This window comes from Oncorhynchus clarkii, chromosome 25 (assembly GCF_045791955.1).
Source record: "Oncorhynchus clarkii lewisi isolate Uvic-CL-2024 chromosome 25, UVic_Ocla_1.0, whole genome shotgun sequence".
Taxonomy (NCBI): Eukaryota; Metazoa; Chordata; class Actinopteri; order Salmoniformes; family Salmonidae; genus Oncorhynchus; species Oncorhynchus clarkii.
Window position 1 is genome coordinate 7,455,984 of NC_092171.1, and position 144,179 is coordinate 7,600,162.

The 144,179-nt window shown below is 41.1% G+C and overlaps 5 protein-coding genes and 2 non-coding genes across 13 annotated transcripts in view; all 7 read right to left on the reverse strand.

The window, feature by feature from the left end:
- Positions 1 to 40,619: 40,619 nt before the first annotated feature.
- LOC139384179 (heterogeneous nuclear ribonucleoprotein R-like) lies at positions 40,620 to 80,634 on the reverse strand. Of its 7 annotated transcripts, XM_071128887.1 has the most exons (16): positions 79,172 to 79,492; positions 77,560 to 77,717; positions 76,723 to 76,841; positions 76,512 to 76,619; positions 76,284 to 76,397; positions 75,834 to 76,013; positions 75,496 to 75,631; positions 73,314 to 73,519; positions 72,989 to 73,138; positions 72,757 to 72,878; positions 69,593 to 70,137; positions 68,393 to 68,445; positions 67,664 to 67,740; positions 65,767 to 65,860; positions 65,638 to 65,697; positions 40,620 to 40,691 (listed from the first exon to the last, which is right to left on the reverse strand). In XM_071128887.1, exons 1-15 carry the CDS (start codon positions 79,189 to 79,191, stop codon positions 65,671 to 65,673), a joined length of 2,109 nt encoding a protein of 702 aa, XP_070984988.1. In that variant the 5' UTR covers positions 79,192 to 79,492; the 3' UTR covers positions 40,620 to 40,691; positions 65,638 to 65,670. The 7 variants fall into 7 exon arrangements, with proteins under 7 accessions (XP_070984988.1, XP_070984987.1, XP_070984986.1 ...); XM_071128886.1 differs by lacking the exon at positions 40,620 to 40,691 and having other exon boundaries at positions 65,449 to 65,697; XM_071128889.1 differs by lacking the exon at positions 40,620 to 40,691 and having other exon boundaries at positions 65,478 to 65,697; positions 67,713 to 67,740.
- Positions 80,635 to 80,953: 319 nt separating this feature from the next.
- LOC139384182 (large ribosomal subunit protein uL13-like) lies at positions 80,954 to 83,889 on the reverse strand. The gene is made up of 7 exons (XM_071128892.1): positions 83,819 to 83,889; positions 83,101 to 83,173; positions 82,759 to 82,824; positions 82,398 to 82,499; positions 81,849 to 81,934; positions 81,608 to 81,667; positions 80,954 to 81,200 (listed from the first exon to the last, which is right to left on the reverse strand). The coding sequence occupies exons 1-7, from the start codon at positions 83,837 to 83,839 to the stop codon at positions 80,991 to 80,993; spliced, it is 618 nt and encodes a 205-aa protein (XP_070984993.1). The 5' UTR covers positions 83,840 to 83,889; the 3' UTR covers positions 80,954 to 80,990.
- LOC139384235 (small nucleolar RNA Z195/SNORD33/SNORD32 family) lies at positions 81,351 to 81,432 on the reverse strand. Its single transcript, XR_011628825.1, has one exon. It is a non-coding gene; the product is annotated as a small nucleolar RNA Z195/SNORD33/SNORD32 family (small nucleolar RNA).
- On the reverse strand, positions 83,258 to 83,340 carry LOC139384234 (small nucleolar RNA Z195/SNORD33/SNORD32 family). Its single transcript, XR_011628824.1, has one exon. It is a non-coding gene; the product is annotated as a small nucleolar RNA Z195/SNORD33/SNORD32 family (small nucleolar RNA).
- Positions 83,890 to 97,411: 13,522 nt separating the features above from the next.
- Positions 97,412 to 100,388, reverse strand: LOC139383531 (ATPase inhibitor B, mitochondrial-like). Its single transcript, XM_071128101.1, has 3 exons — positions 100,055 to 100,388; positions 99,105 to 99,217; positions 97,412 to 97,697 (listed from the first exon to the last, which is right to left on the reverse strand). Exons 1-3 carry the CDS (start codon positions 100,121 to 100,123, stop codon positions 97,556 to 97,558), a joined length of 324 nt encoding a protein of 107 aa, XP_070984202.1. The 5' UTR covers positions 100,124 to 100,388; the 3' UTR covers positions 97,412 to 97,555.
- A 1,813-nt stretch (positions 100,389 to 102,201) lies between these two features.
- Positions 102,202 to 116,896, reverse strand: LOC139384181 (CAAX prenyl protease 1 homolog). The gene is made up of 10 exons (XM_071128891.1): positions 116,543 to 116,896; positions 113,738 to 113,884; positions 113,516 to 113,602; positions 113,301 to 113,417; positions 113,006 to 113,158; positions 108,427 to 108,568; positions 107,721 to 107,896; positions 107,269 to 107,373; positions 106,493 to 106,636; positions 102,202 to 103,484 (listed from the first exon to the last, which is right to left on the reverse strand). Exons 1-10 carry the CDS (start codon positions 116,645 to 116,647, stop codon positions 103,260 to 103,262), a joined length of 1,401 nt encoding a protein of 466 aa, XP_070984992.1. The 5' UTR covers positions 116,648 to 116,896; the 3' UTR covers positions 102,202 to 103,259.
- Positions 116,897 to 139,800: 22,904 nt separating this feature from the next.
- LOC139383930 (zinc finger protein Rlf-like) overlaps positions 139,801 to 144,179 on the reverse strand; it is a 13,876-nt gene continuing 9,497 nt past the window's right edge. The window contains exon 8 of the mRNA XM_071128546.1: positions 139,801 to 144,179. This exon is cut by the window's right edge and continues 1,994 nt beyond it. Within this exon, the coding sequence (XP_070984647.1) occupies positions 141,527 to 144,179 (2,653 nt within the window). The 3' untranslated portion in view covers positions 139,801 to 141,526.

Genomic DNA, 144,179 nt, shown 5'->3' on the forward strand with positions numbered 1-144,179 from the left:
ATTTCAACAGACCAGAGAATCTTGTTTCTAATTGTCTGGGAGTCCTTTTAGATGCCTTTTGGCAAACTCCACATGGGGAGTCATGTGCCTTTTACTGAGGAGTGGCTTCCGTACCTTAAAGGCCTCATTGGTACAGTGCTGCAGAGAGGGTTGTCCTTCTGTAAGGTTCTCCCATCTCCACAGAGGAACTCTGGAGCTCTGTCAGAGTGACCATTGTGTTCTTGGTCAATTCCCTGACCAAGGCCCTTCTCCCCCGATTGCTCAGTTTGGTGGGGGCGGCCAGCTCTAGGAAGAGTCTTGGTGATTCCAGATTTCTTCCATTTAAGAATGATGGAGGCCGCCTACCGGGTGGCGCAGTGGTTAAGGGCGCTGTACTGCAGCGCCAGCTGTGCCATCAGAGACTCTGGGTTTGCGCCCAGGCTCTGTCGTAACCGGCCGCGCCCGGGAGGTCCATGGGGCGATGCACAATTGGCCTAGCGTCGTCCAGGTTAGGGAGGGCTTGGTCGGTAGGGATGTCCTTGTCTCATCACGCACCAGCGACTCCTGTGGCGGGCCGGGCGCAGTGCGCGCTAACCGGGGTTGCCAGGTGCACGGTGTTTCCGTCGATGACACATTGGTGCGGCTGGATGCGGGTTGGATGCGCGCTATGTAAAGCAGCAGTGAGGCTAGGTTGGGTTGTGTATCGGAGGACGCATGACTTTCAACCTTCGTCTCTCCCGAGCCCGTACGGGAGCGATGAGACAAGATAGTAGCTACTACAACAATTGGACACCACGAAAATTGGGGAGAAAAATGGGTAAAAATTCCCCCCCCCCTCCCGAAAAAAAAGAAGGAGAAAAAAAAGAAAAGAATGGAGGCCACTGTGTTCTTGGGAACCTTCAATGCTGCAGACATTGTGCCTCGACACAATCCTGTCTCTGAGCTTTACGGACGATTCCGTCGACCTCATGGCTTGGTTTTTCCTCTGACATGCACTGTGTACTGTGGGACCTTATATAGACATGGGTGCCTTTCCAAATCATGGACAATCAGTAGAATTTACCACAAGTGGACTCAATTCAAGTTGTAGAACCATCAAGGATGATCAATGGTAACAGGATTACCCTGATCTCAATTTCGAGTCTCATAGCATAGGATCTGAACTTTATTTTTTTGCTTTTTCAATATGCGGTATTGTGTGTACATTGATGAGGGGGAAATATTATTTAATCCATTTTAGAATAAGGCTTTAACGTAACAAAATGTGAAAAAAGGGAAGGTGTTTGAATAGTTTCCGAATGCACTGTACTTTGCTGTGCTTTTGTTTTTCTGTTATGTGCCAATCACACACTGAGCAGCTGTAGAAGGTTACATTGTACTGTGGGATGATCCTGTCACATGAGGCAACTTGTCACTGCCAGAGTCGGTGTGAAGGGTTCTACTTCATAGTGTAGCCCACAACAGTCAACACAGAATGTTCCCGTGGCGTAGTGCTTTTGCCCCCTGGGAGATGGCATGTCAGAACGCAGCAGGCATTCCATCCAGCCAGAATAAAGTCATAGGCCAGCTTCAAAAGGAGGGTAAAAAATATATATATATAAATGCTCAATATATTATTTTTAGAAAGGCAGAGAAACTAAGCAAAGAAAATGGGGTAATACTTTGTAGTTACAATGTCAAATTCAATACTTGGTAAAAATGTTTTCCGTTCGACCTAGCTTCCTGTGATATTCCAACACAATTCCAATTTATGTAACAATTAATCTTTGCATCCTCCTTTGGACAGATTTAAGAGTTAACCTCAGAACTGATCCATAATGATTGTGGAAGCGCAGGAGGTAAACATGGAGCTGAGCTGTAATCTTCTGGAGGGGATGCCAAGAGTATCTAATGGTGGCACTGGCACAAAACCCCAAACATCCAGGCAATCCCCTAAATCAACAGCAGCCCAAGGACACATTTAGACTGACTCTCTCTCCATACATCTCCTACTGCTCAACATCCACAAAGCTCCATGTGAAACTACACTGACACAAGACTCATGAAAATCAAAGGTAGGAACGAATGTTGGTTGGACACTATTGATAGAAGCTGCTGGGAGACTCTGAAAGTATACAGTGGGGCAAAAAAGTATTTAGTCAGCCACCAATTGTGCAAGTTCTCCCACTTAAAAAGATGAGAGAGGCCTGTAATTTTCATCATAGGTACACTTCAACTATGACAGACAAAATGAGAAAAAAAATCCAGAAAATCACATGCGGGATTTTTAATGAATATATTTGCAAATTATGGTGGAAAATAAGTATTTGGTCAATAACAAAAGTTTATCTCAATACTTTGTCATATACCCTTTGTTGGCAAAATCTCAGAGGTCAAACGTTTTCTGTAAGTCTTCACAAGGTTTTCACACACTGTTGCTGGTATTTTGGCCCATTCCTCCATGCAGATCTCCTCTAGAGCAGTGATGTTTTGGGGCTGTTGCTGGGCAACATGGACTTTCAACTCCCACCAAAGATTTTCTATGGGGTTGAGATCTGGAGACTGGCTAGGCCACTCCAGGACCTTGAAATGCTTCTTACGAAGCCACTCCTTCGTTGCCCGGGCGGTGTGTTTGGGATCATTGTCATGCTGAAAGACCCAGCCATGTTTCATCTTCAATGCCCTTGCTGATGGTAGGCTTTGTTACTTTGGTCCCAGCTCTCTGCATGTCCTTCACTTGCATGTCATTCATTTTCCCCCGTGTGGTTCTGGGATCCTTGCTCACCGTTCTTGTGATCATTTTGACCCCACGGGGTGAGATCTTGCGTGGAGCCCCAGATCGAGGGAGATTATCAGTGGTCTTGTATGTATTCCATTTCCTAATAATTGCTCCCACAGTTTATTTCTTCAAACCAAGCTGCTTACCTATTGCAGATTCAGTCTTCCCAGCCTGGTGCAGGTCTACAATTTTGTTTCTGGTGTCCTTTGACAGCTCTTTGGTCTTGGCCATAGTGGAGTTTGGAGTGTGACTGTTTGAGGTTGTGGACAGGTGTCTTTTATACTGATAACAAGTTCAAACAGGTGCCATTAAAACAGGTAACGAGTGGACAGAGGAGCCTCTTAAAGAAGAAGTTACAGGTCTGTGAGAGCCAGAAATCTTGCTTGTTTGTAGGTGACCAAATACTTATTTTCCACCATAATTGCAAATAAATTCATTAAAAATCCTACAATGTGATTTTCTGGATTTTTTTTCTCTCATTTTGATCATCCCACAGTACAATGCAGCCTTCTACAGCTGCTCAGTGTGTGATTTCACAGCGTGTCCTCTTAAAGGGATGTTCATCTGTGGGTTTGGAAGCTGCTCAAGCTGTGTCTGCAAGCAAACCATAGGTTGTGTGGTAACATGAGCAACAACAATTGAATATGGAGGTAGTTAGCCAAGAAGTTGATGGGTCGTAGGTTGAAATCCTAAATCTCACTGGAAAATCTGGTAGGGAATGAGCTGGCAACCAGAGGGTTGCTGGGTGCGATTGTCCTATATACCATCTCCTTGTCATCTCCTTGTGCCATTTTGTGCCCTTGGGCAAAGCACTTTGCCCCAAAATATGCTTCATGGGAGTTGCACATGGTTGAACCTGACTTCCAACCCCCCTTGGGGTGTTTGTGTGTGTCTCAGGGCTTTGGTTCATGTTCATTGTCTTCTACAGTAGCTGTTTTACTGAGGACAAATCTGTGCATGGGAGCTGCTTTATAACCTCAAACAAGTCATATATTGGCAAAACCTTAACTCAACTTCCTAGGATGCAGTGGTCCTTTCCTGTGAGCACTTTATCAAGGTTAGCTGTTTGAGAAGTGATCAAATCTATTTTGTGTGTGGAGGAGCCGGATCATGTAACATGTCAACTGAACAACTGGTGATGAAAGTTTCAAAGGTCAAATTAGATTTTATACAAGAGAGGCAAAGTGTTGTAAAGCAAAATGGATGGAAAGGTTGTGTTGTAGAAATTGGCAAACTAGCATAATGACTTTTGTCTGTTAACTGTGAGGTGATAATTGTTTTAACTGGTGTTTACACTTGAAACGATCAGAATTTGAAACCGTTCAGGGTTTCTTAGAATTGTTCTAAGTGTCCAGGAATTGGATGAATACAGTACTTGTACAACAAAAGGATACATTATAATACCTCATGTGATACAACTATGAAATTACAGCAGATTAGTTTAAAGAAAATGTACTGACAACATGTGGTTGTTATCCTTGTCTGAATTGATGTCTTGTGTACGATCAGTCCTTTATCAATAACATATCTTAGATCAACTAGCATTGACTTTACAATTAAAGTACAAATATAATCTGCAGTGATTCTGGAAATCAATCTACAAACATTGCAGTGGTTTTGGAGACATTCAACCTCAGAATGTTGTTTTACATCTTTTTTCTAAAATGAGAAAATGGGATTTTGACAGGTGGAATAGAGTTCAGAGGAGCAGCGATGGTTTCAGAGATAAGAAGTGACAGGTCTGGGGTTGGTATTCAGAACAGAATGTACATCACTGATGGAGAGAGGACACATCCCTGAGGAGCTCCAGTGTGTTGTGATGGGGGAACGAGAAGCGGGCTGCCCACGCTCTTTGTTCTCACATAGGGCAGATCGCATACACTCATGCCAAAAGATCAAATGGAGCATCTGACATGGGGCTTTGTCCTTTGTCATGAACCTGCTCCTCTCTGCCATCCCAGCCTTTTTTTAAACTTTGCTGACCTAAACATTGGCGTCTTGCCCTTAGCAATATTCGTTGAGCTATTCTGGTGCTTCTCTTATATGCTTCTTTCCTACTCATTATTAAACGGGAAGGTTTGTCATCCCTGAAATGTTTATTTCACACCCTCTGTTACATGCCACCGTGCATACCTAATGTTCACCCACACCAGGTAATATTCAGGGGCCCCTAATCAAAAGCCGGGCCCGTAAATAATTATATCGCCGTGAATGAGCTGAACCCTAAACATGATGGGCATTACCAGGCCTGCCTCTTGCGTACGCTGATTGATTACAGCTGGAATAATTTTGCAGGGGAGCTTAAAGAGAGGCACACCACCTCCACACTGCCTAAATCCCAATGCACAGACTCATTATAAGGTCTGAGTACACACACAGGAGTGCACACACTCTGAGGTGTGTGTTCTCCACTCACTCACACAGAACACTCTGGGTTAAACTTTCTGCTGCGCTGCCAGGAGAAAGGGCTATACTGTATGTGGGATTTGAACCACCCCCTCCCCCCAGTCAGGTCACAAGTCTATTAAAGCACACAGTGGACATTGTCTGTATGTTTCCCTCAGCAATTACCCCAAACACATCACATCCTTTGCTATTCTTTGTAGTCAATTTCCTGTCTCTGAAACGGTAAATAGACGGAAGGTTTAATATTGGGATTGGCAATTTCTTTGTCCCAGTTGTTGTTGTTGGTTGTGAAACTATTTTTGTCATGCAAATATTGATACATTTTCTGTTTGATTACATCACTGTTAAATGCCCCATGGTCTTGATGACATTTTTGGTTTTGTTGTATTAACGTAACCAAAACAAGCACAGTGTGGTGACTAAATATTTGATAAATACACTTTGTCCAAGTTTATTATTGAATTGTTCTTTGGAATGTGTTGTGGCTTGACTTGAACATTACTCTGAAGACTGTTTTTTATCTAATTACCTAAATATGTTTAATTGTTACACAATTAAATTAATCATGTTACAATTAATCATTAGGATCTGGGACACCACGAGAGCAGTTCTTTAAAGAGTTACCGTCTCCCGAATTCAACTCTAAAGCTCTTCACCTATCACATCGATAAACAGTCAACTTATTATTCATAAGCTCGAATCATATCATCATTCTGAAGAGTCGTAACCTCCTTGCATCTGCTAAAACCCAAGCCTTACTTGTGATTCAGTACTACACAAAATTGTTTAATTATTTAATTACTAGCTAATTAAATGGTAACACAGAATAGACTTACACACTTAATACGTTAAAAACAGGTCCTTAGCGGAATGACACAACATGGCTGCTTGTTACAAAAGCAATGGAGAGGGACAGAGACACTTAACATTGGTACTTTTAGAAACTACTCTCACTTACAGTATTCATATACTTTGCACACGAGCCGCCGCCCTCTTTGAGTAAGAAATCATGAATGTATTTACGTGAAATGCCTGGTTTTGCCTTATATCGTTCTCACAACCGGGCCGCCTAAGAAAGGGGACTGGGCCTTTTCGCGACACGTTTGTAAGGCTCTGATTGTCCAAAAGGAAACCAACAAGTCTTCTACTGTTGTTCTCCTCTGTAGTTGTCTGGTATCCGGTGACTTGTCGTGTAGTCAGAACTACAGAGTTTATTTCTTTCCATTCGCTCTTGAAGATGCTTCTTTGAAGATAGGCTTGCCAGCCATGTTGATGGTTCCCAGTGGGGTGATGAGAGTAACAGAATACGATGGTTTAGGCAGAGTAGTAGGATGGTCCTACTTATATTCGCTTTCGAAGATACTTTACTTAGAACAGCTAAGCAGCCGTACCAGTGATTGTCCAGGAGGTGGGTTTATCGTCTCTACCTCATGTTGAGATTCAAAGTTCAAGCCACTTTAAACGTGTAGCTGCAGCTTCACGCTTTTCTAGTGTGTTAAGAGACACTTCCGTCAGGCTGACACGCTCTCTGACCTCACTCGGGGATGTATGTAAAACAATTATCTCTTATAATTTCTCAAATCACATCCCTCTCTTAACAAAAACCCTTTCATCATTTTTCATGTTACAAGCACAATGCATAGTATGGAAACTTCGTACATACTTTCCATGTTACAGTATTTCCTTCATAACATTTTTTTAACTTCACAAAATAACACACAAAATTACATTAGTGTTCTATAGATCACCTCTGACCATTCCCCACATTCTATGTTAGAAATATTGTTCCAGTAGTTGCTTTTGAACGTGTTAGGATTTCAGCAGGAAAATGTTTCTTGAAACAAAGGACATTCCTTAGGTGAATATTGGAGAGGGAGACCTGAATCGTCTCTTCTTGATTTACAACAGGACATGAGTTGTTAATCCCCACCAGTTCCTTCCTCCCCCCTCTGCAGGTGAGATTGGGGGTCTGATTGAAGTTATTCATTGCAAACCTGATCCGACCTATTTGGATTCTCGTGGACATTCATGACAAATGAGACCTAGCCAAGTTGAACACTTACCTTATTTATTTGTTTTCCTCATGCAAAAGGCTGGCAGGCACAGCAATAAGAGTGCAAGATAAAAAGCTAAATTATAAATAATTGGCCTATTTATCATAGATCTGTGGGGCAATTTTAGTTGTAAACACATATTAAATTGCAAATATTATGTTGTTAATTACTTCATGTTTCCAGTCAATTGAGATGTTTCCAGTCAAGTGAGATGTTTATATAATTATGTATGCTACCTTAACTGTTCATTAACAGCACAAACAACTTAATAATCTTTGCACAACACACTTTGTATTTGAAAACTTAATTGTGTGAATCTTTACGTTTTTTAAAACCATTTTCTAAAGTAAATTGCTCAGTAGAATATATATATATATATATATTTTAGCATAAGTACAGATGTAGGAATAGCCAGTTTGCTAAAGCAAGAAAAGAATCGTGTGGATTATTAATTGTGTGGATTATAATTAATGGGCATTTAAGTATGGATTGATACATTAATTAACAGGCAAATCAAGTCTGAAATTTTCAAGTGGAAATTACAAACTTTAGAAGCATTTTTAAACCTCAAATACACTAGAAGTTTGCATTTCCTGATGTGCAGGAAAATAAATAAATAAATAAAATATTTACACATGTATTAGGGAAAGGGCGATCTGGGGGCAAGTGTTTAAATTGTGCGATATTAGCAATTGTAAATACGAGTATTGTAGCAGTAGTTGTGATGTGTCCTTAGTATGTGTATATCCCTCTCCCCCAACCTTTTACCCTCAGAACAGCCTCAATTCGTCGGGGCATGGAGTCTACAAGGTGTCAAAAGCATTCCACACGGATGCTGTCCCTGTTGACTGCAATACTGCCCACAGTTGTCACCTTTGGGTGGTGGACGATTCTTTTTTTCTCTCTCTAAGGGGTGGATCCGCTTAATATTGTGGAAAGATTGTTGCTTCCATCAATGTAATTGTCTGTATCATTTCTAATCCTGCATAAATATTTTTTTGTAAATATATATATCCATACACTGTCACGATCCTCTTCCTGGAAATGACTGGACCAAAGCGCAGCGTGATGAGCGTACATTTTATTTTATTTTAAATGAATGTCACCAAGGAAAAAAACGTGAAGCTTAACTTGGGCTATAATGCCACTAACAAAGTCAACTACCCACAAATGTGAAAGGAAAAAAGTCTGCCTAACTATGATTCCCAATCAGAGACAACGATAGACAGCTGCCTCTGATTAAGAACCACACCCAGCCAAACACAAAGAAATAGAAAAAAAGAAACTAGAATGCCCACCCTAGTATCACCCTGGCCTAACTAAAATAGAGAATAAAAGCCAGGGCGTGACAAACACATATGCATACACATACCTATATAGACATACTTTTTTTGAGAATATTCCTTTATTATTCCCCGCAAACCCTACCACCCTTCCCCCAATTGGAGTAAACTAATAAACAATAACACTTAGGCTTCTACCTTCAGTATATACATCTTATACACATTTTACAGACACAATCTATTTTACAATAGTTAGATTTTGTTTGTTTTTAGTTCTTCCTCTATTTCTGATATCCATCCAGTTTGATTTCTATTTGTAACTGTGCTATTTCACAAAATATCTGAACCTATATACATTTTACAGACCGCGTATGTTTTACATTGGTTATCTTGTTATTAGTCCCACCCTTCAGCTCCATTCAACCCCTCCCATCTATCTCTCAACACCATCCATTTTGGATTTATTTTTGCCATATATATTTTAACTGTGCTGTGATGCTTGACGAAAGTACTGAACCTTTCTATTCTCATAACTTCTACAGATTGTAAATTGAAAATACATTTCTTTGCTAAAATAATTATTACAGTATTGATTGATTGACTATGGCTTTTTAAATCACCCAGTATGGCTAACTGCAGCGTTAGTTATAGGCAAATGTTGCAATTCTTCAGCCATTCCTGGACCTGTGACCAAAAATTAGCTACATATGGACAATACCAAAATAAATTATCTAATGACTCTGCCTCCTCACAGAAAAATCTGCAAAGCTGGGAAGATTGTATCCCCCATATATATAACATTCTATTGGTTGCAAGAATTTTGAATCCGGCGTTGTTTTGTGTATCAATTCATAAACCATGTGCCATGGAATGGGTACATCGCAAATCTCTTCCCAACTATTTTGCAATTTATATGGCAGAGCTGTCAGTTTTTTGGTCCATAAAGGAATTGGTATACGCTTTTATTTATCACACATTTATTTCAACATTTATGTTCTTTAATACAGGGCCGACATACAAGTTCTTTACTTTTTTCCCCTTCTACTTGCCTCTTCCATTTTTGTGGTAATGCTGCAATTAGTTGGTTGCAATTTTGGGTAGAGCAGATATTTCCATATGTCTGTTTTAGCTGCATGTGTGACATAACTTATATCATTCACAAAAATCACTAGCCAGATCACTAGGCACTATTTTTATCATTCACAAAAATCACTAGGCAGATCACTAGGTGTAAGCAAAGCCATAAGCAAATAGGTAAACTGTGATATACAGTGCCTTGCGAAAGTAATCGGCCCCCTTGAACTGCTGTTCACAAATGCTCTCCATCCAAATTCACTGAGCTCGAGCTGTTTTGCAAGGAGGAATGGGAAAAAATGTCAGTCTCTCGATGTGCAAAACTGATAGAGACATACCCCAAGCGACCTACAGCTGTAATCGCAGCAAAAGGTGGCGCTACAAAGTATTAACTTAAGGGGGCTGAATAATTTTGCACGCCCAATTTGTCAGTTTTTGATTTGTTAAAAAAGTTTGAAATATCCAATAAATGTCGTTCCATTTCATGATTGTGTCCCACTTGTTGTTGATTCTTCACAAAAAAATACAGTTTTATATCTTTATGTTTGAAGCCTGAAATGTGGCAAAAGGTCGCAAAGTTCAAGGGGGCCGAATACTTTCGCAAGGCACTGTATTTTTGTTCTAGATATATGTGGGTGAGATAGTGGGCTGTAAACTAATTCACAAACTAAGTCACATAATTTTACATACACTATCCTCAAATGCACTTCACTGGAAATATGCATCCCACTCCTTCCAATGGAAGCTGTCCACTTAGCATCATCCGAGTCCACTGAGACTGTACTGGGATGTTTGGAGAGGACCGATAATGAATGGTGGACATAATAAAAGCAGGAAAGCCTCTCTCTCCCAAAGCTGACAGAGGTATTTGGAGGATTAAGAATCCATCCTCTTGGCTCCCTTGCTCAATGCCTAGGTATCCGTAGAAACCGTTGCCATGCTCAGGCCATCCATATCCTGGTCATGATCTGTCTATCCTGGGTGACAGACAGAGAGAGAGTCAGCATTTCATCTCCGCCAATCCGTCTCTCCTCCCTCCTCCTCTTCCCTGGTTTTTAGTACTTCGTGTGGTATGCCTGTATGCTACGAAGCTGGTGGCGGGCAAAGAGAGGGATATGAGAGGCAGTGATGATCGATAGGACGACCAGGTCTCAGTGTATTGATCAGGGGGAGATTATTCTTCCACTGACTGACTCCTGAAGACCTTATTACTGAGAGGCATCGACGCCAGCCTCAAATAATGAGCTTGTCAGACGTGTCACACACGGTAAACGACTCGGCAATGACCACTGGAGCTGAGTGCATTTTGACACTTGTACCACGGCTCCAGTGTCAAGGACAATTGAAGCCTTGAATTCCCCTGTCATGTAATGACAGACCTTCAGATGTTTAGAGACAGGCTGGATCATTGAAGGCTTGACCAAGTGGATGATACCAGACTGTGACTGGTATTTTTCTGCCTGACCTACAGTGGGGTGCAAAATGATTGACACCCATCATAAAGATGACCGATAATGTATAAAAAAATATAAATTGAGCTAAATTGTATGCTGAAACAAATTGGGAAATTATATTATAATGAACAAAAATATAAACACAACATTTAAAGTGTTGGTCCCATGTTTCATGAGCTGAAACAAAAGATCCCAGAAATGTTCCATATGCACAAAAAAGCTTATTAAACTAGACGAATGTCGCAAGTCATGACTTCACAGGCGAGCTGTAAAACGTAAAATGTATATAATTTTTTCTGTCTATTTGAGCTCGTCAGTCTGTGTTGGTAATCCTGTCAAACGCAGCTTTTTTGTAAATGTATTGTGTAGTGGAGCTGCATAAGTGTTGCTCTCCACTTTCTGGATTTTGAGTTTTGAAATCAGTGGAATTAGAATATGATAGCTAAAGAGATGGATAAAACACCTGTCTCCGGATTACATCTTCAAACTAAGGGCAACCTTGGTATGGCATTCCTCACTGGGAGGCACGTCCGTCATGCATGATGATGTATACAGGTAAGATAGTCTGGCGTTAGCTAGCTACATTTTCAGATATTACACATTCTAATTTTGACAGAAAGTGGTTTCATTTCAAGCTAAAGTGTACTGTTAGCTAGCTAGCTAAGGTTAGCTGGCTGGCTCCCTAGCTGACGTTATTATTAGTTTCCCAGAGCCGTCTGCTTTTCTAGTTAGAGTCTAATGTTAGCTAACTAACATTGACCCTGGTTGGTTAGCTCCCAGCACTGTGGCATTGTTGGCAATTTGTTAATTGTTGTTTAACTAGCTAACGTTCGCTGGCTGGCTCGTTAGCTAACGTTATGTGACATGTGTGATGTTAAACATTGTTTACCTAGCTAGGTTAATTGTTTACGTAGCTAGCTAGCTAGCTATATATGTCTTCAGCTAAAGTGTACTGTTAGCTAGCTAGCTAATGTTAACTGGCTGGCTCCCCAGCTGAAGTTATTATTAGTTTCCCAGAAACGTTTGCTTTTCTAGATAGAGCCCAATGTTAGCTAGCATTGAACCTGGTTGGTTAGCTCCCAGCACTGTGGCATTGTTTGCACTTTGTTCATTGTTGTTTAACTAGCTAACATTAGCTGGCTGGCCCGTTAGCTAACATAACATAATGTGTGTACAACACCAGTGTAATATGGCTGGTGTCAGTAAACGTCTGCAAAAAAGCATTAGGAAATTTTTGCCAGCAGAGCTGGATATACTGTTTTCATGTTATCCAGATATAAACAAACCATCGGCCAGAGCATCAAGTGTTAGCTCCGAGAGCGTCAACTGTGCACTCCGAGCCCGAAACGAGATGGGTGGGGCTAAAGCTTAAGAGGCTGTGAACGATGCATAATGGGTGTAGACAAAGAAGAGCTCTTCACTAGATACAAAATCATTCAAAGGCCATTTTCTCAAAAGTGAGTTTACAAGTTGATCAACTTTCAAAGCATAATAACTTTCCCATTGTTCCTCAAATGCAGTGTATGATATACAATTTTGCAGCTGTGAGTCTCAACTTTTACCCAATGTAAAAAACATAATATCAAATTTTGTTACATAAGACCAAATCCAGGTGGTGAGTCACATTTATCTCCAAAAAATAGCACCAATATACAGTTGAAGCCGAAAGTTTACATACACATGAGCCAAATACATTTAAACTCAGTGTTTCACAATTCCTGACATTTAATCCTAGTAAAAGGATAGTTAGGATCACCACTTTATTTTAAGAATGTGAAATGTCAGAATAATAGTAGAGAGAATGGTTTATTTCAGCTTTTATTTCTTCTTTTACATTCCCAGTGGGTCAGAAGTTTACATACACTCAATTGGTAGCATTGCCTTTAAATTGTTTAACTTGGGTCCAACGTTTCGAGTAGCCTTCCACAAGCTTCCCACAATAAGTTGGGTGAATTGTGGCCCATTCCTCCTGACAGAGCAGGTGTAGCTGAGTCAGGTTTGTAGGCCTCCTTGCTCTCACACGCACTTTCAGTTCTGCCCACACATTTTCTATAGGATTGAGGTCAGGGCTTTGTGATGGCCACTCCAATACCTTGACTTTGGAGATGATTGTGGACTTCAGGAAACATCAGAGAGAGCATCCCCCCTATCCACATCAACGGGACAATAGCGGAGAAGGTGGCAAGTTAAGTTCCTCGGCATACCCATCATGGACAAACTGAAATGGTCTACCCACACAGACAGCATGGTGAAGAAGAGCCTCTTCAACCTCAGGAGGCTAAAGAAATTTGACTTGGCCCCTAAAACCCTCACAAACTTTTACAGATGCACAATCGAGAGCATCCTGTCGGGTTGTATCACCGCCTGGTACGGCAACTGCACCGACCGCAACCGCAGGGCTTACCAGAGGGTATTGCGGTCTGCCCAACTCATCACAGGTGGAAAACTACCTGCCCTCCAGGACACCTACAGCACCTGATGTCATAGAAAGGCCAAAACGATCATCAAAAACATCAACCACCCAAGCCACAGCCTGTTCAACCCGCAATCATCCAGAAGGCGAGGCCAGTACAGGTGCATCAAAGCTGGGACCAAGAGACTGAAAAACAGCTTCTATCTCAAGTCCATCAGACTGTAAACTAGCCATCACTAGCCGGCTTCTACCAGGTTACGCAACCCTGCACCTTAGAGGCTGCTATTATCATTGGGTTTACTTGATAGCTACCTACACAAATAGCTAGCTAGAACAAAGTGTTAATAAGATAAATTCATTTAAAAAGGATTAAAAGCAATACAAATAAGTTATCCAGTAGGCATCTACTGAGGGCGTAGACTTGGATTCACGGTCCATTTTATAATGGAAAACTAGTCACTTTAGTAATGTTTAAATAATGTTTACATACTACTTCACTCATCTCATACAGTACTAGTCAAAAGTTTGGGCACACCTACTCATTCCAGGGCTTTTATTAATTTACACTTTTCTACATTGTAGAATAATAGTGAAGACATCAAAACTATGAAATAACACACATGGAATCATGTAGTAAGCAAAAAGTGTTAAACAAATCAAAATATATTTTATATTTGAGATTCTTCAAAGTAGCCACCCTATGCCTTGATGAGAGCTTTGCACACTCTTGGCATTCTCTCAACCAGCTTCATGAGGTAGTGACCTGGAATGCATTTCAATTAACAGGTGTGCCTTGTTAAAGTTATTTTGTGGATTTTCTTTCCTTCTTAATGCGTCAATCAGTTGTGTTGTGACAAGGTAGGGGTTGTATACAGAATATAGCTCTATTTGGTAAAATACCAAGTCCATATTATGGCAAGAACAGCTAATATAAGCAAAGAGAAACAACAGTCCATCATTACTTTAAGACATGAAGGTCAGACAATCTGGAAAATGTCAAGAACGTTGAAAGTTTCTTGAAGTGCGGTTGCAAAAACCATCAAGCACTATGATGAAACTGGATCTCATGAGGACCGCCACAGGAAGGAAGACCTAGAGTTACCTTTGCTGTAGTGGATAAGTTCATTAGCATTACCAGCCCAAATAAATGCTTCACAGAGTTCAAGTAACAGACACATCTCAACATCAACTGTTCAGAGGAGACTGCGTGAATCAGGCATTCATGGTAGAATTGCTGAAAAGAAACCACTACTAAAGGACACCAATAAGAACAGACTTGCTTGGGCCAAGAAACACGAACAATGGACATTAGACCATTGGAAATCTGTCCTTTGGTCTGTTGAGTCCAAATTTAAGAGGTTTGGTTCCAACAGTCATGTCTTTGTGAGACGCAAAGTAGGTGAACGGATGATCTCTATATGTGTGGTTCCCACCGTAAAGCATGGAGGAGGAGGTGTGATTGTGTGGGGTGCTTTGGTGGTGACACTGTCAGTGATTTATTTAGAATTCAAGGCACACTTAACCAGCATGGCTACAACAGCATTCTGCAGCGATACGCCATTCCATCTGGTTCGCGTTTAATGGGACCATCATTTGTTTTTCAACCGAACAATGACCCAACACACCTCCAGACGGCGTAAGGGCAATTTGACCAAGAAGGAGAGTGATGGAGTGCTGCATCAGATGACCTGGCCTCCACAGTCACCTGACCTCAACCCAATTGAGATGGTTTGGGATGAGTCGGAGGAAAAGCAGCCAACAAGTGCTCAGCATATGTGGGAACTCCTTCAAGGCTGTTGGAAAAGCATTACAGGTGAAGCTGGTTGAGAGAATGTAAAAAGTGTGCAAAGTTGTCATCAAGGCAAAGGGTGGCTACTTTGAAGAATCTAAATTATAAAATATATTGTGATTGGTTTCACACTTTTTTTTGGTTACTATATGATTGATTCCATATGAGTTATTTCATAGTTTTGATGTCGTCACTATTATTCTACAGTGTAGAAAATAGTCAAAAGAAAGAAAAACCCTTGAATGAGTAGGTGTGTCCAAACTTTTGACTGGCATGAATCTGCAGGAAGCTAACCAACCAGGTTTAATGTTAGCTAGCTAACATTAGGCTATAGCTAGCCAAGCAAATGACTCTTTCTATGAAAATTAGAAACGTGTAATATCTGAAAATGTAGCTAGCTACACTATCTTACCCGTATATATAATTCATAGCTGGACATGTCTCCTGTCGGATGCCATTGTTACCCTTAATTTGAAGATGTAATCCATCTCCTTAGCTATCATACTTGAATTCCACTGATTTCAAAACTTAGTCCTCCAGACAGTGGAGAGCAACACTTGTTTTTATATTTTTTATTTAACCTTTATTTAGCTAGTTAAGTTAGTTAAGAACAAATTACTATTTACAATGAAGGCCTACACGGCCAAACCTGGACGACGCTGGCCCAATTGTGTGCCGCCCTATGGGACTCCCAATCATGGCCGGTGTGACACAGCCTGGATTCAAACCAGAGTGTCTGTAGTGATGCCTCAAGCACTGAGATGCAGTGCCTTAGACCGCTGCACCACTCGGGAGCCCTTATGCAGTTTTAATACACCATTTTTTTTAAATGAAAGCCGCGTTCGACAGGATTACCTAGATATACTGACCAGCTTAAATAGACAGAAGTGTGCTATATGGCAGACCAATCCAAAGTCATCTCTCGGCATGTCCAGCCCACTCATTTACTCAGCAATCATGGCTAGCGGGAAGGTTGCTCGCTTTTTCTTTGGCCAAACCAACTAGGTTCGTAATTTAACAATTTAATTTGTATTTACAGATGGCATACACATTTGTTATTAAGGCACGTGAAAGTTCACATGTTCCAGAAGACATTTCTACCAAAAAAAAGCATAATGATGTAAAAAAAAAATATTTTACGTTCGAATGTCTCTCCTGTGAAGTAGTGACCCGCGACATACGCCTAGTTTCCTGAAACCGGTTACAAATGAACTTTGAACAAGGCCCCACTGTTAATTGAAATGCATTGCAGGTGACTACCTCATGAGCTGGTTAAGAGAATCCAAAGGGCGTGCAAAGCTGTCATCAAGGCAAAGGGTGGCTACTTCCGTCGAAGTTGGTCCCTCTCCTTGTTCGGGCGGCGGTCGACGTCACCGGTCTTCTAACCATCGCTGCTCCACCTTTCATTATCCATTTGTTTTGTCTTGTTTTCCCGCACACCTGGTTCACATTCCCTCATCAGACTAAATGTATATTACCCTCTGTTTCCCCCATGTCTGTGTGTGGAATTGTTCTTTGTGTAGGGTGTTACGCTACAGACTGGCTTACGCTAGGTTTATTTCAAACCTAGGTTTGTTTGTTTTGTTTCATCCGGTTCATGTTACAGTGGTTGTGCTTTGTGCTGCCTCGCCTGTGCCTTTGGGCCAGGGTGTATATTAAAGTTCTCCTGTTATCACCCATCTCTGCTCTCCTGTGCCTGACTTTCCGGCAAAGAGTCACTCACCCTGTTACAGTTTAACACTTTTTAGTTACTACATGATTCCATAATATGTGTTATTTCCTTGTTTTGTTGTCTTCACTATTATTCTACAAGGTAGAAAATAGTACAAATAAAGATAAACCCTTGAATGAGTAGGTGTGCCCAAACTTTTGATTGGTACTGTCTCTTGCTGACATTTCCTTGGATATAAACCAAAGTCATTCCTGTTAATAAAATATTTTTGTTTGAATCCCAACCGCATTAAGGGAATTTCTGTTGAGATAGTGACAATCTCTGTTTCCTTTTTGTGCACTTTGAAATTGTAATGCTTTGAATTGTTACCAAGCTAGCTTTACAAGCTTCGCTAACTAGCCATGTGGCAGCATCCCATCTCTGAACTGTCTCTCTAGTGCCGTGTGAGCTGGCTGCTCTAAGCTTCATACTGGATGTAAAATATATCGATTGATCCACAAATGATTACCTCACTCGTTCAACTAGTCTTTGAATGATTTCCTTTGCTCTGTGTTGTAGTTACCGAACATTCATGCCATAACTTTTAAACATAATTTTTTAAATGAGCCCAAGAGATCTTGTCAAATGGGCTCCATTGAATTAATTAATGAGCAAGGCTTCCATTCATGGCAAAGACCAGGTTGGTAAGAGCCTCTTGCCCTTTTACAACACATGGTCAACTAGAATGAATCACCTATTAAGACAAATCTTGTTTATGATTTCTTAAGGTCAGAAAAACATTAGGTGGCACACGGTTAAACTCCCTCTGTGATATGGGCATTTCAAGATTGTGCCACAACTTTTGTCTGACCTTAGTTTGATGAGAAAAACATGAAATAAACAAGCAGGCCATCGGGGCTGTCTGGGAGTCCGGGGAATGTTGGGTACCCAGAATGCATTCCTTCAAAGAGAGACACAGCAGCCAGCTGTGTCGGACCATCGCATTCTGTTCATCTCTGTAAATCAAATCGCCTCTCCACCCGCCATTTCTCGAAGGCAAAGCAATAACACTTTTGTTAAATAAACCAAGACAGATGGCAAAGGAGACACACTAACTCCTATCTGCCTGAAGCGTAATTCAGAGTCCACAGACTCAGAGACACGATAGTCCGGCGGCCCATTGTGACATACCTACGTGGCTCTGAGACCACCGTTAGTGGATATGATATGTATTGATAATGATTACATCACCACCAATGCAATGCAATGTGGCATAGAATTTGAAAAACAGCACAATGAAATGCCCCCAGAGAGTAAAATCTGGTGTAGAAAAATATAATTACAAAGCAGTCCCTCTGCCTGTGTTTGCCTGTCACTCACAGCCAGAAAAGCCAGGAGGGCTTCTGGATATGGCGACTGGTTCCTGCTGTCCCATTGGCTTGAATATGATTATAATTAATTAAGTCTGGAAGGCAGTAGGTGAATTCCAAGATTCTCTTTCAATGTTTTGTGATCAAGGGTCTCAAGGGCCCCAGTGTGTGATAGAGGGGTCAAATACTGATGGAGGGTGAACTGGGATCTTCCCTCCAATTCCTGATTGAGTGAAAGAAAACTGTCTAATGCAGCGCTGGGGGTGCTCAATAATCATTACTTTTCCAACGAACACGTCTAAACTGGGTTAATCTGTCTTGACAGTGACATCACTTCAAACTACAACTTTGCTAACTGTTGTGACAGTTTGCACTGGGAAAATTCCTTGGATAACTGTCAGATGTTTTCAACCCATGCCATCGGTTGCATAGATCCAGCTATATGCCCCAACCCCAATAAATGAAAAAGATAAGCACCACAAATCTGGAAATGACATGTCTCTGATCTTTTCCATACATTTTGCCACACTGTGCCACATTATTCTTCCTCCCCTAACTTCTTCTATTGTAGATGCTAGTTCATGTTCCAGTCTCCTACTGGGTACTACAACATGAGATTTTCCAACCAATTTCTTACATTACAGCCCAGAGCAATTCTCCCCAAATTATATTTTGATTAGCTAGATGTTTTCCAATTTTGGAGGACAACCTACAACTGAGAGGGGGAAAATTACACAGTTATGGATGTCCTTTCAAATAGCATCTTGTTAGCCGTCGATATGGCATTTTATTGTGTGCTGGACATTTACCCTGCATTTGCTATCTAGCACAAAATCAGCTCATTCCAGATGGCATATCTCTTCAAGAGTTCCCTAAGCTTCAGTTACCTTTGAGCCCCCCTCACACCGCCTGGGGTTTGATAAACACCATTGGCACTTAGATTGGAACCAGTGCTATGGGCAGATGACATGAAAATAGAGTTCTTTGGCACACCACTGGTGGGTTTGTCATTGAAAAACAGAAGCATGTGCAGAAAAGTACCTCATACCTATAATAAAATATGGTGGTGGATGTTTAATGTTATGGGGCTTTGTCGCTTCCGCTGGTCCTGGGGCCCTAGTTAAGATCAACGGCATCACCAGCTTTACTAATTACCAGGACATTTTAGCCAAAAAACATGGTTGCCTCTGCCAGGATGCTGACACTTGGCCACAAGTGGATCTTCCAGCAAGACAATAACCCCAGCACTAATCAAAATCCACAAAGAAAATGTTAATTGACCACAAAATCACCATTTTGCAATTTGGTTTGACTTGGGCAGTCCATAAGAACATACGAAGGATATCAGGGATCTGGAAATATTTTGTATGGATGAATGGTCTAAGATCTCTCCCGACGTGTTGTCCAATCTCATAAAACATTTTTTTTTAAAGGCTCAGTGTTATCCTCACAAGGGGAGGGTGCTAGAGTATTGGAAACATGGTTGTCAATTTTTAAACCTATCTTTTGGGACTTTTTCTATTATTACTTGTCAAACAAAATCTCTTTCTCTGAGCAACTGTATTAGCATAAAATAAAATAAAAATGTAATTGGCCATGCAATATGGCTCAGTATTTATGTAATTTATAATACAACATTTGTATTGTATTACTTTGTTGCTCATCTTTATCAAGGGTGACAATAATTATGACCTTGACTGTATTTGGACAGTGAGGTTGAAATGTTACATTTGGCTCTATACATCAGCATTTTGGATTTTAGATCAAATGTATCATGAGGGGATTGAGTGTTATTTGAGTGTATTTTCATACATATCTGTTTTACCGTTTATCTGTTTTAATGAGCGTATTTTCAATATCCTTTACTATTCTCCTCTCACTTATTTTTCTAATACATAAGAAAGGGACATGATATGATAGATATATTATATGATACAGTGCCTTCAGAAAATATTCACACCCCTTTACTTTTTCCACATGTTGCCTGTGAATGTAAATATCATCCGGGTGGCCATTTGATTAATTGTTCAGCAGTCTTATGGCCTGGGGGTAGAAGCTGTTAAAAGTTTTCAAAAATATTTCTAAATAGGATTGGGTCAGAAGCATGATATAATATATTTTTTCTCTCATTCAATGGCAGGCCTAAATGTCTTGACACATAACATCACTACGTGGTCAAACACGACTCCAACACCATCAATACATTTTCTGATGAAAACAACTGTAGGAGGTCTGATTATTCAAATACGATGAAGAGACAGCATATACTGTAGGGAGGAGGTCAGAGACCAGGCAGTGTGGTGCCAGGACAACAACCTCTCCCTCAATGTGAGCAAGACCAATGCCGAACAGGCCCCCATTAACATCGACGGGGCTGTAGTGGAGCGATTCAAGAGTTTCAAGTACCTTGGTGTCCACATCACCAACGAACTAGCATGGTCCAAACACAGCAAGACAGTCATGAAGAGGGCACGACAATACCTTTTCCCCCTCAGGAGACTGAAAAGATTTGGCATGGGTCCCCAGAACCTCAAAAAGTTCTACAGCTGCACCATTGAGAGCATCCTGACCGGTTGCATCAATGCCTGGTATGGCAACTGCTCGGCATGTGACTGTAAGGTGCTACAGAGTGTGGTGCGTACATCACTTGGGCCAAACTTCCAGCCATCCAGGACCTATATACTAGGTGGTGTCAGAGAAAAGACCAAAAATTGTCAAAGACTCCAGTCCCAAGACCCAAGACCCAAGTCATAAACTGTTCTCTCTGCTACCACACGGCAAGTGGTCCCGAAGCGCCAAGTCTAGGACCAAAAGGCTCTTTAATAATTTTTCTTAAGGTTAGGCGTCCCACTAGCGTCCCACCTGTCGACAACATCCATTGAAATTGGAGGGCGCACAATTCAAATAAATAATAATAAAAATTATGGATATTAAACATTTATGAACATACAAGTATCTTATTTAGGTTAGAAGCTTAAATTCTTGTTAATCTAACTGCACTGTCCGATTTACAGTAGGTATTACAGCGAAAACATGCCATGCGATTGTTTGAGGACGGTGCCCCACATCAAAATATTTTTCAACCAGCACAGGCTTCATAAAATCACAAATAGCGATTACTTACTTTTTGAAAATCTTCCTCTGTTTGCAATCCAAAGGGTCCCAGCTACATGCATGGTCGTTTTGTTAGATAAAATCCTTCTTTATATCCCAAAAAGTCTGTTTAGTTGGTGCCATCGATTTGAGTAATCCACTCGTTCAACTTGCAGAGAAAGGAATCCAAAAATCTACCCCTAAACTCTGTTTCAACAAGTCAAAATATGTTTATTTTTACTCCTCAGATACCCTAAAATGAAATCAAACTATAATATTTCTTACGGAAAGAAGTATGTTCCATAGGAAACCGATTTTAGCAGGTGTGTAATGTCTTCATGGCGCGCAAACACGAATTTCCAAGACTGTCCTTCTGCTAAAACTGATATTTCTTATTCGTTTTTGAAGTTACAAGCCTGAAACCTTGAACATAGACTGCAGGTTTTTCTTTGGATTTTCTCCTACCATATCTATTGTGTTATATTCTCCTACATTATTTTAACATTTCTACAAACTTCAAAGTGTTTTCTTTCCAATGGTATCAATTATATGCATATCCTGGCTTCAGGGCCTGAGCAACATGTAGTTTACTTTGGGCACGTCATTCAGACAGGAAGTGGAGAAAAAAGGGGTCTAGCCCCAAGAAGATTTATTAACGAGTGGAAAGGGGAGAAGGTAAGGAACTTGTCTGTCGGCCCTGCATTAAAGACCAACATTGGCTGAAGAAAATTGTGATGAATAAAAAGGTATACCAGTTTCATTTAAGGACCAAACAATTGACAGCTGTGCCATAAAGGTTGCAAAAGAGTTGGGAGGAAATATTCAATGAACTGATTCCATGGCTTATAAAATTATATACAAAACGACGCCGGATTAAAAACTTAAGTTATTACATTTAAATGACTATACAAAATTCTTGCAACCAATATAATGCTATATTACAGTGCATTCGTAAATGATTCATACCTCTTGACTTTTTCCACATTTTGTTACATTACAGCCTTATTCTAAAATTGATTGAATGTTTTTTTCCCACATCAATCTACACACAATACCCCATAATTTTTGCAAATGTATATAAACAACTGAAATATCACATTTACGTAAGTATTCAGACCCTTTACTCAGTACTTTGTTGAAGCATCTTCAGCAGAGATTACAGCCTCAAGTCTTCTTAGGTATGACACTACAAGCCTGGCACACATGTATTTGGGGAGGTTCTCGCATTGTTCTCTACAGATCCTCTCAAGCTCTGTCAGGTTGGATGGGGAGCGTCGCTGCACAGGTATTTTCAGGTCTCTCCAGACATGTTCAAACGGGTTTAAGTCTGGGCTCTGGCTGGGCCACTCAAGGACATTCAGAGACTTGTCCCAAAGCCACTCCTGCGTTGTCTTTGCTGTGAGCTTAGGGTCGTTGTCCAGTTCAAAGGTGATCCTTCTCCCCCAGTCTGAGGTTCTGAGCGCTGTGGAGCAGATTTTCATCAAGGATCTCTCTATTCTTTGCTCTGTTTATCTTTCCCTCAAACCTGACAAGTCTCCCAGTCCCTGCCCCTGAAAAACATCCCCACAGCATGATACTGCCATCACCATGTTTCACCGTAGGGATGGTGCCAGGTTTCCTCCAGACGTGACGCTTGGCACTCAGGCCAAACAGTTCAATCTTGGTTTCATCAGACCAGAGAATCTTGTTTCTCATGGTCTGAGAGTCTTTATGTGCCTTTTGGCAAACTCCTGGCGGGCTGTAATGTGCTGAGGATAATTTACTGAGGAGTGGCTTCCGTCTGGCCATTCTACCATAAAGGCCTGATTGGTGGAGTGCTGCAGAGATGGTTGTTCTTCTGGAAGGTTCTCCCATCTCCCCAGAGGAAGTTTGGAGCTTTGTCAGAGTGATGATTGGGTTCTTGGTCACCTCCCTGACGAAGGTCCTTCTCCCCCGATTGCTCAGTTTGTCTGGACGGCCAGTTTTAGGAGGAGTCTTCGTGGTTCCAAACTTCTTCCACTTAAGAATAATAGAGGCCACTGTGTTCTTGGGGACATTCAATGCTGCAGAAATGTTTTGGTACCCTTCCCCAGATCTTTGCCTCGACAAAATCCTGTCTCAGAGTTCCAAGGACAATTCCTTCAACCATAATGGCCTGGTTTTTGCACTAACATCAACTGTGGGACCTTATATACACAGGTGTGTGCCTGTCTAAATTATGTCCAATCAATAGAATTTACCACAGGTGGACTCAAATCAAGTTGTAGAAACAGCTTAATAACGGTCAATGGAACAGGACGCACCTGAGCTCAATTTCGATTCTAATAGCAAAGGGTCTGAATACGTAAGTAAATAATGTGTTTCTGTTTTTTATTTTTTATAAATCTGCAGAAGTTTCTAAAAACCCGCTTTTGCTTTGTCATTATGGGGTATTGTGTGTAGATTGATGAGGGAAACAAATCATTTAATCAATTTTAGAATCAGGATGTAACGTAACAAAATGTGGAAAAAGGGAAGGGGTCTGAATACTTTCCAAATGCACTGTATATCCTATATTACATTTTATTCTCCCAATATATTAAAAACAACATACCACATTTTAAGTGAAAAGTAGGCATTAGTCTGAAGTCGAAAAAGCTAGGAAATTCATGAGCACCACAATGCCTACTTCACCCATGCTCTACCAAGGTTTTACAGCACACAGCTTTGACTACGATAACTATGTTGGTCTATTGTACTTCAAACAATGTGTCGGCAGCCGGGATGCCATGTCTGCGGTTTTCCCTGAAAATGAGCTACTTTGAAAACAATGTCTTGGGTGAAAATGTATTGACATGGGTTGCAGGTTTTTGGGCTTCTAACTTGCACCACGGCCTCCATGGCATCGCTTTAAAAACTGTTTTATTAATTTCACTGTGACCTGCTACTGCTAACTGTCAGCAGTCAAGCAGGCAGTTGCTGAGTCAGTGAGTGGGGGATGGAGGGAGAGGGCCGGAGGGTTGTGTGTGCTGAGCACAGTCATTGATTTTGAGAGACCACTGCAATAGGCAGTCATGACAAGTCATGTGAGAACAACAAACAAATTAACTAGCAAAAGCTAGCTACATACTTCTTTCTCCCTCATAATTCTTGTTTGCCTCGTTCGTTGTATCTTGACCGCCCCCCAGATCTACCAATCATTACTAGAGCCAACACAGCAAAGAAGAGAAACTGAGAAAAAAATCATTCAACCGTTTCAGAGAGAGGGGGAGAGGATTGAATAATGTGCTTTTTCTCTGATATGTAGCCAGGGCTCTAAATTAAGGGCGTCCCATTGTCCAGGGGGATACATTTTTTAAAATTCTGTAATGGTTCAAACAGACTCTTGGACAGTTCTGGGATGATGGATCCAAAATGTATACAACTAAGCCAACTGTACATAAAGAAAAAAGCAATGAGGCTAATGCAACAGATCAGAACGTTTAGCTTAAAAGGTTGATAAACTATTATTTCTTCACCTTATAAATGCACTAAGCACAGCAATGTGCACAAAGCAATAGGCTACGCACGAATGTTCCAAAATGCAATTAGCAGGAACACCACACATGTGAGTGGTTTCATGTGACAGAGAGGAAAATATCAGTTTGAAATTTTGAAAGAGGGGAGATCTAAAGATGCAACAACTTGCATGGGTTGCTAATATGACTAGGATTTGGCTTTGCCTGCTGGGCAATGAATAATAGCTTATTTGAAAACCAATAGAACAATCAGGAATGCTGGTTTCAAGTGTTTCTAAAATAATTCCATTTGATTTTGGCTAGGCTATTTTGAAACAAGGTAAGACATGCCTCATATAATGAAATAAAAACTACAGATTTAAAAAAAAATATATAAGTTTATGGTTAAAGCTGCAATATGTAATTTTTGGGGCGACCTGCCCAAATTCACATAGAAATGGACGTTATAGATCTGTCATTCGCATTGAAAGCAAGCATAAGTAGCAGTAGATCTGTTTTATATTTCTATGCATCCCGTTCTTAAGTTTCGTTTTTGCATCTTTTACAACAGTTGAATTTTTTTTATTTAACTAGGCAAGTCAGTTAAAAACAAATTCTTATTTTCAATGACAGCGTAGGAACAGTGGTTTAATTGCCTTACAGATTTTTACCTTGTCGGCTTGGGGATTTGATCTTGCGACCTTTCAGTTACAAGTCCAACGCTCTAACCAGTAGGCTACCTGCTGCCCCCACATTGCATGTCTAAGAAGGGTACTGGATGTATACGCCATATCAGTTAATATTAAGGCTGGTGGACCAGATCAGAATGTTTAGCTTAAAGTGTTGATAAACTATTATTTCTTCAAATTTTAGGCATAGCAATGTGCACTTGATGTTTTTCACATATTGTTAAAATTAAATAGAGATAATTTGTCACTGGCCTACACACAATACCCCATAATGTCAAAGTGGACATTTGTTTTAGAAACTTTTACAAATTAAGAAAAACTAAACAACTGAAATGTCTTGAGTCAATAAGTATTCAACCCCTTTGTTATGTCAAGCCTAAAGAAGTTCAGGAGTAAATTTGCTTAACAAGTCACACAATAAGTTGCATGGACTCACTTGATATTCAACAATAGTGTTTAACATGACTTTTGAATGACTGTACTCCACACATACAATTATCTGTACGGTCCCTCAGTCGAGCAGTGCATTTCAATCACAGATTCGACCACAAAGACCAGGGAGGTTTTCATGTCCTGAATACATAGTGTTGTTTGGGGCAAATCCAACACATCACTGAGACACATCATATTTTCAAGCATGGTGGTGGCTTTATCATGTTATGGGTATGCTTTTCATCAGAATGGACTAAGGAGTTTAGAGCTAAGCACAGGCAAAATCCTAGAGGAAAACCTGGTTCAGTCTGCTTTCCAGCAAACACTGAGAGACAAATGCATCTTCAAGTAGAGCAATAACCTTATACGAAAGGTCAAATTGAAGATGACATTAAATGTTCCTGAATGTCCTAGTTACAGTTTTGACTTAAATCGTCTTGAAAACATTTGGCAAAACTTGAAAATGGCTGTCTAGCAATGATCAACAACCAACTTTACAGAAAAAATAATAATGTGCAAATATTGTACAATCCAGGTGTGCAAAGCTCTTAGAGACTTACCCATAAAGACTCACAGCTGTAATCACTGCTGACACCAATATTTGAAGCATCAGGGAGTTTTTTGTTTTTGTTGGTGATGTCGGGTGCCACTGCCGAAGGAACCGGGGGTGCATCAGCTGGCTCGACTGGCTTCCACGCCTTAGCTGACTCGAGAGGTTTCCTTTCCTCGGGTTGGCTCGGCAGGCTCCCATCCCACATCATGCCTCTTCCGGTTCGTTGGGCTCCCACGCCTCGGCCGGGTGGCGCCCCAAGAGGGGGGGTACTGTCACACCTGCTCCCGCTCCCCCTCTATGGCGCTCGAGGGCGCCAGGCGGCCCATCATTACGCACACCTGTCACCATCGTTACGCTCATCAGCGCTCCATTGGACTCACCTGGACTCCATCACATCATTGATTGCTTCCCCTATATCTGTCTCTTCCTCAGTTTCATCCCCGTGTCAGCATTAATGTTGTTTTGTTTCTCTTGTCCAGATGCTGTTTTTGCTCTGTCTCATGACGATTCATTTTTAATTAAATCCTCACCCTGTACTTGCTTCCCATCTCCCAGCGTGTCGTCTCAAGACCATTACAGAATGCAGACACCACAATTGGAAGCTTCAGCATGTCACTTTGTTGATTTGCCCACTCTATATCTGTTTGTTCCCCGTGTCAGCATTGATGTTGTAATGTCGTTTTGTTCCCCCTGTCCAGACGCTGTTCTTGTTTTGTCATATGTCCGTTTATCCATTAAATCTTCACTCCCTGTACTTGCTTTTCGTCTCCCAGCATCTGTCCTCACACGGTTGAATAATTATTTAATGAAGAAATGTTAGTGTTTTATGTTTCGTGATTTTTTTTACAAAATGTTAGAATTTTTCTTCTGCTTTGACATTAGAGTATTTTGTGTAGATTGTTGACAAAAAAAATACATTTAAATTCATTTCAATCCCACTTTGTAACACAACAAAATTTGGAATAAGTCAAGGGTTGTGAATACATCCAACCTAATCATATACAGTATAATAGGGTTTCCTCCAAGCTCTTTCCCCTGTGTGTGATAATTAAAGTTTTCCCCTGACTCCTTTGCCCTACTCCTATGAAGTGCCTTCTCTGCAGTCCAATCCGTACGGCACTTACTGTGTTTCGGTATATGTTTTGATATATTCCACCTCAACTATTGATGACTGTAGGGCCTTTTGTCACAAAACCGGAATAAAGAGAGCAGACATGTTTCAGAGGATAATGGAAGCTCCCTCAATCCAAGTCTGAGGATATAATACATGCAGGAGAAGTAGTCGTTGTTCCTCAATTATGTGCTCTGAATGGTGTTGAAAAGATTTGGGGTGAGATACAGTACTGATGATTCACAGACATTTTGGGGAGGTTGTTGTTAACTTCCATAACTTTTCATATGGGAACATTTCGATAGGTTTCTGTTATGTTAGTCATCAGACAGAGGTGGAATGAACAAGATACACAAAATTGGATGTACATTTCAAAATGTTGCTGCAGTACATACCCTCAACACAACCCCTTCCTCAGATAAGTTTGGGTCCTAGATTCGGTCATCCCTCGCTCCCTACGGCGTTCTCTGTTGTGCATCCCAACCAAGATAAAACATATTTACTGACGTTTGTTTGCCATCTTCAGCACCAGCTCAGATATATTATTCAGTAAAAAATACGTCCCCAAGGGTGGCACCATAGCTATTATTTTAAAGGGAAAGGGGGATTCCTAGTCAATTGTTCAACTGAATGCATTCAACTGAAATGTGTCTTCCACATTTAACCCAACCCCTCTGAATCAGGCTGCACCATCCCTACCGTTCCTTTGTTTCTGACCCTCAGGCACACTGGGCCTATGGGGTGTTCTGTACTGCCACACAGCAGCTTCTATCTTTGTGCTCAATATAAAGGGAGATGGGAGCCTCTGTGTGAAATAGATAGCAAGGCAAAAATAAGAAAATCCATTGAGTTATAATTGATACATTTTTATTTTTATCGCTTGTGGTAAAATTGTTCAACTCTTAGTGCAAAACTCAAAACAGATCATCATAAAGGCTGTTTGTTTTCAAAACTTTAAGCACATTTTCAGTTGACTAAGTACAACACATAAAATCACACAGTAACTTTTTCACGTTTAATCTAGAAATCCTGTACCATTCATATAAAGTAATTGCCTTTCATAATGCAATGCTCACAATTATTTTCATATGATTCTCTTCTCATTTGTTTAAATACATTTGACCATTACTTAATCTAACTGTGCTGAATGGTTAATCACTTAACCTATATTAAACCTATCGATTTTTAAATGGTTTGCCTACTATATATGACATGTATGATACATGATAACCATACATAATGACTGATCGTTATTGCTTATTGATTTCACATAGTGGTAACCACAATTGGTCACCATAGAAACAGGGTGTGTGTGAATACTTCTTTCAACATGGAGCAAGATAGACCGCAAAGGAGAGGAAGAAATCAAAGAGCAAGTGGACAAGGGGACTGTCAGAAAGGTGGGCATGGGTGCCATCAAAGAGGTCAAAGAGGTGGGCATGGGCACCGTCAAAGAGGTGGGCATGGGCACCGTCAAAGAGGAGGACATCAGAGAGAGGGAGGCCGACGGCATGGAACTGTTGTGTCTAATAAAGTCCGGTTCATCGTCGTTGACCATGTGGTAAATGTGACACACACAAATATGTATTTTTGATGTTTAATTTTATTGGTTATTTTATGGGGCCACCCCTTGTGTCATTTTTTAGGCCTCCTAGGTATTCGCGTTTCAATTAATGTATATGAATACTGCCACTGTGACGTCAAATGGGAGTGTTAGTGAGATCTTCAATCTTGGAGAATGCCTACTACTGAACACCATTAACGTTTCTCCGTCTCATAATTGTGTCCCGTTAATTCAGGTATGTGTTGTGCAAAAGTGCAATATGATCCTCAAAATATTGAGGTAACATGGCTAATTACATAGTCCATGAGTTTGGTGACGTTTGAAGGCAATTGGAGGGAGTTTTAATCGAGAGAAACTTGTTGGTATTCTCCCCATTGAAAGTAATGGAGGTTGGCTAGGTTGCTAATGGTTTACGTTTAAGAGAAGGGATTAAGATAGCGTCCAAACTTAACGTTTTTTCAACAACATTTTAGCTCTTATTTGTTTTATTTTATATGAACGAAGGCTCAGTTTAGTTCAGGGAATATATGTAAATATGTGATGTGACAATAAAATGTGTTAAAGTGGTCATATTTGTACAAAAATTATGTTTAACAGTTCCCTAGCTTGATGCTAACCAAATTTAGCTTGGCTGGGCACTAGCTAGCTCTAGGCTAGTTAGTTTCGGTCAATGTTAGCTTACATGTTGGTGGTTAATAGTGTAATGGTTGTAGCATTGTTAGCACAGGCCTCCAGTAATTTACAACTTTTTCTAAATTGACATATATATATATATATATATTATATATTATTATAGATTACAGATTTACAGATTTACATAATTACAGATTATTATATATATATATATATATATATGTTAATGTGTAGAAGTATGGTAGGTTTTTTGAACCTGAGACCTATTTTTTGGGATAATGGAATGGGAAGATTTAAACCTACAATAGAGTTGTAATGCATAAATGATTTTGAGACAACAAAAAAAGATGAAGAAAATATAATATTTGAATACATCTTAGAGAATGCCTACTATTGAACACCACTAATGTTTCTCCGTCTCATCATTTTTTACTGTTAATTCCGGTTTATTATCTGCTGACCACATCTCAGTCCGGGGCGTGTAACATAAACAGAGGCCTTACCATGGCAGAGGCTGCCAGATTAGTTCACCCCAATCTGAAAAAGATCAACTGTCAATATGATCATGAGAGCATTTCGCCAAGAAAACCATTAGGTCTGCAAGATATGCACTAAGCTTTACCATTACATTTGCAGTAAATGACATATTGTAATGCATGTAAATTCACAAAACATGTTACAGTATTCTTACAATAGGATCTATTGTCATTATACTCTGTTCTACCCTCAGAATTGACAAAAGACCACATGGTGGTGGCCACGGCCGGGTGCTGACCGACCAGTAGGAGTGGGCAGTGGTGGAAAAGAAATAACATGCGGCTGTCCGAAATAAAGCAGACCATTGAGGAGAACGGTGACACCTTTGCAGAGCCTTTTGAAGAGGCACCAGGTATCTATTAAAACATTTACCTTGTGCCTTTTGAGAGAAACAACGACCGCGTGAAACAACTACGGGCCGAGTATGTTCAAGTACAGCATTATACAGTATCTCTGAAGATGGTGTGGTAGGACATGACATGGATCCTACAACGCTGCACACCTCATTGTTTCCCAATGAAATTGATCAGGCCTGTCAAGGTGAATGGGTCACCAGTGGTGCATGAACAATGAGGACATTCACTGTGATGTGGACGAGAATTCATGGCCAAGTGCTCAAGACAGGCTTGATGCAAACGTGCTAAACATTGTTTTATTTTCATTCATTGAATTTGTTTAATTGAATTTCTTACATTTGATTACAGATAGTACACCTACACTGAGTATACAAAACATTAAGGACACCTGCTCCTTCCATGACAGACTGAGCAGGTGAATCTATGTGAAAGCTATGATCCCTCATTGATGTCACTTGTTAAATCCCTTCAATCACTGTAGATGAAGGAGAGGAGTTAAATGAGGATTTTTAAGCCTTGAGACAATAGTACCAAAGCGATAAAAAAAAAAGATATAATGAAGGATAAAGGTTGTGTTGTTGGTTTCTAACTAGCATACTGTTGGTTAATTACTATATGTGTGCATCTCTTTGTGTTTATTGGCTGTGGTCTTGAGGGGCTCAAGCCGCCCACCCCACAACATCCATAAGAGGAAGGGAAGAGATGGGAACATTACGTTCCTATCGGAGCTTGCGTTCGTGCTTGTCTGTTTGTTTGTCTATCCACCTCCATGAAATGCAGGAGGTGTGAGACCATAGAGAATGTAGTTAAAAAATAATCCTGAGTCTCTTCTTCTGCTCTGCCTCTTTTCTCCCGGAGAACGCTTGTAATAGTCTGTCACCATTCTAATAATGTAACCAATCTCTCCCAGAGATTCCCTCTGGACGTGACTGGCATTTAAGCTCTGGAAAAACTGAAGGGGTCAGAGGAATTGAACTGACTGCCACGATGCTGCAGTGAGGGAGCCAGCGGCTCCGTGTCTGGGGAGAAACTCAAATCAAATCAAATTTTATTCGTCACGTACACAGTTTACAGCGGGTATTAAAAGGTGCAGCGAAGTGCTTGTGTGCTAGCTCGCTCAACAATGCAGTACAAAAATAAGTAATAGAAGATGTAGTATGCATAGTAATAACGGACTGTATTTACAAATATAAAGTGGGTAGTGTCTTGGTCACGAAGTAGAATAAAGAGTATATGATAGAACAGCAGCCGTATGTGTGTGTCATGTCGCTACTGGACAGTCATCTGATTATCTCATCCTCTGCGCCTCGCTCCAACCTCTCCCAAAACACTATCTTCCAGGCAGTGCGATCAAGCATTCACTGATTTCCTCTGTTCTGCTCAGATGACTGAACATGTACCCAGGGTAAACAGACAGGGTTGAGCCCAGGACACAGTTTGACACTGTTTCACTGGGGGTCAAATTAATAATTTTTTGGGGGGGGGATTTAATGGTCTATTTCTGTTCCACTAATTGTTTTTTCCTGCAGTCACAGTTGTAAACACGGGCCAAACACAGTCAGAAGAACCCTCCACATCAGCCACAATGTCTCTGGGCGGTGTGGAGTCATGATTCAATTAAAGGATAAAATGTATTTTACATTATAAACTCGACTTCTGCTTTTAACCTAAAACCTCTGAAGCAGAGAGGTGTGGGGGGCTGCCACATTGGACGACCGGAGAGCTGTTCTGGGGGTTTAACTGCCATGCTCAAGGGCAGAAAGAAAGATTGTACACCTTGTCAGCTTGAGGATTCGAATGAGCAACTGTTTGGTTACTGGCCCAACGCTCTAACTGCTAGGCTACTCTTCATCGATGCCACCAAACACCCAGCATACCACAGGGCATTTACAACCACCCACTTGAAGGTCTGCTTCCTGTAAAGGCTGAACTGCATCCCGATTTGACCCAGGAAGTGTGCCTTGTTGCTGGGTTGGCACTTTGGAGAAGTACAGCCCTCCTGGCCGAATTTATCCGGAGACATAGCCTTGGTGCACTCTATTTTAGAACTGTGTCTCCTGAAATGGCAAGCATCCTTACTGTAACAAATCTAATTAAATCAAATAACATTTTATTTGTCATATACACAGGATACAGCGGGGTGTAAACAGTGCAATAAAATGCTTACTTGCAAACTACCTCTCAACATAGCCCTTGATCATGCCCTTGTTCCATTACATTACACAAGTCATTGGATGAAGGCGACTTCTGTAGGGGGGAGTTTTATTAAGAGCCTGGACACTCGGTCTAAACATTAACGCGCATCGCTTGCGGTACAGTTTTGGAAGCATAAGGACTTTATCTTTCATATCAGCAAGAAATAATTATCAAAAAACAGAAGTTTGAATTGATATACACAGTGGCAATCTTGGCGGGGCAAACTCAACATATATATTTTTAGATGCATGGCAGAAAAGCCACTACACAACACAATACTAAATACTACATGAATTGCGCTATAACGGTGCCCACAAACTGTTAGGGCCTACATAAAGCTGTCCCAACAGCAGTCCCAACACCTTTCCGCTGCTACACCTGGCCTATAAGTAAATGGAGCGTAAAAGCAGACAATGAAAGCTCTTACAATATTTGATGATGACATTTGTCTAAAACAGGCTAAATTAAAAGGACTAAAATACTGGTTTTGCCGGAGTTCCTTCACCTCGAATGGACTGGGAGTCTACAAACTTAGCCGATGCATGGCGCAAGTTCAAACAGCATGTGGAGCTAATGTTCACGGGTCCTCTGGAGGAAAGAGGAATGGTGCAGCTACCTGCTCCTGTGGATCGGTGAAAAGGGGAGAAATATTTCCAACACATGGACTCTTACCGAGGCTGAATCAAAGGTACCGAAAACATACTACGATCGTTTTGAAGCATATGTTGTGCCGATGACCAATGCAATTTTCGCTAGGTACAAATTCCATGAGAAGGTACAGGAAGCTGGCGAATCGTTTGAACAGTTCGTGACTGCGTCTGCTTGTGAAAGACTGTGATCATGCAAACAAGGATGAGATGGTCAGGGGCCGTATTGTATTTGGAATGCACTCACCGCGAGTGAGAGAGAAACTTTTGAATGTTGGGTCTGAGCTAACGCTGGACAAAGCTATCGACATAGCCAGATCTCACGATCCCATTTCGGGTGGTAGCACAGGTGCATCACATGAACAAGCAGTGCACTCAGTCTGGCAGACATCAAAGCACAGACAGAATTCCAAAACAGAGCAAATCAGACTCAAAACGCCCCAAAATATGTGGATATTGTGGATACAAGGTGCATGGCAAACAGGGAAATCGCCCAGCTGAAGGCAAACAGTGTACTAAATGTGGAAAATGGAATCCTTTGCAAAAGTGTGCAGAGCTTACCGTGAAAAAACAGTATTTGCAGTGAGTGAAGATGAAATGTCAATCAAAGAGTCAAATGCTGATGAACTGTTTATTCATTCAGTGGCATAGAAAAATCTCATATCAGAGACAGAGCAAGCTTTTGCATTGAGATAGGAACACAAGGCACAGAGCTAAAGTTCAAACTAGACACTTGTGCACAAGTAAACATTATTCCTCTGAATAAGTACCTCGAGCTACAGCCCACCACGCGCAGACTGACTGGTTATGGTGGTGAACAGCTCCCAGTAAAAGGCACATGCACTTTCAAATGCAAATACAAGGAAAGAGACATGATGTTGGACCTTTACGTTGTTGACACTCGAGCACCTGCAGTGCTAGGTCTTATAGCATGTTTAGACTTATCAAGCTAGTTTTATCAGTAGAGACAAAATGTAATGGAGGAGTTTGCTGATGTTTTTACAGGAATAGGACTATTCCCAGGAGAATGTATCATTCACCTTGACCCCTGTGGTCTACCCACAGAGAAAGATTCCCCTTGCTCTCTGTGCCCGTCTGAAGAAAGAGTTGGATAGCATGGAGCAATCTAACATAGTCACCAAGATTACAGAACCAACAGATCGGGTAAACGTGTTAGTGGTGGTAGAGAAACCACGCACAGGCAAGCTCAGCGTATGTCTTGACCCAAGAGACTTGAACAAGGCTATCAAACGCCCCCTTTATGGACGCTAGATGGCATCACACACAAGTTAGCGGGAGCACGCTACTTCAGTGTCATGGACGCCAGATCAGACTACTGGGCTATCAAACTCACAGAAGAGTCATCTAAACTCACAACGTTCAACACACCGTTTGGATTCTACAGGTTTCGTTGCCTGCCTTTTGGGATTATCTCAGCCCAAGACAAGTTTCAGCGAAAGATCGACAAATTGTACAAAGGCCTCAACGGAGTTGTGGCAATTGTGAATGACATACTTGTCTATGGTCGAACCAAAGAGGAACACGACAGAAACCTCCTACGCGATGCTGCAAAGGTCCTGCGAGAGAGGAGTCTGGCTCAACCCAGAGAAGAGCACAGTTGGCGCTACAAAGGTCCGCTACTTCGGACATCTTCTCACAGCGAAAGGAATCAAGCCAGAAGCACAGAAGATCTCAGCCATAAAATAAATGGAGCCACCAAAGAACCGCACAGAGCTGGAAACAGTGCTTGGTATGGTCAACTACTTAGCCAAGTTAGCACCCAGCCTCTCCAATGCTAATGCACTCCTGTGTCAGCTGCGAAAGCAGCCCAGTGAGTTCCTCTGGGACAAGGGACAAGCAACAAGACATTGCTTTCCAGAGAGTGAAAGACTTTTGATCACAAGAGAACCAGGACCAATCCTCTCCTACTACGCCCCCAGCAAAGAGCTCAGACTCCCAAGTGGATACACTTAAGTAAATGAAGATACAAAGTATATTAAAAGCAGATGTGGTTCCTGAGTTAATTAAGGAATTAACATCCAATCATGCTTAGGGTAATTATTTTGGCTACCATGGCTATGCCCCCATAGGATGACAACGCCCCCATCCACAGGGCATGAGTGGTCACTGAATGGTTTGATGAGCATGAATACGATGTAAACCATATTCCATGGCCGTCTCAGTCACCAGATCTCAACCCATTGAACACTTATGGGAGATTCTGGAGCAGCGCCTGAGACAGAGTTTTACACCACTATCAACAAAACACCAAATTATGGAATTTCCCCTGGAAGAATGGTTTCAAGTTTTAGTAGTCGTATGTACAGGATACACATGGTATACAGCGTCCAACAGAAAAAGGGGGGATTAGGGGGCAAGTGTTTAAATTGTGCATTATTAGCAATAGTAAATAAGTGTCTGGTAGCAGCAATTGTGATGGGTGTGTATCATGAATGTATGTACGTATGTGTGTGTGCATGTGTGAGTGAGTATATGTGTGCTAAGGTGTGGAGAGTCAGTACAGATTTTCAGTTCAAGTGTTCAGCAGTCTGATGGCTTTTAGATTACAACAGGCTCAGAAACAGTTTCTATCAGACCTCATGCCCAACGGTAAGAGAGTGAACAGCTCCAGGCTGAGGTGTATGGTATCCTTGATGATGCTGCTGGACTTCCTCAGGCACTGTTTCAAGTACATGTCCTGGATGAGTGGGAACACGGCCCCAGTGATGTTCTGGGCCATCTCACCACCCGCTGGAGGGCTTTGCGGTCGTGGTAGGAGCAATTCCAGTCCCAGGCCATAATGCAACCCGTCAGGGTGCTCTCGATTCCTGGATCTACGGGCTCATGTTATACTGCCTCTCGCCCGTCCTGACTTTGGGCAGCTCCATGGTAAGAAATGTGACTATTCCTGGTGCAATGTCCTATCCCGGAGCATGAGTAAATTACATTACTAAGCTGCTCCCAAATGTACTATGCCAGGACATGGATATTGAATCTATCGTAGTCCATCTCGGTTTTAATGACAGTATGAAGGGCAGCTCTGAACAGTTGAAACTGGACTTTAAAGAGCTGACTCTCCGCTGGACACTAATAAAAGACCCATCATACCTGGCCCTGTGCCCTCTCTGAATCGTGGCATTGAACGCTTTAGCAGGATTCTTTGTCTTCACAACTGGCTACGTGTTTATTGCAGCTCAATGGGTGTAACTTTTGTTGACAATTTTGATACCTTTTGGAAACAAAACACGTTTCATAAGGAGGATGGGATCCACCCAAATCATTTGGTTTCCTGGATCCTTTCACAGCATTATAAGTAGAGGTCGACCGATTAATTGGAATGACCGATTAATTAGGGCCGATTTCAAGTTTTCATAACAATCGGAAATCGGTATATTTGGGTAATTAAAAAAATAAATAAAATGTATTTTATTTTATTATTATTTTATTTTTACACCTTTATTTAATCTTTATTTAACTAGGCAAGTCCGTTGAGAACACATTCTTATTTTCATTGACGGCCTAGGAACGGTGGGATAACTGCCTCGTTCAGGGGCAGAAAGAAAGATACATTTTCAACTTGTCAGCTCGGGGGATCCAATCTTGCAACCCTACAGTTAACGAGTCCAACGCAATAACGACCTGCCTCTCTCTCGTTGCACTCCACAAGGAGACTGACTGCCTGTTACGCAAATGCAGTAAGCCAAGGTAAGTTGCTAGCTAGCATTAAACTTATCTTATAAAAAACAATCAATCATAATCACTAGTTAACTACACATGGTTGATGATATTACTAGATATTATCTGGCGTTTTGCATATAATCTGACTGAGCATACAAGCATACAAGTATCTAAGTATCTGACTGTGCGGTGGTAGGCAGAAGCAGGCGCTTAAACATTCATTCAAACAGCACTTTCGTGCGTTTTGCCAGCAGCTCTTTGTTGTGCGTCAAGCATTGCGCTGTTTATGACTTCAAACCTATCAACTCCCCGAGGTGAGGCTGGTGTGACTGAAGTGAAATGGCTGGCTAGTTAGCGCTCGCTAATAGCGTTTAAAACTTCACTCGCTCTGAGCCTTGGGGTGGTTGTTTCCCTTGCTCTGCATGGGTAACGCTGCTTCGATGTGGTGGCTGTTGTCGTTGTGTTGCTGGTTCGAGCCCAGGGAGGAGCGAGGAGAGGGACGGAAGCTATACTGTTACACTGGCAATACTAAAGTGCCTATAAGAACATCCAATAGTCAAAGGTTAATGAAATACAGATGGTATAGAGGGAAATAGTCCTATAATAACTACAACCTAAAACTTCTTACCTGGGAATATTGAAGACTCATGTTAAAAGGAACCACCAGCTTTCATATGTTCTCATGTTCTGAGCAAGGAACTGAAACGTTAGCTTTCTTACATAGCACATATTGCACTTTTACGTTCTTCTCCAACACTTTGTTTTTGCATTAATTAAACCAAATTGAACATGTTTCATTATCTACTTGAGGCTAAATTGATTTTATTGATGTATTATATTAAGTTAAAATCAGTGTTAATTCAGTATTGTTGTAATTGTCATTATTACAAATACATTTTTTTTTTAACCGGACGATTAATCGTTATCGGCTTTTTTGGTCCTCCAATAATCGGTATCGGTATTGAAAAATCATAATCGGTCGACCTCTAATTATAAGGCTGCATTGAGACAGTGACTTATCAATGACCCAAGCCCAGCTCAGTTAATCCCTACCATTGTGTTGCTGAGTCATCATTATGCTTTAGCAAATGTACATTATACCAGGGGCGTTGGTAGACACAATGTAAGTAACTTAATTTTTGTCCCTCTAACTGCCCTGAATGCCTCTGTTGATCCTACAGCTATTGTATGCAGCAATCATGTGCCTATGAACCAGATGTATGCTGTTAGCCCTGAGGTGTTGTGCCCTAGTAGGAAGTCCACTGTGTGCAGCTCACCCTGCATTAACATAAATAACATGAGAATATCTACTTATGCTAAGCTTCCCAGTAAAGCAATGGAAACAAGCAAGCATCCCATAAAAGTGCTGAAAATAGCCCACATGAACATATGTAGCTTAAGAAACCAGGTTCATGAAATGAATAACTTGCTAGTAACAGATGACATTTGTATTCTGATTATCTCTGAAACTCACTTAAACAATACCTTTAGGCCTCCCGTGTGGCGCAGTGGTTAAGGGCATGACTGCAGCGCCAGCTGTGCCATCAGAGTCCCTGGGTTCGCGCCCAGGCTCTGTCGTAACCGGCCGCGACCGTCGTCCGGGTTAGGGAGGGATTGGTCGGTAGGGATCTCCTTGTCTTATCGCGCACCAGCGACTCCTGTAGCGGGCCGGGCGCAGTGCGCGCTAGCCAAGGTTGCCAGGTGCACGGTGTAGCCTCCGACACATTGGTGCGGCTGGCTTCCGGGTTGGATGCGCGCTGTGTTAAGAAGCAGTACGGCTGGTTGGGTTGTGTATCGGAGGACGCATGACATTCAGCCTTCGTCTCTCCCGAGCCCGTACGGGAGTTGTAGCAATGAGACAAGATAGTAGCTACTACAACAATTGGATACCACAAAATTGGGGAGAAAAAAGGGGTAAAATTCTAAAAAAAAATTTTAAAAAGTGGTCACATGAGTGATCACCGACAACAACGAGACAGCCTATAGGGAGGAGGTCAGAGACCTGGCCGTGGACAACAACCTCTACCTCAACGTGATCAAGACAAAAGAGATGATTGTGGACTGCAGGAAAAAGAGGACAGAGGAGCAGTAGTGGAGCAGGTTGAGAGCTTCAAGTTCCTTGGTGTCCACATCACCAACAAACTAACATGATCCAAGCACACCAAGACAGTCGTGAAGAGGGCACGACAAAACCTATTCCCCCTCAGGAGACTGAAAAGATTTGGCATGGGTACTTAGATCCTCAAAAGGCTGCACCATCGAGAGCATCCTGACTGGTTTCATCACTGCCTGGTATGGCAACTGCTCGGCCTCCGACCGCAGGTCACGACAGAGTGCAGTGCAGTGTATGGCCCAGTACATCACTTGGGCAAAGCTTCCTGCCATCCAGGACCTCTATACCAGGCGGTGTCAGAGGAAGGCCCTAAAAATTGTCAGACTCCAACCACCCCAGTCATAGACTGTTCTCTCTGCTACTGCACGACAAGCGGTACCGGAGCGCCAAGTCTAGGTCTAAGAGGCTTCTAAACAGCTTCTACCCCCAAGCCATAAGACTCCTGAACATATAACCAAATGGCTATTTTCATGCCCCCCCCACACACTTTAATAACTCTACCATCATGTACATATTACCTCGACTAACCGGTGCCCCTGCACATTGACTCTGTACCGGTACCCTCCTGTATATAGCCACGCTATTGTTATTTTACTGCTGCTCTTTAATTACTTGTTACTTTTATTTCTTATTCTTCTTTTCTTTTTTTTAACTGCATTGTTGGTTAGGGGCTCGTAAGTAAGCATTTCACTCTAAGGTCTACTACACCTGTTGTATTCGGCGCATGTGACTAATAAGATTTGATTTACTATAGGTGTACATACTTTCTTGTCAATGTATTGAGTGTTAATATACACATTTCCTCTGTGTGTTCAGACAAAAAAAACGCTTACATGGTAACGTTTCCCTTAACCCCAAATGACCGCTTTTATCCAATTAGAGTATAAGCCCTCCTTTGCTTCGCTTCCTACTTTTCCCGGGGGGTCATATTTTTTACTTTTCCATCTGGAACGAAGCCCTGTGTGGAAGGCTCTACAACATCTTAGCTTTGGAGTGTTGTCACTTTAATGAGGCCATTTGCATGGTTCAGACCAATGATGCACTTTTTTTTATTTCAGCATAGAGAGAAAAGAATATCAATATTTAATAAAAGGAAAAAGGAAGTTGTCTTCAGTAACATGTTTAATAGTACATCATTACATAGGCTAATCATTACCCATGTGACTGAGTTGACAGCCTGTTACTAATACCGCATCTTTGGGATTAATAACGATGTTTAACAATGATCGAGTTTTTCTGTTCCAAGTACAGCCTCTTACATTGAGCTGGATATATGATAGTAAGTACTATTCTGGTAGGTATGACCTAATTGTTACTTGTTATTTCCTTTAACAGTTTCTGCTGTTATATCCTGTGAACTCTGCTCCTCATCTCTCTCCTGGCCTCCCCAGTTAAGACAGGGCCTGTAGACAACAGTGAGACTGACTATCACAGAAGGCAGCACTGGACAACCATGCAGGCAAAAAAGTAACACCACACACAGTTTCAGCCTCTCATCTCTCTGAGGGATGAGGAAGGAATCGAGCAGGTTGTCCTACAGGAAAATGGCCCTGGAAATCTTGTGGAATTACCTGCAGGACTCTTACCTACAGGATATCCCACAGGAATACGGTGCCATTTTGGTGTAAGACAATTCCTACAGGAAATTTCACTGCACAGTTAAATATACTAGCTATAGCTAGCAGGCCAGCCAGCCAGCCAATCTTGTATAGTTAGCGAGCAACTGGTACTTGCTTGCTAGCTAGCTCTAAGATGTTTTTATGTAGGTGGTTCAAATGTAACTAAAGCCAGCACTATGACTGATACTTAAGTCAGAAACAACTTACACACCATTGACACGGATTTCCACAAAGTTCCCACTTTAAGCCCAAATATATCATACTTTGACTAAAGCCATGATTTGATTGAAATCGTTGTGAAACATCATGGGTAAGCTGGAATGTTAGCTGGTGTGGGTGTTTAAAGAATAGCACTAAATAAAATCCAACTTTAAATGCACTTCAAATAAAGTTGAATTTAGTTCTATTCTTCAACTTAGATTTTTGGTTGAGATGGCGATGTGAATCCAGCATGTTAATTATTAACTTGTAGATTAATTTGGAAATCAACAAACCATCCTTCATATAAAATACAATATCCAAAGGTAAGTGTGTATTAATAATAGCATGAATTTGACATCCTATTTATAGGGCTAAGTACTTCTAAACTTCAACCATGGATGAATGATAGTATACCTAGCTACATCAGATGTCAATGTAGCCTACACGTAAACCCAACCTCACTCCGAATTTACTTAGTACACATACAGCTTGTAAAAGAAAAGTTAGGAGTTACATTCAACTATTCAATGTTATTTAGGTAGTCTACACACAATGAATATGGAAGCTGATCCAAGTCTGTGTTGACATGATAGCTCAGCTGTAACGAACACAGCTAGTTTCCAAAGCTAAGCAGGGTACGTATACTAGTAGGAGTCACTGTTCAGGCAGGAATCATTGGCCGTGGCAACCCGTCAGAACCACCTGTTTTAAGCCCCACCTGTTTAGCTAAAAATATATATATATGTTTGCGCAACGTGACTACAAAATATCTCAAAAGTTACCTGTAAACTTTGCCAAAACATTTCAAACTACTTTTGTAATACAACTTTAGGTATTTTTTTACGTAAATAATAGATAAAATTGAAGACGGGATGATATGTGTTCAATACAGGAGGAAAACAAACTGTAGCTAGTTTTCTGGTCACTGCCTCTAACAGTACACTTCAAGTGACCCTCGTTTTGAACAGGGCTACTTCTTCATTACACAAAGTCAAAACCTCAACCAATTTCTAAAGACTGGTGACATCCAGTGGAAGTGGTAGGAACTGCAAGAAGGTCCCTTAGAAATCTGGATTCCCAATGAAAACTCATTGAAAAGAGAGTGACCTCAAAAAAAAAACATCTGAATGGTTTGTCCTTGGGGTTTCGCCCGCTAAATAAGTTATGTTATACTCACAGACATGATTCAAACAGTTTTAGAAACTTCAGAGTGTTTTCTATACAAATCCACTAATAATATGCATATCTTATCTTCTGGGGATAAGAAGTAGGCAGTTGAATTTGGGCATGCATTTCATCCGGACATGAAAATACTGCCCCCGGTCACCAAGAAGTTAAGTAAAAATACTTGAAAGCACAAAAGTAGTTTTTTTAGAGTATCTGTACTTTACTATTTATATTTTTGACAACTTTTACATTTACTTCACCACATTCCCAAAGAAAATTATGTACTTTTTACTCCATACATTTTTGCTGACAACCAAAAGTACTCGTTACATTTTCAATGCTTAGCAGGACAAGAAAATGGTCTAATTAGCACACTTATCAAGAGAACATCCCTAGTCATCCCTACTGCCTCTGATCTGGCACTCACTAAACGCATGCTTCATTTGTAAATTATGTCTGTGTTGGAGCGTGCCCCTGGCTATACGTAAGTAAATAAAAAAATATATAAAAATGATGCTGTCTGGTTTGCTTAATATAAGTAATTTGAAATTATTTATACTTTTACTTTTGATACTTAAGTATATTTTTGGAATTACATTTACATTTGATCCTTAAGTATATTTAAAACCAAATACTTTTATACTTTTACTCAAGTAGTATTTTACTTGGTGGCTTTCACTTTTACTTGAGTATTTTCTATTAAGGTATCTTTACTTTTACTCAAGTATAACAATTGGGCACTTTTTCCACCACTGGGTTTAAGGGCCTCTTTTCCAAGATTAAAAGGATAAACAGCAGGACTTTTGCCACGTTCAAAACAACCGGAAACAAACGAGCTCAGACTGGGAAAATACATTTTGAACGGTCATCTAACTGGGACTTCCAAGAAGGGAACTCTGGCCTCTTTCTAGAGCTCCGACCTGAAGATCCCCGAGTTCCCTAGAAACCACATTTGTTTAAGCAAGTCAGCCATATCAGCTATGTTTTTTTTTAAGGTAGTCAATGAGGCTGAATGAATTGTTTCGCTGCCAGACAATGCTTTGCGCTGATAGCCAGGTGTAGCAGGTAAGGATTCACTCCATGGTGCTGGAAAGAAAGTGCTGCTGTTGGGACTGCTTTATGTAGGCCCTAACAGTTTGTGAGCACCATTTGCCCCTCTAAGATTAACATGCTAAAATCAACACTAAACATTGGACTGTGGCTTGACATTTTATTTCAATATACCTCTTTATTTAGGTTGATGGCATGACATTGAAACAATGACGTTGACTCAAACATACCATTTTACATACCATTTTCAACATTGAAACTATGTCAAATAAAATTCAACAAGATTGAAAATTGTTAAATTCAATTTCAACGTATACATAGTTCTGATGATTATGTTGGAATTAGATTGATGTAACAACCTGTAAGTCAGGTTAAGTAATTGTATTTAAGTTGAAGTTTTACCCCAATTTCAATGTTTATAACACTGGTTGAAATTAGCAGTACTGGTTGATGACTTGTTTTTCACATAGATTCCACCTCACAATAGGTTGACAAAGGACATTGAAACAACATTGATTCAACAAGTGCAAGCCCAGTGGGATGGCATAGGCCCCATCGCCGTGGGATTTACTTAAGATACTTCTTGAAGAGGTAGGGTTTCAGACATTTTCGGAAGATGGGCAGGGACTCTGCTGTCCTGACGTTAGGAGGAAGCTCGTTCTGACTTGAAAATTGTACAGCCAAGCAGAGCAGCCAAACCCTCTGCTGACAGGAAAGGCTATACATTCTGATTGCCTAATGAACCCAATTTAACTGATGTGTTATGGCTTTTCAACCTCTACCATATTGTGGATTCAGAGCTATAGATCTAATACAACTCAAAGGGTTTTCTTTAATGGAAGCTTCTCTAATGTCAAACACGTAAAGTGTGGTGTACTGCAGGGCAGCTCTCTAGGCCCTCTACTATTTCCCCCAATGACCAGCCACTGGCATTAAGCAAAGCATGTGTCTCCATGTATCCTAATGATTCAACCATTGACACATAAGCAACCACAGCTAATGAAGTCACTGAAACCAGTAATATACTGGTCATGAACATACAACTAAGTTGTAGGCTTCAGCTGAATCTGTTAATGAATGGTGTGGCTGTTGAAAAAGTTGAGGAAACTAAATTACTTGGTGTTAACTTAGATTGGTCAAAAAACATAAATTCAATGGTTATAAAGCTGGGGAGAGGTGCTCAGCTTTTTTGACACAAAGAGATGCTCTGCTTTTTTGACACCACACTCCAAAATGCAAGTTCTATCTTGATTATTGTCCAGTCGTGTGATCGAATACTGCAAGGAACGTCCTACACTGCATTCGGGAAAGTATTCAGACCCTTTGATTTTTCCACATTATGTTACGTTACGGCCTTATTCTATAATGGATTCTATAAAAATGTATTATCATCCAACTACATAAAAATACCACATAATGACGATTTGAAAACAGGTTATTAGAAAATGTGTTAAAAATAAAAAAACAAAAATACCTTATTTACGTAAGTATTCAGACATTTTGCTATGGGAATCGAAATTGAGCTCAGGTTCGTCCTGTTTCCATTGATCATCCTTGTTTCTACAACTTGATTGGAGTCCACCTGAGGTCAAAGGAATTGTCTGTAGAGCTCCGAGACAGGATTGTGTCGAGGTACAGATCTGGGGAAGGGTACCAAAACATTTCTGCAGCATTGAAGGTCCCCAAGAACACAGTGGCCTCCCTCATTCTTAAATGGAAGAAGTTTGGAACCACAAAGACCCTTCCTAGAACGGGCTGCCCGGCCAAACTGAGCAATCAGGAGAGAAGGGCCTTGTTCAGGGAGATGACCAAGAACCTGATGGTCACACTCCAGATGGTCACACTCCAGAGTTCCTCTGTTGAGGTGGGAGAACCTTCCAGAAGGACAACCATCTCGGCATCACTCAGCGAATCAGGACTTTATGGTAGAGCGGCCAGACGGAAGCCACGCCTCAGTAAAAGCCACATGGCAGCCTGCTTGGAGTTTGCCAAAAGGCACCTAAAAGACTCTCAAACCATGAGAAACAAGATTCTCTGGTCTGATGAAACCAAGGTTGAACTCTTTGGCCTGAAAGCCAAGCATCACGTCTGGAGGAAACCTGGCACCATCCCTATGGTGAAGCATGATGGTGGCAGCATCATGCTGTAGGGATGTTTTTCAGTGGCAGGAACTGAGAGACTATTCAGGATCGAGGCAAAGATGAACGGAGCAAAGTACAGAGAGATCCTTGATGAAAACCTGCTCCAGAGTGAAGGTTCACCTTCCAACAGGACAACAACCCTAAGCACACAGCCAAGACAATGCAGGAGTGGCTTCAAAACAAGTCTCTGAATGTCCTTGAGTGGCCCAGCGAAAGCCCGGTCTTGAACCCGATCGAACATCTCTGGAGAGACCTGAAAATAGCTGTGCAGCAATGCTCCCCATCCAACCTGACAGAGCTTGAGAGGATCTGCAAAGAAGAATGGGAGAAACTCCCCAAATACAGGTGTGCCAACCATGTAGCATTATACCCAAGATGACTCGAGGCTGTAATCGCTGCCAAATGTGCTTCAACAAAGTACTGAGTAAGGGGTATGAATACTTATGTAAATGTTATATATCAATTGTTTATTTTTAATACATTTGCAAAAATGTCTAAACTATTTTTGTTTTGTCATTGTGGGGAGTTTTGTGTAGATTGATGAGGGAAACAATTATTTAAGCGATTTTAGAATAAGGCTGTAACATAACAAAATGTGGAAAAAGTCAAGAGGTCTGAATACTTTCCGAATGCACTGTAGTTAAGCTGCAGCTGTCCCAGAACAGAGCGGCACGTCTCACTCTTTATTGTAATCATAGGGTTGATATAAATCTTAGGCATGCCAGTCTCTCTTGGCTTACAGGCTGACTACACCTATCGCGTCGCTAGCATTGCAAAATACATTTAGAAATCTATATTATTCAATTATTGCACCCTCACTGCTCACGTGTGCCAACAAGCATCTGCGTTGCCAAGGGCTAAAATAGAACTCAGCTCTATTTCTGACGCAGATCGCAATGCAAGTCCTACCTCTCCCATCTCCTCATTGGTTTATAGAAGCAGGTACCCACGTGCCATCTCCTCATTGGTTATACCCACGTGGGTGAGTGAAAGATGAAATAGGTTGGTGGCGGTAATGCACGTAATTTAGGAAAGTTGCCAATCGCAATATAAAGTCAAGAGAAGAAAAAGCCTGGAAGGAGGAGAGATGACTAGAAACGATTCAAGAAAGCGTACAGTATTACAGTGCCTTGCGAAAGTATTCGGCCTCCTTGAACTTTGCAACCTTTTGCCACATTTCAGGCTTCAAACATAAAGATATGAAACTGTATTTTTTTGTGAAGAATCAACAACAAGTGGGACACAATCATGAAGTGGAACGACATTTATTGGATATTTCAAACTTTTTTAACAAATCAAAAACTGAAAAATTGGGCGTGCAAAATTATTCAGCCCCTTAAGTTAATACTTTGTAGCGCCACCTTTTGCTGCGATTACAGCTGTAAGTCGCTTGGTGTATGTCTCTATCAGTTTTGCACATCGAGAGACTGAAATTTTTTCCCATTACTCCTTGCAAAACAGCTCGAGCTCAGTGAGGTTGGATGGAGAGCATTTGTGAACAGCAGTTTTCAGTTCTTTCCACAGATTCTCGATTGGATTCAGGTCTGGACTTTGACTTGGCCATTCTAACACCTGGATATGTTTATTTTTGAACTTTGTTGGAAGACAAATCTCCGTCCCAGGCTCAGGTCTTTTGCAGACTCCATCAGGTTTTCTTCCAGAATGGTCCTGTATTTGGCTCCATCCATCTTCCCATCAATTTTAACCATCTTCCCTGTCCCTGCTGATGAAAAGCAGGCCCAAACCATGATGCTGCCACCACCATGTTTGACAGTGGGGATGGTGTGTTCAGCTGTGTTGCTTTTACACCAAACATAACGTTTTGCATTGTTGCCAAAAAGTTCAATTTTGGTTTCATCTGACCAGAGCACCTTCTTCCACATGTTTGGTGTGTCTCCCAGGTGGCTTGTGGCAAACTTTAAACAACACTTTTTATGGATATCTTTAAGAAATGGCTTTCTTCTTGCCACTCTTCCATAAAGGCCAGATTTGTGCAATATACGACTGATTGTTGTCCTATGGACAGAGTCTCCCACCTCAGCTGTAGATCTCTGCAGTTCATCCAGAGTGATCATGGGCCTCTTGGCTGCATCTCTGATCAGTCTTCTCCTTGTATGAGCTGAAAGTTTAGAGGGACGGCCAGGTCTTGGTAGATTTGCAGTGGTCTGATACTCCTTCCATTTCAATATTATCGCTTGCACAGTGCTCCTTGGGATGTTTAAAGCTTGGCAAATCTTTTTGTATCCAAATCCGGCTTTAAACTTCTTCACAACAGTATCTCGGACCTGCCTGGTGTGTTCCTTGTTCTTCATGATGCTCTCTGCGCTTTTAACGGACCTCTGAGACTATCACAGTGCAGGTGCATTTATACGGAGACTTGATTACACACAGGTGGATTGTATTTATCATCATTAGTCATTTAGGTCAACATTGGATCATTCAGAGATCCTCACTGAACTTATGGAGAGAGTTTGCTGCACTGAAAGTAAAGGGGCTGAATAATTTTGCACGCCCAATTTTTCAGTTTTTGATTTGTTAAAGTTTGAAATATCCAATAAATGTCGTTCCACTTCATGATTGTGTCCCACTTGTTGTTGATTCTTCACAAAAAAATACAGTTTTATATCTTTATGTTTGAAGCCTGAAATATGGCAAAAGGTCGCAAAGTTCAAGGGGGCCGAATACTTTCGCAAGGCACTGTATATAGAGCCATTATTGCATGGAAGTCTGTTCCATCTCATATTGCTCAAATGAACAGCAAATTTAAAATATATATATTTTTTAACAGATAAAGCAACACTTCACGGTACAACGCCACTCTCATACTTGACCTAGATAGTTTGTGTATGTATTGATATGTTGGCTACGTATGCCTTTTTAAAAATGTATGTAGTTCTGTCCTTGAGCTGTTCTTGTCTAATAATGTTCTGTATTATTTAATGTTTTGTGTGGACCCCAGGAAAGGTAGCTGCTGCTTTGTAGCAGCTAATGGTGATCCTAATAAAATACCCAAATATCCCACCCCTCAGCCTTAGCATATGCTGCTTTAATGAGCCTAATTGGGGTCTGGGTGAGAACAATAGGGAGGCGGTTGTCATCAGATGCCATTGCTACCATTTATGGCTTAAAGATACGTTTGTCATGTAGACCTAGTCATCTACTATGGCAACACTTTCCTCATCCAAACCTAACAAGGTTGCTCTTGAGGTCTCAGGCAAGGTTACGCATGTGAGTGTGGTTTTACAAAATCCCGTCTCGTTATACCTCACTACTTGTTAGGTTGACTGGGGCAGTATTGGGTATCTCCCTACTCACTGACCGACCACCATGGGGTTGGTTTATGCCAGAGTTTGATCTCTCATGCAGGATTTTAAGATTAAAAATCACTTTCTTGGAAAGCTAAAATCTCCCGTCGAGAGACAAAATCTAAATTCACAGTCCGAGTGCATGGTAAGCATGTAACTTAACCAAAATGCATTATGACCGCCATTCGTCAAGCCACTTCCTTTAGTGTCCCTGTGCACTCAAATACTGTTTACTTTCTGTCCTATCCAAAGTTTGAATTCCAGCCTTAAAGTAGCTGTCCAGTTAAAATCTCACTTTTAAAAGTTGTTGACTCATCCTACACTCGTACTTGTGGCCAAAGCATAAATTGGAGAAAAGAACACTTAAAAAAAACAACCTCTAACAGGGCTGCGTTTAGTACATTTTTACGTTCTGGAACGTTCAATTGAACGCAAACCGTGCTGTACTGAACGTCCAGTTGAAAAACAGGGAGGGGTTGCGGGTTGGGGCACGCTTTCAGCATGGCCACTGCCCTTAAAATACATCACTCATTGCTTCAAGCCACAACTTGCCACACCCACCAAACAGAAGCAAATGTAACTCAGTCTGTTCAAGAACATACAAGAATGTTTTGGGGGAAACGTCTCATTCCACAATGTAGCAAACGGACAAGAGAACTGAACGCACCTCTGACCATTTAAAAAAATGCTTGCTATTTCCTCAGAGGATGATGTCATCCTGCTGGCCAATCAGCGGTCTACTCGCATGAATATTTCTCACTTTAACAGTATCCCTCCAGCACTGGGGGACCAGTGGTTGCCTGTGGTTAAAGAGAGCTCTATAGCAGCACCATCTAAAAACGACATTTTTTGGAGTAGTCAGGGCAATTTCTCATCTGTTTTCTCATGCACACCATTTCCCTCTTAAGTCAGGTAAATTTCTCCTGCTCATTTGTCTACGCTTTTCTCTCTGATTTGAAGGCCTGAGCAATTAGCCACCCAGGAGTTTGCGTGTGCGTCACACACACACAATCCTACACATGCCTTAATTACATTAATAAGCTGCAGTTCATGATCGGGTTGGAGCCACTTGAAATTAAAACTGTCAAACACACACACAATTCCGAAACAACCCTGCCCATAATCACATTAGCACAAACTCTATATTCCGCTCTTCTCACAGAGGCAGTGACTCAGATTCTCTGGTGTCTTTTGTTGGTGGGATGTGCTCTAGGCCCGTCAATATCACCAATGCTCCTTATAGGACACATCACTGCACTCTATACTCTTCTGTAAACTGCTTATTTACAAAACCCTCTTAGGCCTCACTCCCCCCTATCTGAGATATCTGCTGCAGCCCTCATCATCCACATACAGCACCCATTCTGCCAGTCACATTCTGTTAAAGGTCCCGAAGGCACACACATCCCTGGGTCACTTGTCTTTTCAGCTCGCTGCAGCTAGTGACTGGAACGAGCTGGCTGCTCTTTTTTCTGCAGTTTTCTTGAAGATCGATCCGCAACAGCAGCGCTGTTGTTCAGCAGTAGATGATGATACGCTGTCAGACATTGACTTGTCATTCCTATTCGCCCTCACTAACCACTGTCATCGAATGGACTCAAGCTAGCCACAAGTTCTGACTGAGCTCAATTGTCATGAAACGCAAAAACAGCAATGAGTTTCTCTCTCTTGGTTTTATACAAACTTAAAATAAGGAGGAGCACCCACAATGTGTTTTGTGTGGGGAAGTGCTTAGTAATGACTCTCTCAAGACTAACTAATTAAAATTACATACTGACCAAACATCCACAGCATGACGGTAAACCCAGGAAGTTCTTGGAGAACAGGGCAGGATGCTTCAAGAAATAGTGTTTCGACAGTGTGTGAAAAGTAAGCAGGCAAGGCATTGATGTCATTTTATAACAGGTGATAAGCAGAAATAAGTGAGTACTATCTCATCTCTCATAGTAGTTCCTCTTTCTTTTTTTTTGTTCTTTTTTTTTTGAATTTGACCCCTTTTTCTTCCCAATTTTCGTGGTATCCAATTGTTGTAGTAGCTACTATCTTGTCTCATTTCTACAACTCCCATACGGGCTCGGGAGAGACGAAGGCTGAATGTCATGCGTCCTCCGATACACAACCCAACCAGCCGTACTGCTTCTTAACACAGCGCGCATCCAACCAGGAAGCCAGCCGCACAAATGTGTCGGAGGCTACACCGTGCCCCTGGCAACCTTGGCTAGCGCGCACTGCGCCCGGCCCGCCACAGGAGTCGCTGGTGCGCGATGAGACAAGGAGATCCCTACCGACCAATCCCTCCCTAACCCGGACGACGCTAGGCCAATTGTGCGTCACCCCACGTACCTCCCGGTCGCGGCCGGTTATGACAGAGCCTGGGCGCGAACCCAGGAACCACTGCGCCACCCGGGAGGCCTGAGTTCCTCTTTCAAACAATCCTCTTGTAAACAGCTAATAGCTAGCTAGCGTTAGCTTGTACACAGCAAATTAGCTAGCTACTGAGCTAGTGCAACCCTTAGTAACAGTACAGATGAAGACTACATATTACTGTATAAATTACTTGGAAAAAAATCTAGGTTGGAACTGTTGCTATTATAATACAAGTAAACATTTTTATTCTGTAAATAAGCATTTGTTCTAAACTGCCTTGCCTAGTTAAATAAAATAAGAGATGTAGACCATAACAGACAGACATACACACAGCTGATAAATCAAGAGCATGCAATTTATTTTCTGTGAACATTTACAAACAACATGGGGAGAGGACATTTTCAGCGTGGTAGACAATCATTTGAAAGACTTACAAATTGACTGGGCATATTGTGTTGGGATTTACACTGATGCTGCAAGATGCATGACTAGCTGCAACTCGGGATTCATAGCTCATGTCCGCATAGTGGGGCCCAATGTGAAGCTGACACGTTGTTTCTGCACAGGGAGTCTTTGGCCAGCAAAGCATTACAACATAACCTAGAGGCAGTTTTCAACTCAGTTGTAAAGGTAATGAATCTGATCAAGAAGAGACCTCTTCAAACAAGGCTGTTCAGAGAGCTTTGCAGGGAGGTGGGAGCAGACCATGAGCACCTGCTCTTTCAATTTGAGGTTAGGTGATTGTCCAGGGGGAGGGTCCTGGAGGGCTGTGGGAACTGAGAGAGGAGGTTCTGGCCTATCTGAAGAAAGAGGACAGACCTTGCAGACCTCTTCCGTGACAAACTATGACTGGCTATGCTGGCTTACCTGGTTGACATTTCCAGAAAGCTCAATGAGCTGAACACAAGCCTCCAGGGCAAGGAATCAACCATTTTGGAGCTTGAAGATGGCATCAGAGGATTTACTGCATCCCTGGGATTGTGGCAGTCGCAGCTGAATGATTGAGCATATGGCATGTTCCCTGTTCTGTCAGCTCACTTGTGAAGGACATGGCTGAGCACACGGCCAACCTGCAGAAGATTTTTGACCGGTACTTCCCTAACCCACAGATCTCGAAAACTTAAATGGGTGAGGTATCCCTTTCAAGTAGTGTCCTCATCAGACCTAGGACTAAGTCTGCCAGAAAGGGAGGCCTTAGTGACACTGGAAGCAAGCAATGGCAGGCAGCAAGATGCTTTTTGAGGCAAACACACAATACTGGGATGCTAATCTATAGCATGAAGCAGTCTCCTGCCTGGCTGAGAAAGCAGTAGATGTGCTGATACAGTTTGGCACCACATACCTATGCGAGTCAGTGTTCTCAACTCTGGCGTACTTAAAAAACAGGTAGAGAAACAGACTCAATGCTGAGCTTGACCTCACGGTTGCACTGTCAAACTGAGCCCAGAATAGACCTGCTTGTTGAAAACTTTAACCAGCCACACACCTGTCATTAGGACTGTGTGTGTTTGTTTTCTGGTCTACGTCTATTGTGATGCGATCAATCAGTTTGTTCCAGTTCAAAATGTTTATTTTACTTTAACAGCAACCTACATTTTCTTCAAAAATAATTTATGCAGTAAGACATACAGTAGGCCTCATCTGTACTATTACTTAGGGTTGCACTATAAACAACTGAACCTGTGTGTGTGTTCTGTTATCTGTGTGATGTGATTAATCAGTTAATTCCAGTTAAGAATGAAAATGATTTATTGTATTTAACAGCAACAGTTCCAACCTAGACATAAGAGTCTTTTTAATTGGGGAAAATAAACATAAATAGCTATTTATATGGGTATTGTTATTCATTGTTATTAGTTTTATTCTATATTGCATTTGTTTTAGGCATAAGGGCAATGAAATGTACCGATATTTACGTATAGTTCCATGTTTTCATAAACTTTTTCTGCCTGGGACCCAAGCTTAAGAAACCCTGCTCTAAAGCATACAGAGCAGACAGGAGTTTAATGTTACATTTTTAAGCTGTCATTTGTTCAAGGTTTTATATTTTGAAATGAGATTTGAAGGAATGAGACATGGCCACTGAATTTAGATGATCAACATCCAAATAAATGTAACTTCGCTATTCGTCAAATGACAAGCTCAAATGGTCTCGGTCAATAAAAGCACCATCACAACTTCACCACAGCAAACACTTACGGCAAACATCTGTACCAATTTGACTCATTTTAGTATACTCTGTCTAGTAGATCATTTTTCATATTGTAGAGGGCCAGGTAAAAGTAATACCATGAAGCTAGTACAAGCCAAGCACTTCAAACGTGAGGTGGTCCTATTACTATACTGAACAAAAATATCAACACAACATGTAAAGTGTTGGTCCCATGTTTCATGATCTGAAATAAAATATCCCAGAAACGTTCCATATGCACAAATAGCTTATTTCTCTCAAATGTTGTGCACAAATTTGTTTACATTCCTGTTAGTGAGCATTTCTCCTATGCCAAGATAATCCATATCAAGAAGCTCACTAAACAGCATGATCATTACACAGGTGCACTTTCTGCTGAAGACAATAAAAGGCCACTAAAATATGCAGTTGTCACACAACACAATGTTTAAAGTTTTAAGGGAGTGTGCAATTGGCATGCTGACAGTAGGAATGTCCACCAGAGCAGTTGCCAGATAATTTAATGTTAATTTCTCTAACATAAGCTGCCTCCAACATCATTTTAGAGAATTTGGCACTATTTCCAACCAGCCTCAAAATCGCAGACCATGTGTATGGCATCGTGTGGGCGAGCGGTTTGCTGATGTCAACGTTGTGAACAGAGTGCCACATGGTGACGGTGGGGTTATGGAATGGGCTGGCATGAGCTACAGACAACGAACACAATTGCATTTTGTCTATAGCAATTTGAATGCACAAAAATAGTGACGAGATCCTGAGGCCCATTATTTTGTTATGCATCTGTTGGCTACAGATACCTTATCTGTATTCCCAGTCATGTGAAATTCATAGATTAGGGCCTAATGAATTTATTTCAATTGACTGATTTCCTCATATGAACTGTAACTCAGTAAAATCTTTGAAATTGTTGCATGTTATGTTTATATAGTAAGAAGCATCCTCAAAATATAGTAAGAAGTATCCTCAAAAGAAGCATCCTCTTCATTCTCAAAGGGAAGAGGGTCAGGGAGCGGGACGCACTGAAATGTTTTGAAAGTTGGAGTGTATGGTCTCATTATAGTCGTCAGCTAAAGGGGAGTGGTTCTCTTCCCTGCCCAGTAGCCAAGCATAGAGCCAGCATTGAAAAATTAGGAGTGTAGCATATTACTGGTGTACTGAGATAGGAAAACTACAATGAATATGCTCATAACACTTAAGCTTTTGGCAGTGAGTTTAATGCTTACTATTATAAAGAAACTGCCTGAGAGAGCAACAAAATGGCCCAATTAACAGCCTAGTTCTAAATCACCATTTTATCAAGGAGTCACTTATACAATAAAAAATTTATGGACACTTCCATTTAGAAAAGCAATAGTTATATTTTTCCTATGTGTAAATTGAACAGTTAGTGAGATGCAACTATTAATATTTTAAACAGTTTAGAGGGAAGAAAAGCTGGACCCGCCTTCCTTCTCTGCTACAAGCAAATATTTCACTGCCCTCAAGTGGTAGCAAAAGGCCATTTATTTTGAGATTAAATCATCTCCAGACACCAAAAGAATTTCCCAAAATGAAGCCATTGAACATGTGGCATGAGCCTGATTAAAAGTTTCAACCCCTTGACCCCTGATTGGGTTGGATACAATTGGTGTTCACTGAACAACATAGCTGGAATATAATCACGCAGATAACTGAAATGATTCAACAATAAATCCAGCTCAGTAACCCAGTCCATGTCTCGGTCTTGGTCTTTGCAGTCAGATCACAGTCTAGCAGTTGGTCAATAAAGGTACACTAACAGAGGGCAGACAGATCAATAAATCTCAACTCATTAATATGCATCACAGTACATTTCGAAATTGGACTGCGAGATCTAATTGCGATTTTGGGGGGACTAATATTCCAATTGCGATAATGAATTGAGATTTTCTGACACTAGGGATAAGGGATATCAACCAGATTCCCTTTTCTATGGCTTCCCTAAGGTGTCAAGTCTTTAGACATAGTTTCAGGCTTTTATTTAGAAAAATGAGCGTGAAAGATCACATTGCGTAAGTGGATAGGTGGGGGCTCTCAGAGTGAGTTTTTGCGCTAAAGAGTAAAGAAGCCATTGTTCCTGCCTCTGTTATTGAAAAACCTACACACTCTGTTGATATATTATCGAATATATATTTTAAAAACTACCTGAGGAATGATTATAAAAAACGTTTCACATGTTTCTGTGGACATTATGGAGACTATTTGGAATTTCCGTCTGCATTGTCGTGATCGCTCTTTCCTGTGGATTTCTGAACATAACGCGACAACCAAACTGAGGTATTTTGGGTATAAAAATGATCTTTATGGAACAAAAGGAACATTTGTTGTGTAACTGGGAGTCTCGTGAGTGAAAACATCTGAAGATCATCAAAGGTAAACGGTTAATTTGATTGCTTTTCTGATTTGTGACCAAGCTTCCTGATGCTAAGTGTACATAGTGCTATGCTAGGCTATCGATAAATTTACACAAACGCTTGGATTGCTTTCGCTGAAAAGCATAATTTCAAAATCTGAGACGACAGGTTTATTAACAAAAGGCTAAGCTGTGTTGTGCAATATTGTACTTGTGATTTAATGAATATAATATTATATTATTTGACTGTTGCGCTATGCTATTCAGCGGTTGCCGATGAAAATGATCCCGCGACAGGGATGGGTAGCGTCAAGAAGTTAAGCAGACAATGAAAGCTCTTACAATATTCAATAATTACATTTCTCAAAAACAGGTTAAAGGCTACATGTGCACCACCAAGTCAGAACAGTATGTGAAATAAAGAGGTAAAAATAGACCAAATTATTAGGCTACTAAGAGCTTACTACACAACATACACTTAGTATTACTTTCTTAGCTACAGTATACATACGCTTACCGGTCAAAAGATTTAGAACACCTACTCATTCAAGGTTTTTCTTTATTTTTACTATTTTCTACATTATAGAATAATAGTGTAGACATCAAAACTATGAAAGACCCAGAGATACCTCTGCCGCAGAGGAGAAGTTCATTAGAGTTACCAGCCTCAGAAATTGCAACCCAAATAATTGCTTCACAGAATTCAAGTAACAGACACATCTCAACATGAACTGTTCAGAGGAGCCTACGTGAATCAGGCCTTCATGGTCAAATTGCACAAGTTTTGCACACACAAGTTGTCATCAAGGCAAAGGGTGGTTACTTTGAAGGTTACAACATGATTCCAGACATGTTATTTCATAGTTGTGATGTTTTCATTATTATTCTACAAATGTAGAAAATAGTAAATAATCATCTAGTTTTTCAAAAGTATCTGTAATCGGATTACAATATTTTTCCTAGTAACATAATAGATTAGTAAATAGTAACCTTTTTTTTGTAAACCCTGTGTGTGATACACAGAATAAGAACAGACCCAAGTCAGACAGTTAAAAACATGTTTTATTGATGAATGACTTATGGCGTACACTCAGACTTCTCCTGTCGCAGAAAAGTACCCAATTATCATACTTGAGTAAAAGTAAACTTAATAGAAAATGACTCAAGTAAAAGCGCAAGTCACCCACAGTAAAATTCTACTTGAGTAAAAGTCTAAAAGTATTTGGTTTTAAATATACTTAACTTTCAAAAGTAAATATAATTGATAAAACATAAAGCAAACCAGAAGGCACAATTTTTTACATATATTTACAGATAGCAAGGCGGGGCACAGTCCAACACTGACATCATTTACAAACAAATCATGTATTTAGTGAGTCCGCCAGATCAGAGGCAGTAGGTACAGTGCCTTGCAAAAGTATTCATCCCCCTTGGCGTTTTTCCTATTTTGTTGCATTGCAACCTGTAATTTAAATTGATTTTTGGGGGGGATTTCATGTAATGGACATGCACAAAATAGTCCAAATTGGTGAAGTGAAATCAAAATTATTTATTATTTATTTTTCGACTCCTCCACAAATGTCTTGTTAACAAACTATAGTTTTGGAAAGTCGGTAAGGACATCTACTTTGTGCATGACAAGTAATTTTTCCAACAATTGTTTACAGACAGATTATTAAACTTATAATTCATTGTATCACAATTTCAGTGGGTCAGAAGTTTACATACACTAAGTTGACAGTGCCTTTAAACAGACTGGAAAATTGCAGAAAATTATGTCATGGCTTTAAAAGCTTCTGATAAATGATGTCAATTAGTCCGAGTCAATCGGAGGTGTACCTGTTGATGTATTTCAAAGCTGACCTTCAAACTCAGTGCCTCTAGTTGACATCATGAGAAAATCAGAAGAAATCAGCCAAGACCTTAGAAAAAAATGTGCAGACCTTAACAAGTCTGGTTCATCCTTGGAAGCAATTTCCAAATGCATGAAGGTACCACGTTCAGCTGTACAAACAATAGTACACAAGTATAAACACCATGGGACCGCACAGTCGTCATACCGCTCAGGAAGGAGATGTGTTCTGTCTCCTAGAGATGACTATACTGTGGTGCGAAAAGTGCAAATCAATCCCAGAACAACAGCAAAGGATCTTGTGAAGATGCTGCAGAAAGCAGGTACAAAAGTATCTATATCCACAGTAAAACGAGTCCTATATCGACATAACCTGAAAGGCCGCTCAGCAAGGAAGAAACCACTGCTCCAAAACTGCCATAAAAAAACAGACCACGGTTTGCAACTGCATATTTATTTATTTTATTTTTATTTCACCTTTATTTAACCAGGTAGGCTAGTTGAGAACAAGTTCTCATTTACAATTGCGACCTGGCCAAGATAAAGCAAAGCAGTTCGACACATACAACGACACAGAGTTACACATGGAGTAAAACAAACATACAGTCAATAATACAGTATAAACAAGTCTATATACAATGTGAGCAAATGAGGTGAGATAAGGGAGGTAAAGGCAAAAAGGCCATGGTGGCAAAGTAGATACAATATAGCAAGTAAAACACTGGAATGGTAGATTTGCAATGGGAGAAAGTGCAAAGTAGAAATAAAAATAATGGGGGTGCAAAGGAGCAAAATAAATAAATAAATAAAATACAGTAGGGAAAGAGGTAGTTGTTTGGGCTAAATTATAGGTGGGCTATGTACAGGTGCAGTAATCTGTGAGCTGCTCTGACAGTTGGTGCTTAAAGCTAGTGAGGGAGATAAGTGTTTCCAGTTTCAGAGATTTTTGTAGTTCGTTCCAGTCATTGGCAGCAGAGAACTGGAAGGAGAGGCAGCCAAAGAAAGAATTGGTTTTGGGGGTGACCAGAGAGATATACCTGCTGGAGCGTGTGCTACAGGTGGGAGATGCAATGGTGACCAGCGAGCTGAGATAAGGGGGGACTTTACCTAGCAGGGTCTTGTAGATGACATGGAGCCAGTGGGTTTGGCGACGAGTATGAAGCGAGGGCCAGCCAACGAGAGCGTACAGGTCGCAATGGTGGGTAGTATATGGGGCTTTGGTGACAAAACGGATTGCACTGTGATAGACTGCATCCAATTTGTTGAGTAGGGTATTGGAGGCTATTTTGTAAATGACATCGCCAAAGTCGAGGATTGGTAGGATGGTCAGTTTTACAAGGGTATGTTTGGCAGCATGAGTGAAGGATGCTTTGTTGCGAAATAGGAAGCCAATTCTAGATTTAACTTTGGATTGGAGATGTTTGATATGGGTCTGGAAGGAGAGTTTACAGTCTAACCAGACACCTAAGTATTTGTAGTTGTCCACGTATTCTAAGTCAGAGCCGTCCAGAGTAGTAATGTTGGACAGGCGGGTAGGTACAGGTAGCGATCGGTTGAAGAGCATGCATTTAGTTTTACTTGTATTTAAGAGCAATTGGAGGCCACGGAAGGAGAGTTGTATGGCATTGAAGCTTGCCTGGAGGGTTGTTAACACAGTATCCAAAGAAGGGCCAGAAGTATACAGAATGGTGTCGTCTGCATAGAGGTGGATCAGAGACTCACCAGCAGCAAGAGCGACCTCATTGATGTATACAGAGAAGAGAGTCGGTCCAAGAATTGAACCCTGTGGGGACAAAGATGGTACTTTTTGTAGAAATGTCCTCTGGTCTGATGAAACAAAAATAGAACTGTTTGGCCATAATGACCATCGTTATGTTTGGAGGACAAAGGGTGAGGATTGCAAGCCGAAGAACACCATCCCAACCGTGAAGCACGGGGGTGGCAGCATCATGTTGTGGGGGTGCTTTGCTGCAGGAGGGACTGGTGCACTTCACAAAATAGATGGCATCAATGAGGCAGGAAAATTATGTGGCTTTATTGAAGCAACATCTCAAGACATAAGTCAAGAAGTTAAAACTTGGTCGCAAATGGGTCTCCCAAATGGACAACGACCACAAGCACTTCCAAAAGTTGTGGCAAAATGGCTTAAGGACAACAAAGTCAAGGTATTGGAGTGGCCATCTCAAAGCCCTGACCTCAATCCTATTGAACATTTGTGGGAAGAACTGAAAAAGCGTGTGCAAGCAAGGAGGCCTTACAAACCTGACTCCGTTACACTAGCTCTGTCAGGAGGAATAGGCCAAAATTCACCCAACTTATTGTGGGAAGCTTGTGGAAGGCTACCAGAAACATTTAACCCAAGTTAAACAATTTAAAGACAATGCTACAAAATACTAATTGAGTGTATGTAAACTTCTGGCCCACTGGGAATGTGATGAAAGAAATAAAAGCTGAAATAAATCACTCTACTATTATTCTGACATTTCACATTCTTAAAATAAAGTGGTGATCCTTACTGACCTAAGACAGGGAATTTTTACTAGGATTAAATGTCAGGAATTGTGAAAAACTGAGTTGAAATGTATTTGGCTGAGGTGTATGTAAACTTACAACTTCAACTGTATTTAACCCCTTGTTATGAAGACCCTAAACAAGATCTGGTGCAAACAATTACCTTCAGAGGTTACATGATTGCACACAGGTGGACTTTAATTAAGTGTCACGTGATCTGTCACATGATCTAAGTATATATATACACCTGTTCTGAAAGGCCCCAGAGTCTGCAACACCACTAAGCAAGGGGCACCACCAAGCAAGCGGCACCATGAAGACCAAGGAGCTCTCCAAACAGGTCATGGACAAAGTTGTGGTGAAGTACAGATCAGGGTTGGGTTATAAAAAAATATCAAAAACTTTGAACATCCCACGGAGCACCATTAAATCCATTATAAAAAACATGGAAAGAATATGGCACCACCACAAACCTGCCAAGAGAGGGCCGCCTACCAAAACTCACAGACCAGGCAAGGAGGGCATTAATCAGAGACCACTTAAAGCCATACACTCTACAGAGCTGGGCTTTGTAATTCTTGAGAGAAACTCTTGAGAGAAACCGGTTTCATTCTGCCAGAGATTTGAGACTGGGACAGAGGTTCACCTTCTAGCAGGACAATGACCTTAAGCATACTGCTAAAGCAACACTCAAGTGGTTTAAGGAGAAACATTTAAATGTCTTGGAATGGCCTAGTCAAAGACTAGACTTCAATTCAATTGAGAATCTATGGTATGACTTAATGATTGCTGTACACCAGCGGAACCCATCCAACTTGAAGGAGCTGGAGCAGTATTGCCTTGAAGAATGGGCAAATATCCCAGTGGCTAGAGCTTATAGAGACATACCGCAAGAGACTTGCAGCTGTAATTGCTGCAAAAATTGGCTCTACAATGTATTGACTTTGGGGGGGTGAATAGTTACGCACGCTTTCTGTTTCGTTTTTTCTTCTGTTTTTTGTCTTATTTCTTGTTTGTTTCACAATAAAACATATTTTGCATCTTCAAAGAGGTAGGCATGTTGTGTAAATCAAATGATACGAACCCCCCCAAAAATGTATTTTAATTGCAGGTTGTAAGGCAACAAAATAGGAAAAATGCCAAGGGGGGTGAATACTTTCGCAAGCCACTGTATGACATGGGATGTTCTCTTGAGAAATGTGTGAATTACACAGTGTTCCTGTCCTGCTAAGCATTCAAAATGTAACAAGTACTTTGGGTGTCTGTGAAAATGTATGGAGTAAAAAGTACATGATTTTCTTTAGGAATGTATGGCTGGAACACAACAAAATGTGGAAAAAGTAAAGGGCTGTGATTACTTTCTGAATGTACTGTATATACACTGAGTGTATAAAACACTAGGAACACATTGCTCTTTCCATTACATAGAGTGACCATGTCAATCCAGGTGAAAGATATTATCCCTTAACGATGTCACTTGTTAAATCTACTTCAATCAGTGTAGATGAAGGGGAGGAGAAGGGTTCAAGGATTTTTAAGCCTTGAGAAGATTGAGACATAGATTGTGTACCATTCAGAGGGTGAATGGGCAAGACGAAATATTTAAGTGCTTTCAAAGGTGTATGGTTGTAGGTGCCAGGCACACCAGTTTGTGTTGTGAACTGCAACGCTGCTGGGTTTTTCACGCTCAACAGTTTCCCGTGTGTGTCAAGAATGGTCCACCACCCAAAAGGACATCCAGCCAACTTGACACAACTGTGGGAAGCATTGAAGTCAACATGCATCCCTGTGGAACGCTTTTAACACCTTGAAGAGTCCACACCTGACGAATTAAGGCTGTTCTGAGGGCAAAGGGGGGGGGGGGGGGTATTACGCAATATTAGGAAGGTGTTCCTAATGTTTTATACACTCACTGTACAGGAGTCAATGTGTACCAATCTCTGTGGTCTAGAACAGGTTTTAAAGCGTCTGATCGGTCCATGCTCTGGATCTGCACCAACAGTGCTGACTTAAATTCCTAATCTACATTTAAAGAGCTTTTATTAATGCAATTGGATTTATGAAAACCATGCAAGTCATAATTGAAATCATTTCTAAAACACAAGTGATTAAAACTGATAATGGCTCCAACATACTACTCTGATCTACATGCACAAATTCCATGCATGGTCTTTTGAATGTGAAACCTTTTTCGGCAGTAAAAAGGAAAATGCCTATGGCTAATATAATATGAATGGAGCTATGAATTTGCTAATTGCAAAACAAAGATTTTTTTTTCTCTCTCAATTCCATTTTAGGTGGCCAAGTGAAGTCATGTTAATGAATCAATCTTCAATTACCTAAGGGGCATTGGATTGAAATCATGTAATGATACATTTAATCCTAAAGAGGAGAAAAAAAGTAATAACTCCCAACATTGGTAGCTGATGTGCAGTGAGTGTTGGAGTAAGCTCAAACCCAACACATTTAGAGTACAATGAGGTATTTTTGGTTTTCCCTTCTAAAATTGTTTTCCAATTGCCAATCCTTATGATACATTACATTTGATAAAAGCAGTGAATGTTGGGTGTTTAGTGTAGGTTTCTGTAAACTAAGGCTTTTGATAAAGAACATAAGGGACTTTTTTGGAGGGGGGGGGGGGGGGGGGGGGGGGGGGGGGGGTATTTAGAATCAGGGTGACTGTATTCTTTCTACAAGTAGCTCAAACATTCTCCCAACTCCAAAGTGAACTTATCTACCCTTTACACTTGTGGAAATTGGCCAATATGGACAGGGCTAAATGTAGCTGTTTCTTACAGAATAAATATGAAAAGCATATGCATACGCATTTTAGCAATTGAAAGGGAACATTTTGGAGATTATGGTAAAATTATAAGACCCAAGTTGAGGACAAAACAGTTAACCTGACACAAGACTGAATACAAACATTACCCTGTTTAATTTACAGTACATTCGGAAAGTATTCAGATCCCTTCCCTTTTTCCACATTTTGTTACATTACAGGCTTATTCTAAAATTGATTCAATTCATGTTTTTTTCTCATCAATCTACACACAATACCCCATAATGACAAAGCGAAAACAGGTTTTTATAAATTTTCAGACCTTTGCTGAGACTCGAAATTTAGCTCAGGTGCATCCTTTTTCTATTGATCATCCTTGAGATGCCGCCCGTCCAATTTCAATGACAACCATCTCTGCAGCACTCCTCAGTAAAAAGGCACATGACAGCCCACGTGGAGTTGTTGCACATAAAGGACTCTCAGACCATTAGAAACAAGATTCTCTGATCTGATGAAACCAAGATTGAACTCTTTGGCCTGAATGCCAAGCATCACGTCTGGAGGAAACCTGGCACAAATCCCTACGGTGAAGCATGGTGGTGGCAGCATCATGCTGTGGGGATGTTTTTCAGAGGCAGGGACTGGGAGACTAGTCAGGATCAAGGGAAAGATGAACGGAGCAAGTACAGCAAGATCCTTGATGAAAACCTGCTCCAGAGCTCTCAGGACCTCAAGACTGGTGCAAAGGTTCACCTTCCAACAGGACAAGTCTCTGAATGTCCTTGAGTGGCCCAGCCAGAGCCCGGACATTAACATTTCTGGAGAGACCTGAAAATAGCTATACAGCGTGTCATGGAAATTCAGTACTGAGAGAGACTTGATAATTTCTTCAAACAATCATCTTTATTAATATTGATTATTTATTGCAATAATGAAACCGTCACCCCAACACTTGTTCTGACTGTTAGGCTGAGAGCCTAACTGAAAATGAACAAAACTGATATTATATAGGACCTACAAATGCTTCGTCACAATGGTTCCATCTCCCATAAGCCACCTTGGTTATCTACACAGGATGGTGTTTTACCCCCAACCTGGCTTAGTTTCCCAGATGCCAGGAAGATGAGACAATGAGGCATTGTTATAAACTCTTCTAGGCTATCACTCTCTTGGATCACACACATCACATCTTGTCTATAGAATGCCAGTTTTTAGGTTATCACCAACATCAATCATTTGTCAGTTTCAAGCTATCTCTAGTAGAAACCCATGTCCTCAACACCCAGACTAGGTGCAGGGTGCTAGAGTGGGGACCATAAAACACAGAATTAGCAGTATGGAAATATCATACTGTTTTTTAAGTAAATAATTTTTACATATCCAACAAATAAGGTGAATACATAATTTTTCCCCATCCAACCTGATAGAGCTTGAGAGAATCAAAGAAACTTCCCCAAATACAGGTGTGCCAACCTTGTACTGTCATACCCAAGAAGACTCATGGCTGTAATCACTGCCAAAGATGCTTCAACAAAGTACTGAGTAAAGGGTCTGAATACTTATGTAAATGTGATTTCAGTAAAAAAATAAGAAATTTTGCAAACAATTCTAAAAACCTGTTTTTGCTTTGTCATTATGGGGTATTGTGTGTAAATTGATGCGGGGAAAAAACGATTTAATACATTTAAGAATAAGGCTGTAACGTAACAAAATGTGGAAAAAGTCAAGGGGTCTGAATACTTTCCGAATGCACTGTAAATTAAACAGTGTAATGTTTGGATTCAGTCTTGTGTCAGGTGAACTGTTTTGTCCTCAACTTGGGTCTTATAACGTGCATTTGACATTTGCTGCATTTGTTGATAACGAAATCTTAAATAGTCTGGATCCATTACTAACATAAGAATATTCCTGGAAAATGTGGGTTAGGTGCAACATAAGGGTTTGAATGAGAGGACTAACTGGTGTTCAGGTTTTTTTTTTAGCTCTCCTAGCTGTGCTGTTGAGGAACTAGGCCAAGCACACTTGTAGTTGTTTTGTTTGGAAGACAACCCAGCAAATAACACAATTACTGCTGTTGTTTACGCAACCCAAAAACAGCCCATTATAAATTGCAATCAGGGTCAGGTGGGCTTGTTAAATGCTTGTTTTATTGCCAACATGACTAGCTAAGTTATAAAATATGATCTTACAGTGTTAGGCTTTCACAAAGCAATTCAGAGAAACAGATTGTAATTTTGGTGCGCATAGAAAGGAGTCATGAGGTGCATTCAGGCGAGATTTTCTTCACAACAGACAAACATAGGCTCCATCTGTTCAGAACAACCCAGGGTATGACACTATGTCATCTTGTAACTGTACAAACAGTCATCATAAATGTTGACACTGTATATGACATGAGTTTTATGATATGGAAATGCACATTTGGACTTGGCTTGCTTGTATGACATCAAAGCAGTATTTATTATAATCCTCAATGTCTCATCTTTCAAAATACATTGTGGAGTCCTCTTAATTTGCAGCATTTCCCTCTCCCAGAAAACAAAACAATTACAAAAGTTGCCCAATTAGCGGGAGATGGGGGCAACGTCTTGTCGCATGCGGTGCTCAAGCTCAGAAAGGCTGTCAGTCAAAACCCACACAGCGCTGTGAAGCGCAGAGCCTGTGCTCTGACGTCATTTATAGCATGTTACTGTACAGCCACTGCGTTCCAATTTAAGCGCTTATCAGTGCCCAAAACTGCCATTTTCAACCCGTATACGTGTAAAGGGTTAAGGGATACTTTTCTCTCTTACCTCACCCAGAAACTGACTTCTGCTTTCAGGATCTTAATCCCCACAGGAATTTGGTGAAACCTGAATAATGGGAAGTGTAAGAAAAACAGTGAAAGAGAACGGTTTAGGAAGAAAACGTCCTAAACTTACCCCCATAGTCCTCACAGCTGCCTCTGACTGCGAGCCCCACCTAGCAAGTCCACATCGTGACAAGACTGGGTCGGGGCCACCTCTGACACGCACCCTGATAGATAAGCCAGGTGACAAAAACAAGGAGTTAAAATATGATAAGGAAGTACTTGCATCACTCTTTCTGGAAGTCATCTGAAATTAATCAGATTATTTTGTTGATTCCTTTCCTGTTTTTTTTAAACCACAGGTTAGAGATTCAAAACAGTTTTGGTCGTGAATTTGTAAAGTCGGGTGTGGTGCTTTGGCACTGTTTGGTTGTTGAATCATTTGTAGCATGGTAATAATCAATTGTATTTAACTTCTGGTTCAGTGGTGATTTGGTTCTAATTGCAAAATCTCATTGCAAACTGAGTATAAAACACTTTCTGTACATGTTGTTAACCAACGTTTTTCAATTGATTTCAAGCGTCTTGATAAAGATGAGCAAAAAATACTATATAAAATGTATAATACTATACTCAAACAATGTGGGAAAATATATTATTTCCATGACGAAGGACACCAAGGATCTGTATGAATGAATGTATTCGTTTAAAAAATATATATAATTTCCCAATTTATTTGCATTCATTGTAGTATTTGAATTATTTTATACAGTAATTTTTGCTCATCTTTATCAAGGGTGTCAATATTTAGGACCGCACTGTATAAAACATTTCCTTTTCATACAAAGCAATATTAATAATGGAAGAAAAAAATATTGTATGTCTCTCTCTAGTAAAAGTCGACCATCAACTGTACTAAGAGAAAAAACTCACACCAGATGCCATTGTATCGAAAATACTAACACATCAAATATCACTAACCTCCAGTAAAATAATAAACACTTGACAAGCAGTCCTATTGTAAACAAAATGTATTTTGCCTATAATACAATAGTAGCAAGCTAACGGCTATATTCTGTCCATCTAATAGTCTGTCAGAAGACATATCTGATCAGCAAAGTAATGTCTGAGGGTATAAAACAAATGACTGAAGGGGTTGTTGGTTCAACTCCAAGGCATAGAATTTCTGTGCCCTTGAACAAATTAGGTTTTGCAAATTTGAAATTGATGTATATCTGAGTACACCCTAGATAGGGTGCCAGTGTAGAGACAATGATCAGAGATCATGAAGTCCATCTGTACTTCCAAAGTTCCATTATGAGGCAACAGGATCCAATCAGTCTGTACAAACAGATTAGCCAATCGTGTGGTCCTTCCATGAGAAGTTCAGCAGACATAATATTCCAATTGCATTAGTCCTCGAGATTCAAAATGGTGAGCAGAAAAACATTTATCACAATGTTCAGAGGATCACTGGTTTTCCAAATTTAGACATGAGCATTTGGGACATGATAGGTCTATAAAACAGGATTGTCCTGAGTGCAGGCTAGTCTTTTTCGTCTGCCCTCTTATAATTCTTATTCAGGATGGCAGTGAACTTTTGACTTTAAACAACAGGTGACACCTAGTATAATATGCATCATCTGTACCCATCTTTGGTCTCTGGCAAGGTAGTCTAATATCTGTTTAAGGCAGTGCTAGTTTTGGGAAGCTTTGTGACTGAAGTCCTTATAAGAGGAAAGCGCTATTCTCCATGTTTTACTCAGTAAACACACCACGGCATTATCTTTGTTCACACGTGTCCCTCTTAGTATTAAGCTGAAATTCCCATTCATGTTACCAGAATTTGTTTTTACTAGAGGTGTTTACTAGAAAACTAAACGTCATTTTTAACATAAATTAAAATCAGACACTAGCTGATGTAATCAAACTGGTGTATTATTTTACTGAGCAAAACAAGTGATGTGGGCTGAGGCCCCTCAGCAGAGGGGTAGCGCCAGTTTAGCAGTGAAGAGGTAAACCAGGCTCACCCTTCTTTGGGGAAGAACACAGCAGAGAATAGATGTGTTCCACACTCACTCAACCGCTGCCGTTCTCGCGTCTTCACCTGGGGTAATTCGGAATAAAAGGAGAAACTTAAACAAAACACAAAATAAAACTTAAGTTGTAATAAAATGGGAGAGTAGCTAAATAAGAAATCAAAACGATAAAAAAATGTAAGAAAAAGATGCTGTACTATTTATATTGCCAGGTAATAGATGGACCAGGAACCTAGCACATTAGCGTGAACTGCCAGGTGTTTGGTGTAAATGCGTTGGTCACTCAACTTTGCCCAAAACAGAATAGTACAACATCAGTGAAATAACTACTTGATCTCAATAGATGTAGTTGTACTGTTTCTTTCATTAAAAAAATTATATCTCACATTCGAGGCCAAACATGGAGATAAAAATTGGTCTGATCAAAATATTCCACGACTGAATTTGAAATAGCTGATAATTCATTGTAGTATGGTTGAGTTTTATTGAAAGGTAACAATAACATTTTTATAAATACAAACACAACAAAGAACAAATTGTCTTGGCGATTAAGGTTGCCAGACCCATTATCTAAAAGGGGAAATTTGAGAGAAAATAGTTGAAGTTATAGTGACACATTTAGAAAAACATAAGTTTGTCTACTTCAACAAATGCTAAACATACAACTTTAACGCAACTGTTACGGTACATGAAAAAGTCTAATTTTCCTTTTTTACCCACCTCTGCAACAGCTCTCACTTTAAAGCCTTGTACAAGCAATGTCCTATGTCTACCTATCAGAGGTAGGGGAGGAAAATGTCCAATAAGGAGGAGGGGGTTCTGGGAAGGGGTTGGTCGCCAGTCACTGAATAGTTCTCATGATTGCATATGCTTTCTCAAATAATTGTTATTTTTTTAAATGATTGTCCACTTTTTCCTATAAATGCCAACTTAAAAAATATATAAATGATAATTTACTTTTAAAAATAATAAAATAAATGGCTTGCTTTTTAAGCCCAAGATGTCCTAAGTAGCCACAAGAAAAGCAAAAAAGGATTAGAACAAATTAAGCAAATTATTTGATATGTACTCTTTTGCTCCATATTGGTTACTGTAGTGAAACCAATCTATATTTCAAAAAGGGTAATGTTAAGCCAATTTAAACATGCATTTTTTGTTACCATTTCCTTAGAATGTGAAGGTTGATATATATACACACAGTAGAGCTGGGACGATAAACTGAAAATTATCGACACCGTCCACTTATCTGGACATTTTGCTGCTATAGTTGATTATGATATATGGGTTACTGTTAATGGGAAAATTGATAGGTATATCATTCAAAGTAGTAGTAGCAGTTAAGGGTAATATTGAAACATGTGGTGCACATTAAAGGCCCGGTGCAGTCTAAAAATGCGATTTGGCTGTGTTTCACATACATTTCCATACTATGAAGTTGGAATAATACAGGGAAAATTATGATAATGCCATTTTAGTGTAAGAGCTGTTTGAAAAGTAAAATGTTTTGGCCTGCCTGTAAATTGGTTAATAGACCAATAAAAAGTTTTAAATCTCTGCCAATAACAGCCACTCCCATACAGTCCTAGCAAAATTCTTGCTTGACAATTGCTTTGTTAAGAAGCTATTTTTGTTTCTTTTTGACCATTTTAATTGAAAACAATCACAGTATAGTACTTAATTGTTACCCAGAAATTATTTGATATTGAGATAAAAACGTCTGCATTGGACCTTTAAAGTTAAACATATCGTTCAATTTAGTTATCTTGATAATTTGGTCAATTTATCGTGATATGGATTTTTGTCCATATCGCCCAGCTCTAACATACAGGCAATCAAAAGTTCATTTTTTTGTCTACTTCCATTGTTGCCAATAAGAATCTTGGTAAAACTCCTGGTTGTCATTATTGTAACCATAGTTACCAGAATAGTCGCCACCTTGTTGCAGGGGTTGCTGGGCAATGGGTTGGGAGCCCCAGTTCTGGTTGTTGGTCTGCCGGCGCTTGGAGTCTGGTTGGTTGTAACCGTCGGCCTTCCTCTTCCCGCCCACATTGAACCCGCGGTTCCCCCTGGGCCCTCTGATGCCACGGCCCCTCTGCAGCTGGGGCGGGCCTCCCCGGCCCCCACGGCTCCCCCTCGGTACGCCCATAGGACCCCCCCTTTGGACGTAGCCACCTCTGCCACGAGGGGGTGGTGGTCCTCGGCCTCTGGCAGGGAGGGGGGCACCTCGATTCACCCTGCCCCTTCCTCTCGGCACGTAGACGTCATCGTAACCACCGTAGTAAGGGTCGTCGTAGCCACCTCTGTAGTCATGGTAGTCGTAACCACCGCTGTAGTAATCATCGTAGTAATCCTCATAACCGTAGTAGTCCGGTGGGTATGAATATCCACCTCTCCCGCCTCTCCCCCTGCCACGCATTTGAGGTGGCATGCGTGGAGCAGGATAGTAGTAGTAGTAATCATCATACCTGTGACAACAAAGCAAGAGAGGCAACATGACAGGTTTTTTTGTGCAGACAGGAATATAGAGTTGCACCCCCTTTTTCCCACAGAACAGCCTCAATTTGTCAGGGCATGGACTCTGCAAGGTGTTGAAAGCATTTCACAGAGATGCTGGCCCATGTTGACTCCAATGCTTCCCACAGTTGTGTCAAGTTGGTTTGGGTGGTCGACCATTCTTGATACACACGGGAAACTGTTGCGCGTGAAAACCCTAGCAAGCGTTGCAGTTCCTGACATACTCAAACCGTTGCGCATCGCACCTACTACCATACCCCGTTCAAAGGCTCTTAAATATTTTGCCTTGCCCATTCACCCTCTGAAATGGCCCACATACACAATCCATGTTTCAATTGTCTCAAGGCTTAAAATCTTTCTTTAACTTGTCTCCTCTCATTCATCTATACTGTTGATTTAACAGATGACATCAATTAGGGATCATAGCTTTCACATGGAGTTACCTGGCCAGTCTATGTAATGGAAAGAGGTGGTGTACCTAATGTTTTGTACACTCAAGTGTGAATACTTCAGAAAATGTTCATACCCCTTGACCCCTTGAGTCCACATTGTTGTTACAGCATGAATTTAAAATAGATTAATTTGAGATTTGTCGTCACTGATCTACACACAATATCCCATAATGTCAAAGTGGAATTATTAAAAATGAATAAATAATTAAATGTCTTGAGTAAGTATTCAATCCCTTTTTTATTGTAAGCCTAAATAAGTTAAGGAGTAAAATGTTGCTTCACAAGTCACATAATAAGTTGCATGGAATGGACACTGTGGGCAATAATAGTGTTTAACATGATTTTTGAATAACTACCTCATCTCTGTACCCCACACATACAATTATCTGTAAGGTCCCTCAGTCAATCAGTGAATTTCAGACAACGATTCAACCACAAAGCCCAGGGAGGTTTTCCAATGCCTCGCAAAGAAGGGATCCTTTTGGTAGATGGGTAAAAATTCAAAAGCAGACATTGAATATCCCTTTGATCATGGTGAAGTTATTCATTACAATTTGGATGGTGTATCAATACACCAAGTCACCACAAAGATACAGGCGTCCTTCCTAACTCAGTTGCTTAAGAGTAAAGAAACCGCTCAGGGATTTCACCATGAGGCCAGTGGTGACTTTGCAACAGTTGCAGAGTTAAATGGCTGTGATAGGAGAAAACTGAGGATGGACCAACAACATGGTAGTTACTCCACAATACTAACCTAATTGACAGAACGGAATGAAGGAAGCTTGTACAGAATACAAATATTCCAAAACATGCATCCTGTTAGTAACAAGGCACTAAAGTAATACTGAAATAAAAGGGTCAATTCACTTTTTGTCCTCAACGCAAAGCATTATGATTGGGTCAAACTTCATACAATACATTACTGTGTACCAATCTCCATACTTTCAAGCATAGTGGTGGATGCATTATGGCATGGGTGTGCTTGTAATCGTTAAGGACGGGTGAGTTTTTCCAGGATAAAAAAGAAATTGAATGAAGCTAAGCACAGGCAAAATCCTAGAGGAAAACTTGGTTCAGTCTGCTTTCCACCAGACACTGGGAGATTAATTCACCTTTCAGCAGGACAATAATCTAAAACACAAGGCCAAATCTACACTGACAGTGAATGTTCCATAGGGGCTGAGGAACAGTTTCATAAATGGTTTGAAGTCAGATACAAATCTGTTTCCTGGCCATATGACTTGTGTTTGAATGGTCAAATCTGATTTATTTGCCCCCAAGTGGCTTTTAGACTGTTATTGGGCATATATTGTTGCTTGCTAGCTACTCTGTTGACAGTTTGATATGAACATGAGGTAGCTAACTAGCTTGTTAATTGTTTACAAACAAATTAGTGCATGCGCTAGAGAGCTAAATAGCTACCTAGCTATCTAGTTGAATGCTGTGGCTAGCCAAAAAGGACTTGCTTGGATCAAGTTGGATCATGTTATTCTTTGAGGCTTTAAGTGTTCTTAACCTATGATTTTGAACATTCAAAGCAACTGGGAAATATTAATGGTAGGCATTGTTGTCAACTTTGCTTGCTACATAACTTCTGAGTGATAGGAAGCACAAGCACCACCACCAAAAAGCCTACACCGCTGCACACACACCCGTCATTACTATGAAATCTAGCATAGCCTCGTCAGCAAATGACTGATGTCTGAACACACACAAATCCGATTTGGTCATTTGCTGTTCGGGACAGTCAGTAATCCAAAATGGATTTGAAAAACAAAACTGATTTGAGCATTAAGGCCTGCAGTGTGAACAGGGCTTTAGGGACTTACCCAGAAAGACTCACAGCTGTAATCTCTGCCAAAGGTGCTTTTACAAAGTATTGACTCAGGGGTATTTCTGTATTTCATTTTCAATAAAAACATGTTTTCCCTCTGCCGTTATGGGGTATTGTGTGTAGATGGGTGAGAAAATTGAATTCAGGCTGAAACACAACAAAATGTGGAATAAGTGTGAATACTTTCTGAAGGCACTGCAAAACACAAAAACAGATCATAAGACGGTCACACCAGCCACTCCAAGCAGACTGGGTGTCGCTAGGTGTGGTCGAACACTACTCACCCTGTGGTCCTGGATGGCTGTCTCTGGGCCTGCCGATCTTTCCTCTTCTTGTCCGGAGGCTTTGCCAGAACAATCTCTATCTCCTCGCCTTCCAATTCTTTGCCGTTCATTTCTTGCATTGCCTAAACGGGGGTGGGTTTCCCCGAATGAATTTCCCAGAGATTCTCCATAAGCACAAGGCAAACACACAGCATGCATACTCAAAGGAGGCGTAGAAGACGCCTGTACTCACCTTCACGGCAGCATCTCTGTCCTCAAAGTGCACAAAGGCATAATCTTTCAGCTTCTTGACCCGTTCCAACTTCCCAAACTGGGAGAAGGTTTTCTCCAGGAGTTCCTCTGTGACTGGTGTGGCCAGGTTCCTCACAAACAGCACTTTTACCTGGTGCAAGACCAAAAGAGAGCCTTTAGAAGTGGTTCTCTGACCAAGGATGACCATTTTATTTCTAAATGAAAGATATCTGCATATTTTCTCTACACCCTAGTATCTGTGATTTATCATCGCTTTGCTGTGTTCAGACACTAGACCCCAGAGGTGCAGGTCTTTAAGATCTCACCTTTGCCATAATCTCTGGATCCGGTTCGTCTACTGGGTCTGCCCACTCAACAGTAACAGGGTTCCCCCACACCTTCACCTTGCCGCTCATGAGGCGCCGACGGGCCTGGGCTGCAGACTTGTGGTCCTCGTATTCCAAGAAACAGAAGCCACGATTTTTCTTTTTGTCATCTGGCTGGTGGTAGAGTATCACCTCCATGAGGCTCTCTGGTGGAAGCAAACAGAAGTGCATGGTCAAAAAATTCCTAGACAAGCTTCCATTACACTGATCGTATAATATGATTGACTAGGATATGTCGTCACTGGGTGGTTGTCAAGTGTATCTCCGGTAAGTTTCATGATTAATGTAATCTTTTAGGGTGAATATCAGAACACACAGGGCTGTACCAAACGGTACAGTACGGCGGCAGGTAGCCTAGCAGTTAATTAAAAGCGTTGAGACAGTAACCAAAAGGTTGCTGGTTCGAATCCCCAAGCTAAATAAAGCATATGCCGATATGCACTTGAGCAAGGCACTTAGCCCTAATTGATCAAGGGTACGCACCCACCTAATTATAATTGTGCATTATTACAATGTAAAAGACAGAGAAAGAATGGCAGGTCTTTATGTCTAGGTGGAGTATGCAGGTATTAAAGCATGAATACCGAATCACTGATCTTCTCAGATAGCTTAATAACTTGTTGAAAATCTCCATCTACAGTAAAGTATTCCTACCAATTGACTTACTCCACATTTTGTTGTGTTACAGCCTGAATTCAAAATGGATTATATATATATTTTTTACTCATTCATCTACACACAATACCCCATAACGAAAATGTATTTAAAATTAAAAACAGAAATATCTAATTTACATAAGTATTCACACCCCTTAGTCAATACTTTCTAGAAGCACCTTTGGCAGCGATTACAGCTGTGAGTTTTGCAAGTCTCTAAGAGCTTTGCACACCTGGATTGTGCAATATTTGCACATTATTATTTTCAAAATTCTTTAAGCTCTGTCAAGTTGGTTGTAACTCGGCCACTCAGGAACCTTCACTGTCTTGGTAAGCAAGTCCAGTATAGATTTGATGTTTTAGGTTATTGTCTTGCTGAAAGGTGAATTAATCTCCCAGTGTCTGGTGGAAAGTAGATTGAACCAGGTTTTCTTCTAGGATTTTGCCTGTGCTTAGTTCCATTCTGTTTTGTTTTTATCCTGAAACCGATTACAAGTATACCCATTACATGATGCAGCCACCACTATGCTTGAAAATGTGGAGAGTGGTACTCAGTAATGTGTTGCATTTGCTGCAAACACTTTTTTCAGTATTACTTTAGTGCCTTGTTGCAAACAGGATGCATGTTTTGGAATATTTGTATTCTGTACAGGCTTCCTTTTCACTCTGCCAATTAGGTTAGGATTGTGGAGTAACTACAATGTTGTTGAACCATCAGTTGTCTATCACAGCCATTAAACTCTGCAACTGTTTTAAAGTCACCATTGGCCTCATGGTGAAATCCCTGAGCGGTTTCCTTACTCTCCAGCATCTGAGTTAGGGAGGACGCCTGTATCTTTGTAGTGACTGGGTGTATTGATACACCATCTAAAGTGTAATGAATAACTTTACCATGCTCAAAGGGATATTCAATGTCTGCTTTTGAATTTTTACCCATCTACCAAAAGGATCCCTTCTTGGCGAGGCATTGGAAACCTCCCTGGTCTTTGTGGTTGAATCTTTGCATGAAATTCACTGATTGACTGAGGGACTTTACAGATAATTGTGTGTGGGGTACAGAGATGAGGAAGTCATTCAAAAATCATGTTAAACACTACTATTGCACATTGAGTGAGTCCATGCAACTTATGTGACTTGTTAAGTACAGATTTTTCTCCTGAACTTATTTAGGATTGCTGTAAAACTGGGGTTCAATACTTATTGACTCAAGCCATTTCAGCTTTTCATTTTTAATTAATGTGGAAAAATGTTGACATTATGGGGTAATGTGTGTAGGCCAGTGACTAAAATCTCAAATGAATCAATTTTAAATTCAGCTGTAAGACTACAAAATGTGGAAAAAGGGGTGTGATTACTTGCTGAAGGCAATTTCCTTTGACTTGTCAGCCGATATTCCAAATATAAATCATTATTTAGATTTAAGGGGAACAAAAAAAATAGAAAAATGGTACTAATCTTTCTCTAACCTGTGACTTTGCTGAAATCTTCCAATATGCCTTCTCTTGTCTTGTTCTTTGGAATTGACCCAACAAACAGACGATTGTTTGCGACAGAGATGCAGACACCCAGGTATTTACCTGACCGGATTTCATAATTATCACACTAAAACAAAAAGATAAACAAAAAGTGTTCTCAAAATGTAGCCCCACACAGGTAAGTCATGCACATTTACACTTCCCAGATAACTCTGGTATGATGAGACAAAGTGATCCACCTATCTACAAGGTGCAAGGATAGCAAAGCAAATACTGTTAATTACCAAGTCATGCTCTTTATGTCTGGTGATTAAAAGGGGAAATCTTACAAGCTTGACGGCCTCTAGGGCAGCATCTTTATTGCAGAAGGTGATGAAGGCATATCCTCTGTTCTGACCCGAGAGAAGGGGGTCCATCATCAGACGCAGGTCCCAAATAGGCCCGGCTTTCTCAAACAGAGGGACCAGCTCATCCTCATACAGGTCCCTGGGGATCTTGCCAACAAATACCTGCATTGATAAGATAAAAATGTCAAATTATAGACATACTGTGTAACTTTGATTGTATTTGACTTGGATAAGATGGTGCTCCCTAGAAATCTAAGAGGTTTGTTTGTGAAAAGGCATATTAGATGTTTAACAGTCTTTCACCAGCATTCATTTCCATTAGGTGACAAAGATTTTTTTTTACAACTGCCAATAATTGAGAGGACATCGTCCTAACAGCCAATACATGAGATTGCTATGTCTTTCACAACCAGTAAAGTTTGTGCTTCTTGCCTCTGTTCCGATTCCAGGCTGGGCCCTTGAGTGCACCTCGTCAGGTGGAGGCCCCCCATACTTCCTCTGTCCTGTGGTGACATCCAAAGTGTAACCTGTTCTTTCCAGAAGAGCCTAGACGGCATCAACAACACATACATTCATTCAGAGACCTACATGACATATTTCCATCCCTGTTAAAACAAAGGTACTGCACTTAACGGAAAAAATAAGAAACAATTTGTTCACCTTTATCTTAGTCTCATCAGGTCCCTTTGTGGATTCTTGAACTTTACTTCCTTGCTTTTCTCGCTGTCTGTATGTCTTCATCACGCCACAGAGAAACGCACTTTTGTTCTGAGAAAGAGCACCAATAGATTTTAAGTGTAAATAACTATTTTATTTTTTTAGCTTCTTTGTGTAACTACTTTTGAGGGACAGTGTGGACAAGACCGCTCACCTGCACATGTGACAGGTCACTCTCCTTGAACTGCAGTAACACTGACAAGGCTCCCTCCTCATTGAACTCCCTGAGGGCGTCAATGGCTCTCTCGTCCAGGTCAGTGTAAGCCACCAGTCCTAGAATGCACAGACAACACACACACACACACCACACACACACACACCACACACCACACACACACACACACACACACACACACACACACACACACACACACACACACACACACACACACACACACACACACACACACACACACACACACACTGGGTGGCAGGTAGCCTAGCGCTGGGCCAGTAACCGATAGGTCGATGGTTCGAATCAACGAGGCGATGAAAAAACTGCCGAGGTGCCCTTGAGCAAGGCACCCTAATTGCTCCAGAGTCTCCATTAATAATGGCTGATACCGTTGGAGAGTGGGGTCACAGCCAGGTGTCTCAGGGTGTGGGATATGCAAAAAACAAAAGCCTAATTCACACATATAACACACACTTGTATGTGTGAAATAGCTACAAATGTAAAAACCCACCTAATATTTTATTATTATACACACAGACAGAGAGAAATTCTACTTATAGGGTCACATTTGATAAGAGTAATATATTCCTTGTAAGAGCCACTGAAACATGATGTCACTCAGCATGTCACCATTGCACAGCTATGCACATACTGACCCCTTTACTCAAAGTGACTTAAATCATATGACCACTGACCAAGGTGGAATCCTTCGGTTGATACAGTGTTCTTGAGCTTGAAGAATTATACATTATGAGGTCTTTGAAATATCATGAAATGCCATCAAGTAGTACTGTGAACAACCTCCATTGCACTTACCAGTCTGAAATATCTTATCCAGGCTCTCCGCCACTTTCTGTGGAAGGCCTGCGTCTATGAGGGTCTGGTAGAGCTCTGTGTGTGTTACAGTTATGTCCATGGGCTCCTCGTCCTCTTTAACCAGAGCTGAACTGCCATTCACCTTAGCTGCCATTCTCCTAAGGGACAAATGATGGGAATCAAGAGATATCACTGCATCATGGCTGTGACTAGAAACCACATGAAGGAGATATACATGCCGCACATTAATTCACAAACAATATGAAAGACATAATACTATACTAGCTACTCTACAAACAGTATAATAGTATTGTCTGCCCAATTATGGATATGAACATGTTAGATAAAGGGTCAAATGCAACTGTTCTGCATTAAAGTAGGCCTTACTAACAATTATTTGCCATTGCCACTTGACCTAGCTAATGTTACCGTCGTACAATAGCCCAATAAACCTCCGCAGAGAAAGAATGATCAGACCTAAATCAACAGAAATTCAGTGGATGCATATTTCAAATGGGAAAAATAGGAAGTTGAACTTGGCATATTAGCTATCTACACTGCAAACAAAGCAGGAGTTAAGTGCCAGTTGCTAGGTTTCCATACAATTGATGACAGATTTTCATGTGAATATTCTAAAATCTGCATTTTAAAAAATTTGCGCATTTTTCCACCAGTGGTATGTTTCCACCAAATGGACTTGTTGTGGATAAAAATCAGCACGTGATGAAGTAGTGCACACAAAATATACTTTTTAGATTAAGTTTTCATGCATCAAATACAAATCTAAAATTAAGTGTGTTTCCACTGCATTGTTAACTCTACAGATAGTTGTCTCAAAAACTGTTGCGTTAAATAGCAAATGTGCCTAATCTGGTTTTGGCACCTGCGCTCTAGCCAACAGCTTGCAGTTACAGTGCGAGTAGGCGTGCGGGTTGTCTAGTCTACTTAATGAAATTGTTATGGATAAGAGGGAGAATATTTATATTTGTCAAACGACCGTCAAGCATAGATCATCATGTTACCAGAATAAAACCCTCAATATTTATTGGAAAGCAGCATCAACCTCATTACCGTGCACTTTCACCACCATGTGAAGCTCATAATTTATTTCATCTGAAGCCTAATATACTACATGGTTTCCAGAGTCGTAGTGGAATGACGACACCACACATCGCATGACTCCAAATTCACTTTCATATGATGGTTATTATATCAATATTTGCACATATTTGCACATTTTTACTGACAAAAAAAGATCCCACCATGTCGAACGAACAAATTATCTGTCGGAGTTAATAAAATTACACCGGAACTTCCTGTTTCTGTCACAGCTATTATTGATTTTTTTAATAAAAAGGTGGTGTGTGTCCAGTATGCAGGTAGTTTTGTGAGCCAATGCTAACTAGCGTTAGCGCAATGACTAAATGTTTTGGGAGTATCAAGTTAGCAACTTCCTTCAAACTGCACGCAGACATAAAAATGGTATCCACAAATTAATCTGACTCTGGGAAAGTAGATGGGGATTTTGGCAATAATGCCCTAAGTACCCCTTTAACATTACCCACCTAGCTAATGTTAGCCACAACAAATAAAAAATGTATAACATGACCACCTGCTCGTCGAACATCTCATGGATATTAATATGGAGTTTGTCCCCCCTTTGCTGCTAAAACAGCCTCCACTCTTATGGGAAGGCTTTCCACTAGATGTTGGAACCGTTTCTGCGGGTTCTTGCTTCCATTCAACAACAACAGCATTAGTGAGATGGAGCACTGATGTTGGGCGTTTAAGCCTAACTCGCAGTCAGCGTTGCAATTCACCCCTAAGGTGTTCGATGGGGTTGAGGTCAGGGCTCTGTGCAGGCCAGTCAAGTTCTTCCACACCGACCTCGACAAACCATTTCAGTATGGACCTCGCTTTGTGCACTGTCATGCTGAAACAGCAAAGGAACTTAAGCTGTTGCCACAAAGTTGGAAGCACAAAACCGTCTAGAATGTCCTTTCACTGGAAAAACAGGGCCTAGCCTAAACCATGAAGTTTCCACTTCACAATAGCACCACTTCCAGTTAACCAGGGCAGAAATTTGACGAACTGACTTGTTGGAAAGGAGGCATCCTATGACCGTACCACTTTGAAAGTCACTGAGTTCTTCAGTAAGGACATTCTGCCAGTGTTTGTCTACGGAGATTGCATGGCTGTGTGCTCGATTTTATACACCTGTCAGCAACGGGTGTGGCTGAAATAGCCGAATCCAGTCATTTGAAGGGGTGTCCACATACACTATATACAAAAGCATCATACGAATCGTAATTCGTGACATGCGAAATGGATTATGGGATCTCCACAAATTAACATATCACACGAAATGTAACAATTGGAGCATCCCGTATTCACTTTTAGTCTACCCGAGTCCAGGTTGGGCTACTTTTTCACGAGCTATGCTGAAACGCATTTTAATGTATGAAATGCTATTACAATAACGTCCCAGTTAGTTTAAAAGTTAGGGAAGTTGCTAGCTCCTAGTCGTTCGCAATATATTTTGCATGTGAGCGACACGTCTATTTCTCGCTGGACTGCACGACGCATGTCTGTCTGTATGTTATATATGGGAGTGGGACGCGGGGTTGTCGAGTCATGTTTTGGTTCGTACTGTATATAAATGCGACCACCCCGCAACTGAGAATTAAATTGACAATTCGCTTAAAATATTGGTCCTTTGCTATTAGATATACACTTTAAGAAAAGAAGGTATGACTAATATGCCACTTGATTTTGTTTTACCCCATTATTGTTCAACTCCTATCCAACGGGCCTGTAGCTTTCTTGCTAGCTAGTAGTACTGCTATAGCGTTGCCAGCGAGCGTTAGTCGCTTCAGTATTGCAATGGCCAATCCTTTCCTCTCCACAATACCAGAAAAACAGGAAGCACTTACCGATCCACAAAGCCTAGTATAACTGAAAATTGAAATTGTCACAATATAACAAATGTGGAGTGTTCCTAAGTGGGGTTCTTGCTTATTTTGGTTTGCACACTGGCGAATTGACAGCTAGGGCAATTGACGCGGCCTCCTCTCCAACCGCCAGTCGCGCGCACGTATTTGATAAGCGGGGTTTCCGACAGCACCACACATGGCCATCGTGTTGAATGGAATTGACGCCGTAGAAAGATTCACAATTGATTGTGCTAAATGTCATACCCCAAATTAGTCGGTCTTCTTGAAAAATGTACAATCTGGATGTTGCTCCAAATGCTTCTGTTGTGTTCAAACTTAACACTTCATCTCTTGTTGTAGAACTAACTACACGTCATGATGCATTGCTCATTACTTTCCTTCACAACGAACGCCATGTCAACTTCATGCACCTCAAACATTCCAAGAAATCAAGCGAGTCAAACATTTATCTATCTTTATAGGCCACCATGAACAAGCTCAGACAAGGACACCGTATTGTTTAAGGACAGCAGTGTACTTTGAAATCTTGCTCTCCACGTTCTTCTCTGCCAGCTTTGACAGCTTGATCTCTGTCTTTTTCTTGGTGTACCGGATCTTGGCCTTCTCTTTCCTCTTCTCTTCCAAAGTGGCTGTGATAGCCTGGTACTTCCAGCCAACCTCATGGGCCAGACGTCCAAGGAGGGCAAACTAGGGAAGGCAAGTTCACACAAAGGACAGGAAAAATTACTAATGAAAAAGCATTACAAATCAAATTATTAGGCTAACATAATCCAATATCAGATCATAACAGAACAGTTGCCATTACTTGGGATTCAAATAATTATTTGGATGTTGCTTTATGCCTCAGATGGTAGTGCATGTAAGGTATTCTCATGGTCGTCAAACTCGAATACTTACTGTGGTAAACATCACTGACAATAAGCAAAGATACCAAAGATACCAACCTGGCTAAATACATGTCAGCCAATGTCATTCAAGAACGACGTGGCTAAACATTAGCACAATCTGCAACTTTTGAAATACAGCTACCTACTAGTCAATGTAGCTTTGATAAAGTCAGTGGCATTATTTGACAAACTAATTTTAGGCTTTACCTTGCGAGTGGGCTTCAGACGCACAATCTTCAGGGCGGCAGGTACGACCATGCGCTTCCTCTGTGTAACAAAATAAACGTCAGCTCCAAACAAATGCAAGTCCATTAGAAGGGAGGACAATTGCGTCTCAGATTCAGGGGTATTTTCAAAGTCAAAACTCAAACAATGTATGTATGGAAAAGTAGCATCACTGACAGCACACAATCATAGAGTTACACTTAATTATTGAAACATCAGTCACCTTGTCATAAGGAGGGGGGACACCATCAAACACCTTCAACCTTTCCAATGCAGCCTGTCCTCTTTTGGTTTTGTGAGGGAGCATGCCTGTTGGGGTCAAAGTGGCCATCAACAAAACATTTAGGCAATTAGGTCACCCTGCACTGGATTGGCAATATTTCGTAGTGTTAGTAAAGCCGGGGGGGGGGGGGGGGGGGGGGGGGGGGGGAAAGAGGGGGATCACAATACTTAGGGATACATCACACTTCAGTTCCATGACAATTTTGGATTGTGAATATGCTTAAATTCCCAATGTACAGTAACTTCCCCGTGACTTAATAGATCAACACAACATTGTGGCCTTGACTGAACTCAGCAGTCAGATCCGGGATAAGTGTTCATCACAGTCAAGTAGGATCCATCCATTGACCAAAGTAGAGTTCAGGATGTGTGTACTTCATGCCATCAACCCAATATGGACCATTTAAATAAATATCCATATAGGTTAAATCCACGCAAACCACTGGACCAGTAAGTCAGAGCTGAAAAACAGGAGGGGTTTTGATCTTACCCCTTACGGTCCTCCAGAAGATTCTGCTGGGAGCTCTGAAATGGTATGGTCCACGAGAGGGGTTGGTGTTCATCCTTTTACGCAGGAAAGCCAGGTACTTCACTATTCATAAAACAGGTGCAGTACACCATCAAGCTAAGCCATAGTCTCAACCGCTTTACCACAGCCACAATTATTTCACAACTGTGGTCAACATATACTATGTTGCTTAATGTGTCAGATGGTAGTGCATGTAAAGTATTTCACTGGTCGTTAAACTCAAATATTAGGAGAAAATATTTTACTGTGAATCAAAATAGAACCACACAACCCTTTACAACATTACAATTAAACCAAAAAAGTAAACCTGACAACAACTTACATTTGTTACGATAGAAGTTCCCAGAGATGTTGATACCCTCACATCTCACAACTACCACCTTGTGTCCTGAAAAGGAGAGAAATCATGACTTACATATTGAAATATGGACAAGTACACAGGCCAATTATTTAATATATCTCAGAGGGTAATGTGAGTTATCATTGTAGTTACTCAAGCAATGTAGGTTAAAAAAGCATCACTGACAGTTGTAGCAAACTAGACATGACTGTGTCCACATCAAGATGTAATTACACATTAAGTGACAATATCATTGGACTGGATAATGATCAAAGTCTAAGAGATGGGTATTAATTGACAAAATATTGGACTTCCAAAACTCACCCAGCAGAACTTGCTTAGCCACAATGGCAGCAAGACGACCAAGTAGATGGCCTCTGCCATCAAGCAGCAGAACCTTGGAGGAAAAGCGTAATCAAGTCATTTGCGAAAAGCTAGTTGCCCACCACCTGGGGTTCAAATGATTCAACGAGCTTGTTTTTATGTCTCAGATGGTAGTGCATGTAAAGTATTCTCATGGTCGTCAAACTCGAATACGTTACTGTGGTAAACATCACTGACAAGCAAAACGAAATACGAACATGGATAAATACATTTTAGTTATGGTTTTGTGTCCACATGGCCACGTCCGGCTGGCAAGAACGTTCAGAGCTTAACTGGGGCTAAACATTAGCTCGCGCAATGGATAGCGTTACCCAACTATTGAGTTGAACTCAAGTCATGTTAATTGAGAAATCTTACATGGCAAATTTAGGTATTTCATCTAAACACTATCAAAAAGGCCTAAGAATCAGCAATTAATTTTGCAGGATCCTTGTAGCTAGACTAGCTTGCTTTAATTAGCTAGCTAACGTTAGAAGGCATGACTAGCTTAGCTAGCGATGTCAGCAACACCATTCATGTGTCAAATAAAGCAACGAATAACCTCCCCCCTAGTCTTCACTTAACACTGAGCAATAGTTAGCTCCATTTCTGGATACAATATGTATATGGCTGTATTATAAACAAATATAGCAATGTTGGTTCTAGCGCTGTTACACACCTTATTGAACCGGTCCGCCATGATGAGCGAAAAGAAAGACAGACGGGGTTGTCCGCTGTAAAAGACAGGGGTTTCTGGGCGGCGCTATAGCGTTAAAGGAAGTTACGAGTTTTCATTCTTCTTCTGGGCTTTATACGCAGTACATAATATGCACATTGCCACCCCCTGGGCAGAGTGGGGATTACAGAAACATTTCCCATTACATTTTGTCATACATTTTTAAAATGTCCCATTAAATTTAGCATACGGAGACAATGCTGTGGCATGCTGAGTTTCCAGCTGATGCAGAGCAGCGTAGCTGGAAAGCAAGGGTTTGCCCAGTGGAGGTTGGGTGTCGTGGATTTGTGGCGACATCCACCACCAGGTTGCTGTCGTCACATTGAATCTTTATTTAACTAGGGAAGTCAGTTAATTAAGAACAAATTCTTATTTACAATGACGGACTATCAAAGGCCTCCTGCGGGGACGGGATAAAAAATACATTATATATATATATATATATATATATATATATGACAAAACAAGAGAGAACAACACTACATAAAGAGAGACGTAAGAACAACATAGCAAGGTAGCAACACAACATGACAACAACATGGTAGCAGCACAAAACATAGTACAAACATTGGACACAGACAATCGCACAAATGGCAAGAAGTTAGAGACAACAATACATCACGCAAAGCAGCTACAACTGTCAGTAAGAGCATCCATGATTGAGTCTCTGAATTAAGAGATTGAGATAAAACTGTCCAGTTTGAGTGTTTGTTGCAGCTTGTTGCAGTCGCTAGCTGCAGCAAACTGAAAAGACGAGTGACCAATGGATGTGTGAGCTTTGGGGACCTTTAACAGAATGTGATTGGCAGAACGGGTGTTATATGTGGAGGATGAGGGCTGCAGTAGATATCTCAGATAGGGGGGAGTGAGGCCTAGGATGGTTTTATAAATAAGCATCAACCAGTGGGTCTTGCGACGGGTATACAGAGATGACCAGTTTACAGAGGAGTATAGAGTGCAGTGATGTGTCCTATAAGGAGCATTGGTGGCAAATCATGTGGCCGAATGGTAAAGAACATCTTGCCCCTCGAGAGCACCCTTACCTGCCGATCTATAAATTATGTCTCCGTAATCTAGCATGGGTAGGATGGTCATCTGAATCAGGGTTAGTTTGGCAGCTGGGGTGAAAGAGGAGCGATTACAATAGTCTAGATTTAACTTTAGCCTACAGCTTTGATATGTGCTGAGAGAAGGACAGTACCTTCTAGCCATACTCTCAAGTACTTGTATGAGGTGACTACCTCAAGCTCTAAACCCTCAGAAGTAGTAATAACACCTGTGGAGAGATGGGCATTCTTCTTACCAAACCACATGACCTTTGTTTTGGAGGTGTTCAGAACAAGGTTAAGGGTAGAGAAAGATTGTTGGACACTAAGAAAGCTTTGCTGTAGAGCATTTGACACAACATCCGGGGAGGGGCCAGCTGAGTATACGGTCGCAATTGTAAATGAGAACTTGTTCTCAACTTGCCTACCTGGTTAAATAAAGGTGAAATAAATAAATAAGACTATCATCTGCATATAAATGGATGAGAGAGCTTCCTACTGTCTGAGCTATGTTGTTGAGATAAATTGAGAAGTGTGTGGGCCTAGGATCAAGCCTTGGGATACTCCTTTGGTGACAAGCAGTGGCTGAAGACAGCAGATTTTCTGACTTTATACACTGCACTCTTTGAGAGAGGTAGTTTGCAAACCAGGCCAAAGACACCAATAGTCCTTAGCCGGCCCACAAGAATGGAATGGTCTACCGTATCAAAAGCTTTGGCCAAGTGAATAAAAATAGCAGCACAACATTGCTTAGAATCAAGGGCAATGGGGAAATCATTGAGGAACTTTAAGGTTGCAGTGACACATCCATAACCTGAGCGAAAACCAGATTGCATACCAGAGAGAATGCTATAGACATCAAGAAAGCCAGTCAGTTGATTATTGACAAGTTTTTCCAACACCTTTGATAAACAGGGCAAAATAGAAATAGGCCTATAACAGTTAGGATCAGCTTGATCTTCCCCTTTAAATAAAGGACGAACCGTGGCTGCCTTCCAAGCAATGGGAACCTCCCCAGAAAGGAGAGACAGGTTAAAAAGGTTGGAGATAGGCTTGGCGATGATAGGGGCAGCAACCTTAAAGAAGAAATGGTCTAAACCATCTGAAGGACCTTGAAATCTGCAGCCATGCCCTTCGCCAAACCATCAAGGCAACATCAGGTGTTGCCGAAAGGAGTAGCCAATGGCTCTGGCTGAAGTGAAAAGATCCCAGCTGGTACTCAAAGTGAGAGGGAGAAGACTAGGCAGGTACAGGTTCTGGGACGCTAGAACTCACTGTTGAGCTTTCTTGGGATGTTGCAGGCTCATCGATGAAACATTAAAGATGGAAGGTGCCAACTTGAAAACTCCACTGGCGTATCTGCCCTGTCCCAACACCGGAGCAAGTATTTTAGGTTAGTGCTCATGATCTTCTATTGGCACAAGGCATTTTAATATCTATATTAACTCATTTAAAAAAAATACACTGATGTCTCAAATGTATAATATTCTACAAGCGTCTCTTGTGGATTCTCAATACATGATGTCTTATGGCTACTACGTTATTCTCAGTGGACAAATTAGTGTCTGATTCTCAAGGAAGAGTTTTACCCGTTTTCATACGTGTCAGCTTCATGTTTTCATACATGTATTGGCTCTCATAGCTCTCTAAAATAATTACCATACCTTATATCTAATTAATATATTTTTTATCGTGCATCCCTTTCATGAAAACTGTCTCAACGGCACAGCATCACCACAACAATGTAAATCACAAACAATAGTGCAACAAAAACAACAGCTGGATAGGGATCATTAAATTAGCTACAGTTCATAGGAGGAGGGGGGGCATTGCTGGGCATAGTTAAAATGTCTTCTACTGGCGGGGACAAATTATTTGTGAATTCTGGCGGTTTTGTGTACATGGGATTTGTATCGGTGGCCTGGCGGTAATAGCTGGTATCACCTAATCGATTACCATCTACCAGGGGCATCATGCACCATTTATTTTGGAGGGGGCATGAAGTTGTTGAGGTTTGAATTTAGCATTTTTTCAAACAGCTGAAACAGCCTTTCCTGCAATCTAGAACCATAATCATTATGCATAATTCTGTAAAAAAACATGTATATTTTTCTATATAGATTATCTAAGCACACCTCATAACCTATTAATTTGTCATTTAATTAATAATGCACATTGATTAAGAACCTTTATGCCTTTTATGGAGTTTAGTACAAAGGATGTACTAAACTCCAAATAGTACCGTAACCCAAGAATTAAAGCAATTTTAGTATTTTATGAAGTCTAGCAACCTTGCCAGCAGGCATTCCAGCTAAAATAGTTAGACAAGTTACTTACTTGATTGATAGCCTGAAATGGCTTGGTAGCTAGTTACGAGGTTGGGAGATTGGGAACTTATCTAGCTGGCTAACTTAAGCCAACTTAAAAAAAACTGGTAGGTGGCTAGCAGTGGCGATTTTAAGCATGTAAATCTTGGTGGCCCCAAAAAAAAAAAGATATAGTGGAATGCATGCCAGCAAAGCCACTACACAACATTAAACAATAAATTAATTGCACTATAACAGTGACAAACGGTGCCCACAAACTGTTAGGCCCTACATAAATCTGTCCCAACAGCAGTCCCAACACCTTAACACTTCTAGCGTAGCCTTGTCTGTCAGTGAGAAAGTTAATTCAGCCTCATTTACTGCCTTTAAAAAAACCATAGCTGATATGGTTGACTTGCTTAAACAAATGTGGTTTCTACTGACAATTGACATGTACAAACTATGGCATAAGGGGATGACAAGCGGATAAGAGGCAATCCGTAATTTCGATTAAGACATCAATGAGCCAGCTAGGACGGACGTAGTCAATATAACTATTTGTTTAGCACTTTTGAAATGTACAGCGACAGAATTCAGAACATGGGCCATTCTTACAGTCTTCTCCCTGTACACCAAGTTAGAACCTTAAGATAAATAAAGGGGACTTGTAAAGCAGACAATGAAAGCTCTTACAAAATTTGTTGATTACATTTCTCTAAAACAGGCTATAGGCTATATGTGCACCACCAAGTCAGAACAGTAGGTGAATGAGGGGGTAAATAGACCAAATTATTAAGGTGATAAACATGGGCTATTAACAGCTTACTACACAACATCCACTTAGAATTACTTTCTTAGCTACAGTATACATATCTCCCTGACATATGAAATAATTTATGCAGCAGCATACAAGACATTTTTGGACTCACCTTGAACAGGAAGGTGGCACAGTGGTCCATCATGGGCAAATTTTGTCATCAAAGTCTGGCATTCTCTGGATTTATGGTGCATTCAAGACAACTGGGAACTCAGAAAAAAACAAGGTTGAATCATGATCTTCAGTGCCCGACTTACAATTCCGAGTTGGATAACCGTTCAAAGCGTATTTCCCAGTCTGAGTTTTTTTTATTTTTACAGAATTCCCAGTTGTCATGAACTCAATGAAGTTAAGTTAACAGTTGTTTTGAGTGCAGCACAAATCAAGCTTCATTGACAGCATGGCCAATGATGAATGCTTATCATTTTAAACTTGGAAAAGAGCCCCTTAATCCCAGATTTGGGACCACATAGCCACTGTCACTGATTCCATCCAAACCACTCATTGTTGAATTTGCGATTTTCAACTTGTTGTGTAAGGTTTATGTCCAATGGCCGATGTGCACCAATACATTTTATTTATAATTTATCGTCATATGACAAGGATTAAAAAGGATTTGCCAGTAGATTGTCAACTAGATTCATGATGACTGGTAGCTAAGATTTTAAAAGCAATCCAATCAAAGCTACTGTATATATCACGTGAATTGACAATTCTATCTGTGGCCAATGACCTTGAGCCTTCTTGGATGGGCACTTCTAATGTAACTATGGCAGCACCCAAGGGGCTAGAATTTAAGGTCTGACCTTAGACCTGGCAGTGATGTAGTGTCCCCATGAGTGACAGAACACTGAGCCAATCATGGCGCAACGCTCCTTATTTTCTGCTGGCATGCCCCACCACCACAGAAAGCACTGAGCTAGGCTGAAACACCTGCATTTTGGAGCTGCCTTACTTAAGAAAACAGACCATATTTGTATGCGGCTTTACTAACTCCGATATATTTTTATATTTTGTTTACAAACTGATATGTGACACATATTAATGCCAAAATAACATGCAAAACAGGCAAGCCCCCCCCCCCCCCCCAAAAAAAAATGTGGGGCTCAAAACCCTGAATGACGGGTCAACAGTGGTGGCTAGTATTTGAGAATCAAAACGGCTTTTTTATTTATTCATCAAGAAGGAATTAATAGGCCACCTAGCTTGACCTATTAACTATTACAGACTAAAAAGGTAACCCAGCCGCGAGCTGCCCAGTGACGCGAGCCTACAAGACGAGCTAAATTCCTTTTATGCTTGCTTCGAGATAAGCAACACTGAAGCATGCTTGAGAGCACCAGCTCTTCCAGACAACTGTGTGATCACGCTGTCCATAGTAGATGTAAGAAAGACCTTTAAACAGGTCAACATTCACAAAGCCTTCGGGCCAGACGGACTACCAGGACATGTACTCAAAGCATGCGCGGACCAACTGGCAAGTGTCTTCACTGACATTTTCAACCTCTCCTTGGCCACCTTGGTCCCTGTGCCCAACACACATATGACGCCACCATCTCAATCGCACTCCACACTGCCATTTCCCACCTAGACAAAAGGAAAAACCTATGTGAGAATGCTATTCATTAACTACAGCTCAGCGTTCAACACCATAGTGCCCTCAAAGCTCATCACTAAGCTAAGGACCCTGGGACTTAACACCTCCCTCTGCAACTGGATCCTGGACTTCCTGATGGGCCACCCCCAGGTGGTAAGGGTAGGCAACAACACGTCTGCCACGCTGATCCTCAACACTGGGGCCCCTCAGGGGTGCGTGCTTAGTGTCCTCCTGTACTTCCTCTTCACCCAATACTGAGTGGCCAAGCACGACTCAAACACCATCATTACGTTTGCTGATGACAAGAGTGGTAGACCCAATCACCGACAACGATGAGACAGCTTTTAGGGAGGTGGTCAAAGACCTGGCAGTGTGGTCCCAGGACAACAACCTCTCTCTCTCAATGTGATCAAGACAAAGGAGATGATCGTGGACTATAGGAAAAGGAGGGCCGAACACGCCCCCATTCACATCATTGGAGCTGTAGTGGAGTGGTTCGAGAGTTTCAAGTTCCTTGGTGTCCACATCACCAACAAACTACCATGGTCCAAACACACCAAGACAGCTGTGAAGAGGGCACGATAACACCTTTTCCCCCTCAGGAGACTGAAAATATTTGGCTTGGGTCCCCAGACCCTCAAAAGGTTCTACAGCGGCACCATCGAGAGCACCCTGACCGGTTGCATCACCGCCTAGTATGGCAACTGCTCGGCATCTGAACACAAGGCAGTAGAGGGTAATGCGTACGGCCTAGTACATCACTGGGGCCAAGCTGCCAATCTACTTTGTACATGACACAAGTAATTTCACCAACAATTGTTTACAGATAGATTATTTAACTTATAATTCACAGTATCACAATTCCAGTGAGTCAGAAGTTTACATACACTAAGTTGAATGTGCCTTTAAACATCTTGGAAAATTCCAGAAAATGATGTCATGGCTCTAGAAGCTTCTGGTAGGCTAATTGACATCATTTGATTAAATTGGAGGTGCATCTGTGGATGGATTTCAAGGCCTAGCTTCAAACTAAGTGCCTCTTTATTTGAGATCATGAGAAAATCAAAAGAAATCAGCCAATACCTCAGAAAACAAATTGTAGACCTCCACAAGTCTTACTTACTTACGAACTCAAAGAAACATGTCGCTGGTTTCGGAGGATTCAAGCATTGTCAAGGACAACCAACCAAATCTACAAAACAAAACAAAACCAGGTTGGCCAATAGGTATCAACAATGGAACCAAACCATCCCCTAGTGGCGAGTGGGGAGAGGTTTACTGATATGGATGTTGACTTGTTAAAATCCATTAATGAAAGGCTTGCCAAACTTGATATCTTGGATATATTACGAGAGGACATCAATGCGTTATGTGCCAGTCTCGAATTCAGCCAATGTCAGATTGATGATCTAAGGAAAGAAAACACTGCGCTGAAAGGTACTGTAGACTCTATTCATAGCAAGGTGGAGGTGGTGCAAAGGGAGAACAAACAACTTAAAGAATCATTGCTTGATGTACAGTGTCGATCAATGCGGAACAATCTAATATTCTCAGGGATACCTGAGAATGACAACAGCAGAGGCTGTGAGGACACAGTCCGAGACTTTATGTCAACTCAACTAAAACTGCCCACCGATGTTGTGCGCAATGCGACTTTCTCCAGAGTCCATAGAATAGGCAAAATGAAATGACAAAGAACATGGGGAGAGAACTCAGAAACACTGATTTTGGAATGAATGATCACTTCCACACCAAGATCAATGAAAGGAGAAAAAACGATATCCCATCATGAAGGAAAAGCGTTGCCTAAATCAACAAGTCTCCATGGTGATGGATAAACTTCATATCAACGGGCAACTATATCAGGACTCTAGAGTAACTCCCTGGCTATTTTAATTGAATGTTTAAAACTGAGTTTGTGTGTTGTAGTGTAGTGACAACTTCAACTATAAGAAATACATGCTATATTGATCTCCAATTGATAAGGAAAGGGATGCATATAGCTCTGGTTAATGTATGTAGCCTTCCTAACAAAATACATGAGGTTTTTAACTTGGTCAACATAAATAATTTTCATATTTTGGCCTTACCCGAAACGCATTTAGATGCATCTGTGATGGGCAAATGAACATTCAAGGATATAGTCTACTGAGAAGGGACAGGAACAGGAATGGTGGGGGTGTTGCACTGTATATTCAGAATCATATACCTTTTAAGAGGAGGGATGACCTTAATGTAGGTCAAATAGAGGCACTATGGGCTCAAGTACATCTACCTCACCAGGCACCCATATTGGTAGGATGTGTGTATAGACCTCCTAGCTCTAAGGTGTCCTATCTGGATGACTTATGTACTGGGTTTGACCAGGCCACAGATACCAACAGAGATGTATTTATCTTGGGGGATTTTAATATAAATTGGAAGGATCACAATAATTCGAATAGAACAAAATTGATGAGATATGCCAAGAACTGTGGTTTGAAACAAATGGTTAATGATACTACTAGATCTTCAATTAAGTTGGGTCATCATTCAGACACATGCATTGATCTGATTTTCTGTAATATACCATTGCAATGCTTAAAAGCCAGATCAATGCATAATATTGTGACCATAACCATGAACACAAAGGTTCCAAAGAAACCCCCTAGGATTGTGGTCAAAATAAATTTTAAAACATTTAATCATTAGTTATTTCTAAATGATTTAGCTGCTGTACCCTGGGAGCTGATTTATCTAGAGGATGATTTAAATCACGCTACAGAATGTTTTATTGATTTGCTCACTGAGGTAATGGACTATCATGCCCCTATAAGGAAGAGAACAGTTGGTGCCCGTCCATCTCCATGGATTGATGATGAACTGGGTGAAGCTTTTTCTCAAAGAAATATGGCAAAAGTCTTAGCAGCCAAGTCAAAATTAGAAATTGATGAACAGAATTATAGAACATTATGTAATTATGCAGTTAAATTGAATCGAAGGGAATTTTTTTTAAATTTTACAACAATGCTTTTACTGATTGTAAAAAATTCTAAAAAAGGTATGGAACACAGTTAAGGGCTTACTTGGTACATCTATCTCATCATGCCCATCTAGTGTGGAGGTTGACGGGACAATAATAACAATTTTTTACTCAGAAAATTAAATTACTAAGCAACAATGTAGACATAAATTCTTCCAAACAAGTCCAATGGATTGATGATCATATTATGAGCAATAAGATCTGCTCTTTTAGTCTACAAACGGTGTCAGTGGAGGAGGTGTTAAACCTATTGAAGTCATTACCTGATGGTAAATCTACAGGTTATGGTCTTATGGACAATTTTTTTGCTTCGCTATGCTGCTCCCCAGATTGCAGTTCCACTGAGATACATATTTAATTGGTCACTGGAAAAGGGGTTGTTTGCAAATGTATGGAAGCATGCGAAACTGTGTCCTATTCCGAAAGACTGCAAAGAACCCATTACTCCTGCCAATAGTCAACCAATTAGTCTACTCCCTACACTCAGTAAGATATTGGAGGGTATTGTGAGTAGACAAATGTGGGAGTATATGGAAAAGAATGATCTGATTACAGCCAATCAGCATGCTTATCGCAAAAACCATTCCACTACCACTGCATTGGTTGACATGACTGACCAGTGGCTCAATGCTATGGATAATGGCAGGTTTGTGGGTGTATTATTTTAGATTTCAGTGCAGCATTTGATTTAGTGGATCATGAAATTATTTTGATAAAATTAATGCATTATGGTTTTAAGGAGGTAGCATTGAATTGGGTACAGTCATATCTAACTGACAGGAAACAGTTCACCTATATCAATGGTTCATTTTCTTCCCCTAATGTGTTAAACTGTGGAATACCGCAGGGCAGCTGCCTTGGGCCACTTCTCTACTTAATATACACCAACGACCTTCCCTATGCCTTGGTTGAAACTCAAGCTACTATATTTGCAGATGATACTACAATTTATGCAGCAAGACAATCGGTTCAACAGGTACAGCAAGCTTTGCAAGGAGATTTGGAGATTATCAGGAAATGGGTTTGCCAAAACAAACTTGCTTTAAACACCAAGAAAACCAAAGTTATGTTGGTCTGTTCAACTAAGAAAAGGCCAAAACAGCATGGGATACAATTAAGTATGGGAGGAGTACAAATTGAAGAAGTGGCAGAAACCAAACTACTGGGAGTGCAGCTAGACAACTGCTTATCATGGTCGTCTCAAATAACTAATCTATGTAAAAAAAGATATATTAAAACAGCATGCATAATCAGAAGGATAGCTAAATATTTACCAGGGAAAATCCTTCAGCAAATAACACTGGTTGGTTGAATAACACTGGTCAACATTGGTTGAGAGTCAAGTGAACTATTGTTCGGTGGTCTGGGGAAATGCATCATCAAGTGAAGTTAGGAGGCTGCAGAATGCACAGAATAAAGCAGCAAGGATTGTTTTAAGGCGGAGATATGGTTCTTCTGTTGCAGTCATGCGCAGTGTTCTTGGTTGGTTATCAATCGACAAGATAATTGAAAAAAACATGCTTATCTTATTTTATAATATACATCATTTAAAACGGCCAAGTTCTATTCACAATGGTATTCCGTTGGTAAGAGACAGACATTCCGTAAATACTAGGAATAGATTGTCCACCATCTATGCGTTATCCAGACAGAAAAAATAAATGGGCAAAAGAACATTTTGATTTAGAGCAATAAAGAAATTGAATAAATTAACTGAGCAAACTAGAAACCTTTCAATATATAAGTTTAAACATTATTTAAAAACAATTTAAATATAGTATATAGAAATGTTGTGGGACTATAGTAGATGTATGTTTGTAATAGTGTGTTATATGTGAAAGTGTGTTTGTATTATAAATTGTATTTTAATGTTAAGGACTCTTGGAAGATTAGTCCAAATGAGGACTAAAATAAATCCTAATAAAATAAAATCAAATCAGGTCTGGTTCATCCTTGGGAGAAATTTCCAAACGCATGAAGGTACCACATTCATCTGTGCAAAGAATAGTACACAAGTATAAACACCATGGGACCACGCAGCCGTCATATCGCCCAGGAAGGAGATGCATTCTGTCTCATAGAGACTAATGTACTTTGGTGCAAAAAGTGCAAATCAATCACAAAACAGCAGCAGAGGACTTTGTGAAGATGCTGGAGGAAACAGGTACATAAGTATCTATATTCACAGTAAAATGAGTCCTATATCGCCATAACCTGAAAGGCCACTCAGCAGGGAAGAAGCCACTGCTCCAAAACCGCCATGAAAAAGCCAGACTATGGTTTGCAACTGCACATGGGGACAAAGATCGTACTTTTTGGAGAAATGTCCTCTGGTCTGATGAAACAAAAATAGAACTGTTTGGCCATAATGACCATCGTTATGTTTGGAGGGAAAAGGGGGAGGCTTGCAAGCCGAAGAACTCCATCCAAATCGTGAAGCACAGGGATGGCAGCATCATGTTGTGGGGGTGCTTTGCTGCAGAAGGGACTGGTGCACTTCACAAAATAGATAGCACCATGAAGCAGGAAAATTATGTGGATGTATTGAAGCAACATCTCAAGACATCAGTCAGGAAGTTAAAGCTTGGTCGCAAATGGGTCTTCCAAATGGACAATGACCCCAAGCATACTTCCAAAGTTGTGGCAAAATGGCATAAGGACAACAAAGTCAAGGTATTGGAGTGGCCATCACAAAGCCCTGACCTCAATCCTATAGAAAATATGTGGGCAGAACTGAAAAAGTGTGTGCGAGCAAGGAGGCCTACAAACCTGACTCCGTTACACCAGCTGTCAGGAGGAATGGGTCAAAATTCACCCAACTTAATGTGGGAAGCTTTGACTCAAGTTAAACAATTTAAAGGCAATGCTACCAAATACTAATTGAGTGTATGTAAACTTCTGACCAACTGGGAATGTGATGAAAGAAATAAAAGCAGAAAGAAATCATTCTCTTAACTATTATTCTGACATTTCACATTCTTAAAATAAAGTGGTGATCCTAACTGACCTAAGACATGGATTTTTTACTAGGATTAAATGTCAGGAATTGTGAAAATTTGAGTTTAAATGTATTTGGCTAAGGTGTATGTAAACTTCCCGACTTCAACTGTATATACAAGGTGGTGTCAGAGAAAGGCCCAAAAAATAGTATAAAAGACTCGTCACCCAAGTCATAGACTGTTCTCTCTGCTACCGCATGGCAAGTGGTACCGGAGCACCAAGTCTAGGACCAAAAGGCTCCTTAACAGCTTCTATCCCCAAGCCATAAGACTGCTGAACAACTAATCAAATGGCCTGCCCTGACTATTAACATTCTGAGGTCCTGAGCGCTCTGGAGCAGGTTCTCATCAAGGATCTCTCTGTACATTACTCCATTCATCTTTGCCTAGATCCTGACAAGTCTCCCAGTCTCTGCCGCTGAAAAATATCCCCACAGCATAATGCTGCCACCACCATCCTTTACCATAGGGATAGTGCCAGGTTAACTCCAGACGTGACGCTTGGCATTCTGGCCAAATAATTTGATATTTTTTCTCATGGTCCGAGTCCTTTAGGTGCCGTTTGGCAAATACCAAGTGGGTGGTCATGTGCCTTTTACTGAGGAATAGCTTTCGTCTGGCCACTACCAAAAAGGCCTGATTGGTGGAGTGCTACAGAGATGGTTGTCCTTCTGGAAGGTTCTCCCATCTCCACAGATGAACTCTGGAGCTTTGTCCGAGTGACCATCACGTACTTGGTCACCTCCCTGACCAAGGCCCTTCTCCCCTGATTGCTCAGATTGGCCGGGCAGTCAGCTCTAAGAAATCTTGGTGGTTCCAAACTTCTTCCATTTAAGAATGATGGAGGTCATTGTGTTTTTGGGGACCTTCAATGCTGCAGAATGTTTTTGGTACACTTCCCCAGATCTGTGCCTCGACACAATCCTGTCTCTGAGCTTTACAGACAATTCCTTCAACCTCATTGGTTGGTTTTTGCTCTGACATGCACAGTCAACTGTGGGAACTTAAAGACCGGTGGGTGCCTTTACAAATCATGTCCAATCATTTGAATTTACAACAGATGGTCTCCAGTCAAGTTGTAGAAACATCTCAAGGATGATCAATGGAAACAGGATACACCGGAGCTCAATTTCAAGTCTAATAGCAAAGGGTCTGAATACTTATGTAAATAAAGTCTTTTTGACTTTTAATACATTTTAAAATGTTATATTGCTGAGGATATTTTAAAATCCGTTTTAGAATAAGGCTGTAACATAACAAAATGTGGAATAATTAAAATGGGTCTGAATACTTTCCGAAGGCACAGTATGAATATATTATAGGTACTTAAGCTTTATTTGTAGTAGTAGCAGTAGTTTATTAATTATTAGACAGTAGTTGATTATTAGACAGTAGCTTCTACATTATTCTTGTTACTAACTTTAGTTTTCCCCCGACACTCATGAGATTGTGCATCAAGAGATTTCATCCTTCAAATTTTCAAATAAAAATAAATATTGCGTACTCTTTGCATGGTCCAGTCAGTGTGCCGCTTATAAGCATTTTAAAATGTGGTCTTAAAAATTAAGTTTAGTAATTAATTTAACATCGGTAAATGTCAAAACAGGACCCCGTTGCCCCCTATGGGCATGACGCCTCTGCCAGCTCCACGGACTGTCATCATCCTTTTGTAATGTGGCATCTCAAATCATCATCTTAGCATTAACAATAACTGAAAGCAATAACCATGAAAAAGTATAACATTAACCATTTTCAAATAATTGTTTTAATAACCTTGAGCATATACAGAACAATTAATCACACATACACAGAGCTGGCCCAGAGAGGCAATGCAGGCGATGTCTAGGGGTTGGCAATAAAGAATCCCTGGGCTTCATTCAAATAGAGTGAGTCTCAATCATCATGATTCAGCTTCCTAATTTTCCCCTTGTGACGGTCAATCTCGCTCTGCAGCCTCGAAATCTCCTTCTTGTGGTGATCAATCTCCTCTTGGTGGTGCTGTTTCAGTGCAGCCAACTGTTCCTGCTCTTTACGTCTGGATTCAGAGATAGGAAAGCATGAGGTACAGCGATGACATGAGACAGACTTCCACAAAGCCTCTATAGGTCGGGAGACTGCCACAAAACCTCTATAAACACAAAAGCATGTGGACACCCTTTCAAATGAGTGGATTCAGATATTTCAACAAAACCTGTTGCTGACAGGTGTACAACATTGAGTGCACAGCCATGCAATCTCCATAGACAAACACTGGCAGTAGAATGGCCTAGACGTGGCACTGTCATAGGTTGCCACCTTTCCAACAAGTCAGTTTGTCAAATTTCTGCCTTTAGAGCTGCCTTAGTCAAATGTAAGTGCTGTTTTTGTGAAGTGGAAATGTCTAGGAGTAACAACAACTCAGCCATGAAGTGGTAGGCCACAAGCTCAAACGGGACTGGCGAGCATGTAAAAATCAACCTGTCCTCGGTTGCAACACTCACAACCGATTTCCAAACTGCCTCCGGAAGCAACGTTTGCACAAGAACTGTTTGTCAGGTGTTTAATGAAATGGGTTTCCTTGGCCGAGGGGCCGCACACAAGCCTAAGATCACCAGGTGCAATGCCAAGAGTCGGCTGGAATGATGAATAACACTTCACCATCTGGCACTTCGACTGGAAAATCTGGGTTTGGCGGATGCCAGAAGAACACTACATGCCCAATTGCATAGTGCCAAATGTAAAGTTTGGCGGAGAAGGAATAATGGTCTGGGGCTGTTTTTCATGGTTCGGGGTAGACCCCTTAGTTCAAGTGAAGGGAAATTTTTATGCTACGGCATACAATGACAGACGATTCTGTGCTTCCAACTTTGTGGCAACAGTTTGGGGAAGGCCCTTTCCTGTTTCAGCATGACAATGCCCCTGTGCAAAGCGAGATCAATAGAGAAATGGTTTGACGAGATTGGTGTGGAAGAACTTGACTGGCCTGCACAGAGCCCTCACCTCAATCCCTTCAAACACATTTGGGATGAATTGGAACGCCAACTGCGCCAGGCCCAATAGTCCAACCTCACTAATGCTCGTGGCTGAATGGAAGCAAGTCCCCGCAGCAATGTTCCAACATCTAGTTCAGGGCTGCCCAACTGGAGATATACTGTCCTATAGGTTTTCAATCCAACCCTGATTTAGCATATCTGATTCAGCTAGTTAAGGTCTTGTTGTGCAGCTAATTAGTGGTAAATTAGGGTTGGACTGAAAATTCACAGGACTGTAGATCTCCAGAAAGACGGTTGGGCAGCCCTGATCTAGTGGAAAGCCTTCCCAGAAGAGTGGAGGCTGTTATAGCAGCAAAGGGGGGGGGGGGGGGGGACCAACTCCATACTAATGCCCATGATTTTGGCATGAGATGTTCGACAAGCAGGTGTCCACATACTTTTGTCAATGTACTGTATAACCCCCAACTCACCTGAAGTACATTTCCTCCTCTGCGGCCTGTTTCTTTCCAAGGGCTCCTCCTGCCTCTCTGACAGATCCTCCGCCACCCCCTCCTTTCCCTGCACCTTTGCCCAACTCACCCAGCTGGTACATGAGGAAAGATAAATGAATAAGTAAACATAACAACAAGTTACTCCTACTAAGGAACATGTATGACATTGGTGTGTTGTGTAATTCACAAATGTTATTACCGAAAAAAAATGACCTTCAAATTGCATAAAGCTTTCGTTGTACAATGGTAAAGGCTGTTATCAGCATATGCTGTATAAAAGTAAATGGTTGTTAGTACTAATTGGTGTCATGTGACATGCAGCGGAATTAGCTAAAGCAAAGATTAAAATGGGAATCTTTTTGCATGTGGAACACTAATATAATATGTCAATACATTGCAAAATGTTAGGCCATATGGCCTCACACATTGATTTTCATGCCCCAATGTAAAACGCCTTCCTTTAATGTTCACTTAAAATACCTATTGTACGGAGTTGACAAGAGAACGTCAACAATGCCTTAATTTAAAAAATACCTCTGACCATCAGCAACAGCACCAGAGACTTGTTTCAATAACGATTCATAGGATGGGCGAATTCAACCAAATTCCATGAAGTCATCAGACCGGAGGTGTATATTTTTATTTTTTATACTTGGCTTTCAACTAACTGGACACATTGAACTGCTTACAAAACTATTTCGCTTCATAGAATGCTGTCAGTACAGTCGTTTGCTACAATGTTGCACCAGAATCTAGATATCTGTGAAACATTAACTGACTGACTGAGTAGGTAACAAAAATAACATTAACAAAAATTGTCCAAGGCCATAGTCAAATCACCTGACAATTGAATACCACTTGTTTCACTTGAACTTTAGACTGTATTAGCAGCGAAACGCAAAACGTGGTCTTATGTCGTGCGTTTTTACCTGGTTAGATGTCATCCTTAGCTGTGTGGTGAGTAGACTCCTAACGTCGGGTCTCAAAAACCTTGCCATTTCGCACCAAAACAACTATAATTTGACCATTTGCCCTTGTCTACCAAAATAAACCAAACAGGTCCTCACCATTGTCTAAAATGGGTGTGGAAACGGATGAGCTGAGTCTTTATTATTTTTCGATCAAGGATCAGTTGGATCCAGCTCAATAGTACCATCCGTAAAAAGGTGTGGATTTTTTTTCATTAAACACGTTTTAATAAATGGCTATCAGTCTTAAACAATCAAAATGTCACTTGGAAATATGTCCACCCCTATTTGTAATGGTACGGCCTCATATAGCGGACAGCGTGATACCCACAGTTTGATGTGCATGCGCTGCGCACTACGTAGTGACGTTGCCATTTGTTTATTGCATTGGTCTTCTCCAGCCTGTGAGCACTTCTGCTAAATTATAGATTTGTTTGCCATATATACATGTTGTCAAATACACAGTAGACCTACACAACAACTACTTGACATTTACAATAAGATATTACCTTTTGTATTTTAAAATGTCCAAGTTGTTGCACAGGATACAACAGGTCTAAAACAGTACAGGGAAATTCTTACCTTAGGAGCTCTTTCCCAACAATGCAGTGATAATAATAGAAAATAGAATAACAAATGTAATTCAAATGAACACACAAGAACTACAATGTGAGTTAACACTAGAACGGACATATATACAGGTCAGTGACAGTACCTTATTTAATGTGCAGGGCAGTGGAGGCTACTGAGGGGAGGACGGCTCATAATAATGGCTGGATCAGAGCAAATCGAATGGCATTTAAATACATTGAAAACATATTTGACACTATTCCACTGACTCCGTTCTAGTCATTACCACAAGCCCATCCTCCCGAATTAAGGTGCCACCAACCTCCTGTGGTGAAGAGATACTGAAATGATTGAGGTAGGTTTATATATTTTTTAAGTGACTGGTAGTAGAATGTACATGTAAACAGGGCTGAAAAGTGATTGGTAGCAGGAATATATAAATACTTACAGCCTCAATTTGGCAGGGCATGGAATCTACAAGGTGTCGAAAGCGCTCCACAGGGATGCTTCCCACAGTTGTGTCAAGTTGGCTGGATGTCCTTTGGGTGATGGACCATTCTTGATAAACACGGGAAACTATTGAGCATGAAAAACCCAGCAGTGTTCCAGTTCTTTACATAAACTGGTGCGCCTGGCACCTACCTACTACCACTTAGTTTGTGTCTTGCCCATTCACCCTCTGAATGGCACACAAACAATCCATGTCTCAAATGTCTAAAAGCATAAAAATCTTTCTTTAACCCGTTTCCCCCCCCTTCATCTACACTGATTGAAGTGGATTTAACAAGTGACATCCATACGGGATCATAGCTTTCTCCTGGATTCACCTGGTCAACCTGTCATGGAAAGAGCAGGTGTTCTTAATGCTTTGTACACTGTGTATACTTGTAAACAGGAGTAATAGTGGATAAATAGATACTAATGGTAATGACAATCAATGGACAGCAGTTTAATGGAGTAATCAATAATCATTTTAGCAACAACGTAGGTTGTGTCTGTGTGGTTAGAGACCTATGGATGGGGCCTCGAGTCTGTGTGGATAGTGTGTAGGAAAGGGAGAGCAGTAGCTGTTAGCCATAAGTCTTATGGTCAGGGGATAGAAGCTGTTTAGAAGTCTGTTTGCTAAGCCTTGATGCACCAGTGTCGCCTGCCAGATGAGAGTATGGAGAACAGTCCCTATCTCGGGTGGCTGGAGTCTTTGCGAAAGGCCCCAGAAAATTGCTTGACACTGCCTAGCATGTAGGTACAATAAAAATAAAAGTGACTCCACAATGACACAATACATTATTTACCATTAATGTCTATTGGGCACAAAATAATCTGAAACAGCAAAGGCATCCAGTCACAAGCTTGATGTAGTCATTGTGTGCTATGAATATGGGATCAAATAACTTTTTACTACTTTTATACAAGTGAATTGGTCCCAATACTTCTGTAATTTCTAAAACGGTTCACCTGATATGGATGAAGCTGCCCTCAAATCCAAAGTGCATGACTCACTACCATTACCAGAGCAAAGGTGAGACAAATAGGACAGCTGCTGTGAGGGACTTTATTCACAATACTGCAAGAAAAGTACTGTATGTCCTATATCAAACCAAACACTTGAGTTTTGTGATGTGACTTATAGCCACCCCAGTCCCCCAGCCTTTGTCAGTCAAAACTGGGTTCACGATCAAACCTCGCACATAGGCACCAGAAGTAGAGAACTAAACAATAAAACATTAACAGAAGATTCCAAACCACATTCAAATAGGCCAAAAGTTTACATACACTTTTTTCTCTTTTTGCAAAGCTAATCGCTAATCAATTATTTACAAGTACAGTATGGTCAGACCATTGTTAACAAACAAGTGCATAAAAAAATGAAATCGTGTCAAAAACAAATGCGAAGAAATGTAACCTAAATAGTGAATTCCTATGTTGTCACTGGCCAAAGCTTTACTTAAAAACTATCACAAGTCACAGATCCCTGGGAAGTCACAGGCACTCAAACTATATATAACAGTTGTAGATTGAGCCAGTCGACCAGCCTAGGCAGCAGTTTATACTATCAATGAATTGATGGCCCATTCTTTGTACAAGCAATACATCCTATTGACACTTGATAATTCTGGTAATTATTTTTCAAACCCCTCTAAAAATGGATTGGACCGGGACCGTTACAATACAATTTGAGGTTTAATGAGAAAACATTTGGAACGACAAATTCTTCGGGAAGTAAATAAAACTGAGTAAGAAATAAAAACCTTGCTGAAATATAATGAGCAATCCTTGATAAATGTGACCTGTACTAGTGGCAAGTGCTTAAAATAACATTAAGGCAATTATTTATGCCCACAATGGTTTTGTGTTTATGACATCTGTATCTTCATGTTTGCCTAGAATAAGCATAGATGAGATATCTTCGTCGTCTCATCAAAACATTTTGGTATTGTGCAAGTTCGAAATTGAAAAAAGGAACCTACTGGTGAGGATAAAGGATAACAAAAACAGGGCAACAGCAAAAGAGATGGGGAGGACATCAGAGGGCCAGAAGTGGCTTGCGGAGGCCCTTGGGGAGAGGCAGCAGACGTGGCTCTCCCTTCAGGGCCCGTCAGTCCTGCTTGGTGCCTCCCAGGGCCCGTAGGCGCTCCAGGAGGGGAGGGTGGGAGTAGTGCCACATGGAGAAGAGCCAGTCGGCCACAGGGAAGCCCAGGTTGTCTTTGTTGAGCTTGATGAGGGCGGAGTAGAGCTCTGAGGCTCGGCCCATGCCCCGCGCAAAGGCATCTGCCTGGAACTCAAACCTGCGGCTCAAGACCGTCAGACAGAAGGACAGGACCTGGAGGTAGGAATAGGAAACCATTTCAGTTTTCCTCAGTGAAGTATCAGAGGTACTCTTAGCATCCCATCCTCATCTCCATTTTAACAACATTTTCTGTTTAAAGCTGACTTAAAGGAGACCACCTGCTCTGATTCTCCTCACACATCAGTACTGCTGCTACCAGATTCTTATAATACTGCTAAATTTATACACTCCTTCCCCAAAACAGATGTAAAATTGTACTATAAATTGTGCCTTCCTGTATTATAAACTCAGCAAAAAAAGAAACGGCCCTTTTTCAGGACCCTGTCTTTCAAAGATATTTAGTAAAAATCCAAATAACTTCACAAATCTTCACTGTAAAGGGTTTAAACACCGTTTCCCATGCTTGTTCAATGAACCATAAACAATTAATGAACATGTACCTGTGGAACAGATGTTAAGACACTAACAGTTTACAGACGGTAGGCAATTAAGGTCACAGTTATGAAAACTTAGGACACTAAAAATGCCTTTCTACTGACTCCGAAAAACACCAAAATAAAGATGCCCAGTGTCCCTGCTCATCTGTGTGAACGTGCCTTAGGTATGCTGCAAGGTTATAACACTAGGAACACACAATCCCTCCATCAGTGCTCAGACTATACGCAATAGGCTGGACTGAGGGCTTGTAGGCCTGTTGTAAGGCAGGTCCTCACCGGCAACAACGTCGCCTATGGGCACAAACCCACTGTCGCTGGACCAGACAGGACTGGCAAAAAGTGCTCTTCACTGTCGTGGTTGTCTCACCAGGGGTGATGGTCAGATTCGCGTTTATCGTCGAGGGAATGAACATTACACCGAGGCCTGTACTCTGGAACGGGATCGATGAGGTGGAGGGTCCGTCATGGTCTGGGGCGGTGTGTCACAGCATCATCGGACTGAGCTTGTTTTCATTGCAGGCAATCTCAACGCTGTGCGTTACAGGGAAGACATCCTCCTCCCTCATGTGATACCCTTCCTGCAGGCTCATCCTGATATGACCCTCCAGCATGACAATGCCACCAGCCATACTGCTCATTCTGTGCATGATTTCCTGCAAGACAGGAATGTCAGTGTTTTGCCGTGGCCAGCGAAGAGCCCGGATCTCAATCCCATTGAGCACATCTGGGACCTGTTGGATTGGAGGGTGAGGGCCATTCCCCCCCAGAAATGCCCGGGAATTTGCAGGTGCCTTGTTGGAAGAGTGGGGTAACATCTCAAAGCAAGAACTGGCAAATCTGGTGCAGTACATGAAGAGGAGATACACTGCAGTACTTAATGCACCTGGTGGCCACACCCGATACCGACTGCTACTTTTGATTTTGACCCCCCTTTGTTCAGGGACACATTATTCCATTTCTGTTAGTCACATGTCTGTGGAACTTGTTCAGTTTATGTCTCAGTTGTTGAATCTTGTTATGTTCACACAAATATTTACACGTTAAGTTTGCTGAAAATAAGCGCAGTTGACAGTGAGATGATTCTTTTTTTGCTAAGTTTACTTATACTCAAACATTTATTCTATTCTACTGCCATTTAATTTATGTTCGTATTCTATTTTTTACTATGTATTATTGTTGCATTGTCGAGAAGGAACCAGCAAGTAAGCATTTTGTTGGGCAATGTATACCATGCGTATCCCGTACATACAGTACGACTAATAAAACAACTTCAACTTAGCTTTTTTTACAACTAGATCTCAATTTCTTTATGTAAATGCCATGTTTTTTTATAAACTTACCCCAACCAGCGGTTCACGTCCTCATTGTGCAGTACGGAGACTCAGGAAAAAACTGCTCCAAAAACATCCAAATATGTCCTTTTATAAATCTGAAAGGCTCTCAGTACAGTGAATCAGGTCTTTAGATGTTGTACATATGGAATTGTCATTGCAAACTTTACCGGTAACGTAATACTTCATTTTGTGCGATACCAGCTGTTTCCCCTATCCAGCTGTTCCATTCTCTGTACAGCCTGCTTCTAGAATGGATGGAGAGGTATCACTCATGTAGCAACAAAATGGAATATAACGGTGCGGATAAAGTTTGGAATGACAAATTTAATGTGTACAACATCTAAAGACCTGCATCACTATATTGAGAGATTTCCATTTCTAAAAGATAGTGCTGAGCGATTAACTGAAATTTGTTATTTTCAATGCTTCAGTTATTTGAATTCCCGAATTGTGCAATGTAGTAGGGTGTTGTAGTTTCCAACAGACCAATAATCGATAGTGTAGCGCAGAAAATGTGGTAATTAACTACAATGACCATAATCCATTGTGCACCTACTTGTCCAGTCTGTTCCTTTTACGCCTGCTACGTAAAAGAGATAAACATTTTTTTTTTTTTAAATGCAACATTCTGAGCGTTACTGCACAATGAGGTGTTGGAGGGCCAGTAGGAGGCACTCTTTCCTCTGGTTTAAAAAATAAATAAAAAAATATCCCAATGCCCCAGGGCAGTGATTGGGGGACACTGCCCTGTGTAGGGTGCAGTCTTTCGGATGGGAGTTTAAACGGGTGTCCTGACTCTCTGAGGTCATTAAATATCCCCTGGCACTTATCGTAAGAGTAGGGGTATTAACCCCGGTGTCCTGGCTAAATTCCCAATCAAAACATCACGGTCACCAAATAATCCCCAGTTGGCTCATTCATCCCCCTCTCCCCTGTAACTATTCTCCAGGTCGTTGCTGTAAATGAGAACGTGTTCTCAGTCAACTTACCTGGTAAAATAACAAATAAATAAATAAATCAAATGAGAAAGTATAACATGCCGTTTCCATCAAAAATAGAGATTTGCTTACACATTTTATATCCTTTAATAGATAATCTATATTGTAGGTTTAGATGTATATTTCATTGGATAATATTTGCTACTATGCCCAAGGTATTTTCGCAAAACAAACACTGCACAGCACTTGCAGCGCTAACATCTAAGGCCTCCACTGAAGTGTATTAAGACGTTAGATATAAATGCATTGTTTAAGAGATAGGAGTCACTCACCTCATTATACGGGGAGAAGATGAACTGGAATATGATCATCAAACCAATCAACGTGGGCTGGCTGTCATAGAAACCAAAGGCTATGAATAGCTCCTTTCGTCCAATCAACACAGCAAAGAGGAAAAAGCACAGGAAGGAGTTCATCTGCAAGGACAGAGGCAGGGGGGGAGAAAAATGTTACCATTACCAAGGTTTCCATTCAATTGCCGACAGATTTTTAAAAATAGCAGAAAAATAATTCACTCACCAGTGGTGTTTCCACCAAACGGACTTGTTGTGGATAAAAATCAGTGCGTTTGCACACGAAATATACTTTTTTTTAGCTTATGTTATGCACCTAAACATTTTTATGTTCAATGCGTTTCCATTGCATTTTCAACTCTACCGATAGTTTTGTCACAAAAACTGTTCTTGTTAAACAGCAAATGTGCCTACTCTGGGTCTTGGCAGCTGCTCTCTAGCCAACAGCTCGCAGATACAATGCGGGTAGACTAGTCTAAGCAATTAGATAATTTGACTGACACAATATCACACCATATCAAATGAACAAATGATCTGTCGGCATTTATAAAATTGTACCGAAACTCTGTTTCCATCACAGCTGTCGTGATTATTATACGTTTTTTACACTATGACTTTACTCGCATAAAACCTGTGGATGGTAACATGCTTATTGACATTTCTACATCAACATGTGAATTTCCAGGATCTGCAAGAATGGAATATTGGTATAGATCTGACATGCAAACGCATATCAAGGGAATTTCCGAACAAACCTGACTGATGACAATGTTCTTCACAGTGTGGCCCAACTTCCAGTGGCCAAGCTCGTGGCCCAATACGGCCAAGACCTCTGGGTTGTTGCAGCCTTGCTTCTTGTTCTGAAAAGAGTTAGAACATAAATAGCTTGATTTTAATGAAGTATGTATGAAACACTGACTACAAATACTAGTATACCATCTTATTGGTTTCTATGATAGGACCCCTCAACAAATTAGATTCATAACATGAAAATTGTAGTGTGCTTGCAAAGCTCCAACCAAGATTACAAAAATGTTCTGTATTGCTGAAGCCGTGCTCAGTAATAATGGAGTGCTTTGAAGAAGAAGCTTGTTTCAGCAATAAATATAATTGAAGGAAATCAAGTTGCAGTCCTGAACCTTCCTTCAGTATTTTAGATTAATAACATGTTGACACACAGTTCTCTGTGTAAAGGAGTATGTCTGACCTTGGGCTTGGCTTTGGCCTCAGTTGGTGTGTCAGTCTCCTCTGCAGGCACATTCTCTGGCTCTCCGTCCTTGTTGAGGGGAGAGTAGTCCTCCATCAGGGTGTCGAACAACACTATGCGCTTGTTCTTGAAGAACCCATAGAAGTAAGCGTTACTGTGGGAGGAGCGCTTGGAACCTGGAAGAGTAGGTCAAAACAGATCATTTCAACTAGGGCTGTCAGAGTTAAATCAGTTAATTTTTTTGCAATTTTAGTGCAGTTCATTTTTTTGAATCGTGATTTAAGTGCATTATCCGAAACATTCAAAATACACTGAAAACATCCCAAATACATAATCTATAAAGCTAAAAACAAGTTGATATTGAGGTTAAAGAAAGTGTGGTTCCTCAATTTACCTAACCGTTACCTTAAGACAAAAATCAAGACGTCAATATTCTTGTAATGTTTTTTTGTATGAAAAATCGTAAATTACAGCTTAATTTGAGCAAATTCGATTAAATGTTTTTAGCGCTTGACAGCCCTAAGTACAATACAACTTTACTGTCCATATGTTACAACAAAAATGTGACCACCTCCCACTTATGCCTTGGTCTCCTCAGCGCCCATTATGCTTTGGTCTCCTCTGATGATAAACAATTATAGATACAGTGGAAGCAGTCCCATCTTTTGGACAAAACTAGTTGTTGAGTTAATGTATTGTGCCTTACCTTCTACTACATAGACCTTAGTGAGGGGGAAATTGATAGACTTAGACATGCTCTCAATCTCTTCCTTCAGCTCGCCCTCTGGCAAAGGAGTAAACTTGTCAAATAGGGGAGCAATGTAATCAGCATAGATGGTCACCAGCACCTAAGAGCGAGGAAGAATGATCAGAATGAAATAGTTGACTAATTTGACTATAGCTTAACTCATTAAGCATAATTTAATTGCTTGAGCCTATAAAACTGCTGTTTCAAGGTAGCTAAGAGGTGAAAGTAGGGCTGTTACGGTGACCGTATTACCACCACACGAGTCATGCCAGCAGTCAAATTCCACTTGACCGTTCAGTCACGGTAACTAGGTTTCCCCAAACTCTGAAGCTGCTGATGGCCATTAGTTGTCTACCAAACTTGTTAACTGACTGGTACTCAGCATTATATTCTCCCTCTAATAACTGACATCAATGCAAATGTTTTTGAAAATCAAACACTTCTTGAGAGCCCATGAGCTCAACATTTCTATAGGCTCTGCAATTGCATGCAAAAACATAGTTGATGGCCTCTATTAAAAAGAGGTGGATCCCATTAACTTTCTATAGGCTAGGCCTGCTATATTTTATATTCTCAACTTTCCTAATATTAAGCACATTGCTTCGCTTTACAACAGCAGTATAGCCTACCTGGCTGCCATGAAAATGAACTACGGGAAAAGCGTCCTCCATTCACTATTTAAGTGCATAGACTACATGTATTTTTGTTCCGGGACAGGTGCATGATAATGGTCCATTCTAAATCAAAACTAATTTCACACATACAGTACCAGTCAAAAGTTTGGACACACCTAATCATTCCAGGGTAGATCTTCAGTAGAATAGTGAAGACATCAAAACTACGAAAAAAACACATATGGAATCTTGTAGTAACCAAAATAGTGTTAAACAAATCAAAATATATTTTATATTTGACATTCTTCAAAATATACAACCTTTGCCTTGAATACATTTCAATTACCAGGTGTGCCTTCCTAAAAGTTAATTTGTGGAATTTAATTCCTTCTTAATGTGTTTGAGCCAATCAGTTGTGTTGTGACAAGGTAGGGGTGGTATACAGAAGACAGCCCTATTTGGTAAAAGACCAAGTCCATATTATGGCAAGAACAAATAAGCAAAGAGAAATGACAGTCCATCAATACTTTAAGAAATGAAGGTCAGTCAATCCGGAAAATTTGAAGAACTTTTTCTTCAAGTGCAGTCGCAAAAACCATCAAAAACCATCACCTCGGCTGCAGAGGATAAGTTCATTAGAGTTAACTGCATCTCAGATTGCAGCCCAAACAAATGCTTCAGTTCACGTAACAGACACATCTCAACATCAACTGTTCAATCAAATTTATTTATAAAGCCCTTAGAGGAGACTGCGTGAATCAGGCCTTCATGGTCGAGTTGCTGCAAAGAAACCACGACTAAAGAACACCAATAAGAAGAAGAGACTTGCTTGGCCCAAGAAACATGAGCAACAGACATTAGACCGGTGGACATCTGTCTTTTGGTCCGATGAGTCCAAATGTGCGATTTTTGGTTCCAACCGCCGTGTCTTTGTGAGACGCAGAGTAGGTGAACGGATTATCTCCGTATGTGTGGTTCACATCATGAAGCATGGAGGAGGAGGTGTGATGGTGCTTTGCTGGTGACACTAATTTATTTAGAATTCAAGGCACACTTAACCAGCATGGCTACAACAGAATTATTCAGTGATACGCCATCCCATCTGGTTTTTGACTTAGTGGGACTATCAGAGGTTTTTCAACAGGACAATGTCCCATCAAGGCAAAGGGTGGCTACTTTGAAGAAACTCAAATATATTTTGATTTAACACTTTTTTGATTACTGCATAATTCCATGTGTTTTTTCATAGTGTTGATGTCTTCACTATTACCGTACAATGTAGAAAAGAGTAAAAATAAAGAAAAACCCTGGAATGAGTAGGTGTGACCAAACCTTTGACTGGTACTGTATATTATTTAGTATATGTAAAGACAACATTAAATTAAGAATAGTCTGATGGGTGACAATATTAGACATTCACTTATGAAATATGTATTATCACTTGTGAATGATGCCCAGCGTGTGCAGTAAGGCAAGAAACAGTGCATGCCTTTTGTGACCTTTTCAAATCATAGTTGCACACATCATATAGCCTAGGCCATAGGCCTATATGTATCACAACTAAAGTGGCCAAATAATTTTAAGAAGGTAAGCACATTAATCCACTTTACAACTGATGTAGAGCCTAACTGACATACATAGACAGTGCATGAGTTTCAAGTTTTGGGAAGATCATTTTCACCATAAAAATGCACCTTTATAATAAAGCATTACATGCATAATTACATTTGCGGTCACTTTTAAGAATGTTTTTTTTTCCTGCTACATGATTGCATTTTGAAACGGTCGCACTTATAGCCTACTGCCATGTGTGCATTGATGCGCATTGGTGTTTAGAAATACATTACTGTTCAAAAGTTTGGGGTCACTTAGAAATGTCCTTGTTTTTGAAAGAAAAGCACATTGCTTGTCCATTAAAATAACATTAAATTGATCAGAAATACAGTGTAGACATTTAATGTTGTAAATTACTATTGTAGCTAGAAATGGCTGATTTTTTATGGAATATCTACAGAGGGCCATTATCAGCAACCATCACTCCTGTGTTCCAATGGCACGTTGTGTTAGCTAATCCAAGTTAATAATTTTAAAAGGCTAATTGATCATTAGAAACCCCTTTTGCAATTATGTTAGCACAGCTAAAAACTGTTGTCCTGATTAAAGAAGCAATACAACTGGCCTTCTTTAGACCAGTTTAGTATCTGGGGCATCAGCATTTGTGGGTTCGATTACAGGTTCAATATGGCCAGAAACAAAGTACTTTCTTCTGAAATTTGTCAGTCTATTCTTGTTCTGAGAAATGAAGGCTATTCCATGCGAGAAATTGGCAAGAAACTGAAGATCTCGTACAACGCTGTGTACTACTCCCTTCACAGAACAGCGCAAACTGGCTCCAAACAGAATAGAAAGGAGTGGGAGGCCCTGGTGCACAACTGAGCAAGAGGACAAGTACATTAGTGTCTTGTTTGAGAAACAGACGTCTCACACTTCCTCAACTGGCAGATTCATTAAATAGTACCCGCAAAACACCAGTCTCAATGTCAACAGTGAAGAGGCGACTCTTGGATGCTGGCCTTCTAGGCAGAGTTCCTCTGTCCAGTGTCTGTTCTTTTTTCCCATATTAATCTTTTATTTATGTTGGCCAGTCTGATATGGATTTCTCTTTGCAACTCTGCCAATAGAATAGGTCAACTTCTGTACTATTGGGGATAGTAGCACAGCATAACATAGGCTAGTGCAGGGCTCATCAACTAGATTCAGGCGCGGGCCGATTGGAGTGGATGGTCGGGGGGCCAAAACAGAATTACAAATCATTTGTAGTCTGCAAATTGACCAAAAGAAGACCAAACATATATAATATTTGACTAAAACAATCATTTCAAACCTTGCTTACATTTGTACACAATCACATCTCTCTGTTGGAGCTGAGATGCCAGTGAGAAGGACCCGATCACATCACGGGCATTGGCTAATAAGAATTTAGATATCTGGGAGAGCCATGTGAGAGGTGCTTAGGAGCATGGCAGCCGGGAGAAGGAAATTATAATTATTATATTCAGCCCAAGTGCACAACAAGTGGCTGCAAAAGGCATGGATTTTTTTAGGGGGCATTATGGTCACACAAGGGGGATGCCGCCAGGAAATTCAAGGCCTGGTGAGAATATTATCAAGTGCTTGTCAAATTGTGAATGAGAGATTGATGATGTGTTCAGCCTGCACAAGAAACAAAATCAGAGCTCATGCCTTTCATGCAACTTTTTTCAAATCATCATTAGGTTTGCATCATGTAGCCCTAGAATGTATAAAAAAAATTTTTTTTAAAACATATAGCCCAACGTTTTGTATCACAACTAAAGTTGCAAAGTAACTAAGTTAAGCACGTAGGAGAACCTGTTTCTTTGTTAACCGCTCAACATAGAATAGCCGTATGTGCGCACTTCCTTAGAAAATATCCTTTCTATGTTGCTACAGTCAATTGTATTCTTCATACTATAAAACAATAAAAAAGAATGCCACGGAATTCTAAGCAAATCTTGTCGACTAAATGAACTAGTGTAGCCCACAGCCATATGGCATTGCCATATCAGGGCCTAACATAAGGACAACTCAGAGTATGCTATTCTGTTCTTCTGAAATAGACTACATTTTCTTCATATCATGCTTCTTTAGACTGGTCTAAAATAAATCATGGATTTATTGTGATGGTGTAGGCTATATTAAATGGATTTATTCTACTTTTTAAAAATATAGATGTTCCCAAGGCGTGCATCAGTAACTTGTAGGCTACGCGTGGAAGCCAGGAGATGCTAAACGTGTTTACATTAATTCACGGTCCATTAACATGAGACCGGCAGTTATTTACTTGACAATCACCGGCTGACAAAAATGTAATGACCGCCACAACCCTAGGTGAAAGGACTAACCAGAGAGACCCCCAGTGTGAAGAGCCAGGCGTAGATAAAGAAGAAGTCTCCACCAATCTTGATGATGTAGAGGAGCAGTGAGGTCACTGGCAACAAGATACACTGGGTCACAATAAACTTCTTCCCAGCATCCTTCAGGAAGAACCCCAGCGTCTGAAAGAAGAACCGTAGACGACAGCAAAAAAAACACAGACTGTATGTTTAAAACCATGCCAGGGAAAAAGTGTAATTGATTCAAACTACGAAACGTTTGCCTGTATAATAAGGATGTCCCCAGAGAGTTTGGACATGGTACCTGCTGGTTGAAGCCATGCTTCTCCTCAATGACAAAGGTGTTGTAGATACTCCAGGGAAGACCAGTGAAGGCACTGAACAGAGTCGCAAGCATCAGAAACGAAAGAGACTGGAAGATCTGAAAGAAAAAGAACCATTGAAATATATGTAATGATTCAAGAAAATAAACCTTCGTAATACTGGACTGATCATTTTAACCGTGGAGCATTCACACACTTCATAGTCAGGACCCAATCCAAAACGAGCAGTCACAGTCCCAGCAACTTTCCAAAGGAAAGGGATTCCACCAAGGAGCAGGATCAGCTATGAGACAACAACAGTGTTAAAAACACAAAATTCCCTGTTTGGTGATATGCTCTGTAAGCAGATATAGGCAACTACGTTCTAATATAACAAAGTAGGTCCTAACAAACCAATGGATCTTGTAGTTGGACCTACCGTCCCCTCGGTTTCTGAATATAGTCCTGACCAAAAACTGAAGTTGCTCTTGTCCAGTTGATAAAGACGTGACTTCTCAAAGGTATCCGTGTCCATGATCTTCCCCAACTCTTGTGGCACGTGCATGGTCGACCTGTATATCCTCCGCTATGTGGTTAGAAGGTTATGCTATGTGGTTAGACAAGTTATTCATATTATTTTTCCATTCATATAGCTAATCCTAAAGGCAATCTCCATGTTACAGAATAAAGTGAACTTTTAGATAAAACAATTCCAAACAGTCCTTTACAAGTCAGAACGTTGACTAAACTTAATCTGAACTGACTCGGCCAATTGTCTATTGGGTTGGTCCTTCAGCTGGTCTAAATTTGACAAAATATCCACAGGAAAGTATTATCGAAACGCAGGTTTCTGTTCTGCTATCCCGATTTATTTGCTCATCAACTAAAGGCACAAGACAGAAGTAAGTACATGCAAGCAAACTAACCAACGTCTTGCATGCATTTAGCTACATGGTTTTGCGCATGTAACCGGTGACAGGTATTTGGCAGTCGGTCTAAAAAGTTGGTGGTCTAAAAAGTTGACAAAATAATACTTTCCTGTGGATATTTTGTCTCAAGTTTCAACCAGCCGAAGGACCAACTGCACAGAAAACCAGTAGGTAGAGTAGCTAAATTAAAATGTAATTGTATTCATCATTCTGGCTTGTAAGGAAATGTTCCATGTTTTTGTGGTGCTTTGTTTCAGACTGTATATCAACAATTGGTATAACACTGATTTTAGGCAATCCTGAAGGCAGCGTTGTTCTTGGAAAAATATTGAGAGACTGGCAAACACCATTCAATTGGTGACAGATTCATGCAAATATTCAAAAAAACGCACCAATAAAATATGCGCATTTTCCCACCAGTGGGAAGTCCAAACAGACTTGTCATGGATAAAAATCACTGCGTTATGACGTAATGCACAGAAAATTATTTTTTTCGCTTACCTTTTCATGTACCGAATAAAAATCTTATGTTCAATGTGTTTCCATTGCATTTTCAACTCTACCAATAGTTGTCACAAAACCTGCGTTAAATAGCAAATGTGCCTACTTTGGTCTTGGCACATGGACTCTAGCCAACAGCTTGCAGATACAGTGCGGGTAGTCTAGTCTACATGATGAGATTATTATGGATAGCCTTGAATTGAGAACATTTGTATTTGTCAATCAGAAGTCAAGTATTGATCATCATGTCACTAAAATAAGACCCTAGATATTTTTTAGAAAAGAGCACCAAGATCACTGTGCAATTTCATCACCCTGTGAAGTTGATCATAACTTATTTCATTTGTATCCTAATAAACTCCATGGTTTCTCTGAGTCATAGTGGGAGGACCACACACACCATATCATTGCATTATTGCGATACGTTGGTAATTATATCAACGTTTTCGCATAAAGGTGTTTCCACCTCCATTTCTTACATAATACATTTTACTGACACAAAAAGATCCCACCATGTCGAACAAACAAATTATCTGACAGCAATTGAAAAATAGCACAGAAACTTCCCCTTTCCAGCACAGCTGGCGCAATAATTTTTTAAATACGGTATGACTTTACTTGTATAAAAACTGGACTGAAACATGGTTATTGAAACAATATAAATGAAACTGAGTCAGCATGCTGCTATCTACCTCTCGAAATCCCTTCAGCCATTACATTCGCCCACATTTGGCTCCTTGTAAACGACAATCACTTTTGAACATATGCTGAAATGCCCCTTATCTTTCATGTCTGTGAGAAATAATCTTTCAAATAAAAAAATATGCTTACTGTAGTAGTTTTGCACAGATCCATACACTTTGTGCCTCCAGCTGACAAACTACACTTCCTCCCCAGTTATCTTACACACAGATGTTCAGAGCATGCTAGATAGCTAATTAGCACTGGTGGCGGCCTTTGTCTTCCATAAACAAGTGCTGTAACATGGAGACATGGCGCTGTGGGAACACTAATCCTAAAAAAAAAGTGTAGCTACTAATGTACATTTTGTTTTTTATTAAGCATTTATGGCTGATATGAAAGACATTCCTTATGTTTCTAAAAAAGTACCGCAAGCTAATTTTCACCTAAAATCTAACTGCCTGTAGCTCAGGACCTGAAGCAAGGATATGCATATTCTTGATACCATTTGAAAGGAAATACTTTGAAATTTGTGGAAATGTGAAATGAATGGAGAATATAACACATTAGATCAGGTAAAAGATAACCCGACGTAAAAAAAACGTTGTTTTTTTAACCATCATCTTTGAACTGCAAGAGAAAGGCCATAATGTATTATTCCAGCCCAAGCGCAATTTAGATTTTGGCCACTAGATGGCAGCAGTGCACGTGCAGTTTTAGACTGATCCAATGAACTATTGCATATATGTTCAAAAATGTTGTATCAAGACTGCCCAAATGTGCCTAATTGGTTTATTAATACATTTAAATTCATAATTGTGCACTCTCCTAAAACAATAGCATGGTATTATTTCACTGTAATAGCTACTGTAAATTGGACAGTGCAATTAAATTAACAAGAATGTAATATTTCTGCCCATATGAGATATGTCTAGGTCCTGGGAAAAAATGTTGTTACTTAAACCCTCTTGCTAATCACATTAGCCGATCCCGTAGAGGTTATTAACAAACATCACCGGTCAGAAGGTTCTATTGTCAATTGGCGCTAGAGTAGTTAAGTCTATGAATGGGGCAGCAGCCGGGGCCTGGTGCGGTATTGACAGAGACAGTTACGAAACAAAGTAAACAATTACCTGTCTGTACGCAAGGTAGGCCTCCCATAGATAAACCGTCCACGAGAACACCAGAACAGCATAAAATATCTTATTTTCGATTGGTAGGTCAAGTATCGTTTCCATCTTTATTCTGGCCTATTTGAAGTTACCAAGGTAGCTAGTTGGACTGCCGCCCGTCGTTCACACACCTTCCGGTCTTTATTCAGAAGATAAGTTTTATTTAAATAACTTAGTAACTTATGTTAATATACGCAGTTTAAATTGACTAGCATTCACCAAACCACTCAAAATGATGGCTAGCTCATTCGCTTCCAATTTCCATGAATTCATGCAATGGTATGGTGCAGCAGTTAATTTTGCTCCCCGTAAAACAAATGGTTGCACTAACTAGTTCCATGCTTGTAGTGAGCAATAGGTATAGCAAAGATTTATATAACTAAACCAAGATAGACCACAGCCCGTCGTTTCAAATGGGAATAAATTAGTCACAGTGGGCAGAAAAAGCAAGGAGTTGGGCAGAGCTAGCGAGATCCTATTGGCGCGTTCTAGCATACATTGCGTTCATGCCTACTCTCTGAAGTTCGCATGTGTAGTAATCCAATTCGCCTATGCGCTCCTTCTAAATAACGCACGTTTTTAAAACTTTGACAAATTTCAAAGTCTACAAAACGTAGTCCACTCTGATCGTAACAGATTTTAGTTTTGGGAATAGAAAACTGTATTGATATCAAATGTTTCATCAATGAGCAGAATGTCGGCCCAAATCCATCTCGTTCCACCTTCTCCCACCGCGGCCACTGGGCTACCATATTTTGTAGTGAGTGGAAACGCCAAGCGCAAGCTTCACATTTATACATCCGGTGAAATATCTGTTTCATTTTTCTATCTGTGGTAAAAGCGTCATTTTGCAGGCACTGCAAGGATACACTTGTTTAACTAACCCAAGATTGACCATAGCCTGCCGTTTCAAATCGGAACAAATCTCTGCTCACTGGTCACCATTGCAACACCCACCCACAGCACGCATTCCAGCAGGTATATTTCACTGGTCACCCCCAAAGCCAATTTCTATTTGGCCGCCTTTCCTTCCAGTTCTCTGCTGCCAATGACTGGAACGAATGGCAAAAATCACTGAAGCTGGAGACTCATATCTTCCTCATCAGCATCACCTGTCAGAGCAGCTCACAGATCATTGCACATGTACATAACCCATCTGTAAATAGACCATCCAACTGCCTCATCCCCATATTGTTATTTTTTATTTTTTGCTCCTTTGCACCCCAGTATCTCAACTTGCACATTCATCTTCTGCACATCTATCACTCAAGTGTTTAATTGCTAAATTGTATTTACTTCGCCACTTACGGCCTATTTATTGCCTTTACCTCCCTAATCTTATCTCATTTGCACACACTGTATATAGATTTTTTTCTATTGTGTTAGTGACTGTATGTTTGTTTATTCCATGTGTAACTCTGTGTTGTTGTATGTGTCGAACTGCTTTGCTTTATTTGGCCAGGTCGCAGTTGTAAATGAGAACTTGTTCTCAACTGGCCTACCTGATTAAATAAAGGCGAAATAAAACATTTAAAAATTAAAATTAGTCATAGTAGGCAAAGTCAAGCACAAGCTAGCAGATCCTATTGGCTTGTTCTAGAATATTTTAGCAAATTTCCATTAGGGAAAGCCTACTCTGTAAAGTGCGCGTGTGCAATAACTAAATTCCGCCTTGCACTCCTTCTAAACAACACTATTTTTTTTTAAACTTTGGCAAAGTGTAAAATCTACAAACTTCGTCCACTCTGTTCCACTCATTCTAGTTTTGGGAACGGAAAACTGTACTGAGATCAAATTTCATTGATGAGAACATTTGCATATCGTTGGCCAAAATCCATCTTGCTCCACCTCATCCCCCTGTCGAACACTGGGCTTCCTCTCATTGCCATATTTGGTAGTGAGTGGAATAGCTAAACGGATGCTTCACACCTATATACATGAAATATCTGGCACATTGTTCTATCTGTGCTACAAGTATTTGTACCGGACCAAGTATGTCTTGGAGTAGTGGGTGTGTCGAAAGGAGTGGGTGTGTCAAAAGTACTCTGCTATAGGTTAGACGCTCTTGATTGAACAATGTTGTCTATGCAATTAAAAGGGTTCCCATTTGTCAATTCCTGACCGTTCTCTACCTTACATTGCAGAGACATCTGACAAGAAGGGTAGTTGCAGCTCAATATGGCTGCTAGAGTGCAGTATATGGGTGAGTAGGTGTGTCGAAAGGAAAGGAATGGGCGTGTGGAAAGGAGTGGGTGTGTCGAAAGCACTCTGCTATAGGTTAGGTTGTTTTGATTGAGCTGTTTTTCCTTCTGTTTCTTACCACGCAACTACCCTACCGCAAGCGTTAGGATTTCTGTTCTCAAGACAGAGGATGAGCCTGAGTCATATTTCAATGTTAGTTTTACTTAAATAATTGTACATTTTCAGTTATAAAACTGACAATTGTTTATTTTTCGACTAAAAAGTAATCATGAAGGGTGGGTGTTGCTCCGTGTCCTTATTGTGATTGTCACCCTGACACCAGGTAGCTACTTCCCACGCTGTTTCTGGACATTAGTACTTGTCAAGTGGGAGCGAAGGGCACTGTGTCCGGGTCTTGTTTGCATTCACACCATATCCTTTGAGTAAACAGTTTCAAATCAAATCAAATTATATTTGTCACATGCACCAAATAGAACAGGTGTAGACCTGACAGTGAAATGCTTACTTCCAAGCCCTTAATAACTTCTTATGGCTGGGGGCATTATTGAGTAGCTTGGATGAATAAGGTGCCCAGAGGTGCCCAGAGTAAACTGCCTACTACTCAGTCCCAGAAGCTAAGATACGCATATGATTAGTATATTTGGATAGAAAACACTCTGAGGTTTCTAAAACTGTTTGAATGATGTCTGTGAGTATAACAGAACTCATATGGCAGGTAAAAACGTGAGAAAAAATCCAACCAGGAAGTGGGAAATCTGATGTTTGTAGTTTTTCAACTCATTCCCTATTGAAGATACAGTGGGATATTGGTCACATTGCACTTCCTAAGGCTTCCACTAGAGGTCAACAGTCTTTAGAACCTTGTTTGATGCTTCTACTGTGAGGTGGGGGCGAATGAGAGGGGAATGAGTCAGTGGTCTGGCAGAGTGCCACAAGCTCAGTCTCGCACGTTCACGTGATAGTTAGCTCTGTTCCATTGCATTTCTACAGACAGAGGAATTCTCCAGTTGGAACAATATTGAAGATTTATGTTAAAAACATCCTATAGATTGATTCTATACTTCGTTTGACATGTTTCTACGGACTGTAATGGAACTTTTTGACTTTTCGTCTGCTTGTCTGCTCGCGCGTCATGATTTTGGATTGTGTACTAAACGCGCAAACAAAAAGGAGGTATTTGGACATAAATTATGAACTTTATCGAACAAAGCAAAGATTTATTGTGGAACTGGGATTCCTGGGAGTGCATTCTGATGAAGATCATCAAATGTAAGTGAATATTGATAATGCTATTTCTGACTTCTGTTGACTACACAATATGGCGGATATCTGTTTGGCTTGTTTTTGTCTCTGAGCGCTGTACTCAGATTATTGCATGGTGTGCTTTTTCGGTAAAGCTTTTTTGAAATCTGACACAGCAGTTGCATTAAGGAGAAGTTTATCTAAAGTTCCATTTATAACACTTCTATTTCCATCAACATTTATGATGAGTATTTCTGTAAATTGATGTGGCTCTCTGCAAAATCACCAGATCTTTTTGGAACTACTGAACATAACGCCCAATGTATACTGAGATTTTTTATATAAATATGAACTTTATCGAACAAAACATACATGTATTGTGTAACACGATGTCCTATGAGTGTCATCTGATGAAGATCATCAAAGGTTAGTGATTCATTTGATCCCTATTTCTGATTTTTGTGATTCCTCTCTGGCTGGAAAAATGGCTGTGTTTTTCTGTGACTTGGCTCTGACCTAACATAATCGTTTGTGGTGCTTTCGCCGTAAAGCCTATTTGAAATTGGACACTGTGGTGGGATTAACAAGAAGGGTATAGTCTGGGTAGCCACTTCATTAGATGTTCAGGAGTCTAATGGCTTGGGGGTAGAAGATGTTAAGAAGCCTCTTGGACCTAGACTTGGCGCTCCGGTACCGCTTGCCGTCTGGTAGCAGAAAGAACAGTCTATGACAAAGGTGGCTGGAGTTTTAGACAATTTTTAGGGCCTTCCTCTGACATCGCCTGGTATAGAGGAGCTGCGAATGAAAAAGGCCTCTTTCTAGAGCTCTGACTTTCCGACCTGAAGATCACTGATGTCATGATTTCACCTCGTCTTTTTCAGAGTTCCCAGTTGTTTTGAAAGTGGCATGATACGCTTCCAGCTTCTTCCTGGGTATCACAGTCAGGCCTCAGATCGGCACAGGCATGTCCATAGAACGTTGGTGCACTGGTAGCCGGCTTAAAGGTTTTGCATGGTCAATCCAACTTCTGAAGTGGCCGTACAGCATATATTGTTATGCAGCCTCCTTAGACTTCAAGGCCTTCATACTTATTGCGCTTAGCAGTGCAAAGCTATTGAGAAGGAAGCTGACAAATCAAATCAAATGTTATTTGTCACATGTGCCGAATACAACAGGTGTAGTACAGTGAAATGCTTACTTATCCAACAATGCAGTTTTAAGGAAATACCTACCAAAAACAGTAAGCGATAAGAATAACAAGTAATTAAAGAGCAGCAGTAAATAACAATAGCGGGGCTATAAACAGGGGTACCAGTACAGAGTCAATGTGCGGGGTCACCGGTGTCGAGGTAATTGAGGTAATATGTACATGCAGGTAGAGTTATTAAAGTGATTATGCATAGATAATAACAGAGAGTAGCAGCAGTGTAGAAGAGGATGGGGGTGGGGGCGGGGGCAATGCAAATAGTCTGGGTAGCCATTTGATTAACTGTTCAGGAGTCTTATGACTTGGGGGTAGAAGCTGTTAAGAAGCGTCTTGGGCCTAGACTTTGTACTCCGGTACCGCTTGCAGTGCGGTAGCAGAGAGAACAGTCTATGACTAGGGTGGCTGGAGTCTTTGACAATTTTTAGGGCCTTCCTCTGACACCGCCTGGTATAGAGGTCCTGGATGGCAGGAAGCTTGGCCCCGGTGATGTACTGGGCTGTACGCACTTTCCTCTGTAGAGCAATGCGGTTGGAGGCCGAGCAGTTGCCATACCAGGCAGTGTTGCAACCCGTCCGGATGCTCTCGGTGATGCAGTTGTAAAACCTTTTGAGGATCTGAGGACCCATGCCAAATCTTTTCAGCCTCCTGAGGGGGAATAGGTTTTGTTGTGCCCTCTTCACGACTGTCATGGTGTGATAGTACCATGTTAGTTTGTTGGTGATGTGGACACAAGGAACTTGTAGATCTCAACCTGCTCCACTACAGCCCCGTTGATGAGAATGGGGTCATGCTCAGTCCTCCTTTTCCTGTAGTCCACGATCATCTCCTTTGATTGACCACATTGAGGGAAAGGTTGTTGTCCTTAAACCACACGGTCAGGTCTTTGACCTCCTCCCATTAGGCTCATCATTGTCAGTGATCAGGCCTACCACTGTGGTGTCATCAGCAAACTTAATGATGGTATTGGAGTCATGCCTGGCCGTGCAGTCATGAGTGAACAGGGAGTACAGGAGGGGACTGAGCACGCACCCCTGAGGGGCCCCCGTGTTGAGGATCAGCGTGGCTGATGTATTGTTACCAAACCTTACCACCTGGGGGGCGGCCCGTCAGGAAGTCCAGGATCCAGTTGCAGAGGGAGGTGTTTAGTCCCAGGGTCCTTAGCTTAGTGATGAGCTTTTAGGGCTCTATGGTGTTGAACGCTGAGCTGTAGTCAATGAATGGCATTCTCACATAGCTCGGAGTACACGTCCTGGTAATCCATCTGGCCCAGCGGCCTTGTGAATGTTGACCTGTTTAAAGGTCTTACTCACATCGGCTGCGTAGAGCGTGATCACACAGTCGTCCGGAACAGCTGATGCTCTCATGCATGTTTCAGTGTTACTTGCCTTGAGGCGAGCATAGCTTGTCTGATAGGTTCGTGTCACTAGGCAGCTCTCGGTTAGCTTCCCTTTGTAGTCTGTAATAGTTTGCAAGCCCTGCCACATCCGACGAGTGTCGGTACCGGTGTAGTACTATTCGATCTTAGTCCTGTATTGACGCTTTGCCTGTTTGATGGTTCGTTGGAGGGCATAGAGGGATTTCTTATAAGCTTCTGGGTTAGAGTCTTGCTCCTTGATATGGCTGGTCTACCCTTTAGCTCAGTGTGAATGTTGCTTGTAATCCATGGCTTCTGGTTGGGGTATGTAAGCACAGTCACTGTGGGGACAACGTCCCCGATGCACTTATTGATAAAGCCAGTGACTGATGTGGTGTACTCCTCAATGCCATCACAAGAGTCCCGGAACATATTCCAGTCTGTGCTAGCAAAACAGTCCTGTAGTTTAGCATCTACTTCATCTGACCACTTTTTTATAGACCGAGTCACTGGTGCTTCCAACTTTAATTTTTGCTTGTGTGCAGGAATCAGGAGGATAGAGTTATGGTCAAATTTGCCAAATGGAGGGTGAGGGTGAGCTTTGTACAGGTCTCTGTGTTTGGAGTAAAGATGGTCTAGAATTTTCCCTCTGGTTGCACATTTAACATGCTGATAGAAATGAGGTAAAGGTGATTTAAGTTTCCACGCATTAAAGTTGCCGGCCACTAGGAGCACCGCCTCTGGATGAGAGTTTTCTGTTTGCTTATGGTGGAGTACAGCTCATTGAGTGCGGTTTTAGTGCCAGCCTCGGTCTGTGGTGGTATGTAGACAGCTACGACAAATACAGATGAAAACTCTCTAGGTAGATAGTGCGGTCTACAGCATATCATGAGATACTCTACCTCAGGCGAGCAAAACTCTGAGACTTCCTTAGATATCGTGCACCAGCTATTGTTTACAAATATGCATAGGCCCCCGCCCGTGTCTTACCAGGGGCTGCTGTTCTGTCCTGCCGATGGGGTGTTTAACCCGCCATCTGTATGTTCTTAATGTCGTCGTTCAGCCACAACTCGGTGAAACATAAGATATTGCCGTTTTTAATGTCCCGTTGCTAGGATATACGTGCTTTCAGTTCGTCCCATTTTTTTCCAGTGATTGAATGTTAGTTAGCAAAATGGAAGGCAAGGGCAGATTAGCCACTCATCGCCTGAGCCTCACTTTTTGCGAAACCTACGTTTCCTTTTCCAATCACGGGGATCTGGGCCTGGTCGGGTGTCCGTAGTATATTCCTCGCATCCGACTCATTGAAGAAGAACTCCTCATCCAATTTGAGGTGAATAATCCCAGTTTTCGGTCATAAGAGACGGTAGCAGCAACATTATGTACAAAACAAGTTACGAACAACGCGAAAAAACAAACAAAATAGCATGTTTGGTTAAGAGCCGATAAGACGGCAGCCCTACCCTCCGGCTCCATCTTCCAATGGCTGGAAGTAAGTTTGTGTTTATACTGGACCTCCCACCCCCACCTACTGTCAACCAATCATGTCACTTCAGAGCTATACATAGCCATCCGCATTGTTACAAAATTTGAGAAGCACACTGCAGTATGGAGAATGATTTGGCCTCTGCATGCCTCTGGGGGCTCCGTAATTGCGTCACACCCTCCATAAGAAGCCTCCAATCACATTTTCGGATCAAGCATAAATTGGCTTTTATCGTCTCGTCATGCAGCCCAATCAGCCACGCAAAACGGTCTTGAGGGGCAACAAATATCCCCAATTAGGTGATTCTCTTTCCATACGCTCACTCCTTTCGACACAAGCACTCGCCCATACTCTGGTCACCATATTAGGCTGCAGCTACCCATACTTGCTGCTGACATGCTGTGTTGTTTTGTTGCTAATATGTCCATTTGTCTGCTTTTGCCTATTTCAAGGTCACTTACTATCTAGAGAAACTGCATCACCAGATTAGTGTAAACAGTGGGTCGCACTGTAATGATAGCTTTTTCCATGTACTATCCAATGTACCGGTAGTTATAGCAAATCAAATCAAATTTTATTGGTCACATACACATGGTTAGCAGATGTTAATGCGAGTGTTGCGAAATGCTTGTGCTTCTAGTTCCGACAGTGCAGTAATATCTAACAATTCCCCAACAACTACCGAATAAACACAAATCTAAAAGGATGGAATAAGAATATGTACATATAAATATATGGATGAGCGATGGCCGAGCGGAGTAGGCAAGATGCAATAGATGGTATAAGATACAGTATATACATATGAGATGAGTAATGTAAGATATGTAAACATTATTAAAGTGGCATTGTTTAAAGTGACTAGTGAGTCTCTATGTAGGCAGCAGCCACTCTGAGTTAGTGATTGCTGTTTAGCAGTCTGATGGCCTTGAGATAGAAGCTGTTTTTCAGTCTCTCGTTCCCAGCTTTGATACACCTGTACTGACCTCGCCTTCTGGATGGTAGCGGGGTGAACAGGCAGTGGCTCGGGTGGTTGTTGTCCTTGATGATTTGGCCCTCCTTTGACATCGGGTGCTGTTGATGTCCCCACCCTCTGGAGAGCCCCACCCCTCTGGAGAGCCTTCCGGTCGAGGGCAGTGCAGTTGTCGTACCAGGCGGTGATACAGCCCGACAGGATGCTTTCAATTGTGCATCTGTAAAAGTTTGTCACCGTTTTAGGTGACAAGCCAAATTTCTTCAGCCTCCTGAGGTATACTTCTTCTTGTACCATTTCAGTTTGTCTGTGATGTGTACGCCGAGGAACTTGAAGCTTTCCATCTTCTCCACTACTGTCCCTTTAATGTGGATAGGGGGGTGCTCCCTCTGCTGTTTCCTGAAGTCCAAGATCATCTCCTTTGTTTTGTTGACGTTGAGTGAAAGGTTGTTTTCCTGACACCACAGTCCGAGTGCCCTCGCCTACTCCCTGTAGGCTGTCTTGTCATTGATGGTAATCAAGCCCACTACTGTTGTGTCGTCTACAAACTTGATGACTGAGTTGGAGGCGTGCATGGCCACACAGTCATGGGTGAACAGGGAATACAGGAGGGCGCTGAGTATGCACCCTTGTGGAGCCCCAGTGTTGAGGGTCAGTGAAATGGAGATGTTGTTTCCTACCTTCACCACCTGGGGTCGGCCCGTCAGAAAGTCCAGGACCCAATTTCACAGGGTGGGGTTGAGACCCAGGGCCTCCAGCTTAATGATGAGCTTGGATGGTACTATGGTATTGAATGCTGAGCTGTAGTCAATGAACAGCATTCTTACATAGGTATTCCGCTTTTCCAGATGGGATAGGGCAGTGTGCAGTGTGATGGCGATTGCATCGTCTGTGGATCTGTTGGGGTGGTATGCAAACTGAAGTGGGTCTAGGGTGGCAGGTAAGGTGGAGGTGATATAATCCTTGACTAGTCTCTCAAAGCACTTCATGATGACAGAAGTGAGTGCTACGGGGCTATAGTCATTTAGTTCAGTTACCTTTGCCTTCTTGGGTACAGGAACAATGGTGGCCATCTTGTAGCATGTGGGTACGGCAGACTGGGAAAGGGAGCTATTGAATATGTCCGTAAACACACCAGCCATCTGGTCTGCGCATGCTCTGAGGACACAGCTAGGGATGCCGTCTGGGCCAGCAGCCTTGCGAGGGTTAACACGTTTAAATGTCACTCTCTTCAGCCACGGAGAAGGAGAATGGGAAGGGGGGCCCGCTCCTAGTTAGCGGGCCGCGCCAATTGCACTGTATTATCCTCAAAGCGGGCAAAGAAGATGTTTAATCGGTGTCCGTGACCTGGCTAGTTTTCTTTTTGTAGTTCGTAATTGCCTGTAGACCCTGCCACATACGTCTCGTGTCTGAACCGTTGAATTGCGACTCCCCTTTGTCTCCATACCGACATTTCACTTGTTTGATTGCCTTGCGGAGGAAATAACTACACTGTTTATATTCGGCCATATTCCCAGTCTTCTTTCCATGGTTAATGCCGCCATCCATCAATGGTTTTTGGTTAGGGTAGGTTTTAATAGTCACAGTGGGTACAACATCTCCAATGCACTTCCTTATAAACTCACTCACTGAGTCAGTGTATAGATCAATGTTATTCTCTGAGGCTGCCCGGAACATTTCTCAGTCCGCGTGATCAAAATAATCTTGAAGCGTGGATTCCGATTGGTCAGACCAGCATTGAATGATTCTAGTCACGGGTAAATCCTGTTTGAGTTTCTGCCTAAAGGACGGTAGGAGCAAGACGGAGTCATGGTTGGATTTGCCGAAAGGAGGGCGAGGGAGGGCATTGTATGCATCGCGGAAGTTAAAGTAGCAGTGGTCAAGTGTATTGCCCGGGCGAGTGCTGCAATCAATATGCTGATAGAATTTAGGTAGCCTTGTTCTCAAATTTGCTTTGTTAAAATCCCCAGCTACAATAAATGCAGCCTCAGGATATATGGTTTCCAGTTTACATAGAGTCCAGTGAAGTTCCGTGATGGCCGTCGTGGTATCTGCTTTAGGGGGTATATACACAGCTGTGACAATAACTGACGAGAATTCTCTTGGGAGGTAATATGAACGGTATTTGATTGTAAGGAATTGTTTGTTTCTGTTGGCACGACGCATGAAGAAACCCGGTGGCTGTACCAACAACCTATCCCAAGAGAGCCATGTTTCCATGAAACAGAGAATGTTACAATCTCTGATGTCTCTCTCTTGCCCTAATTTTGTCCACCTTGTTGTCTAGAGACTGGAGAAGTATACTCGGAAGCGGTGGGAGGTGTGCACACCTTCAAAGCCGGACCATGAGGCCGCTCCGTCTACCTCTTCTGCTGCGACGTTGTTTTGGGTCAGCCTGGGATTAGATCCAATGTCCTGGGTGGTGGTCCGAACAAAGGATCCGCTTCGGGAAAGTTGAATTCCTGGTTGTAATGTTGGTAAGTTGACGTCACTCTTATATCCAATAGTTCTTCCCAGCTGTATCTAATAACACTTAAGATTCTGGGCTAACAACTTAAGATTTCTGGGCTAACAATGTAAGAAATAATACATAAAAAACAAAATACTGTTGTCATCTATGCATAGTCACTTTAATTAACTATACCAACATGTACATACTACCTCAACTAACCTGTGACCCGCACTTTGACTCTGTACTGGCACACCCCTGTATATATTGTTATTTTTTACTGCTGCTCTTTAATTACTACCTACCTATTTTTTTAAACTGCACTGTCGGTTAGGGGCTCGTAAGTAAGCACTTCACTGTAAGGTCTACATCAAATAAAATTTGATTTCCTAAGGTCTCAAAGCGAGGCGACCATATTGACTGACATTGTGTGGTTGGTTGACAGTATTGCACCCTAGCTGCTGTATTATTTTTGCGCACCATTTTCCCTCAGACTGTTTCATGCCAATGGAATTAATGGCAGGAAGGAAATGCTTCTCCGCTCCTTTCCCAGTTAAAGACACTTTCATTTTATATAATTACATCCAAATTATCACAGAATATGTATGAACTAATGTTAACATCCTAACATGTTAGCTATGCTAGCTCTTTTCCTGTTAGCCATGTACTAGCTTATTTTCAAAATATGCGCCCGTCCAAATCTATGTAGAAGGTTCAAATTTTTGTTGAGTTTTTAAAAATCCTTTTATGTTGTAGGAGTGTGAGAGAAGCCATAAGTCAACGAACACTGTGGTGTATGTTATTGTCTGTCTCAGGTATGTGAAGGAATTTGCTGTCTGGGTATTTGATCAATGTATTTGTTATTCTACATTTTTATATGGAGCTCGTATGCATTAAGAAAAAAATGTAAAAATTGTTTGTTATTGTCTGTCCCAGAAATAGCAAATAAAGATTGCATGAGCACCATTGTGTCCGTGCCTGCTGATTGGTTGCCTCAGAAAGGAGTTAGAACCGGAAGGTTACACCTATAGCTGATGATGCAAACAACACCTTACAGATACAGTGCCTTGCGAAAGTATTCGGCCCCCTTGAACTTTGCGACCTTTTGCCACATTTCAGGCTTCAAACATAAAGATATAAAACTGTATTTTTTTGTGAAGAATCAACAACAAGTGGGACACAATCATGAAGTGGAACGACATTTATTGGATATTTCAAGCTTTTTTAACAAATCAAAAACTGAAAAATTGGGCGTGCAAAATTATTCAGCCCCCTTAAGTTAATACTTTGTAGCGCCACCTTTTGCTGCGATTACAGCTGTAAGTCGCTTGGGGTATGTCTCTATCAGTTTTGCACATCGAGAGACTGACATTTTTTCCCAAAGGTAATGAATGTTTTATATTTTATTTCCTCCTTGCAAAACAGCTCGAGCTCAGTGAGGTTGGATGGAGAGCATTTGTGAACAGCAGTTTTCAGTTCTTTCCACAGATTCTCGATTGGATTCAGGTCTGGACTTTGACTTGGCCATTCTAACACCTGGATATGTTTATTTTTGAACCATTCCATTGTAGATTTTGCTTTATGTTTTGGATCATTGTCTTGTTGGAAGACAAATCTCGGTCCCAGTCTCAGGTCTTTTGCAGACTTCATCAGGTTTCTTCCAGAATGGTCCTGTATTTTGCTCCATCCATCTTCCCATCAATTTTAACCATCTTCCCTGTCCCTGCTGAAGAAAAGCAGGCCCAAACCATGATGCTGCCACCACCATGTTTGACAGTGGGGATGGTGTGTTCAGCTGTGTTGCTTTTACGCCAAACATAACGTTTTGCATTGTTGCCAAAAAGTTCAATTTTGGTTTCATCTGACCAGAGCACCTTCTTCCACATGTTTGGTGTGTCTCCCAGGTGGCTTGTGGCAAACTTTAAACAACACTTTTTATGGATATCTTTAAGAAATGGCTTTCTTCTTGCCACTCTTCCATAAAGGCCAAATTTGTGCAATATACAACTTATTGTTGTCCTATGGACAGAGTCTCCCACCTCAGCTGTAGATCTCTGTAGTTCATCCAGAGTGATCATGGGCCTCTTGGCTGCATCTCTGATCAGTCTTCTCCTTGTATGAGCTGAAAGTTTAGAGGGACGGCCAGGTCTTGGTAGATTTGCAGTGGTCTGATACTCCTTCCATTTCAATATTATCGCTTGCACAGTGCTCCTTGGGATGTTTAAAGCTTGGGAAATCTTTTTGTATCCAAATCCAGCTTTAAACTTCTTCACAACAGTATCTCGGACCTGCCTGGTGTGTTCCTTGTTCTTCATGATGCTCTCTGCGCTTTTAACGGACCTCTGAGACTATCACAGTGCAGGTGCATTTATACGGAGACTTGATTACACACAGGTGGATTGTATTTATCATCATTAGTCATTTAGGTCAACATTGGATCATTCAGAGATCCTCACTGAACTTCTGGAGAGAGTTTGCTGCACTGAAAGTAAAGGGGCTGAATAATTTTGCACGCCCAATTTTTCAGTTTTTGATTTGTTAAAAAAGTTTGAAATATCCAATAAATGTCGTTCCACTTCATGATTGTGTCCCACTTGTTGTTGATTCTTCACAAAAAAATACAGTTTTATATCTTATGTTTGAAGCCTGAAATGTGGCAAAAGGTCGCAAAGTTCAAGGGGGCCGAATACTTTCGCAAGGCACTGTATTTACTATTTTACACCTGATGTTGCTATACATTATTTTTATCCATTTTATAAGAGACTCCCCGAAATAGAAAAACTCCAGGCATTTATAAATAAAATCCAGTCTTACTTTATCAAAAGGTATTTTCAAAATCCGCTATAAATACCAGGCCTGGCTTCTTAGCTGTTTCATGCCGTTCTATTATTTCTAGAAGTTGTCATGTATTATCTCCAATGTATCGTCCATGCAAAAAACATGTCTGATCAGGATGAACAATACCTGGTAAAACCTTTTTAATTCTGAGTGCTATGCATTTCGGTAGTGTTTTTGCAACACAACATTGAAGTGTACGAGGCCTCCAGTTTTTTAGATGGACTGGATCTTTATATTTGCCATCTGGGTCTTATTTTAATAATAGTTCAAATCAGACCTCCCTGCTGAGTACCTGACAGAATACAATTTTATCAGAGTAGTTAAAACAAGCTAATAATGGAGCTTTGAGTATATAAAAAAGGATATTCCTCTACCGGTATGTCATCAAGCCCTGGGGTTTTTCCAGACTGAAAGGATTTAATAGTATCCAAAAGTTTCCTCTGTAATTTGGCCATCACAACTGATCTTGTTGTACATTTTGTTAACTCACAGTAATCATCATTCAGAGGATGAAACGGGAAAGAAAACATCTGCTTAAAATATTTAGCTTCCTCTTTTAAAATATAATTTGGAGAAGCATAGATGACTCTGTCTATAGTTAACATATTCTGAATTTTTTTTTGGTAGCGTTCCTCTGTTGGAGATTCAGGAAGAATTTGATGCATTTTTCTCCATATTCCACCCAGTTTGCTTTATTTTTGTAATAGATTTCATTGGATTGTTCTTGAATAAGTTCCTCCAGTTCTTTTTTTCTTCCCTCTAACTTGTTTTGTATCTCTTTAGTACTGTTTTTATTGCTGTCTACCAGTACTATTAGTTCATGCATTTCCCCTGTTAGTCTAGTCTCTCACCGAAATTGTCTTTATTTCATTGGCCAGAAGGCACCTGGGAAAATCTTTTTAAAGAATTCTAAGACTGTTCGTCAAAGAACGACAACACACCTGCACATCGTCACTAAGTCAGTATGTTCGAAATGGAGTTATTTCATGCGGACTACGTTGGCAAAAAGAGCCTTCACTTGGACAACGCACTGAACAGTTTTGTAAACGATGGTGTGCTATACTTAACAAATGTTCACTGGACCTGATGACTTTGATCATTGAACAACTCAAAAAGGATATTATAGACATACACACACACAATAACATACACGTACGTGCACATGGATTTAGTATTGTAGATATGTGGTAGTGGTGGAGTTGGGGCCTGAGGGCAGACAATGTGATGTGAAATCTGTGAATGTATTGTAATGTTTTAAAAATTGTATAGCTGCCTTAATTTTGCTGGATCACAGGAAGAGTAGCTGCTGCCTAGGGGATCCATAATAAATATAAATACAGAGATTGAAACCTTCATTGGCAATTCACAGCAAGCTCTGCAATACAAGCTTAATGATCCTATCAAACTGGATGATCTCATTAAGAGTAACACTGACCTTCAGACCAAGATTACGACTGAACTGAAGGAGAGGAAAATTAAGTATAAACACAATTTGGAAGAAAAGAACAACAAACTAATATATCTCTGGCGAGATCCTGAGCACAAGAAACCACAAAACAGGAAGAGACAAGTCGTTGTCGTGTCTTTGGCAATGCCGGATTAAGTGATAAGACATGCTATTCTATAAAATCCTTTCTCTGCAATTAATATTACCTGATTAAGCTAAATCAGGTAAATGTAATTAACTAGAAAGTTGGGGCACCACGAAAGAATGTTATCTTTCGAATAAACTCTTAAAAACCTGGTAATCTTTTACCTCAATAGCAGTCAATATTTAATCGTCGCCTTATTCAGTCTCATCTGAAAGTTGTAAATTCTTGGTTATCTTCACGAACCCTGGCTAACAAGTTGAATCAGCAATACAAAATTTGGTTGAATTATTTATTTACTAAATAATCACACAGAATAACATCTACACAGAATGGATCATACATTGATTACAAATTATGTCAAAGGATAACGTCTCTAGCGGACGGAACAGATATGACAACTGGTTACACGAAGAAAGGAGGTTGGGTTTTGAATGAAACAGCGGGAAGACCGAGTAACAAAGGGAGGAGCTATGCTATCGTAAATACAGAATCTTATGCATTCTAAATAACCGCCCATTTGGAAAAAGGAAAATGCAATAAATATTTACTCTGAGCTGCGCTTCAATAGATTGGTCATAGATGAAAGGCCGGGTTGCCCAGCAGGGATCTCTTGTCCTCTGAATAATGTATCTGGTGGTAAACTGGATACGTTGTAGTATCGTTGTGTGTGTTAGACTGGGTACGTCGTCCGTCCTTTCCTAGCCCACGTTTACAGCGGCTACTGCTAACTCAACAGCTAGGAGGTATCACTTCTGGGGTGAATAAGAGTTCAAAGTTCATAACAAGTTGCCATACTTTTAAGCTCGTGCTATATTCTGGCTGATATAGTCAAAATTCATCCTTACGCTGTGTCAATAGTCACCTTCACATTGAACACAATGCTAATTTTGTTAGGTTATTATCGGAGCCCTTTTAACGTAGGACCGTCGTCCTCACGTCCTCGGAACAGGAAGTTGAATTTTCGTCAACGGGTTTATATAGTGGTGAAAGAAGGGCGTGTTTCATAGTTTACAACCAGTGTCTGTTCACTTGGGCGGGGCCTCTGAGTGAGCAGAGTTTCTCTATGACAAACCGTTCTCTCATTTAAGAAGCTAAAATTACATTTAATCTTTTCACAAATAGTTTCATATTTAAACATTTAAATCTCACAACAATTCCATGTGAGAATCTGATAACTATAATGTGTAGTAATGTCTCAGACTCCAACTGATCTGAGATCATATTCATTAAGTACCAACGCAAATTTTCAACTGGTTGGATTCCCGAAATATGGTTCAGTTTCCCACCTTTGATGTTACCAGACTCTCTATGTTAACAAAGGGATTTTCAATAGTCACATCGGTAGAGAGAGGGAAAAGGGGAAAGGTATTTATGGGGGTCATAAACCTCCCCCAACAGGCCAACGTCATGACACTGTTGACAGACGCAGAGTCCCTCTGTCAGACCAACTATCAACAGACAGCGATACCTCTGGCTCCTCTACCAACAGTGAGTTTTGGTTTTACAAAAAAGGGTGGGGAACACCGGGGACAAGGTCAAGGACAACACCACCAGTACGTATGAGCATTTGTGTTCATTGTCCGTAGCTTATGCCTGCCAATACCATAACCCCACCGCCACCATGGGGCAATCTGTTCACATCAGCAAACCGCTCAAACACACAATGCCATCTGCCCGGTACAGTTGAAACTGGGATCATCTGAGACCAGTCACACGGGCAGTTGATGAAACTGTGTGTTTGCACAACCAAATAATTTCTACACAAACTGTCAGAAACCATCTCAGGGATGCTCATCTACAGTCAGTCATCTGCTCGTCGTCCTCACCAGGGTCTTGACCTGACTGCAGTTCGGCATCGTAAACCGACTTTAGTGGGCAAATGCTCACCTTCAATGACCACTGACACGCTGGAGAAGTGTGCTCTTCATAGATGAATCCCGGTTTGAACTGTACCGGTCAGATGGCATACAGCTTGTATGGCGTCATGTGGTCGAGTGGTTTGCTGATGTCAACGTTGTGAACAGAGTTCCCCATGGTGGCGGTGGGGTTATGGTATTGGCAGGCATAAGCTACGGACATTGAACACAAATGTATTTTATTGTTGATAATTTAAATGCACAGACATACCGTGAAGCGATTCTGAGGCCGATTGTCGTGCCATTCATCCGTCGCCTCAGGCCCCATGTCGCAAGGACCTGTACACAATTCCTGGAAGCTGAAAATGTCCCAGTTCTTCCATGGCCTGCATACCCACCAGACATGTTACCCATTGAGCATGTTCGGGATGCTCTGGATCAACGTGTACGACAGCATGTTCCAGTTCTCGCCAATAACCATCAACTTTGCACAGCCATTGAAGAGTGGGACAACATTCCACAGGCCACAATCAACAGCCTGATCAAATCTATGCGAAGGAGATGTGTCACGCTGCATGAGGCAAATGGTGGTCACACCAGATACTGACTGGTTTTCTGATCCACGCCCCTACCTTTTTAAGGTATCTGTGACCAACAGTTAAGTGAAATCTAGCTTGAACCATGAAAAACAGCCCCAGACCATTATTCCTTCTCCACTAAACTTCACAGTTGGCACTACAGCCTGCATTCGGGCAGGTATCGTTCTACTGGCATTCGCCAAATCCAGATTTGTCCATCAGACTGCCAGATGGTGAAGCGCATTTCATCATTCCAGAGAACGCGTTTCCACTGCTCCAGAGTCCAATGGCGGCGAGCTTTACACCACTGCAGGCAACGCTTGGCGTTGTGCATGGTGATCTTAGGCTTGTGTGCGGCTGCTCAGCCAATGAAACCCATTTCATGAAGCTCCTGACGAACAGTTTGTGTGCTGACGTTGCTTTCAGAGGCAGTTTGGAAATCGGTAGTGAGTGTTGCACCCGAGGACAGACGATTTTTACGCGCTACACGCTTCAGGGGCCCAGTTTTGTGAGCTTGTGTGACCTACCACTTCGCAGCTGAGCTGTTGTTGCTCCGATATGTTTCCACTTCACAATAACAGCACTTACAGTTGACCAGAGAAGCAAAGCAGACATTTTATGAAGTGACTGGAAAGTTGTCATCCTATGACGGTGTAACTTTTAATGTACAGTGCCTTCAGAAAGTATTCGGACCCCTTGACTTTTTCCACATTTTGTTACGTTACAGCCTTATTCTGAAATGAATAAAACAAATCCTGGGTTTGATTCCAGGCTGTGTCCCAGCCGGCCGTGACCGGGAAACCCATGAGGCGGTGCACAGTTGGCCCAGAGTAATCCGGGTTAGGGTAGGTTTTGGCCAGCCGTGATTTCCTTGTTCCATTGGGCTCTAGTGACTCCTTGTGGCGGGCCGGGCGCCTGCAAGCTGACTTCGGTCGCCAGCTGCTTCAAAAAGCAATGCAGCTTGTCAGGGTCGTGTTTCAGAGGACGCATGGCTCTCAACCAACACCTCTCCCGGGTCCGTAGGGGAGTTGCAACAATGGGACAAGACTAACTACCAATTGGATATCAGTAAAAAAAAGCCATGAGGTTGAAGGAATTGTTAGTAGAGCTCCGAGACAGGATTGTGTCAAGGCACAGACATGGGGAAGTGTACCAAAACAATTCTGCAGCATTGAAGGTCCCTAAGAACACAGTTGTCACCATCATTCTTAAATGGAAGATATTTGGAACCACCAAGACTCTTCCTTGAGCTGGCCGCCCAGCCAAACTGAGCAATCGGGGGAGAAGGGCCTTGGTCAGGGAGATGACTAGGAACCTCTCACAGAGCTCTAGAGTTCCTCTGTGGATATGGGAGAACCTTCTAGAACAGGGGTGTCAAAGTCAAATGGACGGAGGGCCAAATAAAAAAATCAGCTACAAGACGAGGCGACTGTTCGAATGTTCATTGAAAAAATTTTAAATGACGCATATAGTCTAGTGAACCTAATTGAACCTACTGAAAACCTAACAAATATATTACAATATGATCAGATAAATAAAGCAATATTTTCTTATGGCTCTGTCAGTAATCTTTAATTTTCAACAGACACAAAAGACAAATTTCCTTTATATAAATATCCCCATAACATGAACATTAAATGAAAGAAACCGGTATTCAAGGCACCATCAGTAGACTATATTTTCTATTTTAGCAAAAGTGGGCTAAATTTACTTCAAAGAAAAAACAATAATAGCAATTTTCTATCATCCACTCAACTGAAATATTTTTAAAATATAATTGGATTGAAATACAAAAAAATAAAGTGCAAAAATCTATTAATCAAAAACAACACTTTGTTTAAGGAGAAGTAACATGCAGTGAAAACAAATATTAAATTTTAACTTTTAAACTTGAACTGAGTAAAAACTCTAAATATGTGATTGCACAGTAATGTTCACTTGTTTGAGGTTGAGGGTGATACTTGGTGGTGTCCCATCTTTTCCACAAGTTCATCAATGTTCGGGGTAAGGCTCTGAGCTGAAGAAATCCTCAGAATTGAGTGGAGGTGTTCAGCAGTAAGTCGACTTCTGTGTGATGTTTTGTTCAGGTTCATCAAAGAAAACAGTTGTTCACACAGGTATGTGCTGCCAAACATAGACAACGTTTGAGCAGCCTGGATGCGCAGCTGGGGCATTGTGCCGGGGAGGAAACGGGCGAACTCCGCAGCACCCACTGCCGCATATTTTGCCCTCAGTGCATCATTGCATTGGAGGTCAATCAACTCCATTTGGAGGTTTGGTGGTGAGCTTTCCACGTCAACAGCAAATGGGTTACCGAGCAGTTCCAACCTGCTTTTTTGTGCTTCAAAGTCAGCAAATCGGCGTCGAAAGTCAGCGGCAAGCATACCTATTTTATCAGCCAACTGTGTGCTCGGGAACGCACTGGTAGAGAGCTTCTCTTTCATGGTCTGGCAGCTGGGAAAGTGGCTCAAATTTTCTTTCCGCATCTGCGTCTCCCACAGAGTCAGTTTGGTTTTAAATGCCTTCACTGTACTGTACATATCAGAGATGACACGATCCCGACCCTGCAGCTGCAAGTTTATTGCATTCAGATGACTCGTAATGTCACACAGAAAAGCCATTTCACACAGAAACATTTCGTCTCGGAGTTGTGTTGTGTCTTTCCCTTTGCTGTCCAAGAACAGACAAATCTCCTCACGAAGCTCGAAACATCTTTGAAGCACCTTTCCCTGGCTTAGCCATCGCACCTCTGTGTGATAAGGCAAATCACCATGCTCCGTTTCTAACTCCGTCAGAAATGCCTTGAACTGGCGGTGATTCAAACCTTTGGCTCTGATAAAGTTAACTGTGCGCGTGATGATGCTCATTACATGCTCCATTTTCAAGGCTTTACCGCACAACGCTTCCTGGTGTATGATACAATGATAAGCTGTCAGCTCACCTGTCGCGTTTTCCTCTTGCATCTTTTCCCGTATCTTCGCCACCAGTCCGCTCCTGTGTCCACACATCGCAGGTGCTCCGTCGGTTGTCAAACCCACGAGTTTTTCCCAAGGCAGCTCCATCTCATTTACACATCTTGACACCTCTTCATACAAATCATGCCCCGTAGTTGTGCCATGCATAGGACGTAAAGCCAAAAACTCCTCTGTCACGCTTAGGTTGGAGTCCACTCCGCGGATGAAAATTGACAACTGGGCAATGTCAGAAATGTCGGTGCTCTCATCCACAGCCAAGGAATATGCAATAAAATCTTTTCCCTTTTTCACAAGCTGCTCTTTTAGATTGATGGACAACTGGTCTACTCTCTCGGCAATGGTGTTTCTGCTCAGACTCACATTTAAAAAGAGTTGCCTTTTTTCTGGGCAAACTTCGTCACAAACTTTAATCATGCAGTTTTTGATGAAATCCCCCTCCGTAAATGGCCGGGCTGATTTAGCGATCTCTTCTGCCAAAATAAAACTGGCCTTGACAGCAGCCTGGCCTTGTGATTTGGCTTTTTTGAACAGAGCCTGTCGAGATTTGAGGCCTCGTTTTAATTCCTCTGCCTTTTGTAGCCTTTGTTCCATGTCCATATTCTTGTTTTTGTCCGCGTGTTTCGTTTCATAATGTCGTCTCAGATTATACTCTTTCAGTACCGCCACACTTTCTCCACACAGAAGACACACAGGTTTTCCAGCTACCTTCGTGAACATATACTCCGACTCCCACCTTGTTTGAAACCCCCGGTTCTCAGTATCCACCTTCCGTTTTGCCATTTTTGATGGGTATCTGAAAGTTAATTTTACTGTGATGCTGACGACTGCTGTGCCAATAAATATTGAAATGAAGCAGCCTACTGCTCGGTGCGTCACCTTTGCATTGTGGGAAATGTAGTATTGGTGCGTGTAAAAGATCTGCGGGCTGCCGGCTTGCTGCGGGCCGGTTCTAATAATAAATCAAGATCATCCCAGGGGCCGTAAAAAACCTTCTTGCGGGCCGGATGTGGCCCGCGGGCCTTGACTCTGACATATGTGTTCTAGAAGGACAACCATCTCTGCAGCACTCCACCAATCCGGCCTTTATGGTAGAGTGGACAGGCGGAAGCCACTCCTTAGTAAAAGGCACATGACAGCCCTCTTGGAGTTTGCCAAGTCTGATGGAACCAAGACTCTTTGCCCTGAATGCCAAGCGTCACTTCACCCCCTTCTCTCTTTTTTAAGACTGCATTTTGTCATTGATGATATTACTACACTCATAAAATGTTAGTATTTGGGCAAACTGGTGATATCACTACAATCAATGACAAAATATATTTGTAATTGGTGGTGATTGACATGTCGATGTTAACTCAAATTATGCTTAGACTGCGACGACAACTATTGGAAGCAGTGCCCATCAATAAAATCAAATTAATTCATAGACATCCAGTGTGGAGTAGACGAGTCAGAACCAACTACCCAAACTGGAAAAAACCTTTAAATATATAGGTAACCCCTCGTTATGTTGTGTATATTTAAAAAAAAAAAAACATGGCAATGGAAGCGCTTTTTTCTGGGACACTATGGACGGTAAGCAATATAATAATGTTTTTCAGAGACCGTGTCACTATCTACAATGCTAACAGCAGAGGCTGGCAACGTTTTTTTCAGAAGTTGTAGAATGTGAGCTATTACCATCTGTGTTTCTGTTTTTCTACCAGGAAGCTGTACGGTGAGATTGGAGAACAAAACCATGTACTGTATTGTCAGTGTCTTTGGGTTGACTGTCTGACTAGTACAACCACCATGTTCCATCTTCCCCATTTTGCAAATCTGACATTTTCCCAACCCTAGTGAAACCAGTCTATGACTTTCCGTATAATCAACTAATAAATGTATCTCTTTCTTTTGAAGAATGTAACTTAGCAATATTTTTTTATACACCGGTGTTACTCCTTATATTAAGCAATTTAGAAGTTTCAAATGTATAAATCTGAAATAAACAGTTAGACATTGTTGGAAAATGTGATATCATTTGGCAAGAAAGTATGACTGCACTAACGTTATTGTCGTTGCATAAAGCACAACAAACTATTTGAATAATTAACAGTTTATATAGTATTTATGCCTCTTTAAAATATTTGTTATATACTTTCAAATGTAAAGTGTTAGCAGGCGAAATAAATAGGTAATACTTTTAAATAAGAATCATCCATTGATATTTGACTGGCATCTTCCTGTATACAATGGCAATACTGTGTTACTGTAGTGCACACTGCAACTAATTCTGAATGTGAGGTTTTCTGGACATTTAGAAAATGGGAACATGACATTCTGACATCCTGAGGGGTGGAGCAAACGAGAGCTAAAGTAAAATGGCTATATTTTCACCATCTATGTCCTTTTCATAAGAAATACAGATTTGTTTCCTGAAGAGTTTACGGGCTAATCAATGTTAGGAATAATAAGGAAAAAGTACACAATTCAATTTCATATTTTTGAAAGGGTCGATTCAAACATTTATTATTCTTAGAAAGCATTACATGTCTGCCTACTGGACTGAAGAAATGGTGTCTTGATACTCAGAGGGGTCAAAAAATGGCAAATAAGATGATTCTGTCCCATGAAAGCTATATTCAGACAAATTTATAGCATTAGAATAGGCAAATGAGCTACATTGTTCTTCTGAAAGTGTTTTATAAAAGTTAATTATGTAGTGAGAAGATACATACAGTGGCAAGAAAAAGTATGTGAACTCTTTGGAAATACCTGGACTTCTGTATAAATTGGTCATACAATTTGATCTGATCTTCAGCTAGGTCACAACAATAGACAAACAGTCTGCTTAAACTAATAACACAAACAATTATACGTTTACATGTCTTTATTGAACACACCGTGTAAACATTCACAGTGCAGGGTGGGAAAAGTATGTGAACCCTTGTATTTAATAACTGGTTGACCCTACTTTGGCAGCAATAACCTCAACCAAATGTTTTCTGTAGTTGCGGATCAGACCTACAAAACAATCAGGAGGAATTTTGGACCATCCCATTCTTGGGATGTCTGGTGTGAACTGCTCTCTTGAGATCATGCCACAGAATCTCAATCGGGTTGAGGTCAGGACTCTGACTGGGCCACTCCCGAAGGTGTATTTTCTTCTGTTTAAGCCATTCTGTTGTTGATTTTGGGTCATTGTCCTGTTGCGTCACCCAACTTCTGTTGAGCTTCAATTGGTGGACTGATAGCCTAACATTCTCCTGCAAAATGTCTTGATAAACTTGGGAATTCATTTTTCCGTCAATGATAACAAGCTGTCCAGGCCCTGAGGCAGCAAAGAAGCCCCAATCCATGATGCTCCCTCCACCATACTTTACGGTCGGGATGAGGTTTTGATGTTGGTGTTCTGTGCCTTTTTTTCTCCACACACAGTGTTCTGTGTTCCTTCCAAACAACTCGACTGCAGTTTCATCTGTCCACAGAATATTTTGCCAGTAGAGCTGTGGAACATCCAGGTGCACTTTTGCAAACTTCAGACGTGCAGCAATGTTAAAAAAACAAAACAGCAATGGCTCTTTTCGTGGTGTCCTCCCATGAACAACATTCTTGTTGAGTGTTTTACATATCTTAGACTCGTCAACAGAGATGTTAGCTTGTTCCAGAGATTTCTGTAAGTCTTTAGCGGACACTCTAGTATTCGTCTTAACCTCATTGAGCATTCTGCGCTGTGCTCTTGCAGTCATCTTTGCAGGACAGCCACTCCTAGGGAGAGTAGCAACAGTGCTGAACTTTCTCCATTTATAGACAATTTGTCTTACCATGGACTGATGAACATCAAGGCTTTTAGAGATACTTTGGTAACCCTTTCAAGCTTTATGCAAGTGAACAATTCTTAATCTTAGGTCATCTGAGATCTCTTTTGTTCAAGGCATGGTTCACATCAGGAAATGCTTCTTGTGAATAGCAAACACAAATTCAAAATGCCACTGTATCTACATTGAAATGTTCATCATCTGACAGAAATGTAATACAAAGACTGAAGAGGTTGTTTTTTTTTCAAAATCAGGGGCCATTTTTCACAGGTTGAAACATGTAGGTAAATTAAGGAACTTGAGCTGCTCAGTTTGGCAACTTACAAGATACTGATAATATCAGAGTAGTAATAACATTAGAAAAAAACACAGTCTTCATATTGGACACAAAAGGGCTCAGTTCTACAAACCTTCGAGAAGTAGCTTATCATTCATTTTTGTGGGGAAAAGGTCAAGCAAGGAAGTGAAAAACCTTGGTCTCTCAAGAACCACTACAGGCCTTTGGTGCTGCAGCTGTTTAATGGCTAGGTCACCACAACCTGTAAGAGCCTTTTCTAAGATGACGTGTAAGTTCTGGACTGATGTGTATTCCCCTGTCCTGGGAAGAGGCTTAAGTGGGGAAGAATGAGCCAGCCTGCTACAGGTAGTAGTGAGTACCACCTGGCTGTTCTCCTTTACAAAACAGCTACGTCTGTAGGAATCCCGCCGCCGAGCTGACACCACAGGTGGATCAGGCCGGGGGTTGTTGCAGTGTGAAGCCTGGGGCCTCTCAGCATCCTTATCCTTGGAGTTCGCCTGTATGAACTTCAAGAAAGATGACTCGAATCCCATAGGTCTGTAAGTAGCCAGGTCAAATGTGCGAGGGGTGGGGCTTTGAGGCTGGGGGTCCTTTGAAATGGGAGGGTGCTCAGGGAGCTCGTTCTTACGTTTAAGTGGCTGCCGGGCTTGAGGGGAGGGCAAGGGCACAGAAATGTTTGTTGGTTTGCCACCATCTTTGCCTGAACTGTCCAAGAAGCTCTCATCAAAACAGAATCTGAGGGAGGATGGGGGAGAGAGATCAAGAGCCGGTGGGTTTGAGGATCTTCGCCTTGGCCTCGCCTCTTGGCTGTGGCTGTTCTGAGTAGCAGGGTCCTCCGTGTGCCCACAGGGTTCTCCATAAAGCAAGTCATCTGCACCGACCAAAACATTCCTCTCAGCAGTTGGCTCCTCTTTGAACCCCAGTGGGTCATTGTCATCCAGTGTTTCTGCTTTGATGGAGTGTAGACTCATAGGCACAGATGGACCACCAGGGTTCTCTGGCTCTGCTTGATACTCCATCTTCAGAACTCCGTTAGGTGCCCTCGTCATATCAGGCCACACAGACAATACAGTATTCCTCTGTATCAGCTCCTCCAGTTGCTCTGCTCTAAACACAAGCTTATCCTCATTCAATTTGAAAGCCCGATTGGTTAATTTGTGGCAATTCAAATAGTGACGTCGCATACTACGTATAAATTTGACTACAGAATCACAACCCTGCACCATGCATGGGTACGCTTCACGTTGACAGCGATCTTGGCACATCTGCAAGGCCTCCTCATGGGAACGGAAGACCATATCTTCAAACTTGTGTTTTGATTTGGACTCTACAATACTTTGGTCAACATTCAAAATTTCACCATCATCTTCATCATGCTCTTCACTAGTTTCTTCAGCCTTAACATCTTCGGGAGTCTTTGGGCAGTGTCTCAGAGATTGCCCGAGAGGTAGTTTGGTTGCATCTTTTTGTGGCGTAGAGGATGTGAAGATAAACTTTTTTTGGCAACCAGTGACTGAAGTGTCGTTGTGAGTATTCTGGAGACGCAATACAAGTGAATCATAGTAATTGAGGTGGCTAGAGAGTACATGTTTTTTCAGACTACTGCTTTGGGTGAACACTTGTGTACAGCCCTCATACTTACAGTACATGGTCGCCGGGTAAGGAGAACTCTTTCTGTGATGCTTTAGGCTACGGTTCACCTGGTAAGGATGCTCACTCTCCAAGTGACGCACCAGGCTACTGTTCAGGAGGTAAGAGGCATTACAGTTGGCGTAGCTGCACCTAAACTTCTGTAAAACTGGGTCTTCTGAAAGCATGGAAGGACGTCCCATCACCTGTGAATGATGCTTCTTCTTGTGGCGATAAAGACTGTAGGTGTGACAGAAAAGCATCCCACAGTCCTTGTGCTTGCACATATAAATGCTGCCTCTGCCCCTTTGCATATCTCCATCCTCACTTTCCTCCTCAAATTGATCCTGCACAGAAGATGGCGCGTGACTCCATTTCGTACTCTTGTCTCCAGACTTAGCAAATTGTACAACGTTTTGTCGCCTCCACATTATTTTCTTTTTTAGGTACTTCTGCTGCCAGGAGGGGTGTTGCCAGGTGAGGGTCTGATAATTTTGTATAAATGAGACTGTGGGCTTGGTGGGTTCTTTGGGTTTACCCTGAACCCACTTTTTAGACCAGCTCATTTTCTCCACAACTGCCTCGCTAAGTCTATGAGTCTGAAGATAATGAACCCTCAAGTCGGTCTTCTCTCTATGGCATTTGAAGCAGAGGTGGCACTTAAATGTCAGTGACTTGAGGATCTTCATTCCTTTCACCTTCTCTTCTGAGAAATGATGCTTGTTCATGTAGTGGCGCCTTAGGGTAGTGCTAATCACACATCTAAAATTGCAGCCATTAAGCTCACATAAGTATGGTTTAGTAGAAGCTTGCAAAACATAAGGGCTGATCTGGTCTGACTCTAAGTGTTGCTCTGAGGGTAGACTTTGGGCAACAGATGGTTCAACGTTTGATGTCAATTGCCTCCTCTCACCAACAGCGGGTGGAGCTCTCTTTTGCAATAATACAATTGGGGACCTGGTGCCAACACCCTGATGGCAGGATATATTTGATGTGGTGGACCCTGACATTGGGTGGGAGGGCTCAGTGTATCCATTTGAAGAGTTGGAGGGAGTCAGACTAAGCTGGCTAAGTCCAATCAAAATCTCTCTCAAATGGGCATTATCATTGGCAAGGCATGATGGAGAT

What these genes read in the sequence shown, in the direction of transcription:
- LOC139384179 (XM_071128884.1), bottom strand. Translation starts at nt 79,191, where the DNA reads ATGAGATGTTCGACGAGCAG. An exon ending in ACAAGGTGGCGACTATTCTG is followed by an intron (nt 68,446 to 69,592) that starts GTAACTATGGTT and finishes TACCTCTGATAG; the next exon opens with GTAGACATAGGACATTGCTT. An exon ending in AAGTGAGAGCTGTTGCAGAG is followed by an intron (nt 67,741 to 68,392) that starts GTGGGTAAAAAA and finishes GAATTACCCCAG; the next exon opens with GTGAAGACGCGAGAACGGCA.
- LOC139384182 (XM_071128892.1), bottom strand. Translation starts at nt 83,839, where the DNA reads ATGGCGGACCGGTTCAATAAG. An exon ending in TGGCGGACCGGTTCAATAAG is followed by an intron (nt 83,174 to 83,818) that starts GTGTGTAACAGC and finishes TTTTCCTCCAAG; the next exon opens with GTTCTGCTGCTTGATGGCAG. An exon ending in GAACTTCTATCGTAACAAAT is followed by an intron (nt 82,500 to 82,758) that starts GTAAGTTGTTGT and finishes TTTTATGAATAG; the next exon opens with TGAAGTACCTGGCTTTCCTG.
- LOC139383531 (XM_071128101.1), bottom strand. Translation starts at nt 100,123, where the DNA reads ATGGCAAGGTTTTTGAGACCCGACGTTAGGAGTCTACTCACCACACAG. An exon ending in TAAGGATGACATCTAACCAG is followed by an intron (nt 99,218 to 100,054) that starts GTAAAAACGCAC and finishes CTCATGTACCAG; the next exon opens with CTGGGTGAGTTGGGCAAAGG. An exon ending in GAGGAGGAAATGTACTTCAG is followed by an intron (nt 97,698 to 99,104) that starts GTGAGTTGGGGG and finishes CTCTGAATCCAG; the next exon opens with ACGTAAAGAGCAGGAACAGT.
- LOC139384181 (XM_071128891.1), bottom strand. Translation starts at nt 116,647, where the DNA reads ATGGAAACGATACTTGACCTACCAATCGAAAATAAGATATTTTATGCT. An exon ending in AGGCCAAAGCCAAGCCCAAG is followed by an intron (nt 107,374 to 107,720) that starts GTCAGACATACT and finishes AACTCTTTTCAG; the next exon opens with AACAAGAAGCAAGGCTGCAA. An exon ending in TCTTCTCCCCGTATAATGAG is followed by an intron (nt 103,485 to 106,492) that starts GTGAGTGACTCC and finishes TCCTACCTCCAG; the next exon opens with GTCCTGTCCTTCTGTCTGAC.